This window comes from Pseudochaenichthys georgianus, chromosome 18 (genome assembly GCF_902827115.2).
Source record: "Pseudochaenichthys georgianus chromosome 18, fPseGeo1.2, whole genome shotgun sequence".
In the NCBI taxonomy this organism is placed as follows: domain Eukaryota; kingdom Metazoa; phylum Chordata; class Actinopteri; order Perciformes; family Channichthyidae; genus Pseudochaenichthys; species Pseudochaenichthys georgianus.
The window spans coordinates 7,647,566-7,791,744 of NC_047520.1; the positions used below are offsets into that span (position 1 = coordinate 7,647,566).

At 43.7% G+C, this 144,179-nt stretch overlaps 1 protein-coding gene and 1 long non-coding RNA gene across 6 annotated transcripts; one reads left to right on the forward strand and one right to left on the reverse strand.

Moving 5' to 3' along the window:
* Positions 1–3,178: 3,178 nt before the first annotated feature.
* Positions 3,179–110,144, forward strand: pcdh7b (protocadherin 7b). 5 transcript variants are annotated; one of them, XM_034106358.2, is made up of 4 exons: positions 3,179–7,035; positions 52,091–52,310; positions 104,734–104,752; positions 105,859–105,942. In XM_034106358.2, the coding sequence occupies exons 1-3, from the start codon at positions 3,961–3,963 to the stop codon at positions 104,748–104,750; spliced, it is 3,312 nt and encodes a 1,103-aa protein (XP_033962249.1). In that variant the 5' UTR covers positions 3,179–3,960; the 3' UTR covers positions 104,751–104,752; positions 105,859–105,942. The 5 variants fall into 5 exon arrangements, with proteins under 5 accessions (XP_033962249.1, XP_033962246.1, XP_033962247.1 ...); XM_034106355.2 differs by lacking the exon at positions 104,734–104,752 and having other exon boundaries at positions 105,859–110,144; XM_034106356.2 differs by lacking the exon at positions 104,734–104,752 and having other exon boundaries at positions 52,091–52,286; positions 105,859–110,144.
* Positions 110,145–134,552: 24,408 nt separating this feature from the next.
* Positions 134,553–135,680, reverse strand: LOC139435738 (uncharacterized). The gene is made up of 3 exons (XR_011644950.1): positions 135,409–135,680; positions 134,987–135,151; positions 134,553–134,613 (listed from the first exon to the last, which is right to left on the reverse strand). It is a non-coding gene; the product is annotated as an uncharacterized lncRNA (long non-coding RNA).
* Positions 135,681–144,179: the final 8,499 nt, after the last annotated feature.

Below are 144,179 nucleotides of genomic sequence, written 5' to 3' on the forward strand. Positions count from 1 at the left end.
TCACACTTACGTTACATCTATATCCACAGGAGTGTCAGACCCTCTGCTTTGAAATGTGCTTATTTAGAACAACATGTATTTAATGTCATTGTACAAATACAATGAGATTAAGTTTACAATTTACTAATCGATGCTATAATAAGTAAGGTGAATATTAAAGAGTTAAAATAGTAATAGGATCACTTCATAAACAGTATCCGACATAATTAAAATAGTGTAACAACACGTACATATATCAAATCAGTCTATTAGTCAATGCTGTTTTTGTATGAGAAAATGCACTAAAAACATTGAATTGCAACAGTTTTTACCGTTGGAGAGTGTGTGATAATTGTAGAGAATGTGTGATGCATTGCTGAAAGACTGGAGAACCAGAAATATTAACTACATAAGGATTGATAGACTGTCTATGAGAATATATAAAAAAATTACATTTTAGGGCAATTCAAAAAGTGAATAATGCATCATCTCTTGTCAGGATTGTTTTAATTCCATGCTATCGGTCATTGCGTGGGTGTATGAGTCAGTGTTTTTGAACATCTCGTTCTCCAAAAACCTCTTTTTTTTGCAGATGAGGTTATTTTGTAACAATGTGGAGTGCTTTCCCTAGCATCATTTGGGTGCACTCATCCACTCAAGAGCAAGATCAATGCCACACACAGCTATGATAATCATTACCAGTGATGATTTTGTGCCCTTCATCTTCGTGGTTCTGATAGTAAACACCTTTTCAGAATACCCTATGCTCAGCTCCACACTGTATGTGGCTATTCCAAAGGCCTTGGGGGACAGAGTTTGTATTTCCTGTGATTCTTGTTTGAATAAATGCTGGCTGTTGCATTCCAGGCTGTCAAGAAAAGAATCATGTGTTGAATGTGAGACTTTGGATGTTTTGAAGTGCCTTGAGGGTCGATTTAAATTCTCCAAAGAGGAAGACCATACATGTCACTGTTAAATAATTGTTTTGACAGCATGGACAATTACAGAGTCATCGTTGAGCACATTTCTGTTGATAATGGGTTTAAAGTAAACATATATAAAAAATGCTTTCAAGTATGTTATTGTGGGAAAGTGTTACAGCTCTTTACACTTGGTGTTTTTAATGGATTATGTCCACGTTATTGCTCATGAATCATAGTCCATTATAAGGTTGGTTAAATCAAATAACATACATCACACATAATACTCATATTTATTATTCTGAGGCATGTTAGACAACTATATAGACCACTATGTATATGTGTGTATATTATATTCTACATTTCTCACAACAACTGCCACACATGAGAAGAAAAGGATCCCTTTCATATGCAACCTTGGTTCTACAACCCATTATTGCGTTGGCTATGTTCCTTTGCTTTTCTTTATACTACACAGAGCAAAACTAATCAACTAAAAGACGCAAACAACACTTCCACAATACAAGTACAGCACAAATGATTTTACAGGATTTCTTTTATAGTCTTTTGAGGGGTTTTGTTATAATGTGACGATAGAGGGCGCTAGTAAGCAAGGATAAAGCCACTGCTGGAATTCAGACAGCCGTCTGAGAGAGCTGCAGCTGCTGAGACCGGCTCCCTCCCCATTTCTCCCACTCAGCCCCTCACTCCTCCACTCACTCATCCACTGTATAACATCACACAGCGACGCACTGCCTCTATAATAAAAGAGGAGAGCATCCCCAAATCCAAGTTATAATAGGAGATCCTCACCGACACGGATTAAAGCACAAGTTCCTTCCTTTTATAAGCAGCAAATGCGTATACGTGCTGTGGATACATAAACAAATTCAGCCCGAAATGTGGCAGTCATCACATGAGTGTTCGCTCAACATTGTACGCCAGACAAGTATTACAATGCAGCTGAAGTAGGACACACACCGCGCACACTAATCGTACACATGGAGTTGCGCAGTGGCCGAGAAAGATCGTCTATAGTGCTAACGCGGGAGGGGATTTACTGACTTTATTCCTCTTTACGCAAATTAATTCATATCCACTGTCTCACTTTCCTGGAGTGGACTGAGCAGCATGAGGGTGAGAGACACGGAGCACGCTGAGCCGGGGAGCACAGCCACTGGCGACCACACGCATTCATATTACTAAACCACAGGGAAACCACAGCAGTGCGCGCACACACACACGCACGCGCGCGCACACACGCACACACACACACACACACACACCATGTATACATCACTTCAGGGGACATTACATTGACTTATATGCATTTCCTGGAGACTTATCCTAACCTTAACAATAACCAACACATGCCTAAACCTTACCCTTACCCTAACCCTAATCCTAAACCTAACCAAGTCTTCACCCTAAAATTAATGATCCCCCTCATGGGGACCTCCAATTTGTCCCCATAAGGGAGGCGAGTCCCCACACGTGACTGTGTAAACAGATTTAGGTCCACAAGTATAGTAATGCTAGGCCACACACACACACACACACACACACACACACACACACACACACACACACACACACACACACACACACACACACACACACACACACACACACACACACACACACACACACACACGCACACACACACACACACACACACACACAGACGCACGCACGCACGCACACACGCACGCAGCCCGGTCCCGTCTCGCATGTCCCGCAGCGTCTGTGTGTCCTCTGCGGGGCAGGGATTTGGAGCTGAATCGTATAAAATCATGAAAATAAAAACTTGTACCAGTGCATAAAAGTTGCATTTCTTGTCACGCAATAAATCTCTCTTGGCAGAAGCACACACTTCCCCACTACTCATGGTCGTTAAACATGCTATACATTCTTATAACTTGTATGTTTGCTTGTATGCTTGTATATCTTCCCATATTGCCCACATATACAGCGAAACTGTGCTCACAAAGTGCCGTGCCACGGTCCGAGGAAATACCGTAAAACGACCATTTATTATTATTATTTAGGCATTTCCTCTCTATGTCGAATTTCTGTCAAATATTGTCTGCCGGTGTCTGGACCCGGCGATCAAGAAGTCCGACCCTGTTTATGTGCACACTTCTGGGGGGAGAAGCAATCCGAGGGAGGTGGAGAGTGAAAGAGAGAGAGATAGGTTGAGGCAGAGGGAGAGAGAGACTGCAATATCATTTGTGAATCCCTCTCACAGTGCTGCAGATAGGGGCTGCCAACACATGCGGCGCGTCTGCAGGTGAGGGAACAGGCTTGAACACACTGAGGAATTCATCCTTTAAAAGACAAACAGCGACGGATATACACTGTTTTAATCCTTTAGATTTTTCTTCTGAGTGCAATCTTTGCATTGTGGAGTTCCAAAAAAAGAAGAGAGAACTGTAGGCTACTGCCTGCTGTCTGTCTGGAAGTGACTTGGAGGAAGAGAGCAGCAATCGGACAAGTAATTTCATATTCATAATCCTCCAGATCGGAGAGTTGACAGGTCTCCAACACTCGCCGGGAGACGAGTTTGGAAACTGCGCGGGCATTTAAATGATCCTCTGACATATGTGGACATATCGGAATATTGCAGCCTCACCCAAAAAAAAAGCAGATTGAACGACAGACTGTGAGTAAAACGGCGGCGTATGGACTTTCTGGTGAAATGATGATCGGACTATAACATTTTTTTGCTTTTACGCGCATGCAATTCAGATATCTGTGGGAGCACACGCAGGCTCTCTGTTGAGTTTTGCCTGTCTTTTTTGTACTAATATAAAGGACAGAGCAACTAACATTCAGTGCTGGAGGAGGAAAAAGCGGACGTGCACTTGCTGCTTTGCACTGCAGCAGGAGCGATGTAAGAAGTCGTCCGGAGGATGAAGTCTCACGCATCCCGCAGCAGAGGGTTTTGCTCTTTCTGAAAACGATTTTTTTCCCCTCCAATATTCGGACTCTCCGCTAGTGATTAATTTTCCTGGACATTTATTTTTTCTCATCTAAGTGGACACTATTTCAAGGGGGAACAATGAGGACTACTGGTGCAGTGGACTATTTGTACTATTGCATGCTCATCCTGCAGTTTGTGCATCAGCCGGCTGCCAAGCAAGTGCTCCGGTACCGTTTGGCTGAGGAGGGACCTGCCGATGTCAGAGTAGGGAACGTGGCAGGCGACCTGGGCATTGTTGCCGGGTCCGGTGAGGTGACATTTACGCTAGAATCAGGCTCCGATTTTTTCAAAATAGACAACATTACAGGTGAGCTCACCACCAACGAGAGGCGCATAGACCGTGACAAATTACAGCAGTGCCAAATGATATTTGACGAAAATGAGTGTTTTATAGATTTCGAAGTGTCAGTGATTGGGCCAGCCCAGAGCTGGGTGGACCTCTTTGAGGGAAAAGTCATCATATTAGATATAAATGATAACACCCCCTCTTTCCCTTCCCCTGTCCTGACACTGTCTGTGGAGGAAAACAGACCCATTGGAACCCTTTATCTGCTGCCCACAGCTACAGACAGAGATTTTGGAAGAAATGGAATAGAGCGATATGAGCTTATACAGGACAATGGGGAAAACTCAAGGCGCTTGGGCTCTTCTGGGGATTCATTCAACGGGAAGAGGAGATTTGAAGAAGCCGCAACCAGGAGCAGCGTCTTTGAACTGCAAGTTGCTGATACTAGTGATGGAGAGAAGCAGCCTCAACTTATCATTAAAGGGGCCCTTGATAGGGAACAAAGAGACTCCTATGAGCTTACGCTGCGAGTTAGGGATGGAGGAGACCCCCCTCGCTCCTCCCAAGCCATTCTTAGGGTGATGATCACTGATGTGAATGACAACAGCCCTCGCTTTGAGAAGAGTGTGTATGAAGCTGACTTGCCAGAAAACAGCTCCCCTGGCGCCCCCATACTGCAGCTCAAAGCGGCTGATGCAGACGTGGGGGTTAATGGTCAAATAGAGTATGTGTTTGGGGCAGCCACAGAGTCAGTGAGGAGGCTGCTGAGGTTGGACGAGAGCACAGGGTGGCTGAGTGTGTTGCACCGCATTGACCGTGAAGAAGTGAGCCAACTGAGGTTCACAGTAATGGCCCGTGACCGAGGTCAGCCACCGAAAATGGACAAGGCCACTGTGGTGTTGAACATCAAGGATGAGAATGACAACGTTCCTGCTATAGAGATAAGGAAAATTGGACGCATATTCTTAAAAGATGGCATTGCTAACGTGGCGGAGGATGTGGTGGTGGACACACCCATTGCCTTAGTTCAGGTGTCAGACCGCGACCAGGGAGAAAATGGCATTGTCACCTGCACAGTGGTGGGGGATGTTCCCTTTCAGCTCAAACCAGCCAGCGAGATGGAGGGAGATCAGAATAAAAAGAAATATTTCCTCCACACTTCTGCAACGCTGGACTATGAGGCCACACAGGAATACAATGTGGTCATAGTGGCTGTGGACTCCGGAAGCCCCAGTCTTGCAAGTAATAACTCTGTTATCGTCAAAGTTGGAGACACTAACGACAACCCTCCTATCTTCAGCCAGAACGTAGTAGAGGTGTCCTTTCTGGAAAACAATGCCCCCGGCGAGAGGGTGACAACAGTGAAAGCCATCGACGCAGATAGTGGGAAGAATGCTGAAATAGCCTATTCCCTAGACTCATCTGTGAATGGGATTTTCTCCATCGATGCAGACAGTGGAGACATCCGAGTAAACACCATTCTGGATAGAGAGCAAACAGAGCGCTACGAATTCAAAGTGATAGCCAAAGATAAGGGCATAAACACTCTACAGGGCTCTGCAACAGTGGTCGTCCTTGTGGCAGACAAGAATGACAATGAGCCAAAGTTCATGCAGGATGTGTTCACCTTCTACGTCAAAGAAAACCTTGAGCCAAACAGCCCAGTTGGCATGGTCACAGTCATCGACGCAGATAAAGGCCAAAATGCAGAGATGCGTCTTTTCATCGAGGAAGAGGAGGAAAACTTTTCTATTGAAAATGACACTGGGACTATTTTCTCTACGTTGTCCTTTGACAGAGAGCAGAAAACGACATACACATTCCGAGTAAAAGCCGTAGATGGTGGAGACCCTCCCAGATCTGCCACCGCCACAGTTTCACTCTCTATCATGGATGAAAATGACAATGCACCAACAGTGACTTTCCCATTAAACAGCTCCTACACCCTTCTTCCTCCCTCCAGTAACATCAGAACAGTAGTCAGAACAGTCATAGCCACTGACACAGACACCGCCGTTAACGCAGACTTGAGCTACAGCATCATCGGGGGAAACCCCTTCAGGCTGTTTGAGATTGACGGGGGCACTGGCGTCATTTCACTGGTGGGGAAGTTGGAGCAGAAGCACTATGGCCTCCACAGGCTTGTTGTCCAGGTGAACGACAAGGGCCAGCCTTCACAGAGAACCACCACGCTGGTCCATGTGTTTGTCAATGAGACTCTTTCTAATTCCACAGTTGTGGAGGCCCAGGTGGCGAGGAGCCTAAGCACATCTCTGAACACCAACATTGCCGGTGACCCCAACTATGATCTGAGCAAACAGCGGCTGAGCATTGTAATCGGAGTAGTTTCGGGCATCATGACGGTAATCCTCATTATTCTAGTCGTCGTCATGGCCCGTTACTGCCGCCCTAAGAATAAGAATGGCTACGAGGCTGGAAAAAAGGATCACGAAGACTTCTTTACGCCACAGCAGCACGATAAGGCTAAGAAGCCCAAGAAAGATAAGAAAAAACTGAAGTCCAAACAACCACTTTACAGCAGTATTGTCACCGTAGAGGCCTCCAAACCCAACGGGCAGCGCTACGACGGCGTCAACGAGAAGCTGTCGGACAGCCCTGGCATGGGCCGCTACCGATCGGTCAACGGAGGGCCGGGGAGCCCAGATCTGGCCCGGCACTACAAGTCAAGTTCACCCCTCCCTACTGTCCAGCTTCACCCGCAGTCACCGACAGCTGGAAAAAAGCACCAGGCAGTTCAGGACCTGCCCCCTGCCAACACCTTTGTTGGCACTGGAGATAACATTTCCCTTGGATCTGACCACTGCTCTGAATACAGCAGTCAAACTATCAACAAGTACAACAAACAGGTAAGAAGACACATCTCCATGTTCTTTCCTCTCTCCCCCCCCCCTCCAACACTCTTAAATGTCTTCTGTTTCTTCCTCTTAGTGTTCTTTCTACCATAATGCTTTCTGACAGGGCTAGTCTCAGTAGTCTTGTAGCCTTTATGGTGCTAATGTGTGTCAAGTTAGCAGTATTGATCTGTTTTGGTTTGGAGTGCCATTCACATGTAATATTGAAAGGGAAGAGAAAGGTTTAGATTAGCTGATGTAGGGGGTATTGTGACCACTAACCCAGACATGTCCAACTTTTTCCCTTTCATCATGGCATTTGTTGAGGCAACCTCTTCCGCCCGCAGTGTCACATCTACTAACCTTAGCAACAATGTGCCGGAGTGTTGTAGACAGCTCACATAAGGGTTTGGTTTGCAGTTATTTTATCCCAGAGGGGATCATGCCAGGGGCCGGCTGCACCCCCCCTTAGCCATGTCAAGCCCTGCCCTGCCCCTCTGTCTGTGACAAGGGGGCCTTGTCTTCTCAAGGAAGAGAGAACAAAAACTAAATAGGATAAGAGAGAAAGGTAGATGAAGGGTGAATGCAGCACAAACAAGGCTTTGTGAGTTTTATAGGCTCGGCTTGAGTAGGAACATCTGGCCAGGAGCTAATATGAACATTCCTCTGCATCAATTCATTGACCTAGCTGTGAAACTGGACGTTTTTATATCACCTCCTATATTTTGCCTCAGCTTTTTTCACTCCCTTTGTCCTCATATATAAATTTCCATTATCTTATACCTGCTTGTCTTCCACTATCCTCCAGCTAGTGTTATCTCACTCCTTTTTTTTGCTTTCCTTTCTCCCCGTAACTATTTTCTTACATTTGCATTGCTGGAAAAAAAAAAAGGTGTAGGTGGGATGATGGGCTATTCAAATGTGGGCTTTTCAAAATAGTTGTATTCTTTATTTATTTGGGGTCACATTATATTAAGAATACAGTTTTGCAAATCATATATTTTTAGAAACCCGAATGTGGGCTTTTATCAATTTATATAATTTGTCAGTTTTACCGCTGTGATGTGCAACAGGAGTAGAACATGAAGTTAATATGCAATGAAGTCAGCTGATTTGCATTTTCAGGAATAAATAACCCTTTTGTTTCATGTATTGTCTATGGCAGTCTAATTATTGGTAATTATTTTAATAATGTCAGCAATACTCCTTTTTGAGGGCAGTATTCTCTCAGCTGGATTGTTAGCTTTCTTTACTCAACTTCCCCCCTTTTTTCCTTTTTGATAAATCTCTTTGTTCATTTTTTTTATAGTATATGCCATCTATCGCACCTCCAACTCTCCTCTGGCCTTGTGTGGTACATCCTTGCATGCCTTGCCTCCTCCCGTGCTGCCACGCTTCTCCCACTGTATTCCTTTTTTTCTCACTTTTTTCAGCCACGCTTTACATTAGTGCTCTCTGCCTTGCCTTTTTTATTGCAGTGGTCTCTTTTTAAATCTCCACTCTCATCTCTCTATATCCCCTCCCCTCTTCTAAAATCATTTCACTGTCCCTTTACTTCTCTCCCTTCTCTACCCCTGCTCTGTCTCTAATATGGTGTATTCACTGAGCTGTTTCCCAGAGTGTGAGGAGTGCTGTTGCTTTCCGATGTCTCCTGAATAATTAAAAGGGCACTCTATTTCCTGCTGCGGCAGCAGCATGTATTGTGTGTCACTATGCTCCACTTTTATAATTATTTATTTACTCCCTACATTAATGCTGCGGTAACTTTTATGGACTGTGCGTTTGTTAGAAGACAGCGTCGGGGGAAAACCAAAATGCACAAAGAGATTTTTCTTGTGATTTTAGTCCGCTCCGTTCTGATATTCAAATTGTAATACTGAAGAAAGTGTTTACTGGCCTACTGGGCAATATCCACGTTTATTGTGTTTTAGCCTGTTTGGTATTTAATTTACAATAGCTAGCAGGTAATCAAAAAGCCTTTTTATATCCCATGGGCTCAGTAAATATTCACTGTTGATGCATTATGTTGGGGTGAATAGGGTGCAATTTAATGGCTGCACAAGAGAGCTAATTGAGGAGAAGGTGCGTATTGTGCGTTCAATTATGGCATTAAACAGCCACCTCTGTATTAGATTAAGTAGCGAAGCGGTCATGCTCTCAATTTTAGGGACGCAGCCTCTACACATTTTCTGTTGTCATGAAAGTGGCACTACAGTTTAAAGATATAATAAAACACTTAAGGGCACTCGTGTTTCTCAGTTAATGGAACCATTTGGGCAATATCTGGATTAGTGGTAAAAACCTGTGGAAGGAAACAAGATCATATTTTGTATTTTTTCTTTTTCTTTTTCTCTCAAGTTGAACCTGTGCATGGTTAAGATTAATGACAGGGGAAGTTTTTCATTGTGTGTGCACATACACTCCCTCGCCCACAAACCCTTATCCTTTACCACTCCCTCTCTTTTTGTCTGCCTGTGGGAAGAGATAGAGACAGGCACAAGAAAGACGGCCCTGTTAGCGGTGTAGAGAATGGCCCCTACTGTTTCACAGGGGACTCGGGGGTCGGGTGGAAAGATAGAGAGAGAGAGACGGGGAGGGCGAGGGAGGGAGAATAGTGCTGACCATTGACTATAATCTCTCAGGTATCAGGTTCCGTCTTTCTCTCTCCTCGCCTACCTAATCTTACAATAACTGCAAAGGCAACCTGCTCGGCCAGGTAACCAGGCAACTGAAGAAGTTAATCGGTGAGGCGAGCCTTTCCTTTTAGCCCATCAGACATTTAAACAGTCATTAAGCTGATCTAACTGTGAGGAGAAGCCAGTGTGTCACCCAGCATCTGTTGAGGCTTGAACAGGACGTGCAACAGCCTTGACATTTATTTGTAACTCCATCGATTGGGACTTTTCATATTTCTTGGTTTTAGCTGGCTACATTACACTTGGTGTATCTGCTCCTTACACACCTGTGTCAGATTCTTACATCCAAAGGCGGATGAGTTGTGCGTGCACTTTACAGAACACTTAACTGTATTACTTGTGGCAGTAGCTTCCGTTCCATCCAGTGCCAGAAAATAATGCCGGCCAACTGTAATGCAGTGAGGAATGAAATAATGTAGCCTTCGAATTAGCACGAGCCATCAGCTTTTGTTTGATCTCCCCAGTTCAAAGCGTCCACTCGTGCCCAGGTGGATCACTTTCAATCAGTGGTGAGCCACAGCAGCTTGTATTCTGTGCTCTCGCAGTGTAGCCCCTCAGGGCAGGAAACACCCTGGCCCCATACTTATACCAGGTTATCCTGCCTCGGGCTGATGCAGCAAGCAAAACTGGACATCGTCCTTAACCCAGCCCCCAGTGTTGGCCCCCCGCGCTCTGGCCAGCTGTTCCCCCTGTGCCTTTTGTAGCTGCAACCTCTGAAACACAAGCCGAGTACAGCGGATTTGCATAGAGCAAATCCTCACCCCGTCGAACAATATCACCATGCAAATGGAGGTCACTTAGACGGTGTTTGTGGCCCAAACATAGGATATGATTGCCCTTCAGGCTCCAGGCAGATCAGGAAACCAATATGGAAATGCAGTACTTTGCCTCAGGCCTCATTTGTGTTAACCTACAAAATGTTGCGCCTACAGAAAGCCACACCTGACCTAATAGAAACTATAAGCCCAAGTTACTCAGCATATCAGGTTTCTTTATTTGAACACCTGTGCAGAAGATTCAAGTAATGCTTTACCTACAACATCAGATTTGGTATATCAATTACTCATCCAGTGTGAACTCAAATTCTTAAAGAAAGCTTACCAACACTGAGAAAAGTAATGTCAAGTAAATCGGACCTGCATTTAACAACAGCAGAACTAAATCAAAACATCTTGAGAAGTATAATCCAAGTCTCATGTCATCATCCAGTCATATGGTCAATTCATACCAAACCCATGCATTGTTGTAGAAAACACTTGAAAAAGCTTAGAATAGCACAATTGATTAAATACTAAGTTAAATCATGTGTTTGGAAAGCAGCCACACAAAGCATTTGTTTCAAGAGTATAAGGCAATAGATGAGTAATTACCCAAACAAATCTATTTAGCAGGAAAAGTATTTCTTTAAGCAATCTTTTTTTACACCATTGTCCAAACCTCTGTGTATTTTGTCTTGGCAGTCATTACCACTTAACTCCCCTGATGGCATGATATAATCTGTAGAGCTGTTGTGGCAGTCAGTCCCTCATTGAGCTCAATAAGGTAATTACTTGATAAGAGGTTCCACAGGAGCTTTAACAATGTTTGTACATGCCCCCCCCCTCCATAGCTGCTGATACAGGTCAGCTTGTCTTCTCGAGTAAACTGAGAAAGTAGTAACTCTTTTTTAATTGTCATTGGATCTGACTTCCTCGGACAGTACGTTGCAAAGTCACTTAGCAATCTGCTGATTATCCTGTAGAAGAGCAACATATGAAAACAGTTTTATAGCAACTTCACTGAATTCCCGGATAAGGTGGCAGAGGTGAACAAAACACAATCTGGAAGCCTTGCCCTCAGTAAGAAATGAGATTATGTGGAATGAGCTGGTTTGTTTATTGCCCCATTACAATTAACCTGCCCTTTTGTGTGGTGCTGCGTACCGCCGACTGTGGCTAATTTTATCAAAATTGTTTTTGGATCTATTACGGCTTAATTCAATAGATGACTGCTCGGGCTTTTGTTGTTTGTGTTCTGACGGGAGCATGGAGTAAGAGAGCACGGTAATACTCATGAAATTGCAGCGGGCAGCATTTTGTGGTATAATTTGGTTTGGTGATTTGAATGCACTCGCTCTCAGGCAATTACTAATATAAGGATTAGACTTACCTGATACGCCGGCAGAAATGGTGGGGACTGAGAGAGGAAGTCGGGGAGAGATTTCTATAGCTGGTTTCTGCTATATTACTCTGCATAATATGTAAATACTGAGGTTTTTGCTTCCTTTAACATGGAAATGGTTCTTCTTCCTAGTCCCTGTCTGCTTGACATACAATAGATGCACCAATGAGCTCAGTTATCTTCATATTGCAATACATGCTCGTTATTGGCCAACATCTGTCATTATTAGATGCCAAAATACAGAGAAACAGACTAGAAATGTAAGCCGCATGCCACCTTGATTGCTCTCCACGCCGCTGATTGTAAGTGGCAGGGATGCCACCTTCTTCTCGCCGCTTCTTTCAATTTGATGTCATCGAAAATGGAATTTCATTTCATACTCGGCAGCGATCGCATTAGATAGGCCTCACCAGGATAAAGCTGATTCATTTTTGCAGATTTGCCTTTCCTCTTGCACTATCAATCAGGGCATGCTCACCATATTGCAAACTTGTTTTCCACGCGGATTGTTAGGACGAGTTTGTACAGTAAATTGACTTTTACAAGGCTCCCAAGGTCTATGATATGCAATGCTAGCCTTGTTGTACAGCTGTCCTCTGGTATCGACTGCACACGCTGGAACCCACTAAATGAGAACATCGCTCGGCTCTTCTGCTGTACAGCCCAGGGGAATAGTCCTCTGTCGACAGAGCTGGATGACAACACGGATCAGATGTGAGGCTTGTTGTTTGCAAGACTAATAGTCAAAACAATAGTGTTTTGTTTACTGTCACACTCTACCTCATCAACATTGCAACATCGTCTGGCAGAGTTAGCGCCGTAATGATGTTTTGTGTTCTTCTTGTTTTGGAAGAAAGGTCTCTGGCCGTTTGTTGTCTTGATGTTGATTCGTATAGGTAGAAAAGGGGTCTTTGAATTAGTTTTTCTCTCTCCATCCCCAATTCACTACATGAAATATGACGATACATCAGATGAATCACTCCCTGTCAGTCTTGCTCACATGGGTCCAGGGTGTCAAGGGAATTGCCAGCGGCGTCCGTGGCCCACCCGTCAGGGGGCGGCGATTTAAACCCCATCCAGCATCCAGCCACGTTGTCACACTTCGTGAAAATGAGAATATGAGCGATGAAAGCCAGACACTGATTCTTGATTTACCACCAAGTGGCACCTTTTGCTCCAGCAGCCAATTGTAAAACTGCGCCAAAATAAACTTGTTTATTAAAGGGGAACTACGCCCTTTTTTAAATACAGGTTAAGCCAATGAATTAAAAATACTTTTCTCTAAATCCTAAAAATGGAGTGCTAAAACTGACATGTTTGATGTGAACAAGTAATAAGTGTTTTTTTGGCTTTGAGACAGAGTGTCTCATGCGCACACATATAGATGTAACTCTCTTTAAGTCTTAGAAACAACATATTGAAATTCTTAATTCAAGTGGCGTTCCCCTTTAAAATGCCCAAACAAACACTTTAATTACAATGTTGTCTTCCAAAGGAAAGGCTTAGTAAGAGGACGTGTTGACAGGCGAAAAGTTAACAAGTTCAACTGTGTAATCGAAGTGTACTTAATAGGTACAACCTTCACCCAAAGTTCAGGTTCACATTGATTTTTTTTCTCCAAAGCTCTGACAGACATGCACCTGTTCTCCCTCTATTCCCCATACTCCCCCCCCCCCCTCTTCACTCTGACCTTCCTCTTTTGTATTGCAAAAGTGCTGAAATATTAAGATACGCTGAGATCTCCTGGCTGCGTAAGACACATTAAGAATCATCCGGGTTAAATAATACATGCAAAAGCTGTTTTATTCTACTAAGAGATATAGCCTTTTATTAACAGGCTGCAGTCAAACATATTTGCTAAGCAGCGGCATCTAATGGATATGACTCGACTTGGGGAAGGCGGAGGAAGAGGACAGCTTGACTGCTTCTATTAGCCCTGTTTCGGTGCGGCTCCCACCATGTGGCCCCCAAATGAGATTATGTGTGTATGAAACAGGAGGTAGAGCACTCACCGACCATCCATCAAAGCCTGGGGGGACCTGTGTGAAAGTTTGTGCATGTGTACTCAGCAGTTACACTCGCTACGTGCGTGCATGTGTGAGGGTGTGATAAAGCGTGTGGGTGTACAGTAGGAAAGTGTGTGTTTGTGTATCCTGTGAGCAAACGGGGCCTCCACAGTTCAGCCTCTCCATCATCCTGCACGCCAGGCACACGCGGCGCGACATGCCTGAGAGGGTTTCAATATCCTGTGTGTGTGTGTTTGTGTGCCGCTGTGTTTACCCAAGGAATGCAGTTCATTATATTTGTATGTGTGTCTGGTTATTACATATCCTCTCTACACACAGATGGAGCCTGAAGGCTGGAGCAATGCGTTATCTCCAACTATTAAAAAACCCCACGACAAGCTTCAGAAGTGGATGACTCTGGGTAACCGCAGAGCGCCCTCGAGCAAGGCACAGGGAGATACTTTGCCCCGGTGGAGCTATTTATTGGACACTGCTGGGACTAATAATGTGGATTTTAACCACCTGATTTAAACTGATTTAAACTGTAGGTGTGTGCAAAAGGGCTGAAATATTCATTAGCAAAGGCGCTCGCAGGGGCAGGAGAAGCCCCTGTATCGATGAGGTCTTACCTGGCAGAGAGCAGGCTATTAGTCGGGCCCAATAACTCTTGTCTGCCTGCTTGCTGAAGAATGAAGGTCACGGGGCAGCTGGAGTGATGAGCGGCCTCGCTAGGTAGCTACTATCAAATGAAATATGAAGTCTAGCTAGTTTTTTTTTTTAGATGCTAATTTTTCCTTGTTGCTTACTTTCTCCAGCATGCTCTTTTAGCATGCAGCGATATGGGAATTGCATTGGAAATAAGTTTACAGCCTTGGTAGAGTTTGCAGTTTACAGACTTTGGACATGACATTGATATATTGAATTTCCACTAAACATCTTCAGTGTGTTTTGTCAAGCTTACATCTGCTACTCAATAATGATTTACTGTTATATAAAAAGGGAGGACAGAGAATCCTCTAGACATCCTTAAAAGGACACACAATAAGGTGGTCCTGCCGGTAAAACAAGATAAATAAACCCTTTGTTTCCTGCTGGTGTGACTTTTCTTGCTTATATTTGGACCTCAGGGATCACCCAGTTAGAATGACTGGAAATGTATCATTGAGCCATTCACCAAGCAAACATTTTGCTGCTTCCAGCTCCTTAGATGTGAACATTCGATGCTTATGCCATCATGTTTGATGGTAAACTGAATATGTTTGGTTCTTTAGATATAAAGGTTTGTTTCTTATAGCAGAGCTCTACATTGTTCTCCCATAAGAAACTGTATAGATCAAATCAGTCCCTCATATGCTGTACATCCCCATTGGCCAGGCCTGAATGAAAATGAAAAATAAAGTGGAGATGACTGTAATGCTGGCTTTAGTCCGACACATTCTACTGTGGATTGAGGAGCTCTAGACATTCAAAATGGTTTCAGGTATTGATTTGCAGTCGCTTGCCCTATAGCCTGTTTATTATCTCGCTTTGCTTTCACTTTTTACTTCTTATCTTTGCAGAATCTGAGGAGATGGAGTTCTTATTTTGTCATCCCCAGCAACAATGTTCTTAATAACAATTACAAATAGTCACTCAAACCGGACACTGGCAGAAGGCCGCCATTTTAGTTTGTGAATGAGTGGGTGAACTCAGGTGCTTTAATAATAGCTGTTGCTCAGTTGGCTGCAGTCATAGAGGCAGAGAAACAGCAAGGTGTAATCAAGACTGAATGGCTGGTCTTTGACATGCTTCATTTGCTCTGAGTTGGTCCAATGCAACACTTGGGACACAATAGCCAATTGTAAATTACAGAGTGGATCCAGTGGCGAGAAGTGCCTTGAGGGGGAGCTGGTCCACAGAGGCGAGGGGGAAACGGGGAATGTTGTTACATTTGTTGTTGTTTTTTTGAACAGCAACTGATGAGGTCTGGGATTGAGGGGAAAGGCAAGGACATCAATCAAATTGACATGTCCGGGGGTGGTAAAATGATTACAATAATAGTAAACAAAGCCGCTTAAACCAGAGCAGCTTTTTTCATATTTTACCTCAACTTTATTTCCAACCCAGACTTTACTTGATAAGCTTCACTTACTGTCAGATTCATCACATCTAATCCGTCCATGATGATATATTAATAACAGACTTCGGCGCAAGGAGGCAAACTACTTGGAACGTAAGTGCATAAAGGAAGCCTATCACATAGTGAAGAGTTCTTATGAACCGGTGACGTGAGGGTAGCTCATAGCGACTTTGACAAGCAGCTACAGTAAGTGCCTACATGGGTGACATTTACCAGTGTGTCTTGGAGATCCCCCAGTCAGACTTATAAAGGGGAAGACTTTCTGACCACCATCAAAATTCTGCAGGTGCTGCATCAAATGTTTGAGCAGGGCAGATTATTTCCCCCAGTGAAGCCAATAGCGTTACTATCGTTTGATGTAAACGGAAATGTGCTTAACATGCAAACCGCTCTCCCCTTCCCTTGCCTTCCTCTACACATTTGAAGATTTACTCAGGGCGTGTGCATGTGTGTCTGCTCTTTGATTCTTTTTGAATAAGCCTTTCTTTGCCAGTGTATTGGGGACATGACATGACAATCGGAGACCTTATAATTTATGATTCAAATGCCAGCGTTATCTGTGCCAGCATGATTTTGTTTGAACAACGAGACACGCTGACAGAGGGTCCTCAGTCGCTGTTTAAACCATATGTTTGCTCAGGAATCCTTCGTGGGCTATCCATTGTTACTATGGCAATATACCTCCGCCGCGTTCGCCCCCACCTACTAGCAACTTCTCCCATGGCCTGGAGTTTTATTTTAAAAGGTTTGCACTGCTCTCTCATCGTGCTTGTACCCCGTAATTCAGACGAATCAATGCCAAAAGCGAAGCTCAGGGGCAACGTCCTCCCTGTATTCTAACAGCGTTGGCACAGAGTTGGATGAGGCGTGGGAACTTCATGTCCGACTAAACTCTTTTGATAAAACCACCTGGGCAAGCGGGGAGCTTTTCATAGATGAAGGTCCTCGAACACTAAACTGGCAGTAGTTGCTTCGTTACAATGGGCTCATCTCTTCGCTGTGTCACAGCTCCTTAGGGACACGTAATTTACTGCCCTCCACACTTGGGGTTCTTGATTCATGGGATCAAATTAGACATTGAGGGGTTGAACAATACTTTGGTCTTTAAAGAAGACATATCATGAAACACTTGTGCACATACATTAGGTGGAGCAGTGCTTCTCAAACTTTTTTCAGTAATGTACCCCCTTTGAAACATTTTCTCAGCCGAGTACCCCCTGACCGACCCCGCACATCTTTGATAGAAAAAGCCTATACATAATTACAATATAGTGATGTTCCATCAGTGTGTGATTTATTAACTCCTTCATGCATGAATTACAACAAACTAAGGATTTTTTCATCTTTGTGCATGAAAAAAAGGAGTTTTTCAATTGAAGTAATATATATGTTTAACAAACCAGTGAACAAAATGATATATTATGAAAAACTATAAAATACAATACACACATTTGACATGTTTAAATATGAGGACCCCCTTGGTGGTTCTAGAAATATTTTATATAAAATTGTGTTTTCTATTTCACTTATTGCACTAAAATTATTTTTGTAATCATGCATGGTATTTTTTAAATCTCATGTACCCCCTGCAGTACCGCAACGTACCCCTAGGGGTCCGCGTACCCCCATTTGAGAATCACTGGTCTAGAGTACCTACTAACTGTGAAATAAGACAACCCAGCTTATTATCTTTTTTGGGCTGCCTAAATCAGAAAATGTGGAATTCAACAAGTCAATCCGATTTAGCTAGCCTTCCTATGTCGCATTCATGCTACCAATAATAAAACCCATCACTAAGATTTCCCCAAATAGTTTCAAAACGACCTTTTCTACGGTGCACCATCATTTTAGGTCAATCATAGTATTCTTTTTTTTTTTTTTAAAGAGACAGGCGCCAGAACGGAGCGTTTAAGAGAGAAGGTGTAATCAGGCATATTCAGACAGCCAGTATTAAAACAATGATGTGTTATTTTAACATTAAAGCATGTAAACATGGTCTAGAAGAAACCCCAAATACAAGTATGGAAATTTAAATGAGCATGATATGTCCCCTTTAACTCTTGATATGTCCCCTTTAACTCTTGATATGTCCCCTTTAACTCTATTCCCTCAGCACCGCACGTCTTGTAGCTGGTTAACCATTCCCCACATGTTCCTGCTTGATTAAAGTGCTGAACATTGTGAATTTCAAATACAAGATGGCCAACTTATTTTATTTTTTTGAGGCAGGAGACACAAATGAGCTTGATTTGGTTAAACAAAAGCATTTAAAGATATCTGAGCCCCACATCCAACCCTTTTGAGGAAAGACAAGGTCGAGTGTATTATTAATGTGATGCGCTATATAGGGAATCGAGTGTCTTCCAATGCTACGGAGTATCAAATAAACCATGAATCTTAAAAACAGATGAAACAAGTCTTCTATTTCATCCCATATCTGTGGAGCATGACAGCTGAATAGCAATGAATTAATTCAGACAGATTAAAGGAACTGGTGTCACAGATCAAAAAGGAGCAACGTTGTATAAATACTGTATGTATTCATAATAAGGAACAAACCAAATGACCAAGTGTATGTAGATTGGAAGGCGGTGCTTTAATTCAAAGGTGGCGACTGATCAGGCCGCAGCTTTACACAGACGACAGGAATGAGCTCAGGGAAGTGTGTGTGAATATAGCGGGAGTGTATCTCTTCGCTGTAATGACTCTTGGCACGTATGTGTCCTAATGAAGTGGGACTTTGCCTCAGTTGTGACAGGAGCGTGTGTGGTAGTAAGTCACCACAAAATCACCCCGGGGCTGCCTGCGGTGTTTTAACACGTCTTCCTCTGAGTATTTACACAGTTTGAAGATAAACGCTTTTTAACCCTTTTATTTCACCAGCTCACGCTTTCATCCGGTATGAACAGGCATACTTTTTGGTCACAGGGATGACAATTTTTCAACATAGCCTATGCACAATTTAATCAAACATGGAATATTAACTTCAGGTATATGGACTTCTTAAGGCCTCAGTAGGATATTTAAATATAGTACTCTCCCACCTTAAAGCAGGGTTGCCAGGAACATTGTGGCTCCTGTTTGATTATAGCCTCAGCGTCTCTGTAGAGTTTCTGTCAAAGCTCATAATGAACACTGTGGGCAGTAACGGTGTGCACCTGTGTGTGAAGGAGAACAAAGGTGTCATGTGTGCCCTTGCATGTGGGAGACATGTTCCTCAGGTGTCAAGAGCACTATATTCCACCTGCCCGCCTTCAGTTGCCCGGTCTTGTTTCTCACGGCTTTTTGTGAAAGACAGCGTCTGGGGCTCAGCTGTTTTTATTAACAGCCAGGAGGTGTACAACAGGTTGAGACTGAGGAAGAGTAAGGTACAACAAAAATATACACTTCAAACTGCCACTGCTGAACTGCCACTGTGTAATCCCAACATCCTCTCATTTCTCAAGCCATCGCCGATTATTTACACCATTCGTATTTCCAGTGTGATTTTTCAACACCAACTAAAATATGCTGCTCGGATAATGTGTGCTGTCAAAATGCAAGTGCAAGGAAATAAAAAACATGTCCCTCCCACAGTAGTGTTACGGTGTCATCTGAGAGTGATTGTGTTGGGGTGGAATGGACAACGCTGCCTCACGTGTTTACCACGAATCGGCACAATGACAACAACAGTACTAGTCTTTGTGCGGATGATACACCGAGAGGGAGTGACAGGTTTGAAAAATTGGCAAACAGTGTTTGCTGGAAGGCATCCTTGGGGCTTGGGTACCTTTGGAATCATGTGCGAATGCAGAGGAGTGTGAATGAGAAATAGCTGTGTGATCCTGCCATGTTGCTTCTGTCAGGAACGCGCAACTTTTCTCTCTCTCTCTCCCTCCCCTCCCACTGCTTGCTGTCACCCTCATCATCTGCCCCTTTAAAGCCCGCTTCTTCTCTCTCATCATCTCTGTTTTTAACACTCCATTCTCTCACCAACATAGCCTCCTCTGTGTGTGTTTCTCTCTCTCTCATTCTCACACTGCCATCCTCCCCCTCTTCTATTCCTTACAGCTTAGCGGACGTGCTTATTTGTGGCTTAGAATCCATAAAACCCGCCTTAGGTGTGTTTTGCTTTGCCACATTGTTACCTGTTGATCCTCGATCAGCCACTGTCCGTCAGAGGCCAGTTTCATGTGGTTTAGTGGCGATTTAATCCTAGGTGGAGCCCTGCGATCCCATCAGCAGGTTTTAAGTGGTGCAGCTGCCACTTAGTGGGGAAGTTGGGAAGACATTCTCAAGATACCTGTCCCCCCCACGGATAACTGTTTAGGCCTCACCCTGAAGGGATTTGGACATAAGCTCTTAACAGCACGAGCAAGAGACATTTCCTAACATTGTTCTCCTTGCAATAAGCGTTGGAATTTTTCATTTTGGCTTTTGTGTTCTGTCCATTCTGTTTGCATGGGTGCAGCTGTCCAACATATTCATCAGAAGCTCCTTAATACAACAAGACCATGCTTGCAACTAGGTGTGCGTGCGGGAAGCTTCTGTAAAACAATTACCTTTTTCTTGTTGGGTAAGAAGTACTCAGATCCTTTTCTTCAGTAAAAGTAGAAGTAGTATGACCTTAACATACTCAATTACAATTAAAGAGTCCTCAATTTGTTAATTTTACTTACTTTTCCATGTAACTTTTTGAAATTAGTACTTTTAATTAAGTTTATTAAATCAGAGTATTTTTACTTATACTTAAGTAACAGATCTAAATACTTCTCAATCCACTGTATATAGCATGCCATGTGTTGGATGGGTAAAAAGTTACTAGTAACTAGTGCTAAATAAATGTAGGAGAGTCAAGTATACAATATTTGCCTCTGACATGTAGTGGAATAGAAGTATAAAGTAGCATAACATGGATATTCAAGTAAAGTATGTCAAATTTGTATTCTACTTGAGTAAATGCACTTTAGTTACTATCCACCACTTATTTGTGTCTTTCTGGAGCAGCGAGAATGTTTTTCTACTGCTGCGACACAAACCAAAAAACAGACACAGTGTGATCCTTCCTGCACAACATCTGTCCCAGATTGCTCTCCCCTTCCTAATTAAACCCTGTTTACCTCAACATTCTTAAAGCAGTCTACTGACTAATTATAAGGCGTAAGCTCCTCAAAGCCGTGTTTAAATCTCGCACGCTGATGAGGTTGCCAGTGTCGTAGCTGGTGAGCTACGAGAAATAGTGTTCCCCTCAAGCACCGCCCCTCTCTGTGTCCGCGGCTGGCCCTGATGATGCCAAGACTCCACCAGAACATATTGGGCTTCCACCGGGAAAAAAGTCTTTAATTAATACCGGGGAAGGCTCTGAACAGTGATTAAATAATGTTTTCGCATATTCAACGGAAGACGGTATAAAAGGGAAAAAAATAATCTAGAACTTGCGGCAATTTCCAATCATACATTTTTAATGTTTATGTCGCTGTTTTTTAATTAAATCCATGCATCTGAATACAGTAACAAGCCCAGTATCAGGATCCGGGTTGGGGAGCAGACAGATTTATAATGCATACATTCCCAGGGAATGTCCGTGAGGGATTTGAATAGATATGTTCTGAAAGAGATTCTCATGACTTTGTAGTGGAGTTATATTTTTTCCCTCTGGGTCTCGGTAGAAATGGGCGTAAATCCTGGTGTGTTGAAAGTGAGTGCACACACACACACACACACACACACACACACACACACACACACACACACACACACACACACACACACACACACACACACACACACACACACACACACACACCACACACACACACACACACACACACACACACACACACACACACACACACACACACACACACACACACACACACACACACACACACACACACACACGCGATATCCCCATTCCGTTCACGTCAAAATATATTGGATGGTTATCTGGAGCGAGGGTCAGACACATTGTAACAAATTTATACGCGATTTAACGGACCCCTTGCAAACACACACCGACTCTCTCAATCTATCGCACACACACACACACACACACACACACACACACACACACACACACACACACACACACACACACACACACACACACACACACACACACACACACACACACACACACACACACACACACACACACACACACACACACACACACACACACACACACACACACACACACACACACACACACACACACACACACACACACACACACACACACACACACACACACACACAGGGCAGCAGCCTGATTAAATTAATAGGAGGTGAGGAGCAGAGCGATGAGGGTCCCACTTGCCATTCCAGTCCAAATGGAGATGCTTCCTGGGAGACCCGGCTGTTCTCTACATTTGGAAGCTCCCGGGTCATTGTTTGATCACGGCTCCCAGTACTGGCTTTGACTCTATAGGTCGAACTATCTTTATATCTTTAATGTACATTTACATGTTAAACTCCTGCTCTCTTGGTGATGTTGTGTTGCTCCGCAGCGCTGCAGCCACAAGCAGCCACTGAAACATGTTGGTTTCTTAGTTATGCATGTATGAAGGCTTGCATATTACATCATAGATTTAGTTTGCATCTCAACATTCGGAGCAAAGGAGGTGTTTTTAAAAGATGCAGAAGGAAAATAACATTAACAAGTCTATACAATCCTTTATCCTCTCCTCCCCCTGATGGAATAATGACCACTCTGCGGCTGTGTTATTGAACTTTTGGAATGAGCATTCATAATAAGAAAGGTATTAGGTATAGATTTCCTGTAATGGTAGCTCGTGACAACCGCCGGTCCTCCCATCGAGGTGTAATGGACAGCGGGGATCAATGGTGGATAAACACCAGGCCTCTCGCATTTGAGAGTTATTCAAACACGCGCCAGTTCCAATCTCTAATGGTGGTGTTTATAAAGAGCACCTGGCACTGAAAGCCCCCGCCTCTCCGGCTCTGTCTACACGGCCTTGCCTGGAGCGCGTGGTTTAGAAACCATAGGACAGAAAGAAAAACTTCAAATGTACATGTTTCAAGTGTCCACTCTAAGATGCAGCTAGAGGTACAATGAATAGTCGAAATATCCGTTAGACAATTGGCACAAATAATCCATGGTGCATGTTCTGTATGTTTAGACTATTCATTGATTCAAAACAGAAAACAAGCTAAATATTTTCTGTTTGGGAAAAAATTACAGAAATTGCTGATTTTAGCCTCTCATACAGAAAATATTGAGCTTTTTTCTGTTTTGTATCAAATGAAGCACAATGTAATAATAATGAATATAGTTATTTGGTAAAGCCCTATCCACAGTCTTTCTTCTAACAAGGCCCCTTGCTGTTTCTGTCCAGAGGATGTTACTGCTGCTTTAGGCCTCTCCTCTTCTTGGTTTATCACTTCTTTGCCTTATTTTGTTGGAAGCCAAACATTCTTGACCTTCCCGAGTACAAGCAGTCCAAAGCTTTTCCGTAGCACTGTTGTCTTTATGTCTTCGAAGAGGACTATGATTTCATAAACAACAACTCAGGCCAGAAACTGGTCCTGGAGGGGCGATCTGTCAGGATTTTACAAGAGCGGGCCAAAAACAGCAAAGACACACAGAAAGAAAGACCATAACCAGATGGCTGAACATATTCAAACCAGCTAAGGTAAATAACATCTTTGGGAATATTTCACCTGTTGTTTCATTAAATATTGAGTAACTAATCAAATGAAAAGAGAACGTTGTATGCCCTGAAGCTTTTGAGCGTGTCAAAGCACAGAGACAAACGTCTTTTGAAGCCGCCCTTGTCAACTGCAGGGTTACGTTTCTCCTCCTTACCACGGACGCGTCTTCTCTTATTAACGTAACAGGTTGTAAATACACGGGGCGCGACTCTCCAAGAGTTAACATTGTCTGAAGTCAAGTGAGTTTGGTTTCGGCTCTCGGCTCTGAATCAAATTACGTGTGAGGTGTCTTCCCCTCGGGGAGGAAGGGAAGACGGAGAGAAGCGGGAGCTCAACGAAAACAAGTTTGTCTTGTTTTTTGTATTCCTCTCAGTGATCACTAATTACATACTGACAATGCGCTTCTGTAAAAAAAGAAAATACAAAAGGAAAAAAATAACCATGAAAAAACATTAAGTACCCAGTGTAATTACATTTATTGTGATAAGTTGGAACACACACACGCCTCTCATCCTCCGGGGGATTTGTGTGTGTGTGTGAAAATGAATCTCTTTTATTGTATTAAACAAACACCGATATGTGAGAAATGCGCTTTGAAGTAATGAATGTCAAAGTTAAGAGTGTTGCTGGGAGTTTGCAAACCCCGCTTGAAGACGCATTAGCATGCAATTTGGGGAATCGTGAGGGGAATAAACAAGGATGCTTTCATGTTGACGGAAGGTGCCCTAACTAGGCCATCTCACTGCCACGTTGGAGCGTGGCACTCCGTCTTCCTCCACCACAAATACTAACCCATTCACAAGCTCCACTCCCAATTCACACGCATCAGCATAGCTACCGGACAGGAAGCACGGTGTCTCAAGGTTTTGTGTGCGTTTCCTCTTTGGCTAAAAAGAGATTATCCACATTGTGCAATCTAAATTATGATCCATTGGATTTTGCGCTGAAAGGGTTGGAAATGGTTGGATGTCAAGGTAAACATGCAACGTTTTTTTCACAAGATCAATTGTTAAGAAGATAAAGAGAAAAGCTGGAAAGACAGCATTCACTGGTTATTTGTGTATTTGAAAGGGTGCGTCCATCCTTCTGTGTGTGACAGCACTCATAGAGATGTGGTGTCAACATGGCATTTAAAAGCTTTCATGTGGTTTGAAGGTATGTACCTATCGTTATTCATCCTCCCAAGAAGTGGAAGACACATTCAGATCATTTACTAAAATAATATGAAAATTCAAGTACAAGTCCTGCGGTAAAATCTAAACTGAACAAGATCTACCACATTACATACTGCTGGGTGGCTTAATCAATATAACGAATTACGTTGATTGCACTTAAATACAGTACTTCATGAAATGTACTTTGTTACATTCCACCACTGTTCAAGGACTAAAACTATGCGTATCTCTTGGCATGCTCCCTGTAAATACAGTATAACAAAATCCAAGCATTATGCAAAGTTATTCAAATTCATAGCAACAGTAGAGTAACTAGCATCAGTGAGTAGTTGAAAGACATTACTACTTTATTATATTCTTTTTTCAAATGGCTACATTCAGAGTATTGGTGGAGTGTTTGCTGCTAGCGTGCCACATGAAGGCTCTCCCTGAATAATGGCCGTTCATATTGACTCCAGAGAAACTGGAAATGGTTTCATTGAACTCATGCTCGGCAGTCTTCTTTTTCATCTCGTATCCTCATATCTGTGAGGCCACCAAGACTCCTTGCTACCTGTTTTTCTTTTGTTTCCTGGAGATGTTGGCTTCTGTACACAGTAATAATTCAGTTCATGTCTGAGGCTCAGAGGAGCCCCGTCTGCTGCTCACGTTTCTCGACCCCTGGATCATTAAAATGCCTCTGGCAATGCACTCCTCATGTAAGCTGTTTCTTGTCTTACACTTAGCTCCAACATCTCATTTTGGCAGAGCATGCTCGGATCAGCTCAGAAAAGTCCAAATAAGGTGTTTTCTGCACAAATACCTTTTTCCCTCTCTCCTCTCCTGCTCATCTCTCCAAATCAGCATGCTCCATTAAAACACAGCCAAACAAGGAGCTGGAAGCAAACTGGAAACAAACTTAGGAAATTCATTAGTCAGGGAGTTCTTATCACAAATGAAACTTTTTTCTTTCTTTTTTCTTCCCCACGACACGGTTGCCCGGGTGTTGTTTGCAGCGCTTTCATTCGCCTGGTATAATGAGAAAGTTCTGCATATCAATATTAGCCGAATAAATCTCATATCCTTACTGGGATGAGGTTGGTTAATTTGACATTATACAGTTTCCAGTCTCCCAATGGTTGACACACTTTTCATGGCGTGTTGCTCTTCGTCTGCCCATGTAAATAAATGATAGTTAGGGAAAAAGGGAGTTGTTGTGTACCCAGGCAGGATGTGCTAAACCAGGCTTAACAAAAGGATAGGGGCTCGGTCTTTGCCTCTGTCGTGACGTGGGTCTCAGAGGAAGCAAGCAGCTGCCACTGCTTTAAAACTAGTCTCAAGTCAGCCAGAATTGGGGCCACCAATCGAGACACAGGTAGCTATAATTCTGCCTGTTTTATACTCAACTCCACTTTTTTGTGTTTCAGCTGGAGTGGTACTGTGGGTAACATCCAAGGGTGATGTAGCGGACATGTAGATGTCATTTTAAAACGTATTAGGTGACTAGAAGAACCCAGAGCCTGCATCCCAGCCAAATATAGATACAAAACAAGTAAGCAAACAACATTCAATAAACAGAAATATGCATTAATTTCTGCTTGTTCGTGTTTTTCAATGTATGAGCCAATTATAGAACTAAAATATGGCCACCTTTAATTATTAATGGAACATTTTTGCTAATACTATTAGAGCAAACTGCACACTGTACTTTATTCAAACTAATGTTCTTTTACAGTACTAATACAAATCAAAAGCTGTACCTTTGATCCATGAGGCTGCTATCACACCTTCAGAAAACCTACAGCATTGACAAATAAAACAACTTATTAATGATTATTTTCTGAGGCATTAATAAAGATTCTGCTTTGGGGTGTATTTGAATGTCATGGGATGAACAGCAATGCATGCTTCATTCAAAGAGTACTGACATGCATGATTATCTGAAGACACGTAATGCAAATACTCGTAACACTGAATCATCCAGCGATGCCCTAAAACCATGTAGCCTCAGGCCGGAGCGTGCCACCTGCACATAAACTGGAGCCCATCGGTCAACCCTCAAAATCCACTTCATTACTGGAAGTAACCGAATACATTAGCTTACCTCGGCATGCAGAAAATGTGTTCGCCTCAGCATTTTAATCCATAGAAGGCCCCTTTAATGAGGGGGATTTTATACTACACTGCATTATTCAATTAGAAAGAAGGAGCAGAGGAAGAGCTGCTGTTAAAGTCCCCATCGCGGGACACTCGTCAGGTGGCTGCGGGAACACAGAAGAAGAAAGAAAGGGTTGCATAGGAAAGGGAGGACGGTGTCATGGAGGAAGGAAAGGTGAGAGAGAAAGGGAATGAGCAACGCAATGAACGATGAAGATTGCGCGAATGCATTCAGTCCTGGCCAGCTTAATAATGTGCACCCACCTACACACACACACACACACACACACACACACACACACACACACACACACACACACACACACACACACACACACACACACACACACACACACACACACACACACACACACACACACACACACACACACACACACACACACACACACACACACACACACACACACACACACACACACACACACACACACACACACACACACACACACACACACACACACACACACACACACACACACACACACACACACACACACACACACACACACACACACACACACACACACACACACACACACACACACACACACACACACACACACAGACAGCTATAGCCTTGCCAGTGGCAGCAGCACCATCCGCATACGAAAGCAGAATGATAATTAAATATTTTGGCTGGATTGACATAGCAGGCATTACCACTGATGACAGTCGGTGAATTGCAAATGTCTTTGACGGCGTGTTCTTGCTTCGGTGGATTATTAACCCAGTTATTTTGCATTTGACTCTACCAAAAAACAAGATAACAGGTTTCTGTGTTCTCATCAGAAAGCTCAAGACCATTTTTTGCTTCGTTAAACTGAGATCTGGAAGAATGCTGCCTAACAGGTGCCTAGTCGTGTTTGGTTTTGGCGCTGGTGGTAAACATGAAAAAGCAGGCAGGTGCATAAACATAGTCTCCCTGCACAGAACAACATTTGTCAATTTCCCAATCTGTTGCTATGTGAAGACGATGAGCTCAGTTTCTCGGGGTCCCTGAACAAATGAGCACTGATTGAGCCTGATGTTTTCAAAATGCTTCAGCGCTTTCTCTTTTTCTCTCTTTGTCGGCACACAAAGACATTCATGCACACAAACAGGCTGCCGCAGTTCTGTAAAATTACCATTGACCCCCAGTTTGAAACAGAGTGGGAATAAAATGTGTCTGCGCGGCAAGATTCGGTGCGATTTCTCTTCCAAACAATAACCTGGAATCAGAGAGGCAAAAAGCTGGGACACAATCTCGCTTGGCGGCCAAAGCGGGATAAGAATACAAATGGCCGCTTTGTATGTGGGAGAGAAAAAGCGAGGCAGGCTAGGATTGCACACAAAGTCCTTTAAATCCTCTGAGGCGCTAGGGGCCGTCATGTGCCGAGCGGTAAATTGATCATGACATAGCGCCAAGGAAAAAAAGAACCCAGAACGTACAAGCGTGTCAAAGGCACAAAAGATGAGGCAGTGGATGCAGGGCCTGAGAGAAAGGGAACACACACAGACCGCATCATTTTAACATCTTTGCTGAAAAGCGGCAGTGGAGCTTATGTGTTGGTTGTCTTTGTATTGACACACACACACACACATACACACACACACACACACACACACACACACACACACACACACACACACACACACACACACACACACACACACACACACACACACACACACACACACACACACACACACACACACACACACACACACACACACACACACACACACACACACACACACACACACACACACACACACACACACACACACACACACACACACACACACACACACACACACACACACACACACACACACACACACACACACAGTATGTGCTATATGCTGTAGATGCTACCCTCCATAGGAAGAAAAGTAAACCCTTGCAGTTACTTGATGGCTGTTCTGTCGTGTGCTTACCTTTCCTTCTCTTGCAGTTGAATTTGGGTTCATAGCCAAACCCTAGGCTGTGCACAGAGAATCCTATACACACACTTTGAAACCATTTGACTGAATTGCTATATTTTCTAGGTTAAACACACACTTCCTTTGAAGTGAATTTTCAGTCCCAGAGCATGCAAGTATTATGCTCACAACCTTGAAATATTAAAGGCAGAGTGCTGCAAAGATATCTGTGTGTATCCTCTCTTTCCTTTTTATTGCATATTTAGACTGTCACATACTGGATGGCAACCATCTGGATGAACCTTGTAGGATTTAGTAGCATATCCAAATGACCAAAGAAAGTAAATCTACCAATGAAGTATTAGGTGGGAGGTCAGACGTACAACTGGCTTAACCCAAACAATCTGGCGTTGGGAGAAGACACTGGAGCAATGGGGCTTTCAAACTGCCTGGAATGAATGCTGAAATATTAATCATTAAATGTTCCATTTGCAGGCTGCTTTGTTTTGTTTGAGCGAGAGCTGAGGCCTTGGCTAGACGACAAAAGGCATTTATGTCAACACTCTTTTTTACAAGTAGCTTTTAATAGTTAATCAGGGGCCTTGTCGCTGATCTTTGTTTGGACGGGAAAGTCAAAGTGATGCCGATGATGACTAAATGCTGAGATTGTTCACTCAAATTGGAGCCCAGCTTGTACGTTTTTGGAGAACTGTGTCCTTGCGTGATTTAATATATTTCATTGTGGATATGAAACGCTACAATTGGGATTATGTTCTACTGTAAATTGAAAGTCATGAATCAGAATTTCTTCATTTTCAAGCATTATTCTATATTGTACCTTCCTAGAATGAGCCTAGATAAGTGTCCTCTTTGCTACTCCTTTGTCCATCCAACACACTTCCATACAACTGGGCTGCTCCTTCCAAGTGATGCTTACCCGTACCCCTAGATTCCACCGGGTCCGTCTGCGCCGCAGTTTTGGTCCGACCTCCTCCAGCGTCATACCCAACCGGGCGCGTTTCAGAAGCGGAGCGTCTTACGTGCCGGCTCGCAGTTTTTGTTGATTTGGGCATATTTCCTGGACAGGCTACTTTGTACAGACAAAGTTAATAATAATTGTAATAGTCCAGTTATAAACGACATGAATCAAAGATGTGTTGCTGTGTTTTAGTGGTAAAAAATGCATTCATCATCATAATTATTCTATATATAATTTACACAGTGCCTGTAAACCGGAGGAGAACGCTGGCATTTATTCTCCTACTTGAAAGACTACGGAGGGATAGGGTCTGCAAAATGTGTTTATTTTGGGGATTGACTGGATGCTCTGACTGTTCCACTTCCTGCCCGGCGCTATGCAACGCCTCGCGTAAATGGACCGGGCGCAGCCGTAACGCAGCCGTAACGCAGCCGTAACGCAGCCGTAACGCGGCGCAGACGGACCCGGTGGAATCTAGGGGTAAGTGTGTCCTTTGATCCGCTCGCCTTGGTCCTCCATTGAACTCTCAAGTCAAAGCATTCCTACACCGCGCTCTACACGTAACATGGGAATTAAAGAAGAGGCTGAATGAGAAGGGGATAAATAGAGGCCATCACCCTATCATTGTTACTCCAAGTGGCGATGAAGCATTCTTCAAGATATTGGAAGAGGTCCGGAGTGGTCTTTTGTACTTAAATGTCTTGTTTGCACAAAGGGCCCAGAACATGGATTCCCCTAAAAGTGTCATCCTTGCAAATAAAAAAAAGGCCCCATTGTGTCGTGAAGAGTAAGTGCTTCTTTCTCCTGGCAGATTTAGGCTTTTAAGAACGGCAAATTGCGTCGGAATATTTCCGTCCCTATTCACAAGACACCATCCCCCTTTCCCAGCAGGTGATTTGTTTGACCATTCCTTATGACTCAAGCCAACATCGTTTTCACCCATCATAGTGGGGGGTACCACTTTGTCTTTTATACAAGCAACAATAGGAAGTGCTGTTTTGATAGCGTTTCAGAACTATGCCGAGAAGCAGCTCTTATGGCCTCTCTGCCAGGGCTACAGGGGATGTGTACCTCAACAGCGTTTCACGGCTGAAGAACCTCCGCTCCCGTCCCCTTGTTGTCTCCAGTCCCTTCCTCCCCCTACTCGCCCGGTCAATTACCAATTCCCTTTTGAGATACAATGACATTGAGTTTCGACAGCTGAGGGCATATTAGTTGTCATTGAACTTTTCTCTCCCCTCCTCTTTCCCGTTCACCCCTTTTTCTCTGTCTCTTTTTGAAGGTCTTTACTCTGGGCTCAAAGACAGGTGGGGTGGTTGAGCAGCGCGCTAAATGAAAGCATGTGGAATTGTAGTTGCCTCTTTGACCTCAGGTTTTCCTTCCTCGACAGCAGGCCTCGTTACTGGCAGCGGGATGTCACCTCACCGCGAGCCAGATCAAAAGCTGTGTGAAGTGCGTGCTCCCGCGCACACATCTATGTGTATCAGCCAGAATCCTGTTAGAACACCTGATAATGTCAAAAACTGACAAGACAAGAGATAAAAACCCTCTACACGGACACATTTTAACAAACTTTTCGGGGTTCAAACTTCTCTGTCTCTTTTTGAAGGTCTTTACTTCGGGGCCTTCCAAGACAGGTTGGGGGAGTGGTTGAGCAGCGCGCTAAATGAAAGCGATGTGGAATTGTAGTTGCCTCTTTGACCTCAAGGTTTACTTCCTCGACAGCAGGCCTCGTTACTGGCAGCGGGATGTCACCTCACCGGCGAGCCCAGATCAAAAGCCTGTGTGAATGCGTGCTCCCTCCGCGCACACATCTATGTGTATCAGCCAGAATCCTGTTAGAACACCTGATAATGTCAAAAACTGACAAGACAAGAGATAAAAACCCTCTACACGGACACATTTTAACAAACTTTTCGGGGTTCAAACTTCTCTGACAGGCTCAAAGTTTTTATCCGGTAGATCAAATCCCGCTCGGTTGTCATTCTATTTCTGCTTGGCTCCCGATAACCATCTGCGATACACAACATAAAAGGTCAAAGTCTGCATGAGTAAGACTGAAGCTAATCCATCCACTGAGGATAACTCCTTTTTGATGACACTTTGTGATGAATATGGCCACATCCTGGGTTTGGAGGAGATCTAATATTTGCAACATGCTGTGTTATTGAAAATGAGATTTTCCATCGAGGATAGAAAAAGCCTCGGCAGACAATAAAACAAAAACTATTTATAATATTCTTCCCCTGTAGTTGTCTGGTTCTTTTGATGCCTGAAGCTGCATTATTCTTGCCTTCCCTTATTCCTTTTTCTTCCGCCTGTTTATTTCGTTTTCTCTCCCGTGCCCTCATTCAATCTTGTCTCAATCTGCTGTTTCTGTCTACTGGTGCGGGAACAGGTCAAGGGCAGGAAAATGATACCATTCGCTCATTCTCTGGTCAAATTAGGAGAGCCGCAACCTGCACACAAACACACGGCAATGATAAATGAAAGGTCTTCACCAAGGGTGTAAACATGATTCATGGCTCTTTTGTGGGTATTAGTCCTACACACATACACATGAATGTTCATAAACGATCTCAACTGTACTTGTATTCCAGAAATTCACTCTTGTCAACACATTTCTTCATAATGCCAGATGGATTCCACCTCTGGCACTTCACTAGCAACAAAACCTACTACACTGTTTGAATGTCAACAAGAAGAAAGAGGCAAATACCATTCAACACACTGCCTCCAGTCAGTCACTGCAGCTGGAAGAAGGTTCAAGGAGGTGCGTTACACCCAGACACACACACACTGCTCACACTGAGACGCAGATGTTTAATGTCTCTGATAGTATTAGCTGTCACACACACTTCAAGTGAATTGTCGAGGAAATTCTTTGTTGATTAATGTTCCTTTTGCGCCTCATAAACAGGCATACATCAGTATTCACAGAGTCGCAACACTGGGTGGGAGGAGGAGAGAGAGAAGCAGGCAAAAAGGGGGATGGAAGGATAGTAACAAGGGATGAAAGAGGAAGGGTAGCAAAGAAATAAGAACTACGTAAAGAGACAAAAGACGGAGATGCATTTGGGGCAAATATCCTGACATGTTGTATCAGTTTATATATGTTTCCCCCTTACTGCCCTTGGCGAAAATGTATTCAAGACAGATTGGAGGCAATCGATTAGAACTATAACATTGGGAAACGAGAACAAAATACAGTTTAATGCAGTCATGCTAGCAGCTCCTTGACGCTCAGACACAGAAATGCTAGCTTTAGCATGCTAACGGTGACACAGCTGACATTTCTGTTGAGCAACTATAATGTTTACCAGTTATACCATCTTGGTTTAGATTACTAGCATACTAACACTTGCTATTTACCCCAAAGACAAATTAAAGCCAACTGATAGGCGTTTGACAGGTATTTTTTTAAATAACCTGAGTATTTAACAACTTTACATTTTGAACCTCATGGTGGCCTTTTGAAAAGTTAGGGGATGACCAAACTCACTTAAAATCAAACATGGCAGCATCAGTGGCGCTAGAGAGTCCATGAAGGTCCATTATATACATTTTTTAAGTTTATTTTTAGTGCAACATGTTCCTTCCTCTACGCAATCTCTAATTTCTGAGTCTTTTCATGGAGTTTCTTCTTCTCTGTATAACTTTTTTAAGTCACCCTGCCTTCTCCTCCCTAACCACCCGCATACACATGAGTCTCTTTTTCTTGCACTTATTCTTCTGTGTGGTTTTGTTGTTGACACAGTACATAAGACGTCTGTTTTGTCTCTGTGCCGGATGCTCGAATATGACCTATTTTCTCTGAAATACTTTTTTAGTCCGGTCTAGCAAAACAAATTGTAAAAAAAATCCTTACTGCATCATCTATTGTGAATCCCTTGTAAGAATTATTTGACATCCCAAACCAAGGGAACCTTATATGGTTAACCATCAAAGTGAAAATCACAGCTATTCTGTGACGTAAAATGAAACATGCGTTGCAGACATCTATCTCTCAGTCATTAAGTCATTAAACCCTACACTTTTTCGTCATTTGTCGCAACAGACTTTGCATTTCCTACACTTTGCTCCTGCTAATTCTCTCAAGCTTCTTTCTCCCAATTACTGTGGTCTGTAACCATGGGAAGGCTCATGGCTCACCCATTGGGTGCTGTCCAGCGGATTTGATCCCCTGCTCTGGCCACGGCCATCTGTGTCTGTTGGCGTTGTAATGAGGAAAGAAAAAACGCCCGCTGGTCTCTCCTCCAATCCCCAGCCTTGAGTCTTTCTGCATGAGCTCTGGACAACAGTAATTTGGTATCAGCCTTTCCTGCGTTCCAACCTCATGGCCCTGTCTCTGCTCATGCTTGCATAACCTTGCGGATGATGAAAACCAGATAAAAGGATAAATATATATTTCAGAAATGGAAAATGAGCCAGGCACAAACAAGTACTATTTTGCTGTCTCTCTGCTCAGTTAGGCTGAAGCGATATGGGAAACATCCAGCTTATCCTCTGAGCTAATCCCTTTAGACAAACGTCCAATCCCTCTGAGCATGGTGCTCATTGCAACACTAGCCAATGAAGCGCATTGTCAAATCATGACTGTTTACAGTCCTATATTATACATATTTGATTTGTATTTATTCATTGACTCTTTATCTTGCCACAGGGTTTCTGCTTTGTACTTTATTTTAAGAAATACAAAATATCAGTTGTGTTTTATTGGTAATAAAGCCTGTTCAGGTTTGAAACATTTAGGGCGCTTCAATCCAATACACTGTGAATACTGAAAACCTCCAAACAGTGTTTACATATATTTACCAGTAGTTATTTTAGCCAATCAATAATATAGAATATAATATTCAATGATATACAGTAACTTTATTTTTATTTTTAAGAAATACCTTCGGGAGAATTTTTGGAAATACACTTATTGTCTGTACAGCTGCTTGCTAGGCTTGTTCTAGCATGGCAGGTACATCCTTTTTAATTTACCTCTCTGCATGTAGAGGAATAAAGGTATTTCCCAAATGTTTTATTTAGATTAGAACATTAATTTAAAATAGTCATGTCAGAAAAAAACCCCAACAGAATAGGTTGACTAGCCACTGATGAATAGCTAGGTGAGGTGTAACATATGAACACGTCTTCAAATTGACTTGTGCCTATGAGTATGTGTGTGTGTGTGTGTGTGTGTGTGTGTGTGTGTGTGTGTGTGTGTGTGTGTGTGTGTGTGTGGTTCCAAATCCCATAGTGGGTGCCTCCCCATAATAATGATGCTATTAAACGCTGCGCTTAAGCTGACTTTGCTTTCCTTTTTTCCTTCTTCTTTACACCCCTCCCTCCATCCCTCTCTCTCTCTCTCTCTCTCTCTCTTTAAACCCACCCCCCCCCCCCCAACACACACACACTTTGTGAACACCCAGTTGACCCTCCCCACCACCAACATCTCCACCCCACATGCCCAATCCCTCCGTTTCTTCCCCCGCTGCATTATTAGTGCGTATAGCTCTCTCCTGCCTCTGCAGAGGCCATTAGCTGAGATTAGCAGCGGAGGAGCCAGGCTACTCTCTCTCTCTTTCTCTCTCTCACTCACTCACTTTATTTCTTTTTTTTCTCAGGCTAGCCGTAGCTGCCACGCTCGCTGAATTATTACCATCTATTATAGGGCCTCATTGTGCTGACAGAGGCAACTTCTGGCCCTGGCCCCGGTCGTAAAGAAAAAAAAAATAAGAAAAAGAGAGGGACTCATAATCATCGACACACTCCCTGTGAGTGTAATGTGTGTGTCAGGGAGGGAGAGAGAGAGAGAGAGATGATGTGAGTGTGGGGAAAGGAGGGAGGCTGAAAGGATGAGGAGGAGAAGATAAGGCGAAAGAGAACTGGGATGTTAGCATAAGGGATTTAGAAGCAGGAAGTGCAGCCATGAATGCATAACAAGGGAGACATTTGGCAGCGATCAGAGCTGTTATTAGTTATTTGTTGAGGTTTAATGGATGCCACAGCAATGCACCATGGGAAGTGATGTTAACCTTTGTAGCGAGGTATGGGGCATGCGCTTCCCCGCTATGAGCCCTCAGTCAAAAGCATGCACGCTCGCACAGGTTGCACACAAGCATGCTCACATACTCCTAGCACACACACAGTGAAAGCACCGCAGTGAGGATAACAAATCAACTGTCACTTTTTATTTAGATTATATATATTAAAAAAAAAAAAAAAAAAAAAAAACTTCCAACAAAACAGGCTAATTTCCTGGCTGCTGGCTCAGGTTGTTAGAGAGACGGAGAGAGATAGAACAATACAGTGAGGGGAATTGTGTCACTTGACTGGAACAAGACGAGGACGGAATATCAATCATTGCTCTCATTTTCCAGCCTCTTCTCGCTCTATGTATAAAAGCAGAGAATGCTCCCCGTCGACTGCTGTTTCGGCCCAGGCCTGAAGTGAACAATGTACAGCTCAAACCTCTATCATAAAACACTTTGCAATGTGTTCGGGAGAGGAAGCGCGCTTTAAAAAGGTTGCATCGGTGGTAGGAGGGGGGTTAAAGAGTACAAACATGTGTGATTTTATACAACGCACAGAAGGATTTCTTTCAAGCATTAACAACTCTCAGCGCCCTCCCTTTCTCAATCTCTCTCAGCTCCCTCTTCTTCGGTGGTTCGCCGAGCTGCATTTCAATGAGACTGTCCCAAAATGCCCTGTCAATATTCTCGACAGCTGTTCAAAGCGCGATACTGTAAAAGCGCAGAGGAAATGACAAGCGGCGGAGATTCACCTGAGTTTAAATCTGTATCCTGATTTATAGTTTTTGGAAGAAAAAAGAAAGTGAAGAGTCTGTAAACATCCATCAGCTCACGGTATCTCTATGTCTGGCCGTCCAACCCTGGCCCTCTCTACAAGGTCTGGATTAGCATACTGTCAAAATGTACTCCACCCCTTTCACTTCAATGGCGACTTCACAGACAACTTGGAGTGTGTGTCTATGTGTGTTCATATAGAAGTTGCCACCTCCGCCATTGGTAAACATGAGCTCCGTATATATTTATATTCGTACATTAGCTCCTTCTATGATTGCATCCCATTCATCTCCACCCTCCCTCCCTCTCCAGTCGCATCACTCTCAATCACATCCATCTCTTTGGAGCCATCCTCCCATTTTCTTGAGTCCCCTTCTTTATTTGTAATCTATTTTCTCTCCTTTCAACACCCTGCTATCTCTTCTCCCTCCTTTACTACTTTCAATCTCTCCCCCGCTCAGCCGTGCTATTCTCTTTTTGTTTTCCATCTCGTCTCGCTTACCCCCCCCCCCCTCTCTGTCTCTCTTTCTCTGCCCGTGTTTCTCACCAGTCAATAATGAAAATTGCTTGCTACCTTGAATGGATTATGGGTGTGCGCGGGGGCCCTAGGTAGTTTGTTTGAAGGCGCAGCGGTGTCAAATGAAAAGGCCCGGGCCATTTTCTACCTGCCACAGGCCCTCTGCCTCCATCACACCGTGCACACAAACAAACACACAGGTGCAGAGACACACCGATAGGCCGCATGATGGAGGCAAACATAAATAAACACACTCCCGCACACACATTTGATCAATGACAGCGGATCAAGCGTTACCACTCCTGCCTGTGCACTCAAATGCTCTCCCCTCTACCTTTCTTCTCTCTCTTGTTCCCTGCTCCCCCTCCCTTCCTCCCTCCGGTCATGTATTATGAATATTGCCTAATTACGCAGCCCAGAATTCTTCATTCGGGCTGGCACATTTATTTGTTTGCTTTGTATCTCTTTGCCTTTCTCTTGTATGCAAAACCCTTCTGTGATAGAGTTGTTTATTACTTGGCTCCGCCTTGCTTGGATCAAACAATGAGCAGATTGAACACGGACGGTGTGCGATTGATGGTCAATCCTCGGGTTGATACACACCGAGAGGCGGGGACAAGTGTAAACATACTAGCGGGGGTACGCGCCTCTCTGCTTCTGGTGGAATCCAATCCAAAGCACATATGCTTGGGCTGCGAGGCAAATCTAAAAATATGGTTTGTTTTTCAGCCTGCAATCTTGATTACGCTGCCCTGTTTTCTGCAAGTACCTAATCTGTATAGATTTGAGAAGCCTCAGTTTGATCTAATACATATTTAATGCTTCCGTCTTTTCTTCCTTCATTTGTATTTTTCTCTATTATCGCAGTAATTGCTTGTGACTCATGACAACTATTGAGCAGACCCGGGAGTGTGTGGGTGTTTTAAAATTCGGTCAAGCTCTGAGTGACAGCTGCTGTCCATCGTTATAGAAAAACAGAATCCCATAAAGCGCTGCATATTGCATCTTCCCCGAGCAAGTGTAAAGTGGCTGCATCTGTTTGACAAATATGTTAAGACATCGTTATTTCAACATTGATGCACAGAGCGGGAGAGACAGGGAGTGTGATTCTGAACCAGCCGCAATCCGAACCATGCTGCCTGTTTTAGTGTCACATCCATTTAAACGCTACGTCCATCGGCTAAGAGCGGGCACATGTGAGCCGGATTTGCATTGTTGTGTATGCGGGAGGGGGCGTGCGTGGTTGTATGCTTTTATTAAAGTATGAATGTTAGGACATGTGTGGGCTCTTTCTTAAACAACTGCTCATGTGTGCTCGCTTCTAAGCTGTCCAAGCGTTTTTTTTAGGATAACGAAGGATCACATTTACATGGTGTTACCACCTTGCGGGGTTGAACAATTTCCATTCACTGATTTTTTAATGTAAATGTACAGCAAATGTTCTTACGTCTACCTAACCAATCAGCATTCCTCCAGTCCACTTCAGTTAATTTCCGTGGGATAAAGGAAAGCCTCCTAATCTCTAAGAGCATACTACATTAAACCATTTCCTTTTCTTATGCTTACAGTAACAGTGGGGGTTATAGTGGGATATATCCGTGTGCTAACAACATCAAGGTCTGGACATAAAAATCTCTGCCTAGTCCTTCCCGGGCGTCTCCAGTATCATTTTGAGCAAAAAGAAAAGAAAAGGAATGGTGCTTTCTGACTGAAGCCTGTGAATGCAAAGAGAAGCTTTGGGGCTAAGATTTCACAGTCACTAATAAGCATTCAGCCTCATCTCCTCCTCTGCCTGGTGACTTGGCTGCTAATGTGTGACTGACAAGCCTCAGCTTCTGTGTTGATTGGGGCAGATTTTTTCAGGTTGGCTAAACACATGGCTGATGGACAGATCTGGGCTGCGTGTGGGATGGGTGTGTCTGGATCTGGCGTACAACATATCATATCAAAGTTGCAACAAAAAAAAGGTGCAAGGCTTGTTCATTTCAATACGCGCGCTCACTGGCTTGCATTGCAATGTTTTGCTGAGACCAACCGAGAAAGATTCAGTGGATTTGAGCTATTTTTCATGCGTGATGGCCTTGGTTGGCTTTGCTGCAGTGGGGAGCATTGGTTTTTATTTTTGCCAGATTGCTGGGCTGCCTCTCTTGTTTGCCTGCTTAAATTAGCCCAGCAGGGACCTTCAGTTGCCAATGTGATTTTTTTAGTTGCATTTTAACATTTATTCTGTCCATATATCTTTCTCACTCCCTCCACGCACTCCCTTCCCCAACAACAGATCAATACGTATTAGCTTTAAGCTGGCTGCCAACAATAAGGTCACAAGGTCACGTATTAGAGTGCATTGTGGGTCAGGGTTCTAAGTGGTCATTGCTAATAATGTCAGCAACACAGACAGCCTCCTGACCAACCCCTGCATGGCATAAGAATCAAACAGGGCTTAACTAACTAAGATTGGTTTTAGTTAGTGCTCTATAAAGCATGGTGAGCTTTTTCTCCGTGTTTATCTACACAGTATCTTAAGCAGATAAAGGCTCAGTGATCTTCTTAAATCCATCCCAGAGTCACATGTTGATTTCCTAGTGGAAACAACGGCAAATGGCTCATTGATCAAATCTCTTATCACATCCTACATTGTTATTTCGCTACAATGCCGAATTGTTGGAGTGCCCTGAGGTTGTCTCGTTGCGTTTCTATTGGAAATGGGAACATGCTACGACTGGGCATGCTTTTGTTAAGCCTCTAATGCTGGGAGGTGTAGGCGGGGTTAATCAAAGATCTTGCAATGAATGAGGCATTGCATGTTAATCCAGTTCGGATAGCGTATCTAGGGTAAACCCGAGGATTCCAGCATGCACTTAAGACCCACACCACACGCCATTAATGTGCATACACAGATGTCCTTCAGTGAGCGCACATGTAATTACACACAAACAAAAAGAAGAGGGCACACCCTTACAAATTCGTTACAACAATCAACACAAATACATTATCACACAAACTGGGGCGGCTGTAATTAGCCGTGGGTTCGAGTTCATCGTGTGAAGCAAACCGTGGTGATATCACATCTTTAGCTTCCTAATGGAGGGATATGTCTAAAGAGAATCTGTTTCAAGCTAATGACTGCGGTCGTCTCTCATTTAGCTGAGCAACACTTTAAAACCAGAAACGCTATTTTATTCATGTGGAATCGGGGGGGCCTGTCCGCTATATATCTGACTCAATCTTTCACATCAACCCCCCCACCCACCATCTTCTCACCCGTCCGCCTGCTCTCGGCCACTCGCAGCGATTGCGCTCATGAGGACTTCAGCGAGGGGCTCAAATTAATTTCAAATTGTTAATTCCCTTTGAAAGAAATGTGTGAAGAGAAGAAGGAGAATGAAAGAAGTAAGCCAGGTCGCTGTTTGAGTTTCTAATTGCCAAGGCCCAGAATGTGACCTACAGATGTGAAACTCCCCACTTGATGAAATATTAACTAGATTGCGAGGGCTCGACGGAGATCAGCTGCACCGTATAGAGGGAGAAGGAGAGAGACACACTGATGAAGCGGAGAGATGGTGGCGTTGCAACTCAACACGGCTGAGGTTGATAGGGTCGTGTAATGGAATGTGGGAATGAAATGGAACTCATTAGTGGAGACTGGGAAGGATGACAGGGACCTTTATTCACGTGTGTGCTTAGGCATGTGAGTGTGAGGAAAGTTCCCTCCACGGTATAACGCGGGCTAAAGCGGTAATGCGATACACGCCGCTAACCTTATCTGCGGATTTACGACCCAACACGCCATTCGTCTTTCTCTACCTTGTTAGTATTACGCCTCAGCAACAAAGTACGGAGATAAGCCGAGCGAGAGACGTGGGAATTAGGGAGTGGTTGGGAGGGTGATGGATGACTCGGTGGGTAATATTCCTGACAGATGGATGAGAAATGAAAAGTTATCGGTGCTGGAAAAACAAGCAAAGTAATGGAGATGATCACATCTGGATGCGGCTGGTCCCTGGCACATGTCAGATACAATTCAATAAATAACTCAGACACCATCAGCACTGTCATGTGGATCATGCACGACTACAGCAAGAAAGTTCATTCACTGTAAAAAGAGTTGCTTCAGATGAAACACTCAATTATAAAACCACATGGGGAAAAAGAAACACCTTGAACTTGATCAAACCCACTCCTTCAGAATCCATGTCAGAGGTTGGAAGTATATATAGGCACATGTTTACCCCCTGGAATAACATTAAAAATAAAAGTTTGCTGCTTCTACCAGATGGCGATGTGTTGCATACCAACACAAATGGCCTCAATTTGTCTTTTTGGTTTATAATAATTGGCTAGCCTGACCTGCTTTTTATCCTGGCCGAAGAGGAGGGCCAGAGGCACAGCGATGGGGCGGAGGGACTTTTGGGGTAAAGAGCAGGGGAGGCAAAGTAAATACATGGGGGATAACAGAAACTGTAGCCTGCCCTTCCAATGCCCCACATTCATAATAATCGAGTCTACACTGCAAATAAATAAAACACATCCAAACTACTTGCTAGTGTAGAAATATGGGCCAAGCGGCTGTTTATCTTTTTTTAGAGATGTGATTATTGTTTTAGCTAGAGCAAACCCCCCCCATGACCTCTAACTCTCAATTTACACAGGGGGTGAAATTAGCCAGCCTGATGAGGGCCATCATTAGTGTGGCGGGGTGCTGTGCTGCGCTGCTAGCATTTCTTTCATATATACTGAAACTAGGTATATATGTTTTGAAGCTGCGCGAATCCTGGCATTGTTCTTAGATCAAAGAGAGAGAACAATGGCAATGTAATACGAGCTCAAATTAAATGGATGTTTTGTCTTTTTATGGGACAGCCTCAATTATGGCCTTGAGTTTTGATGTTTTTTTTTCTTTTTCCAAGCGGCTCTGTTGTGGCTCGGTGACAAAGAATGCAAGATGGAGAAAATGAAAAAGAGGGGAAAAAAGAGTTGGAGACAGAAAAGCATTTTTCCCTGTTCTGGCTGAAAATCCACAAGGCTGCAGAAAAGCCCCAAAAAATAAAACACATATCGCCAACCATGCTGCCATATTGATCCAGCATCATAGATCCTTGATGATGCCGCATGTGATGCACTAGCCGCCTTTCCACTCGTCACCATTATCTGTCACGCCAATGTCACTTTAATCAATAACCATCTTTGAGTCACTCACTAGCTACCCTAGAAACAGCAGCTCCTTCAAGAAGTCTGCGTGTGTGTGTGTGTGTGTGTGTGTGTGTGTGTGTGTGTGTGTGTGTGTGTGTGTGTGTGTGTGCGTGTGTGAGTTCGGGTTATCTATCTCCGCTAGCTTAGGTTTCTTCAATAGCATCCATTATTTTCCCTTTTCCCCCCTCAAAGCTCCCTGTCCTCTCATTTCTGTCCTATTCCTGATTAGAAGTAGGAGGAGGATGGGGGGGGGTCATGAATACAGTTAGGTGCTTTCACCTGCACCATGGATAAAGTAGGCAGGTAGGTGGGAGGGGGGGGTATTTCAACGAGACACAGGATCCGTTCCATCTGCTAACCCAGCACACCGCCGCCACAATCCCACCCAGTGTTCCCCTTCATCTTCTGCCTCCGCTGCAGCGGTTATTTTATTCCTAGGATACCAGCTGCCGGTAAGGTGATAGGTGAAACTCACACACACACTCACTTTTTGACGGCAGAGAGGCATTGGTACACTGTTTCAGAGCTCACCGGAATGCAGGCACAGTGTCCAGTAATAATGCCTCAATGACCTCTCTGTAACTTTTCATTAAGGTTGAGAAAAAGCTAATATTTTCTGCAATTTGCCTGTTCACTTAATGTCTTAACAAAGAGCTTCTTTGTTGGCATCTCCCATGTAACCTGACCACATTTCCCCCTCTTTCTTATTCAATAATTGGAGAACAGCTTGCGGCTTAGCGAGGAGAAAAACAGGGCCAAATTGAACGACGCATTTCTCTTGTACTCCTCCTCCAAATGTTTTTCTGCATTATTTTGACTTATTGGGCAGAAATACAAGAGGGAACAAACAAGCTGCACTGTTAATTGTGTTTTTCCGACACTCCTGAGCCCCCTTAACAAGTGCCACTGCCAGCAGAGTGCTGGAGAACTCGTGACAGTGGGGACCAAAACAACCGGACGCCATTATCAAATTTCCCATTAGCTGCCCCAAAATGGCTGCCCAGTCAACAACTGAGTAATGAGATCTAATAGGGCTGGAGCTGAACATGAGACCTTAAGAGCACAATGTATTTGTTTCGTAAGCTGGGACGTTGCTAACTAAGAGCACTCAAAGGAGTGCCTTGGAGGAGAGGACTATTTTACAGTCGGATTAGTGTTTATATCGCCGTCATCAGACAGTGATACTGAGGCTTGATAGACTGTATGTCGTTGATGCCTTCTGAGGCACGGGGCCTTATCGCTTTCGCCTATCTTCTACAACATGCTCCTCCATCATGCATGCACTGATACACCCTTTAGAACTGCTGAGATGGGGAAGATTGTTGAGATGTATAACATATGCCTTTTAAAGTCAATATCTGAATAGGCAAACATGCTTTAAACATCCTATGTGATTTCTACAGATGTAATCTTTGAACGTCACACACAAAGCCCTACAGGTGCATGCTTGATGCTCCCAACACAACCTCTTGCTGCCCTCTGCTCCTGAATGGCTGTGTTGTGCACTAGTTCATTTTTGCATTCCTGCATCTGACAAAATGAACACTGTCGGATGAACAGTTTTCCCACTACCCTATCCCTCAAACACTATTAACATTTCTGTTATGTTTTCCACTTTGGCCCCCCTGGTGAACATAACACATGGGGATTGTCTGGGCCTGAGCCAAACACACATACATTTCAATATTAATTTGGTCGGCACCTCAGCAGCCTCACCGGCTTCCTAATCTCCCGCCGCATATCTTCATTATATGAAAGTATGCTTTCATCTTAATTCCATTTTCATCCATCAAACGTCAGGGAGGTTTGACCTTGCATGATCTCAGCAAAGATAGCAAGGAGGGGAAAGAGCGGGGCGAGAGTGACAGAGACTAGAGATAGGGGTGAGAGGGAAGTTGGGAGATAAGGAGGACCAGTTGAGATGATGAATGGGGATGGAGGGAGGGGGGACATGACACATCTGCAATGCCAAGTGTCAGTCTGTTAAATATGCAACTCAGTGTGTGTAGCCAGTCCATTTATTATAACCATTATGTTGCGCCAGAATTTAGCATGTTAGCACGTTAGCAGTGATTCTTACCCTCGCTTTTTTCTACCCCCCCATTCACCCCCTTCTCAATGTCAGCGTATTCATCCTGAAATTAGGGTCTAATTGCTCATTTGTAGCAATTCCTTTCATTATTGTATGGATGGTAATTGTCTTATGCTGATGTTGTCGGGAACAGGTGGTGGATGGGACCGGTAAGGAAAGTGTATGTCAGTGATATGATCAGGACATACAGTTGGCATTCATTAGACGCGCCACCTGGTGGTGCTATTCTTATTGAATGAGGGGGGATTTAAACACACATAGAGAAACAGGGACGGACATGTGCGACACACTAGGACACACACTACTTATCCCACCCATGAAACATGCCTGCATGATCATACACAAATAGAACGCCTCATTAGCGGATACGCTGGATATGCTCTCTAACCTCCCCCAATCTATCTCGCTCTTCTATTTTGCCTGTTTGGATGGCAGCCCTGATCCCTTAAACACGGGTTATCTGTCAGTGACTCATGATGGTAAATAAAGAATCATTTATCTTTCTCCCTCTCTTATCTCAGCCTTTTTCTTTCTGTGTCCTTTCCTTCAGATATTATCACTTTCTTTTTGGCGTTGACATTAACTTGTTTAGATATAGCATTTGAAGGCTTCTAAATCTCTTCTAAATCTGTGCTCGCATGGGACAGGTAGCAAAACAAGTGAGCTTCTGTTTCTCATAACTGTGGCAGCGAGTGCTCAACTCTGGCATTTGGCCGCTTTGGCTCCGTTGATGCCATGTCATGCTTACTGCTGACATCCAGACCTGTGTCACAACAAGCTAGCGTTAGCGCCAGCCCCAGGCTCATCAACAACTGACAGTAGTGGGCCGGTGGTCAGATGCATCGCAGTCACTGCTGTGATGGATCCCCAAACACGACACCTCGATACCCAACCGACCTCTATGCCACAACTGGGAACATCAACTGACGGCTGGTTGACATGTGAAATTACATGACAATGCCAAAGACATGACACATGCACTTTCGCTCAGATAAGCAACAAGAGGTGCTCGCATGCACCTGCTCGCAAGCACAGGGTACGGAAAATGGAATGCCATTCAGATGTAGGAGTTCAAACAAGGGTGTAATTCAAAAAAAGTTTGAAAGATGATCTCAAGATTTTGCCGGCAGACTCTATGTAAGCAACACCAGGGTCGGGGTTTGGTTGACAATCCTTCCAAGCGTCTGCTAGCGCTTGTGTCAGCAGCAGTGGCTCAAACAAAGCGACACGGGATAGGCCCCATTCATTCATAATGAGAGGATGTAACATAATTCGCGGCTGACAGACGCGGATGTCGCTGTGGAAATTCGCAAAAAACCTACCACAGAATGAACGCAAATACATTAGTGATATGGTCGACAATGACAAGACTCCCGTTATGAATTATGAAGCCTTCATGTATCATTTTCTCATGTCCCTTTTAGCCTCATGCTACATGACACCAGGCTTGCTGTGATGGTGTTCCTGCAGCCCAGCAGAAAAGCAGCAAAATCCCACAAAGGGTGTTATTTGTCAGCTTGAAGCTAATCCACTGCCACTCAACCCCCGCCCCCCCCCCCCATCTCCGCCACCCCCACCCCACCAACCAAAACACTCTTCTTTTTGCCATTCACAGCAGGTCAGGGGTTGGGCTAAGCTTCTGAAGATGTTCAAACGCATCCCCCCTGAATAGTATCTCTGTTACACCAATGGCCTAATCCGCCACTTGAAGAGCAATTAAAAGTTTAGACCAGACTTTAAGAAAGTAACCACATGTGATCTTCTTTTTCTCTCCATTTATTTTTCCTTTCTGCGGGTCTGACTCTCGGCAGTGCACATGGGGTGCATGCTAATAAGAAAGCGCTAACTGTGGCACTCCTCCAAAGGCATTCCCAACACACTGGGTAAAGGAAAGAGAAAACGGGGGTGTGGATGAAGACAGAAAACGAAGCTTGGGATGGAAGGAGGCCCACTTTCTAATTTCTTATCATCCATTTCCCTTTATTTGTTCTGTTCTTAGGCTCTCTCCAACTTTTGCATATTTTCGAGTTCTGCGACTAAGAATGCGTCCCTCAAGCGTTCTTTCAGAAGAGTTTTTGTGCATAGCAATAACTTTTTATGCGATAACCCAACCATGCAATCATCGGAAGCATAAGGGAGTTCATGGTTTGGGTGTCCTGCTGTCTTTTTGAAATGATTGAATAGACTTTTCTGACTGCAGCACATATTATATTTATACAGCTTTCTCTACTGCCTAAGAGGGCAATAAAGGGTCAGTAAAGACTCAAGAGAAAGCCAGTGAACAAGCGCTGAAGGACATCCTATTGATCGGTGCGTGGTCAGATCATAAAACGACCACATGGTTAAAGGGAAGGGTAAAAAAATACTCATAGTTTAAAGATCGACAAGAGAGTGCTAATGGCATCATCAACTCTTAACGAGGCTGTGTGATGTGTTGCCCGTAATGTCTGCACCTCCTGTAATAAAAGTATTTTTAAAGGTGTTTAAAAAATGTTATTATCAAGCTTTGGACCCATGCGGATCGTATCTACCTGACTCGTTTTTAAATGAGCGATCAGCATTCAAATCTGTCTTATCTCTTATTATATTCCAATCCATTATTAAAAGGGAGGAACAGGCATCTGGGCGCCCTTGTGAGAGCAGCTGTCTAAAGGATGTGAACAAAAAACGACTTATTCTCAAACTCAGCAGACAAGAACAAGAAAAATAAAACACTGTTTGCATCTTTGTTGAATCAGAAGACAATATTGGAATGTTGGAAATATCAGACACTGAACTCGCAAGAGCCGCTTTTATCTCGGCTATGCTTTATTCTCTTTTTTTCTTCCGCGAGTCTTGGGTGTTCTTTGGAAATGTTACCCTGGTTTTTCCTCTTCATCCCAAATGACCTGGGAGGAATATGTGAGGAGGAGAGAAGCTTGAAGAAGACAGGGGGAATGTGAGGAAGTGAAGAGAAGCACTGGAGCTTGACAGGGCCAACACTATCAGTCAGACTCGAACATGATACCTGAGCCTCTGCAGGCGGTTGCACTAACAAAGCTCCATCCACATCTCCCCCAGAATTCCCACATCTTACTCGGCCCTAACAGAAAGCCTTTTTGAAATCCACCTTGTCAACTTACCTGAGAGCCCATCCGAATGATACCTTTCTTGTTTGTGACTACCAATGCCAGACAGCAAACTAGCTTAGCTAAGCATTGCATCGTAATTAAGCACCCAAACAAAACTTGAATCCAGCCTGATCAGATTCCAATCGATTTCCAGTCAGACATTCACCTTGAGGGCAATCTTCTTAATTCATCAGTACTGGAGTTACAGCTTCGCCTGCATTTAAACTTAACAACGCAGAGCGTCCGCAATTAGGCTAATGCAATGTAAGACCCTGGCAGGTATGTTGCTTGGTGTAGCGTGGCTATTTGGCACTTTCTGGGCGTCTCAGGTGGCGTATCGCAGGTCGCTGTCTAGTTGCCCATTAAAAATGAAACATGGCTTCTTAATTACAGACTGGCACTTTTGGCAATCATGGCCATACTCATGTGTCAGACCCTTCTCTCACTCCCCCCCCATTCGAATGGCCTCTTTATCCGTATCCGCGTCTCACTTACTCATACTCCACTCCCTGTATCCCTCCATCTCTCTTGGTTGACTGCAATAAGACACTAGGCCTGCAGTTTGCGTTTGCTCCCCTCGCCCCCAGTCCTGCCCTGCCACAATGACTTCCTGTGGTTCACGGTAGTGGGTCACTGCCACCCGCCAAAGGTATTTACAGCTGAAATGACACACACTGTGTTTTCTGAGCAGACCTACCTACATCGTTTCATTATCCTTCAAACCACCCGGAGGCTCTGGTGAAGGTGGGCTTAATTATAAAACCAGACAACCAGAGAGAACGAGTTCAAAAGGCTTCCTCGGTGGACGAGTTGTTGCAGTCGAGCATACACACAGTCACCATTGTGTGTTCTATACATAGAATGTATCACGAGTGACATTAAGCGTGCCAAATGGGACGATAATTGGAGATCTGATATGGAGAACTTTTAGAAAATACTTGGCATGAAAGCTACTGCATAGCCTTAAGTAATGTGCCTTGACTAGTGCCATTGAGATGCATAACTCTGAGGTTTCATGTCAAGGCAGAGCACTCAACCTCGAAACAATCTGTTACCCATTCATGATTTGCTGGGAGAAAAAACAAGGTTGAAACAGAGCGATGCTGACAGTGGCTCAACGCTTCAAAAGGGGGAGGGGGAAGGAAATGAAAATCAAATCAGAAAGGTCACACATTATTGACAAGAGTGGCAAGGCCCTGTTTTTATTGTCCGTCAGTCCCATGTGTTTCCCCTTTAGCGTCCAGAAAAAGGCCCGGGCGAGCTTCGGCCAGAGCTCCCAGTAAACCTGTGGCTTGTTTGCATTGTTCATTTTTTGGGATGACGGATTTGCTCAATCACCCGTGGCTGTCACAGCTGGCTTTCAATCACAGGCGCACCCCAAAGCGGCCCCTCCTAAATGGGTCCCGGCATCTGGTACATATAAAGCAAACTGGTGCTAACTTGTAATAAAAGCCATACACTGAATGCTTGGCCACTCTCTGGCAGGACGCAGCGTTAGCTATTGACTTTATGCATAAAGTGATTTGATGAGGTGTTGCTACGTTTTTCATGATCTCTAAATCCAAGTGTTTAAAATGACATAGAAGACAGTTAAACAAACTGTATTGGGTCGTAAGTCATCTTTTTTCTTCAGAAATAGGATCTGTCCTTTAAAGTTAAATGGGAGTGGGAATGTAAGTGTGCTCGCTGCTAGATTGATTGACAGCTGAGCGTACCATGAGGGCAGGCAGGTCAGTGTGGGAAGTAGAGGGATAGCAATGGGTATGTACTCAGCCAGGCTTTACAAAAACACCGGGTCTGAAAGTGACAAGTATCTGGGGAGAGGGGGACAGTTCTGTGCCACATGACAGCATGAACAGACAGCGAGGGGAACGTTTTCACTGCAACACCCACAGCTTGCTTTTATGTCTCACATGGAAAATCTCCCTGGCAATTGCTCATGCATTAAAGTATCTCCGGGGCAGCAAACCCCAAGCCTTCAACCCGGATAGCTTGTGTGTGTATGGCAGATCATTTTGTTAATTTTCCCTGTGGTTTGGCCATGTGACAAACCCTTCAATTATTCCCAATTGAAAACTTGAAAGAGAGAGAGAAAAGCATATGTAATGTCACATGGCATTTGGACAATTCATTTGTGTTCCCTGGCTACTTCTTAGACACACTGAGACTTGCACGCACACGCAAATATAAGAGAGAAAATGACAAAGAAAGGATCGCTTTTTATTGTATTCATGTATTGAAAAGACACAGAATGAAGGGAGCGAAGGTCGCTGTGCAGACGGTGGTTGCTGCAGATTCTAATCCAAAGCCTCTGGCGATCTCGGCATGAACTCCATTTCTGGTCTGCAAACAAATTAGCTTTTTTTTCTCCCTCCGACTCTTCCATCTTGCTCTCCCTCCAGTGAAAATAAGGAGACATTCAGGTGAATAAAATCTATTTGTTCATTTAACTTTTTTCTTTTCTTCCCGTCAGCTTATTTCCTCTCTCCCAAACTCAATTTCCCCCCGGTGCGCGCCTGCTCAAATGTTTCTTTTCTTTGCGACAGTCTCGCCAGCAATTCATTAGGCAACAGTGGTTTAATTTGTATCATTAGAAAAGCGTGTTTCCCAAGGAGTGTGGCACTCCACTGAATCTGATCCAGACAAAGTACTTTCTTTTCCGTCGACACGCAAGCTGTGGGATTTGTTAACACACACCTCACACCAAACAAGTGTTTCAGTAAAACAAACAAAAATTAAAAAAAATATGGTTTTAATATCTCAGCATCTCTTCAAGTGTTATTGCACTTATTGAGAGCAGTTTTCCTTCTGGGCCCCGATTTTAATTACGCAACAAATGTTTGACTATCCGAGTGAAATTCACATGAATATTTATACCAATTAATTTGTTGAGTGTTGATTGTAATTACATGGAAACATGATTTATTGCCAAGATGCTGTGCTAGCCAGCCAGAGAAATAGAAACTGGGCAGAAATATATAAATAAATGCACATTTCCATACAAGCAGCAAAAGCAAGCAAATTGTTTTTTCTCCCAGTGGCTTGTGGGAATTTCCATTATCAAAAAGTCATTTTTTCATGGCATGTGCCTGGCAGAGAGTCCGATATGCTTACAGTAAGTACGAAAGGATGACAAAATAACCAATAAGTTCACCTTCCTGGTGACATGCGGAGATCTTGCCTGTATCTGTGTGTATGTGTGCTTACACGTCATCTGTCACTCTATTTCTGAAGATGTACACATGATAAGAGCTTGACAGGATGTGTTGGTATCAGCCTCTCAGATGGAATGATGGCAGGAGAGGGGGGTGGATAGATGTAGAAATGAAAGACGCCGTTACCGATCACAGTGGCTGATAGCAGATTTCACCTCATCGGGTGAGACCATCTGCTAATAGGAGATGGAGAGAGAAAGACACCATGTTTGAGTAATGGGCTTTTGTCTTATTTAATATTGTTATGATTGAACAAGAGGAAGGAGGTGGGGGAGGGGGGGAGGAAAAAGCAGAAGAACAAGTGATGAGGTCCAGCAATGGGTTGGGTTCACACTGTGTGTGTATCTAATTAATGAATGGTACGAGCCATTTGTAATGCCATTCATTCTGGTAATGACCAAACCCGATCTTCCATTCCTCGCCTCATGCTCATTCTCCCTCTCCCCCCCCCCTCCCTCCCAACTGCCATTACCTTTGTACAATGCTCAGACAGGGATTGAGAGATGCTGAGGGGAGGAAGGCAAACAGACTGTAAGCATAGGCCTCCGATTTAATGACATGCCCTGTTACAGCTTAACCGCGGACACTGCTCCATAATGTGTTTGAGCCGGCTACACTTATTTAGATTGTTAACCCACAACTCGTCTAGCAAAAAGCTTTTGTGTGTGCGCATGTGAGGCTCACACAATCCCTATTTGTACACACTGGTCTTTGTGCTTTCGCTCTGCGGAGTGGAATCAGACTTGGAGTCGGACGCTTGTTCACTTTGTCGTCTTTTTAATGGGCAAATAAACAAGTAAATGAGGCCGGAGCGTTTTCCCCTCCTTTTCTTTATCTAACAAACACGTTTAGTCCGTTGTGGTCTTGGTCCCCTGAGCTTCACACAAGCTTGTGAAATCTTCCTTTTTGTACAGTCTCACGCCCTGTCCCCATTACAACGTATTGCTATTGATAGATTTCAGGGTGAGAGGAGATGACCTGGTTCGAGGTGAAAAAAGGTTGTGATAGAACAGATTGTAGATTGAGTGTCTTTGTGTTGGGTCAGGAAGGCGCCATCACAGCTAGCTTGGAGATGTATGTAAGCTCTAATGGTTGTGCCCTTAACATCTACTAGCACATTTATACCACTCCTAATGATTCCTCCAAGTCTCCTTACCCCTGCCTCCTTTTTTCTAACCTATTTCTCCACCACCCTGACCCGAAATCTCTTTCCAAAATCCAGAAGATCGAACCTGTCGTCAAACAATAAAAGTACAACAGTCCCTTTTATAGTGACGCCCGGCCGTTTGGTTTCTCTTGTAGCCGTTTCGCCGTGTGACCTTCTCGGTGGTGAGCCAGCCCCAGGACCCTCACCAGCAGGGATCGCTGCAGAGCTGCTACGACAGCGGCCTGGACGAGTCAGAGACGCCCAGCAGCAAGAGTTCGTCGGGCCCCCGGCTGGGCGCCCTTCCCCTGCCCGAGGACAGCTACGAGAGGACAACGCCGGATGGCAGTGTCGGTGAGGCAGAGCACTTGGAAAATGGTAGGGGCAAACACTAAAGAAGATTAAGAAAGCGATAAGATACAGGAAACACACACGTAGATACTTCCTAGTGCATTCAATCACAGTAGCAAGCCCAACGGTAGAGAGTGTCAGAAACATACACACACATGTGAGGTTCTGTCCTTTTTAACGTTTGGTACAGAGTAGACCTTTCCTTAGGTGTTTTTGGCTCGGACATTTTTGTTTTTTGTAGTTCTGTAGTGTGTTGAGGTTGTGATGCAGAGGATACTTTTGTGAAAGCTAAAGCCCTTTCACAAAAGTATCATCATGTGAAGACAGGGTGTGAGATTTATTATAAAACCTACGGTTCTGTTTCCAGAAACAGGCGGCTTATTTGATCAAAGGCGCTACGGGGGATTATATGAAACAGATATATTCTTTAAGATCAACACGTTTCAGGCCGTCTTTCTCCTTTTAGTTTGCAGCTATGTTCCTTACAATTCCTATTGGGTTTCGTTCATGTGGGTTTGAATAGGGGGTAAATACCCTACTTCAATTGTTTTATAGTATAGTAGCTTTATTGATTTGCAATGCGTGCTGACTTGAGGCCGTTATAAAGGACTTTATTTGTCTTCGTGCGGGAGATAATGGGCTGATCTTCTGTAGGTTGCAACGTAAGAAGAGTGTCGTCAAGAGCGAGTGGGAGCCTATTGTACACTCCTGGTTTTACTGCTGCATCTCCACTTGCAGCATCTTCTCACAGCTCAACTAAGCCAGTGTCCTACCAAGACCAGCATCTGAGCAAGTGTGTGTATCTGGGTGTGCAGTGAGAGATGGGGCTAATGGTCCCATTCATAGTCTCGGAGTCTGAGGCGATGCTTAACAAGGAGGAGCTGTCTCGAGAGCGCTAAGCCTAAGTGCAGAGGCTTCCCCACTGCAGCTTAGGATAAGGATATTCAAATGGCTTAAAGATTCACATCCTCTCTGTTAAGATGGAGCCATTTCAGAGATGATGTCTTAACTTATCTCAGATCAGAAGGGTCAACAAGTATTGTTCCGCTGTGTCCGCACCCTTTCGGGAGATGGTACATCGTAGGTTCGCAATGACCCCAAACACTAGGTAGAAGGTCAAGCAAAGCAGACAGATGTGCTCTTCAAACAGGCAGTTACGCCGGTGCCCACAGCGAGCTCTCTGGACTTTTGGCCTTAACAGATTAAAAGACATTGTAACCACTTTGTTATGAGCAGATAGGGCTACCTGGAGGGTACTTATAATGTCCTATTTTCAGACAATGGGCACTCTTTATTGGCCAAATTAGACGCAATTAAAAGACTCATTTCCATTTAGTCTCCACTTAAAGTCAGGACAGGGACCGCCACTAGTGGAACACCCAGTTAGATGCAACGTGTAATCAGCCTGTCAATCAAACATAGCATATAGACCAATAAAGAAGCCCATGTATCATAACATATTGTCCAATGTGAAATGTTTTACAATGACCTAAAATAAAATGGTAATTTAATCCCCATTCGCTTGGGCTTCAGCTCAGTGCACATATGTTGTTAATTCTCATGTTTCCACGGTTTCTGCGGGTACTGTTACAAAGTACACTGCCGCTTTAGAGGAGATTTGTTGGAGGAACAGAGTCAAGGTCAATATATGAATCAGTCTCCATCCAAGAGAAACAACATGCGAGGCTGCTGCTCGCTATCTTTAGTGGGATCAGCTCAAATGGTGTGTGTGTGACGGCATGCTGTATAAAGCGAGTGCACGTGAACGTCGACCAGTTTTGTTAAACACGTTTTTTTTAAACTCAAAGCAACCTCGGAAATCTCTTGCAGCATATTTATACAATGCTTAACGTTTCTTCTCTGAGGCTATGATGAGATGTAATCTACGGTTGAAGCACCTGGGTGGCCTTGTGGACCGACAGCTCATCTAATGCTTAAAATAAATTAGCTACATGTCTGCTGTTAAAGTGTCCTTGAGGAAGAAGCTGAGCCTCCACTTGCTCACTTTAGGTCACCGTGGAGAAGGGCATCAGCTAAATACCTAAGACCAAAGTAAATGCAATCATCTAAGGTTAGGGCAAATATTGGCAAAGTGCTCCAGCCTCTTGAGGGATGCTAACTACAGTCATTAGCGTTCCCCCTTGTGTTGGAGCCAGCTCGCACACACACACACACCATCGGCACGGCTTTATATGAAACCCGAGCCCTTTTAAATAAATGAGGGAGTTATGAGGAAAGAGGGAGAACAAAAGTTAGCAGATGGCTTGCTGCGGTGCTAAGTGTTAGCATGGGCGTCGTTAGCGGTGTGTAATTGCATGTTTTTACGTGGTAAGGTGATTTTTTCTGTTTTTAGATGAAAGCGATTGGAGTTAAATCAAGATTATAAGAACCTCGACCTCGGGGCCAGTTTGCAAAATGTATTTGAGGATTTGATTTCTGTTTTCCCATTCACGGTGTTCCTGATTCATCATGTTTGACTGTCTTTGCTTTGTGTCAGGGTGAAACGCGGACAAAAGGCTTGTGTCCCTTTTTGATTCCGTGCCTTTTCTGGCTCCAACTTGCTTGTTCTGGATCGATGCTTGCACAGTGTCCTCCGCTGCAGCTGCTCGTCTGTCTCACACACGAGTGCACGGACACCTACACACACATACTGTATGCAGGCATCCGTACTAACACAGACCCAGACGAACAAATGTGAAGACAACAACGCACACACGCAATCTGTTTTTCACTCTCTGCCTCCTCGCTCTTCCTCCTTCCTTTATTTCTACCATGCACAGATGTGCCAAGGGACCGCGTTTTCTTTTTCTCATCTCCTTCATCAAGGTCAGGTTTTGAACTTTATTATCTTCTACTTGTTGACTTTTTTTCCATTGGGAGTGTCAAATATAAAAATAAAATATAAAAAAACAACCTCTCCATCCGAGACAGATTCTTCTTTCTCAAAACAGTCAACATGGGAATATGAACATATTCTTGACCCAATCCACAGTGCCCAAACTTATCTCACAAAACTCCTCTGTACTTCCGTGCTGACGTTGTTTCAGAAGAGTGAGAGACAGCCAATAGCCGCGGGTCAGGAACCTTTGAGAATTTAGTTTGCAGTTGTCAGAATTTGATTAGTTGCAAGATTTAAATGTGTACTCTTGCGAGGAAGATAAAGCATACATGTTATTATAAATCGTAAGCAGCACATCGCTTTGGCATTTGGTACACTTCACGTCGTCTTGATCTTTTTTGCTGCACAGCTGGTCTTCACTTATTCATAAGCTTATCCCGGTGCTCATCAGATATTCATAAACGCTGAGTGTTTGGAGTCAAACAGTCGATTAGGCCGTTATGGATGTCAAAGAATCCTTGCAGATGTACGGTGTTATCTGTGGGTCAAAGCCTTTTGCTCCATTATTGATCTCCACAGTGCAGGGGGGGGGGGGGGGGATTTTTCAATTTGAACCGTGTTAGTTCAAGTACAACTCAAAATAACATGCTTCCACATTGCCCTTTCATCATGAGTGAGGTGTGGAAGGTGTTTTCATATAAAAGCTCAGAGTGAATGTGAACAGTTCCAGGGCACTGAAGATGTAGTATCATTGTTCAATACATCAGGCGTTGCTGTGGTTGATGCCGTCGGTCACGCTGCTGAGGATTTACGCTATTTGATCCAGTGTGAATCGTTACATATGGTATTGTTGGTACCACTTTACAATAAGACTACTGTAGGAGCCAACATGCTTGTTTTACCATTACTTATTACATTTATGTTTGCATCACGTTTCATTCTCATTGTTACAACTACCCTTATAAAGGGTTTACCAATAGTCTGTCATTCATTTATTAATTAGGTTGTGAACAATCATTAATAAGCTTTTACAAGACATGAGATAAACAGGGCAACTGTGACCGGTTGCTTGCCAAATAGTGAGCCAACATGTATCTGTACTGCTAAGCCTTATATTGGCTACCTAGCTTACTTCGTGTTCTTCATCAGCCAGCATCCTTGGTATCTGTTGTTCACCGAGTTGATTCTCGCTAAGTAGCCAATATAAGGCTTAGTCATCTTGCCAAATAGTGAGCCTGTGTTGATGTATGACAACTATGTTAGAACTGGTTTATAAATGATTCTTAATGATTAATAAAGTGTTTACAACCTAATTCATAACCTAATTATAAACCCTTTTTAATTATTGTAAAGTGGTAACGTATTTTTTATAGACAAAATGCTAATGTGTAGTTTTAACCTTTTTACTTTAACTTCACCTCCTTGTATTCACTAGGTAGTGCACATGTGCTGTGCTGCCCAGCGCCTTAATCTTAGCAAAGGTAAGCCAAGTTAGTGTGAGTCGACATGTAAGACGTGTAAGAATCTAGAAAAGAGAGAAGGAGTTTTAAAAGGTTACTAAGGTTCAGTAATACAGAGAACACTACAGAGGGAAGTGGCTAAATGGAAGAGTATCCCACACCATATGGAAAGGACATCGTGTATGTATTTACTCTCTTGCCATTGTGAGTGCGACTTGAATAAAAGACCATGAGAAAAAAAAGTTGTAAAAGTTTTTTAAAAAAAGAATTTTTCTGGAGGGTCCTGTCCATGATCTTCTCAGACACGAATAGTGGACATACATATACGGTGTGGAAAGGCCCTGTGTGGGCAACATTAAAGCCCATTTAGTGGTTGCCATCACATTATCCCAATCAGTCACTTAGACACAACACGTTAAACTATTTCCCCTTTCCCTTTACTTTGGAAAGAGTTCATGAAAAAATGGATTATACATATCACCAGAGTTATTAATATGATGAAATATATTAGAAACTCAAATGACTGTATCCGCATTGTATCACTGGGTGCATCTCGCAGAGGCTGATGCCTAATTTTATTTTGCTGGATGCTAAGACGGGATGAATAGGGCACATTTATTGTAGCCTCTGAGGGAGTAAAAACCCATCCTACTGGCCGCTAACGTTAGCATGCCTCCCACGTTTCTGTGCTTCTGCTGCTAGACAACCACCCCTTAACACACACACACACACACACACACACACACACACACACACACACACACACACACACACACACACACACACACACACACACACACACACACACACACACACACACACACACACACACACACACACACACACACACACACACACACACACACACACACACACACACACACACACACACACACACACACACACACACACACACACACACACACACACACACACACACACACATGGCTTATATCTCTGGGCTGTCTCTCCTGCTGAGAAATCTTGGGGTACCACCCTTGGATTACAAACATCACCATTTAGTGTTGGCTAGCTTGCCTCGACGGAGTGGGACAGACAGGAAGTGGCACATCACAGCAGTTGTCAGCGAGTACAGACTGTCTGAGCCACTGCTTACACGTGATGGACAGTCGACTGTAAATACACATTTCACACATAGAAATGAACACACATGCGCATTCACGTACAAACAGAAAGCCACGCACATACTCCACATTCCGCACAATGAGGCACTGCATCATTTCCCAGCTCTGAAGCACCTCACTAGATCACTTCATAGTTGTTGTTTTTGTTCTGTTTTCTTTGCCCGTTGGAATGATGCTTAGGCTGTTTAATAATGTGCGTGTTTGTGTGGAACTCTGTTCATTAAGCAAGCCCAATTGTAGGGCCAGATGGCAAAGCGAGTTTGTTTAATTAAAACCATTCATATTTCAAGAGCGGAGCGGCAGCAGCACTGGTCTTACAGTCGGTCTGATTTCCCCCAACATGGTGGAGGGATGGGAGTGTGTGTTTTTGTTTGCGGTGGAAGACTGTTTAGTGAAAAATCACCCAGCGGAAGGCATTCACGCTATCAATCAGCATGTTACACACGCCCCCCCCCACCCATCGCCATCCCCAAGGTCACAGTCCATGTGTGCACAAGTTAAAAACACGACAACATTAATTGGGGAGATGAAAATGGAGATAATGAGTAAAAAGTGTCTCAAAGATTACAGAATTAAGTGTGTACCTGCAGTCGTGCATCTGTCGCTTACCCCACGCCCCTTGTTTCCCCCCCCCGTGATATCCTCAGGCAAGACGACAGCAAGGGAGATAGAAAGAACAAGAGGACCTGGGGAGATGATGTGAGAGAAGGCACTGAGGGAAAGCATGGCAGGGCAGAGTAAACGAGTAACACATTGCACAGGAGCCCGGAGACAGATCGAAGGATGGGATTTTGGAAAGCGACCAGGAGATGGAGAGAACATTTATATTAAGAGGAAGAATATGAGAAACAGAAGGTGGGGGAGAAGTGAGGGATGGGGTTACATGCGTGGAGAAGTTGCCAGCAGGGAGTGGCGCTTGACGGAGAGATGATTGATCACTGCTCAGCCAGAGACGGCAGGTATTCAAATCATACCCCAGTGTCACATCCAGAGTCCTGTCTTCCTCTCCACATGGGCACACACGGACTGTAAAGCCCACCCAGCGCAGTCTTAACTCCTGTAACAAGGACACAATTAAGCTTGAGGAAATACCCTTTCTTAAGAGAGAGAGAGAGCAGAGGAATCTGTGCTGAAAGTTTGTTTACTGTCAAATGCAAATTGCTAAATATATTTTGTTTTCATTTAACTCTATTGGAATCTAGCCACGCATAAGTGTTATTTTCCGAGGTTCGGAGAGCCACTTAAAAATATACATTTATTTAAATTCAGCGTCAAGATGTATTGCCAGAAAATATGTCCAGGTTAATGTGTAATACACAGTTTGTATTATACCAAATAAATAGTGCCTATAAACAAACAGTTTGTTCTTTGGATAATCTAAAGCCAAAAACAACAGATTATTGGAACTCAACATAGTTTCTTTTGAGATGTCCTTCTCTGGATGTTTTACTCTAAAACCAAACAAGAATTGAGAAGTGATAATATATCTTGTTTGTTGAATTATTTACAACACACTTACTTGATCAAAAGCCAAAGAGGGTTTGGAACCACCTAATCTGTATATGTTAAAAAGTATTCTCCTCAATTGGACTTAGCGTTAGGCAAGTTATTCAGGGTACATGTGTGGATATTCGGATGCACTGACCCTTTAGATCATCTCAAGAAGGACTGAAGATGATTTTTGTACGGAATTGTTCAAAATGGATGTTGTGCCTCTGATAGTGCACCTACTGCAATATAGGATACAGAGGAAATGGCCAATAATAAAGAAGAATGGATGAATGTGCTGTGCAGACACACACAGATATTGTGGAGGTCCCAGTGTGGATAATGGAATCGTTGCTGTGGTGTTTTGTGTAGCTAGAGGCGGCTGACACCCACTCCTGACAGAGATTAAAAAAGCCATTCAGCTGGCTATCAAACGCTGATACACAGCCCGCGATGGCCATTTGGTCCGAGAGACAAAAAGTGCACACGGCCACTCTATATCCACTGTGTATGTACAGAATATGACCCACAAAAAGGCTGTTTTTAAAAAGCTGCTGTTGTCGAGTGCCGGCGATGAAAGTCAGGGAAATAGAGTGTGGATTTCACTTCAAACATGGTTGTATTTTGGCAGTCTTCTACAATGCGGAGTTGATAAAGGCAGCACTTGCAGGGGAAAGAGAAGCAGAATGTTTTCTCATGGCACCGCGGCGACATGACTGTTTTTTCAATGAGCGCCGACAGTCACACGCGCCGACATGTGCCTTTTTAGGTGCAACGGAGCGGTTACTAGCAATTTGGCTTGTCTCCAAATGGCACGGGTATTTGTTATGTTCGGAATAAAATCACTTTCTCCGACAGCTGTTAATTTGGAATGCACCTTGCTCCTTTTTTTGGTACTTTCCCCCCACGATATCATCACTTTTAAACTAGGGTATGTGTGTCAGGTGTAGTGTTTGGCCGGGCGGTCTTCAATGAAGACAATGAAACACCTCCAAGGCACTCAGCCAAAGCCTCCCACACCTCCTTCCCTCCTTTCCTCCCAGGCACTCTGTCTTCTGCTTGTTTTCCCTCCTTCCCCCTGGATCTTCCCCTCCCCTCCTCCTGTTCTTGCTTCTCGCTCTAACTTTCCTCCCCTTTGTCAAAATAACTGGTTTGGATTCTGAGCATGATTGTGGAGAAGATGAGGTGAACAGGTTGTGCAGAAGGAACATCAGGTGTGCCGCACCGGGGCACAGTTGGGCGCCATGTTTTTCCCAGTGTGAGGTCTATAACATGGGAGGGGGCTAGCTGCAAGTATTCCAATAATCTCCCTCGCTGCCTACACGTGTTTATTTATTTATTACTATTTTTTCTGATCCTCGAACATGGACCAAGCTTCCAAACAAGACCGCTGTTAGGGACAACGATACATATGTATGCGCATATGTTGCAGCATGCCAACTTCACACCATGAGAGAAACACTAAGAAAGAATGAAGGCATTCTTTTTTTTTTCTCACCTCGGGGAAAATGTTGAAAAAGAACACGAACAAACACATTCAGGTGTTCACACATTCTGTACACCAAGCTGGGCCGCTCATGCATTCATTCATGCATTTGCCAAACATACTATACTTTATGTGCAAACACCATCTCTCACTAAAGCATAGACTGAATTCCATGCATAATAACTCGGCTGGAACTCTTTTCGCATGCTCAACACATTCTGAGAAACCCTCAATTTAATTTCGCACACAAAGAATGCAGCGCTGATTATGAAACACATACGATTTAAAGGTGAACATGTTTCGCCAAAGCCAACAGGAGCCAGATGTAACGTGCTCACAGCCAATGAACAGAAATGACTCCATTTAGCTAAGCTTGGCCAACATTACAGATACCCTTGTGTTTCTCAGTGTTTGTGACTTCTCCAGTTGGAATATAAGCAGTGACTCTCCACTTGACCTTTAAGGTAGGAATTGCAAATGGTGTGCATTTGTCTGGCTGTGTTTGTGCATAAGCCAGGGTTGCCAACTTGGGGTACCTGGCTGGAGTGAGATTTTGATATCATGGGTTTAATTACACATATGCGCACGAAATGACTGCTATCGTGTCAGTAGTGGGACCTTAGCATATATATAGGATATATACAATATATACAAATACACAATATTGGACACAGACTATAAAGGGCACAAAGTTTCATTCTCTAATGAAAGTCAAACGCATGTTTGTTTCCACTGTTTTATTGTGTGCCTGTCGCGATAAGCAATTAATGGACTTATCGTACGATAAATGAAAATGAACTCGATAACTTTTCTGACCTCAATACATTTCCATTTACATGAGGATCTGACTAGCAGTTTGAAAATATGTACTTGAATGATTATTATTATATATTATCATGATGTCAGTGGTCTAAAATGGTCATACAACGGTGCCGACAATATTATCGTTTATCGCAATAATTTCCGGGTAAATGTATCCAATAAAATTAATTATGAGAGGCCTATACGTGAAACACACACACAAACACAATCTCCTGACTTACTCCAAACTGCCAAATATATTAATTAACGCACTCTCAGACTCACTCTCATATACTCTTTGACTCTATTTTGGCCTGAAAAAACGTTTTCATGCTGCTTCCCTGATGGCTTCCACAGGATTGTAGCTGACATCCTCGTGGATTCATCTTCTTATTACAGACACATGCATTTCCTAACATTCGGTCTATAGCCTATGCTGTAAAATGTATTATCTCTTCGATTTACACACGGCATCTATTGCACGTCTGTCCGTCCTGGGAGAGGGATCCCTCCTCTGTTGCTCTCCCTGAGGTTTCTCCCATGTTCCCTTTAAACTGTGGGTTTTCTCTGGAAGTTTTTCCTTGGACGATGTGAGGGTCTAAGGATAGAGGGTGTCGTTTTTCTCATACTGATAATCTGAACAATCTGTGCTGTTGTATTTGCTGTAAAGTGTCTCTACTGTAGGCTATTTTTATTATATGTATAGCACTTTGGCTCGACCAAAAATCGCTTATAAATGTGCTATATAAATAAAACTTGATTTGATTTGGTTTGGCCTAGTAGAACAATAAGCAGCAGACTTTTACTTTTTATAATTTCGACTGGATCTTAGATCTGCGCATGCGCAATACGGGTCGAGGATTGACCAACCGGCTCCCACTGCTCTGCTGTCTGTTAACGTTGTTAAGAGTGGTGGGGGCGGATCGACAGCTTGAGCAGCTGTCAACTCAACATTGTAAATAACCAACCAAAAACGATCGCCGGTTCATTTTGTTTTTGGCGTGAGAATAGTTTGGGCAGCGTGAGAGCGTGAGATTGAGAGTGAAAGCGTGTGTCACACGCCAGATGCGTGAGAGTTGGCAACCCTGGCATAAGCTGACGTTTGCATCTTTTAGGCCAGGGGTGGGGAACCTCCGGCCTCCGGGCCGTATACGGCCCGCGAGACAATTTGGTACGGCCCTCGAGGTAATTTAAGAAATCTAGACCGCAAAAAAATTAAACAAGCGAGTGCCTGTTTTTCCTGGGTCCTTGAACACAACACGAACCTAACGTGTCATCACGTGGTATATGTCTCGACTGACAGGGGTGCAGTTCTGACGGAGACCACCAGAACACCGCTCCGGCACTTCAGAAATTGCAGTAGCCATAAGGAGCCGTACACATGCCGCAGTTTCTGCGTGGCTGTGTCTTTAGTTGAAAGCCCAGTGGCGATCTGTTCATCTGTCATACTGATCATACAGTCAATAACTTTGTTGTTATTAGCATCTGGTTAGCTAGCTATGCTAACGAATATAAGACGCTTTTTCTCCAACCAGTGAGGTAAAGGCACATCTTTATATTATCATTATAGTTATAAAAAAATAAGAGAATAAAGTATAGGTTTAACAGGTATAAAATACTATATGACAGTAAAAAACGTTGTTATTAATAAAGAAGAATACAGTTTGAAAGGGGAGTGATTTGTCAAATATTCATAAAGAAAAATAAATCTGCTTCCAGTTCTGTTTCATATGGGTGTTGAGAGATGTATCCATAGATCTCATAATTTTGCTCTCAAAGTGCACCAGATTTATGCTTTTAACTTCAACATTTAATAAAAAATCTTCCCGGGGGAGCATGCCCCCGGACCCCCCTAGAGGAGGTTAAATCATGTTTACATGGATAGGAAACTAAATACATTTGCACACATCTTGTGTTCATATCTTTCTGTGTTGGTGATCACGCCACACCGTGCATGTGCATGCATGCGCGAGTCATGGTGAGATATCTGGATTAAGAGGTTGCTTTTTCTTTGCACAGAATGAAATGAATGGGCTGTGATTTTAGTTTGTTTAAGCAGAGGTCAATAATTTGTACGGCCCTCTGAGGATATTGTAAAAATTGAAATGGCCCTTGAGAGGAAAAAGGTTCCCCATCCCTGTTTTAGGCCTTCTCTGTTTATCTTACACATTATTGATGTGGCATATGGCCCGCCAGCCGCTTAACCTTCTGACAGTTCCAATACTTCACATTATGCTTTTTCACCGCCGCCCACAACTTTGTCCTCCAACACGTTTCAAAAACAATACAAACTTTTGTTTTCGTAGCTTTCTTTTGCCACCCTCTCTAGGTTCACCCACGTTAGCCTATTTGCAGAACAGCTTGCTGCGCCACATCTCCAGCAGGCATGGCTGTACACTGGCATTCCTTCTGGGAAAGGGATTTTGTCAGGAAACTCCTCACTGTGCCAGCAGCGTCGGCTGCTAACACTAATGATACCAATTAGGTTGTATTATTTAGGAATTTGACATCGTGTTCGTCTTTAACCGGGGTGGTTTGATGACTCAGAGACGCAGCTAAATGCGGTAAAACTGTCAAAACAACAGCAAACAAATGCTCCACTGCTGCAGGCATTATGTGCAAAACTAATGATAAACAGCGTGTGTGTGTGTGTGTGTGTGTGTGTGTGTGTGTGTGTGTGTGTGTGTGTGTGTGTGTGTGTGTGTGTGTGTGTGTGTGTGTGTGTTACAGTATGAGGGAGATGTTCTTAGTGTTTTACTCGGGTTGTGGGCTATGTGGGGGGTACGGTAGAGTAAGATGTGATAATTGTCACTTTATTTGAACTTCAAATAAAAAATGAATATAATAATACATTGTTTAAAACAAAATATGGCCACTGTTATGTTTTAAACCGATAGAAAGATATCTTATAAGTGTGTATGTATAAGTCAACATTTATGACAAGAACTATAAGTGGTTGATTAACAATGTACCATAATACAATTTACATTTATCTAAACATTCTTTTGTTAGTGCAACATCAGCTCTAGATGCTTTATTTAGAACAGTTATTGCAAAATTCATTAGCAAGACTTACTTTTGTTAAAAAAAATCCTTAATAATAATAAAGACTTTAAAACATCTATGGAGGGTTTAAGGTGAAGTACAATCTTGTTTTTACAGAAAGTGGTGTGTTTTAATGTTTAGCACTGAAGAAAATAACAGAATGTAATCAAGCATGTGTGTGCAGTATAGCCTTCTACATGTGTATGGATCCGAGTGTAGATGCTTCACGCTCTCGACGGTGCACCGAGACCACCGCGGCCCACCAGAATTTTAATTCCCCTCCATCCGCTCCCTCTCTCCTGCCCCTCCGCGCCTTTAAAAATAGATGAAAGCGTGTAACAATGGGAGACGGCGGTTATCCTCCCGCTCTCTTCTCGCCTCCTCTCTCTATAAGGACACACTTAATGCGTCTCATATGGAGGAAGGGTGTTGGGAGGGGGGTTGAAATGAACACAGTTTATAGAAGTTGGCCTCCCCTGGTAGATATGTATTAGAGGGCACGCGCTACGACCTTTGACACCTGTGATGGGTTTCATAACGTCCCCCCGAAGACGCATGCAGTACAGAAGGCTTTGTCACACACTACTTATACAGCATGCTTTCACACATGTGCACAATATCCACCTAGAGGCACAATATCCTCCTGAGTTCCTCTAGCTGAGGAATTTCATTATTCCGTCTCTTCTTATTTCCTTTGGCAGGTTTTTTCTCGAGGCACTGCGCTCATGGACAGTTACCCGGGGTCATAAATGCATCAGAGGAACAAAAACGTCCCCTCCCGAAGTAGATGTTTTTCTATTTGAGGGTGGGTCGACTAAAAAGTCTACTCATTATTTTTCTAACCCTGGCCAATCCTTGTGCTTCCATCAGAAGTGGAAAGAGAACACAGGGTAAGGTTTTGTCTGAGCCATCAAAGAGCATTGTGAGTGACTTAAGGCCTTTTTATTAACAAAGGCTCGTCCATATAGTCCATCGAACCCGTTTCCCTGGAAACCGCGAGGAAAAGCGGTCACATAATGGTCAACATTAGCACCATACATGTTTTATGAAGGCCGAGAGCTCACCCTACTTAAGACAAACATTCGCCGAAGCATTCGCACAGCCGTGAAATTGGTGTAGTGTGTGTGTGTGTGTGTGTGTGTGTGTGTGTGTGTGTGTGTGTGTGTGTGTGTGCTTCTTCTCTCCTGTGAGTGTGAAGCTGCTTTCTTATGCGTTGTTGACCCATTTAAGGGCTTTAGCATTTTCACTATTGTGCTGTCTCTAGTAGCTCCCAATGTGAGATGATTATTCTGATACATTCAAAGGACGATTTGTATGTATTTAATGATTTTCCACTTCTTTTGTCCGTTCCTTTCTATTCATAAATACATTTTTTCCTTCCATTTCTTTCTTCCTCTTTATCGTCATTCCTCGTGTTATGAAAGGTAGATTGCAAAGAAATGTCGTCAGCTGCTTCGCCAGTGTTTGCCGTCGAGTAGAACAACCTGCTGACAGCTCAGGAATGATTTTGGGCCACCACGCACCATTTCCCCCTCACGCCGGGATGAATATTCATTGGCACCCAGTAATTGAAGTGCCGCGTCAACCTGAGCCCGTGACTTGACAAATTTCACCCGCGTCTCCTTCCATCATCTGCACTGCGCTCCCCTTTTTCTTGTTGTTTGTCATTTCCGTGCACCTGGTCAAAAAGGCGAGGAAGCATGCATCCAAAAAATACACAACCCACCTTTCCCCTGGGTGTAGAGTTTTTTGTTTTCACCTCAAGGTCACAAAACAATAAATTAATTATCCCCCTCTTTGTTCGTCGTCATCCACGTGGCAGCTGCCTTTTCAAGCCTATGAAACACAGCAATCACCTAACAAAGCTCGGGCTCAACTCCTCTGATGGCGCGGCCTTAAGTATAACTTCCTGTGCGGGATGGGAGTGTCAACGTGCCCGTCAAAAGCCCCATTTAAACCACAATAGAAAATCACCTTAAAGCCAAAACACGTCAGCAGCTAAATGGAAGCCGTGCAACACCGACACCAAACAATGGAGGTAAATGCAGTGGGGATTTTATAAAGGAAAGCCAGATGAGTTTTTCTTTCCCCGGGGGGTTTACACAAAGATTAACCATTTGAACAAACACTAAGGGGGCACACCTGTTTATGTGCACTTGTGGCAAAGAGTGTGACTCTTTGTCTGTTTCCAGTCCCTTTGTTTGCAGTCCCCGCCCGCAGACTAATGGCTACCTCGAAGGCTAAAACAATAGCATTTATCTTGTCTGCGGCTCACATTAAGCCTCAGGCATCGACTTTAGTTGTGGGACGAGTCACATGAGTGTGTCCACAGGGCACACAAGATTATATATAAGTGGGTGGAAAAACGAACTAATAGACAATGGTCAAAAGAGAATCGAAACATTGTTTGAAGTAAAGTTGTACTTCACAAGTCATACACTTTTTGATCATATCCTTATTTTTTTTTACACATTGTCTCAGCATGAAGCAAACCTTGAACTTGTATCGGGCATGACAAGAGAGAGAAAGAGACTGACACGATGACAAAAGTCGCCTCTGCATGCACCCCCGCCACCGATGTCCTGACAAAACAGAGCATCCTAATCCAGATGATGTGCCCGCTCACAATGCACACACATAAATACATATGTGCGGGCCCAGGTTTAAACATGAATCACACATCACTCTCTCTCTTAAGTGAATGCCCTGAAATCAGCTTTTGGCAGCTTCTGCAAACATTGTTTCGCCTGCAACTCACTGCGAGTGAATGGATTTGTGTAATTGTTTGAGGGATGCTACTGGGAAGAGGCTTACCTCTGACAAATCAAGAGCTTGTATACATAGACAAGAAGGGGATCATTTGTGCTGTAGGTGTAAGTGAAAGCTTATATGAAATTTTAAAAAAAGCATTATGTCTGGACTGCTTTCAAATCAACACTGGAGTGTTTTTTGGGTTGCAGCTGGCTATTGTGCTCTTCGCTGCGTGTACACTGGGGCTGCAGAGAAGCGCTGTTTAGTCTCCCTCCCACACACACTGTACCACTTGGAAAATCTTCTGGAAGTGACAGATTGGGTTCACACACTGCACGGGGAAACAAGTTACAGTCATTATCCAGTTATAGCGGTCATGATATACTCGTTTTTGGGTAGTTGTCTCATATCGAGACACACACACACACACACACACACACACACACACACACACACACACACACACACACACACACACACACACACACACACACACACACACACACACACACACACACACACACACACACACACACACACACACACACACACACACGTGTTTGCCCTTTTATGGTGTTGGCCATTTCATTGCTTCCCCCCACTTAATACAGTACTGCCTTCAGCCAATCAAAATGGAACTCCACTCATTTTAAAAGCAGCTATTAGCGGCTACTAGTATACTGTAGGTTTGCTATCGCTCCAAATCAGGTTATTTGGCGATAAGCTCAAGGTTGCGCAGCTATGGGGGATTGACACTTATTTTCCACTCGCTTACTATTGGTTGACCTATTTTAATTTGATCGGCCAATTGATCGGGAGTTAGGTTATTGGAAAACGCAACATGTTGTTTTTCCCAGCATCCCCTGCGGTCCCACCCCAGCCGGAACGCACTCCCCACATTTGAAAAGATAGGACGACTAGCAATAACTGGTTACATGTGAATGGATTCTAACATTGCCAAATAGTCTGAGCTTGTGTTGCATTGTGGGTAAATGGAGGCACCAGGTTTTGACAGGAAAATAGCATATATATAAATATATATAAAAAATAAAGGCTGGGCTTCTGCACCACCTTTTTCCAACTGTCCAACAGTGCTATACTAAATCTGAGTGCTATTGTGTGACACTAACAAACCCACAGTTAGATAAATAACAGACGTGGTAAGAATTTGTGTATAAATCTAAACTTTTAGACAGCCTTGGGGGAATTGAGTCTACGAGTGTAATTTTTACCGACACTGAAGAAGAAAAAGAGAGAAGGAGAGACAGAGAGAGAGAGATGAATGGTGGTTCCATCACCCCACACGTTGTGAATCTGAAGTCACGCCAGGGCAGCATAAATCATCTTAATCCCTGAGCGATTGCAGAAAGAGCAAGGACACACACATTCCCACACACACACTTATAAGCATACATGCTTCTAAACACACACACCCCTCACCTTGTTCCAGAACTCCCTAAATCAACATTCAAATCACTCATTTTTATTAAAAGAAATACAGCCTGCACTTCTTTAACGGCTCACAGGGCTTGAGCGGGGTTTAATCTTAATCAAAAGCAATCGCAGATTATAGACAAGGAACAGATGGTTTTGGAGTAAAAATTGCATTTTCCAGACATTTCTGATTGTTTGCTCTTTTGTCCCTCCCTCCTTGGTGTTGTTATGATTATTACTACCCCGGCTTTGGGTGATTTCATGTTGCTTTTAAAGGCATTATCTGAGTTTAAGACTCGCTCACCAAATCCAAAATGCTCCGGACCTTTCATTAGCGCCAAAGTCTTAATCCACCTCAATACGTATGCAGTAATCCCCCACTCCTCTTATAAAGACCATAGCTGTCAACACTTGTGTTCTTCAGCTGAACTCTGCGCCGGGACAAAGCAATTTGTTTCAAAGCATCAAAGGAGGAGCAATGGGGGGTGTTTGAGGAGAGCTGGCTGCAGAGAGGCTACAGCGGTGCATAAACAGATTTTTGCAGAAGGCTGAAAGAATGAAGACAGTGAGCTCCTTTTTGTGGTTTGAGGCTTTGATAGAAAGCCGGCAGGCCAAAGAGTTTATCCTCTGGCAAAGGTGATGATGGCAGAGAGGAAACAAGGAGACATGGAGAAAGTAAGTGTGGGAGTGTCTAGACGCAATGTTATTCTTTTCAAGGTGTTATGCAACCCGAGCATATACTCTTTCATTTTCTTGTGATTAATTGTGTGTGTGTGTGTGTGTGTGTGTGTGTGTGTGTGTGTGTGTGTGTGTGTGTGTGTGTGTGTGTGTGTCCTCACACTCAGGCTAGAGATTGTGTCAGTGTAATCTAAAATGCTGATGATGTGAAGAGGGCAACAAATAATGAGAAATAAAGAATGCACAGTCCACTTTCCTTAATGAAATGCAGTGTCTGACACACACACACGCACGCACGCACGCACACACACACACACACACACACACACACACACACACACACACACACACACACACACACACACACACACACACACACACACACACACACACACACACACACACACACACACACACACACACACACACACACACACACACACACACACACACACACACAGTATTCTCTTGAGCTGCAAGGGATAACAATTTAAAGAAATCAATTGCTAAGATGTGTGTAAGTCATTCAGAAAGCAGGGCCAGAAAATAACAATTGTATCAACATGTTCAAAGGATTAGTGTGGTTACTGGGAACAGGAAGTTAACCGTGCTACGGCCGGAGCCGAAATATAGGCCCAAAAGTACGAACTGTCCCACTATCACTCGCATGAAATCACTTGTTTATGTTTCAGAGGAAAATGAGGCCGCTGAGGCGAATGTGTTCCCCTGAAAAATATCTGGCAGCGGTAGGAATACAAAAGGAGTTGCTTCAAATCAGGCAAAAGGCAAATGTTCACAACCCACTCAGTGACACCAGGGTTTGGATTTTCAAGCGTGATGTGTGTGTGTGTGTGTGTGTGTGTGTGTGTGTGTGTGTGTGTGTGTGTGTGTGTGTGTGTGTGTGTGTGTGTGTGTGTGTGTGTGTGTGTGTGTATGCGTGTGTAGACTGTAAAAGGCCCACTGGACAGCGCTCTCTTTACTCACCCAGACAGGCAGAGGGCTGTAAAAAAGAACTGCACCATATTTCCTCTCAAATCTCTTCTGATACTGAAAAGCAATGTTTTCACAGCTGCCTCATTTTCTCTGCTTTGCCGTTTCCCACTGTGTGTGTGTATATGTGTTTGAGTGTGTCTGAGTGTGTGTACGTGATACTTTTCCTTTTTTGTGAGCGGACATAAAAACCGAAACATAGGTGCCAAATGTTTGAGGCGCAGAGAGACGGAGAAGAGAGGGTCCTTCTTTGTTCCACAAACTTCTCCCCTCTCCTTGTTGTCTCAACTTCCCCCTTGTCTCCTCCACAGACGTCTCGCTGTAATCATCTGCTTATGCAAAAGCCTCAATACGATTCACAGAGTAATCAGCTTGCCACCTCCCGACAAATGTTATTTCTTACATTGTGGTTTTTCTTTTAATTGAAAATATGATTCTCTCCACTCGGTTGCCGATCGCAATGCGTGGAACACGGATGCGGCCCCCCCTCTGAATACAATTAGGATCCAGTCATCTATAATGCCAGCGCTGTGTAGGCAGGGAGGGAGGGGGCGACAGGGGGACGCAACCGCTACTGCAGCTAATAATAGACTAATAACTCTGACGATGTCTGGTGACAGTGTTGCGTTGCTCTGAAAGCAGCAAGTTTCCACTTGTGTCTCCATGGGCACGGTTGAATATTCCATGTGTGTGTTTCTGAATAGAGCCACATGAATGATGTATGTGAGTCACTGGTTTGTGAGGAAATGATTTATACACCAATTTATAGACCCCTTTTAGCGCCGACGTCATGATTACATCACCGTGTTAGCTAGAGGCGACACAGAGAAAGACTGGAGGCAAACATGATTCACCTCAGCGTGACAGGCTTAAGTTACAAATGTCATCCTTTTTTTGGGGTGTCAGGAACAGAGTAGTATGGTTCCAACTTGACATTTTGACTGCATACAAATGAGGAGACAAACTGTTATTCAAAGGTTCAGCTAACTCGATAATTGTTCACGCCACTCAGGCAGAAGGCTTAACTCCAAGAAATAAAATATATACTTAAGAAAGATGGGAAGAAAAATGTTGCTAAAATACAAAATGTCGGAGAGCTACAGATATAATGCGTACAGTAGCTGTAGCCTTGAGCCTTTGACCTCAGTAAGCAGAAGCTAAATTATTAGCAACATGTTTTCTCCAGCTCTAAAACTTGGTCGATAAAGAAGTCCATTGCCAATGCTTTAGAGGCACCTTTTTTTCTGCAGGGCATTTACAGTTATCCAAAAATGTAGTTTCTCTTTATGCACCATCATATGTTTGTTAACTTTCTTAAGAAACACTCATAGACAGGGAGTGTCTTTAGCCATTGTTAAAAAAACAATCTGTGTTTAAAGCATTCAAATGTGCATTTACATTCTTTTAGAAGTCTTGGTTTATCCTCTGTTATAATCACTAATTGGCTCACTATTATTCTGCTTAAAGATTGTATTGAACTTCTTTCCATTATTTCATTGTTCTAGGAAAATCCAAACAAGCTGCAATTTATTACAAATGTTCTTACTTCCAGATTTGAGAATTCGACATTGTATCCCACGTACCCAAAACCCCCAGACTCCTATCCTTCTTTTTTGTAAAACAGAAGCTAGAAAGGGTTATGTTTCACTGCTGATGTTGCACAGCAGCCATTGTATTCTTACAGCAGCAACTACGAGGAGAAATATTGATCAGGAGGACGCAGACAACCTTGGCTTTCTGAAGGCAGACATTTGTGCTACAGTATACATTGCTGGACCTGAACTTTTCTCAGTCTAGCTGAATAGACAAAGCAACATCAAAATGTAACTAATAATGTATTTTATTTTAAAACACAAATGTTCCTTATGGTTGAAACATTGGGAGTGTTAGGGAGAAAGGGGGCGGTCAATTGTACAGGCAAGGCACCTGCTCCAGTAGCCAACGTAAATGAAAATCAAAATGGGTTACTTTAGTACTATTCTCAATGTACGACTTTTATTTCTAATGGAGTACATTTACAATTAGTATGTTCACAGAGTAAAGCATCTGCATACCTTAGAGACCACTGGAAAGATAGAAACAGAGGTACACTCTATCTCTTTATTTCTCTCTGTGTCTCATCCAAAGCCCTTTACACGCACACACCTACTACCTACATGAGCAGCTGGACATAAAGCCACTGAATGAATGTTGCACGTCTAAAGGCTTAGGAGGCTCTGTGTAAATGTCAGCCTTTCTCAAACAAGCCTCTAACCTTGGCTGCCAGACTGTGCACGTATTTCCCTCTCATAGGGCCGGTGGATTAAGATTATACCGCCAGAGCTCTGGGAAAATACTGACCGCTATGGTAACGATACGATTTATTCATTAATTTCATCAATAGAAACAAATCCAGTTGGTCCCACCCGATATGTATGACATCACTAGAAAGCCCAGGATGTGCTTTTAAGGACTCAAGTAGACTGCATGAATGGTGTTTAACATACAGCTCTCACAGATGGAACATAATGTATTGCGGGGTCTCAGCAAGTGCGCATGAGTCTTGTAATGACATTTTATTGGAAGGGAGAAACCATCGCTGTAGTGATCTCATAGAGGCCAGCAGTGTGTGCTTTGCTGCTGACAGGGAGATGATATACTGGCTGTGGCAAGTGCTGCCTGACAGTAAATGCCTCCCCCCCCCCCCCTCCTTCATGTTTACAGTAGTAAATGGATTATGGTCCATGGGCTGCTCCACATTAACCTGCACACATGTCTGCTCCTGGGTTCACATGCACCTCTCTGTGATGGGAAAGAGAGCGTGATTCTAGCACCTTCACACACACCAGCGTAGCCTCTGGTTGAGCGTTAGTGTGTCGCTAATCACGTTAGCATCGATCATGTGAGTGCCCCGGCGTTGACCTCATTGCATCACGTTGGCTCTGAACTTAGATCGAGGTACCCGAGCTGCACCTCTTCCAGAGCAGTTAAAAGGCACAAGGCTAACAGTTGTGAGTGCATTAAAGAAGCGCTAATATGTGGAGCTATCACTCAGCACACTGTGACTGTGGGTGTGACAGAAAGCTTCCATGTTTTATCCCACGTGTCAGGGAGATGTGTGGGCTGCTGCCGCGGTACCCCCCTTGTAATGCGCTAGTATGCATTAGAACTAAGCTCATGCCTCTGAAATGAAAACACTGGAATTAGCCGTCAAAATAAGAGCCACATGGAAAGAATGGAGTGAAAGGCGGTTAGTAATATTGTGAATGTAATTTCTCTTTTCATGAAGTCGGAGATGAGGTCGGCACAAATGATTCCCCTCGGCGTAGGCCTAAGTCCGGGAAATGAAGCTTGCTCTTTTCAATGCGGATAATTAGCTGAGCTGACAGTCGATCCCCATTTTTTTTCTTCCCCCACCCCTAACCCTCTAGTTTGGGACTATAATCCCTCCTTTGAGCATGTGCAAGTGACAGAAGTATTTTTGTGTCCTTCTAGAATATTCCAGCAATTAGAGGAAGTACAATAATACCCATCAACCCAGAGTAATTAGCGAGCCTTGAGACGATGCCACAGAAACTGAGAACTCCTTTGACCTCGACGGGGGCTGAGCAGCACTGATCCGTTGTTGTGTCTTCGTGCGTGTTTGTGTGCCTCCGGGTCTCGGTGTACACTGGGGAGTCAAGTTAGGATGAGTAAGCAGCCGGCACAGTACAAAGTGTACCTGCGCCACCCTTCATCTGAACCGCCGATTCAGCATTTATGCGAGCGCACGCACATTCAAAGAGCGGTGTGTGAGGTTGTAACTAAAACCCCAGGCCTTTGCGTATATATGCCTTTGAAAAGTTATCTTTCACGTCTGTTGTTTGTTTACTGCAGCCAACTTGTTGTTGACTGTCCAGCGATGGTTATCACAGCTGATGGTGCCCTTCCCTGTCAGGCCGTGACCCCTTACTCCCACTGAATTATCATCTGTCAGAGTGGCGGAGTGGGAGGGGAAGGAAGGGTACATAAAGCAAGGGGACAGAGGGAAGATTTGGCTGAGTGCCTCAGAGGTGTTTAATTGTCTTCATTGATGACCGCCCCACCTGCTCACATGACACACATTTCCCGGCCAAAGCATGTCACGCATAAACAAATAACTCATGCACCAGGGGGAGATTTATAGGGACGGACCCAACCCCACAGAATAGGTTTTTGGCAAGCATTGGTCAAGCCAGCCCTCAAAGATATGAGGCAGATCCGTTATATTAAAACTTTCTTTCCACTCCTCTCTGCTGCTGCTCCACGTCTCATTTCAGACTCCTTAGACAGAATGCATTAACAAGCGAACGCTCAGGGTCATTAAATTATGCAACGTGAGGAGAAATATCAGGCCTTCGACCTTGGCCCGATCCCGCTCTAGTTTCGCCAAAGCTAAGTCACTTCAAAGGATTTAGACGAGCTTGCATTTAATTGCGCAGTGTGGGGATAAAATAAAAACAGATAACGTGATCTCCAAATAACACCCGTCTCTCCCGCTTGCGGCAACCTAGATTTGAACATAAACACAACAACTGTGTGTTGGTGGTGGTTGTGGTGGTGGTGGGGAGTCTACTGAAAAAGAACAAATGAAACCTACTTCTCTTTTCATTTCTCTCCCCGAGAGTTTATCTTTTCAAGTTGAAAAGTTTCAATTAGAAGCTTTTCCCTCCTCTCCATCTCTCTTTGCTGCAGACAGTGGTTTGTAAAGGTCAGCGCTGTCTGTCGGCTTTATTTGAGGGTGTCTGAAGACACATTTAAGACTTTAACTTCAAATATGCTGACCTAGACAGCGCTGATTTGCTTGAGCCATGGGTGGCATGCTGTGATTTCCCCCTGGCTGGCTCTCCCTTCATCCATCTTCCTGAATTAGTCTCTTCCCCCGCATTATTCATTTGGATCACTTCCTGAAAGGCTAGCCCTCTTAAATAGCTTAAGCAAGCAACATTTCATGTATGAATTGTAAATAGGTATTCAGTTGATATGTTGTTTATGGTACAAACACAAAGTGTTACATTCTAACAGCTTTACATCGGTGAATTTGATGGAGGATTACTTGCTGGTTTCACAGCCAGTCTGTCAACCAAAATTGTTACACGTTCAAGAACATGAACATGTTTTAGCAATCTTGATGCTTTTAAACGAAGCAATACACTGCTGGGCAACTAGATTTAGAAAGTCTCTGCAAATGATGACTTGCAAGCGCTCGACACAAACACTTCAGAAAAGATGAGCCTAAAGTAACTAGGTATACGATAAACTGTTGTGAACCTGCCACATCTTGTTAGTCATTTGATGTTTTTCGGCAACCGATATTTTATACCTTCAAAGCCATCTCCCTAAGTGTGATTACAGTGTTTTTCTATGAACGCTATTGTAGGGCACTGAACAATAAAGTAAGCTCATAGCCAGGTATGACACTAATCGTTTCAGACCAGGATGGAAGCACCAAGGGATGAAAAAGACACATGAGGGGGGTTGCGGTGTGGGTGTAATGGAAGGAAAAGAGTCAAAGAGTGAGAGTCATAAAACGGCCAGGGGCGATGCTGTTGGCCAAAGTGGGCCATTTGTGTGTGTCTGTGTCTGTTTGCATGGCTACGGTAAATACATGTCAGGCCCTATCATCCTTGCCAGCCTAACGAGCCATGGCACTCTCACTAGGTGAGGCCACGGGGGCACGCAGGTTAGTAGCTGTTACAGTGGCGCGCACACACACACACACGCACGCACGCACGCACGCACACACGGTGCAGCCTGTCTCACGCATGCAGCTGGCAGAAAAAATGATTTGCCCCCATGCTGACATGCTTTAAGTCTCATGAAAATGGCTCAAAAGGCTTAAAAGCTGGCAAAACAAGCCTTTTCTACCGAGAGCTCGTGTAAATTAGCCCATTGTGGGAACATTTAAACATGAATGCAGAACAAATGCTGAATGGTGCAATGTAGACCTAAGTAGGACATGACTTATGTGTCCTCCCAATGATTGAGTTCTGCTCCAACATGCTATGGGTTCTTCCTGGCCTATGCTTCACCCTTCAAACGGGCAAATCTTTTTTTCTTATTCCTACTGATAGCCAGACACAAATACAGACTGGAAGCCAACAGTGTAACACCCCAGGTGGAGGTAAATATTACATTCACAAACTGTATAATTTGATTTATTGTTGACCTATTGTCATGTGTTTTCATCTCAAAGTAAGTTTCTAGATAAATAAATGTTAAACTTGAGCGAGGCTTACCGGAATTCTGGTTAAACAACTCACATTTGTTACGGTTTTGGCTCATAGGTCCACTGGGTATGATTAAGCAGAGGTTAGAACAGATTCGGTCAGTTCCCTTCTCAACGCAAAGAGCCCTTTGAGAAACGAAACTAGAGCTGCTGCTCGTGCACATTCGGTATGCACTCTTTGTGTGGAGGACACTGAAAAAGTCCTGCCCCACTTTTCTCCTCATATCTTAGTGAGAGTAGCAAACGAGACTCTGCCGTCCGTCCCTTCCTTTAAATAGCCATTCCCTCGGGGGCACCATTGGACGCATGCAAAGGCGACCCGGCTAACCCGACCACATTCTCCAGCACATTTACCCTTCACGAGGGAAACACTTTTGTATCAGCGGTGTTAAACAATTCCAGATTGAAGCCTCAGACTGGTCAAATGAATGCTGAATCAGACACTGCTCTCAGTTTCCAAGAACCGTCTTTTTACCATAATCTCTCCCACACGTATCTTCTCACTTGTCTCCCAACCCGTCCAGCTTGTCCATCAAATCCTACCGCCACTCGCTCATTCGCTAAACCCCCCCACACTCTCCCATTGTTGCTCTCTCCCCTCACTCCTCTCTACTAGCACATCCAATTTGCAGGGAGTGAGTTAAAGAGGGACGATATGAATCTTATCTCACAGCTACTTTAATTATTCCACCTTCAAGGTGCGTTCCGTTTTGAGGGGGCTAGGGTTATTAAATAGCGTCCGTTTTAATCAAGGCATACTATAGCCCCCAAATTGGGCAAGTAATTAAGGAGGAAAAACGAAATTGAATTGGGGTGACTTCGACACTGGCTCTTTTTCTGCTCGCCAATGAGTCCTCACAGAGAGGCGGTAAGTCCCATGAGACTGTACTGGATTAGTTTCTGAAGGGTCTCTTTCTCATACGCGTCTTATGCACCTTCACTTCCTCGAACTCTGTACCTTCCCGTTCCATCGCTTCAAGGAAAATGGGCCAGTAATGATACCTCCTCATCGCCTATTTTCCTCCAAGTATGTTCTATTCTGCTTGGTGTCCTCAGTCTTTCCTCCACTTTGTAATGAAGCATTACTGTCTCTGTCTTCCAGGCAGACGGGGATAATTACCAGCAAAGGGAAGCAGTCTGCGGTGCGGTAGCTTCATATACCACAAAGAGACCTTTCATCGGATTAGGGTGTCCTTTTTAGTGCGTACCTCTCATGTAGAAGTGTGTATGTGTTTGAGTTTCCTTAGCAACAGGACAAATCCACTCTAAAAACAGATATTTTTTTGCTGTTTGTCAATCAATGTCTTGGTCAATATGTGCTGCTTTGAGTAGAAATACGAGCTTTTAAACGGAGCCACATGGTTGAAGCTTGCCAGAGAGGTACATGTTCTTTTGCCAACACTAGCCTGTTATTCTCACACAGCAAGGCAAGAATGAAACATGAAATCAAGTCAAATTAATCTTACTTCTTTATAAACTCAACATACAGTATTTTGCCATGCCATGATATATATGTTTTGTAAATGTGTCACATTTGCATCAATGCTGTGTAGTACAATGGTATCTCAATGGTTGGATACGCCAAACATAGGCAACCATATGTAGCTATTTCATCCATTAAACCATTTTTTGATAGATTTTCATAAACATTTTAAAATGTATATCAATATCTCAATATAGGATTTAATACATCACGATAGAGGATACACCATTCCACCTGACAGTACATTGATAACAGTTGTATTTTTCTTGCAGAACAACACACATGGTCACCTTAAATGTGAGAACAAGGTTGTTGTTGTATAACTCCAGGGCAGGACATGGCGAAAACTAAGGATCGATGGTTTTATCACTAGTTTCACCCAAACTTTGGTAAAAAGTCACCACCTAGTGTAAACAAACACCCCTTTGCCCTGGGCCTTCCTCCCTCCAAGCGTTCACACCTACCGGAGCATCACTACCAGTGTTTCCTCTTCCCCGTCACCTCATATGCCTCCCCGACTTTGCGCCCCAAGGTACCCATGTGCCCTATCAACTGCACTCCAAACAAACAGCCGCTGGATCAGTCAGGCTCTCAGGGATATGCCTCGGGGATGAGGGAAATAGGGATATAGAAGAAAAAAAAGCGATGGAGAGGAGTGAGACGCACAAGGAGGAATTGCAAAAATGACGAAAGGGGTTGGAGAAGGGGAACCAACAGAGACGGGGAAGAGAGCTCGAATGTGAGAGTGTGGACTGTTTGTGTGTGTGTGTGGGATATGCCTAGGGGATTGGGCTGCAGAGAGCTCATTAGTCCTTAGTGTACTGTATAGTTCATGTCTATTCTAGGTAAATACACTTCACGCTAGGGCACCTCACACCTTGGAGTGATGAGTAATATCCGTGCACATGCAAGTCTATGAGTGTTGCTTCCGAAATTACTATATCTATTTACATATTCAGATTTGTAGCCGCATGCATATGAAGTTGTTTGTCAGCAACAACGTTTGTGTGTGTATTTGTCTGAAGCAAACAGTGAGGGGTGGGGGTCTGCTTGTGTGTACAAGGCCGTCAGACACAAGCCCCAAGAACCAGCTCTATTTCTGTTGGTGTCGTGGCAGGCCTTGTGCAGAGCCTCTGTAAGCAGGTAATTAATGGGAGTGAACACTGCAGCTATGGATGGAGAGCAGAAGCAGGAGGGGCTGGTTTGGAGGAGAACAAAAATCTGAGCAGCGCAGAGACTTTCACTCTATGGAGGAGGAAACAACGGCAGCCTCAACTTGGGGATGTGAAATCAAAATGGCTGCCGTGGAAAAGGCTTTTATCCTCAGTGAATGTGCTGGTTGCTGAGTCACAGCTTAGCTCTTTCGCAACGCTTTACTACTCATTTCACACATTGGAGTGTTCCATTAGTCAAAGGAAGCAAAGAAAATAATCAGGTCCAGAAGGGGTGGTGGGGGGATTTGGGGGGGTGGGGGGATTTGGGGGGGTGGAAGAGAAACAGGCGACATTGATTGACATCCGACGTTGATGAGCAATCCCTCGCTGAGCATTGGCAACCCCTCTGTGTTAATGCAGGTGGATGCTCAATCGACCCGGAGCACAAACACAGTAGCAAGGAAAATCAGCTTGAGCCGAAAGGACAAGTCATTTAAGCTTAATGATGCGACAGCGCCCGCCCACCTGCATCGAGTCCAAGTTGCACACCCAGAGCTCACTTCTGTCTACACACTGGCATCATTATCCGGATTGTGTCCACTTCCCGAGTCAAGGGTCACAATGACAATTCGCCAGTACCGTATTTAGGAACATTACCACCATCACTCACAGCAGTAATGAGGGAGCAGCAGATGGATGCCATACTAGAAACCGCTTTTAATGACCGAACAGGGGATTGAGCTCCCGTCTCCAATTGGACCCCGCAGACTCTCACTCTTAAAGGGCAACTGCCAGATATCAGAGCCAAAATGGAGGCAGGAGGGCTCATTTCTACCCTTTTCCTTCTTTTCCTTTTTAGCTCAATCTTGCTTTGGCGATTACCCTCGGTTTTCTATTTTCTGTCTGCGCAGGCTCAGTGGCGCTGGCTTTGGTTTCATCCAGTGTCGGCCATTTGGGAACTTCTTGTGCTGCCTTGTCCTCCCTCTCAATCCCCTATTCCCACACAATCCTCTGTTTTGTAAACGGATGCTGACGATGGCCAATCAATACTGGCAGATTAAGAATGGGATTTAGCATTACAAAGGTGGTCCCACAACATTGTAATCCCACACCCCCATTCCTCCACTGCTTTTGTTAGGAAACAGAATATACAGTATATACATAGCTTTCATCAACATAGACGAGCTTAAGAGCTATTTTCTGTCCCTTTTGTTGCTTTTGCTTCTCCACTGCACTTCTCCACTGCCACTGCATTGATCATTAATGCAGCCATTTTGCACAGTAATATTTCAGGTTTGTAATTGCCGCACAGAGAGGGCTAAGAGCTGGGGAGAATAACAACATGCCTATATTCTTCAAACTTGTGCTACAGCCAAACTGAAAAATAGCTGTTTAGAAATGTGTTGCAGACCGGGACCCTCTGGGGAGGAAGTGGGCGAGCAGTGGGAGCAGGGAGGGAGTCAGGGTGCATCTCCAAGCCCCAAGAGGGGTCCTTGCTGTTACCTCATCTCCCCTGTTTGTAATTAGCGGTGTGTATTAGCAGTTAGCCTGTGCCGATGAGAGCCATGCAGGACAGCCAGGAGACCACCGGGGGACACTGCAACAGGATATCAGGGCTTCTGTCTCTGGTCCCAGAGGCGAGCCAGGAAAAACAGCTTAGGCAAACAGCCTCCCAGGTAGTGTCCTCATTAGCGCCATCATCGCTATTAACAGTATTAGTGCCAATGTTTTGATTGCCGTCATTATCATTACCAGCTTTAGCAATGCAGCTACCTAAGAAGAGGTTGACAGTGGGGTATGACAGGTGTTTTAACTCAACCAGAATATTATGGGTTGTTGTGTCGAAGCAAACAAGCCAATGCAAAAACATTGTCTCCCAAAAGGGGTAATAATTGTTAGAATTAACAGATAATCGTTCTTTTTACAAGCACTTTAACCTGTGCTCGAACTTCATAAAAGTAACCAACATACATGCTGTGTGTAATAGGCAGATGACAAAGAGACAAGTAAAACAAAACGTTAACCTGTGGGTAAAGGTAGCAAGAGGTGAGACATTTTTCGCAACAGAGCGGCATTAAGTGAAATCTCCAGGCAGCGTGTACTGGTCTCTTAACTGCTCTCGCCTTGTCCATATTGACTTGATTCATGAGCCCATTGAGCGTTGCCGCAGCAAATTGCTTTTTCTCCCATAATGCCCCGCTGGTAACTGCGTGGCATTATGGTCAGCGGAATCTCATGGAACCCTGATGTTCAAATATATCTAATGAGATTCAGCCTGCACATGTCACTGACTCTCCCCTGTGTCTCAGTTTTAAATCTTAACTAAAACGGCAATGTTTCTTCTAAACAATTATCTGCCGGCAACCACTGGGTACGTAAAGAAACAAGTACCCTCTTGTGAAAGAGGGATTATACTTTGTTGGAATAGCTAAATAAACAAGGAAGGTGTCTGTTGGAGGTAACAAGAAGAAAGGGCCAATCGTGGGGGATGGAGGGAGGAGGAGATAGTGGGACCTACAACTGCACGGAGGATTTGTTTTATTTCCGGCTTGTTGCTGTACTAAAGCACACATTTCCCAGGCCATCATGATTGACAGCCCCGGTATCAGCGAGGGAATGTGTGCATCGGGGAACGGTCGTGCTTGCACACATGTGCAAGTGTGCATTCCCCTGTTAATGTCGTCCGTTTTGCTATTGACCCCGATGTGCAGTGTACACGGTTGGCCGGAGACAGCCACCTGGGAGAGGAGAGGAAGTAGGAAAGAGTAAGAGAATAGAAAGAAAGAGAAAAGAGTGTTAGAAAAGGAAAACATCCAAGTCTGTTAGATGTTCCACCCTTTAGCCAATGTACACCGAGGGACTATAAGCAGAGGTTTGAAAAAAAGAGACAATAGCAAATAAGTCAGAGAGGTAACCAAGTGCAGAGCATTGCCGACATTATGACAAAAAGCTACATTTTGAATGATCACGCAATATATATGAGAAATACAAGGAACGGAAACAAGAGGGGAAAAAAAGAATGCTTCAAAGATGGCAGCCATTCTTCCAGCTCATTTCAAATATTCCTTTTGTGCGCGTTGTGGCATCCTCCACTCCGGGCCTATGATCAGGTGGTGGCACTAACAAGCATTCGACAGGGAGAGATTAAACACGCGACTGTCAGACGCCACACCCGACACATTCAATGACAGCTGCTTACATGTGACATTAAGAAATGTGCCAGTATTCGACACAGAGACAAAGGAGATCCATAGAGTGAAAGAGAGGGGAGGGAGATCGGCGCTGGATCTAATGTCAGAAGAAATTAAAGCCTTTCAACTTCTTACAATTATTCTAGACTCATTGGGAAGTGGGAGAAAATGCTGCAGTGACTTCATAGAAAGTAACTTTGAACAAGTTTGCCTGCATTTGGCAACATGGAAAAAAGGACGTTATATTTACACGTAAGAATACCTGTCAAATGTAGCACTTGACAACTCAACAATATCGCCAGGCAATACATCCCCATAATCTGTCTCTGAGCAAGCGAAGACGAGTCATCCACGAATGCTAACCCAAGTCCAATTGTATCCACCATTTCTAAAGAGCAGGTGTTGACATTTGTACACTGCACACCGGGGGAGTCGGCCTGAAAGTAACTATCGGCATCAACCCAGGAAACCAACATCTTTACAGTCTAATCCTTCATTGAGGCCATTGTCAAAACCATGGGGGTCATATTGATTGTAATCTGAAAAGAGAAATCTATGGTTTACACACTTAGTGGCTGTCTCCCTGGTGCCTGACATTGGAGATGAATCGCACCCCCCTTAAGGTCCATTATTCAGCCATTATTGGCAAGTACTTGTGCTCACTTAATTGGACAACTTGTCTACAACTGCCAACCCCCTGGGCTGGCCAAGACAGAGCCTAAGCCAATCAGTTTAATTGATCCCAGCAAATGGTAGCAGTCACCCTTCTTGGTGGCTGATAGTGGAAGAAATTCTGGAGAGCTTATGTTGATTCAATTTCTACTAGCTATAAAGAGAATTTGAATGTTGGCAAATTCTAAAATTATGTTTTAGTTCTACCAGAAAGCTATGTATTTACTTGTGAATTTGGCAACTTCTTCCCAAGGGAATTATTGCCGGTTTTTCAGCTCACTGAGAAATCCCCCATTTAATCTGTAAAACATTGGATACACTCCAGCACTATAACATATAGACGTCGACGTATCTTATCAGCAAATGAAAACACGACACTTAAATACAAACAATTGTTGACCTTAATCCCAAAGAGCTATGTAGGGCCACCCAAGCAGAAGTGTCCTCGAACAAAAGGACTCCTCCTAAGTGATTTAGTGTGGTATCTGTCAGGAAACATCTTTCCATGTCAGTAGCTTCCAAAGCTAATACGCCTCGATTGTTTGGAGAACTACGATGTTCAGATGCCTTGCCAAAGACAGAGCTGTTACTTCCAACTCGTTTCATTTCTGTGGTGCAAGAAAGAAAAAAAGTCAGGGGTACATGGGAAGAGGGCAGAGGGAGGCAAGGAAAGAGACTTGCCCCGGAGTCAAACTTAGACATCCAAGGTTCTTTGTGTTTCTCCTTATTTCGCTCTCAGCAAAGAACGATGCACTATTCATGGGTCCTAAAGGAGAAGAAAGGCTTTGGCCCAAATAGAAATAAATAGCACGAGGAACGAAATGCATTAAGAACAGAGTATTCAGATCAAATGAGCTCATCTTCTTTGTAAGATGTAAGAGAGGTACTGCTGTGCGATAAGGTTTCTTCGACTGGCCGCGTGGATGGAGACAGCACATGTGTTCAATCGGCTGAACCAGAGTCCTAATGTTGTGTCCTCTGCATATACATCAGCAACAAAGCCAGAGGAAGTAGAGGGGAGGAAGATCGAGGGGTACTCAGCAGGCATTTTAAACACTTTGGTGCTATCAGACACATACTGATTCTCGTCCCATCACTCCAGCTGAAGCCAGAGACACATTTACATTTAGTTGCTGATTAGAAACATAAAGAAGAATGTTCTGTGGAGTTTGAGATTTATAATCACACGCTCTGCTTTTTTCTCCGTGCCAGAGTACCTCTTCAAGTTTGTGATATAGTGGAAGTGTTGACTTAGCATTTGATGTGCTTTTGATCCAATCTGACAAGTCCCAAAGATATGGAAGAGGGGCTGAAACAGACACATAGATAAAGAGTAGAAGCAGAGTCGGGCATGTGTGCGGACGCCTGCTGCCAGGTCCTTCTGTCAGTGTGAAACAGTGCTGATCCCACCACACCTCCAGTGGGGAGGTGCTTATAATGATTCAGTCCTTGCGGGGGTTCAAAATGTCATCTGTCTCACGCAGCTCTGAGTGTACCAGCGTCCTCTAAGTGTAGACTTCTACGACACAGTTCTTTAAAGGGTATAGATGTATTATCTTTGGAGAAAGTGCTAAACGCTGATGCTAGTTGTAGTGCTGGTAATGAGCTAAAACGGTATTCCTTGCTAAAAAGCTTTGTTTTCCAATAAATGCTGACTGGCACCAGAACAGGAAGTGTGGCCACCTTCCATTCAACTGTGCTAGACTGACACCTTCCACTATTCTATAAGTGCTCATGGATGTCATTGACTTATACAAGCAAACATGTTGACTCTGCAACAGCCCTTTTCCACCCGAGGAGGAATTGACTCCATTTTACACGTTAATTACCAGATGATGGCGGTGCTTTGCCTTTGAACGCACCGCACTCCAACTTTTCTCCGCTTCCAACGCTTGACCTCTCACACACCCCTGCTGCTGCTCCTTCTCAACCAATCGATAACCTGCCCTGATGAGTGGATACTCCTTGTCACCAGCTACTCAGCCAGTAGACATCAATAAAAACCAATACCCATCTACATCCATGAGCTCAGAGACTATTTGTTTTTCCGGCTACTCTGTAAAAATGCCTTTAAACAAAAAAGGGAGAAGTATAAAGGTAAATGCCATTATTCCAGCATCTGTTGGGCGTGCACGGATGGCAACGCTCCAACATTACCATGAATTCAGCTCGTCAAGAAAGGCGTTAACCAAAAGAGTCACTATCTAAATGTATCATTAACTCAACCTTTCTTCCTAGAATTGACCAAAAGCATCACGGCTACATCCAGTAACTGAGCATCCTTATGCAACAGTATTGTTCATGTTCTGCAACAAATGTCTCAGTCACAATTTCTAAACCTCCATATCGTCTGATTTAACATTCATATGCTGGCAGAGAGCAGTGTGCAGCTCGGTAATATGCTCCCATAGCTTGTTTGTGTCAGTAAATATGCGCTCACTTTCAAGGAAGATGGCCTAATCCATACTCAGCTGTTAGCGGCTGATATGTTTGTCGTGTATTCAATATTTCGTGGGTTTTCTTGCCTTTGCGATGATATCCAATCGATTGTTGGAGATTTAGTAACCGTAATATTTCTGTGTTTGAATTACAACATCTGCGCGTGTGTGTGTTGGAAGATTGGTTGGCGCATTTGTATTTCGTCGCACTCCTACACATGGAAACACGCAAACAGGAAAACAAGAGCTTTGTTCCTGGCAATTTTAAGGATGACACAATATGCTCTTTATAATGCGCGGAAGAAAAAAGAGATAAACGGGCCAGTACTGTACGTACTGTCCTCTGTTTATCAGCGTGAGCACCGCCGAGGCCTTTCATATGACAAAAAGCACACTGTACGATATTATTTAATTTACAGCAACACAGTAACTCTAAAACCAGTCTAACAATAGATACATAGCCTAAACTCATCCCTTTGATTCTTGCAGAGGCTTCCTCACTACAAAATCCAATAAAAATGTGATTTATTCTCCCCTTCCCGTGTCATACCAGACAACATGTCTCAGAGCAGTAAGCAAGGGAATGGAAATCAAGTTGCATGGCATATCTGGTGATGAGAGGGGATACATAGTTTTAACACATCAATGGTACACCTCCCCAGCTCTGAAATGGCCAGGCTGACCCGCGGAAACAAACCAAGCAAGTCATTATCTCCGGAGACCAGAGTCGGCTTTTCCCGCCCTTTAGACTGTGGCGGACTCACATCAATTGAATATGCCACTGCCGGCATTCACACAGCATTCCTGTTTCTTCTGGACAGATTTGAAGACTAATCTCATACTTTAGGCCCAATACAATTAAATGGTATTGAACCAATGCGTGGCTCCATACATCAGCTCTCATCCAGTGAGTGATGGTGCTCACTGTTTGCCGCAGGCCTCGGAGAGACATATGAGCCGGGGTGAAAAGGTTATGATTGTGGCTTGGGGCAGGGCCAACAAATGAATCTTGCGGCGCTCCAATGAAAGAAAGCCAAGACCATTATAGAGCATGTATATATTACATTCATCTGCTGGTAGCAATCGTATATTTCCTTGTCTACTCTTGTAATTTGACAGATAGAACAGATTCATCCGGTGGACGCATATAAAACAACGGTCTCGTAAAGCAAAAATAAATGAGTTGCATGCTTGGAGATCTAATAGTGTTTTGTCTTGTGTAGCGGCGTGAGAGACATATTATGTTCATGGTCTTTTCGACCGCAGCTAAGCATTGCCATTGTTAAAGCAACATCAATAGTGAGGTAAGCAGTGTGAAAAAAGTGCCAACGAAAGGCTTCCTGAGGTATTGTAGAGAAAATAAATCAGATGTTCTGTCCAGTTGTCGCTGTCAATGTCAAGACAATTCAAAGACAACTAAACCTGAGAAAAGAAAGAAGCTTTTTGCACTGATTTATGTCTTTACTCAATGGAAGAGGCACATATTTGCTGAGCTCGTATTTTGCAGGTACCTCAGACTGCTGTTTCGTTGTCCTTCCTGCACCTGAAAGGCCTTGTGTTGAAAGCCCTGTGCCACAGCCGCTCTTCATAGATGCACCTTTGCAGTTGTTTGAAAGATTTAAAATATGACTTGGAGACTTCAAAAGCGGTCGAAGTCTCTTTTCTAGGATTGGCCCCCAGCTCCAGCAGGTGATTCTCAACGCCTTTCACAGACCCTCCATCAATCAGTGGCTGCTGAGGGGCTGCACACTGTGCCCTGACAAGACAGAGAACATTCATAAAAGTTCCTGCAACGTCTCAGCAACCTTGGCAGAATGTGCTGTGTGTGTGTGTGTGCCCCCCCGAAACGCATCTCCAGAGGCAGAAGTCGAGCGAACCTCCGCTGTTCGCAAGTAGCCTAAGAGCACCTGCCACATTCACAGTGCAAAGACGTCAATAAATCTTGCCGCTAATGTACCGCAGAATCCTTTTCTCTCACTCTCCCTCTTCCTCTGCATCTAATATTAATGAATGTCAGACGAATGCTGCCATTGGCAAAGATAGAACCATGTTCTCTCCACTATGATAACATGTACAAGGTTATAGCTTCCTTTTTCTGAGTGGAATTGGAAAAAACACGCATTTGGCAAGCAAAGGTTTACTGCCGAGCCATGGGTGAGCATTTTCCAAGTGATAGGCAGGATTTAATATCTTTATCCTTTCCGAATGGTTATTATTGAAAGCTGAGCCAATGAACTTCCCGGCGCCAGGCAAGTCATTATCAGCTAAATGATTAAAAGATGTAATGAAGAGAAATAGTCTCCATGGCGGTTGGATAACAATGAGCAGAACCAGTATAATAATATGCTTTTCCAATTCCTCCACCCAGTGTGAAAGCACAGAAATGGGTTTGCGGCACATGAAACCTTGAGGCTATTTTTAGAGGCCGCTTTTGCTTGCTACTCAGCAGTTGTAGCAATGAAAGGAACTCTCTTTTCTGTATTCATCCCCCAAAAGAAATTGTGATAATGAGGCTTCACCAACGACCATGTGCCCATTAATATTTCATGCATCTGAACACACCCAGCCTTTTTAAATACAATACACAACATATACAATTGAGAGACTCTCAAAAATGGCACGTGTAAGATGTCACATATTGTGTCGCCTTAACTCATGGCTTGTTTCCCCGCCACTCTGGCTCTCTTTAAAGAAGGAACGTCAAATCATGAAGGAGTAGCCGCCTTGGTATACTTGGCCGATATCCTGTTGTGATAGTCACATGGCTTCTCTGAGACAGCAGTCATTTGGTACTGTCCTTTTAATCATGCTAATGCTATCTCTCCCTCTTGCTCTCTCCGTTCAAAGAAGCCGACACACACATGTCGTCGGGAACTCACACGCACACGGACTTTAAAGAACAAAAAAGGGAGAACGAATGGAGTGCCCAAATTCCCCTAAGGCATATGAATATCTTAAGTGGAGAGTTCTATAACTCTGTCTTTGCATGCCTGTGGGCACACTTTACACACATACTCACATAGATTCCCGCACACAATTGGTGCACACAAACACGTGGCGAGGAGCAAACGGAGATACCACAGTATTGCATCAAATTAAGTGGTAATTTTTGTTTGTAGCACCAATGTCTTTGCCCTACTGCTTTTTCCCGAGTGCTGCACTTTATTAGTATTCCGCTCAGACAGGCTACTCCGCTTTCTCTCCTTCTCTCCCATAGTCTCTCTCTCCCTTCTCCCGGGAGTTGAGCCCAGTGCATGTTAAGTGATAGGGCTTCAGAGTCTTACCGGCAGGGGTGTGGGTGCCACATAGCGCACTGTGTAGTAGCATCGGGGAAGAGAGGAGAGAGGCCCTTTTAGTAAATCCACCCACCCGTGTAAAAATTATCAATCTCATGAATTTGCCAATAGGGAGTCGTTGGCCGATCAGCAGAGACAGAGGCAGATAATGAGAGAAATGGGGGGCGGGTGGTGTGGGGGGTGGGGGAGGAGAGAGAGGGAGGCGAGGGAGAGAACTACATGGAGGAAATATTCAAAGGTATTGGAGGGAAAAAAACAAATCGTGGAACATTGAGCGACCGTGAGGGAAGGGATTAGTGAAGACAAAAGAGCAGGTGAGCCTTGATAGACAGAGGTGCGATGAAAGAGAGAATGTGAACATCAATGTCTCCTCAGATAGGATGCAGGAGAAAGGAAGGAGGAAGCGAGAGAAATGTGCCATGTCTTCCTCCCTTTCACGCTTTGTGTCCCCTGTCTGAAAGCCAGCAGCCCGTTTTGTTGGCAGTGGAGCAAGGTACATGTTTGGGGTTCTTTTTGTCAAGCGTGAGCAGGTCCTGGTGAGGTAGTGACAAGAGAGGGGGGTCAGGACAGAAGAGAAGGGCCGCATCCTAAATTCAAGGCCTGGTACAGCCTTAGGGTGATTCCTACACTACCAGGCAGCGTGGTATGTAAATGTCATAGGACTCAACGGAGCGAGAGGCTGTCTTTCTCCGTTTGTTTGAGAGGATTTGACGGGTCATGGGGAGACATTCCTCCGTTGTGTTGGTGTCAACATGAACACATGGGGTTGGACATACCTGAGTAGGGTTGCTACTTTGGACAAACTTGAGAAAAGATGTGGAGTTCACACATGTTGTAAAAGAACAACAGTGGGCACACTGTCGGTTGAAAATGTCCTCGCTCAATGTTTTGATGTTGGTTGTTGGGCAAAAAAAGGAAACAGTTAACAGTAAATAGTAAATACACCCGATTCCTGATCAATTCCACCAACTACCAGCCAGACAAAAAAGAAAGGATACTTGTTGTAGTTTGATTATTAATAATACTACTTCAATACTCTTCACAATATCAGCTTAATTACACGAATATTGTGATCAAAATAATTCCTTTATCGAGAAAGAACTACACAATGATATAAGTCAAATCAACGATGACCATGTTTACCTGCACTTTGTCTCTTTTTCTGACAAAAGCAGATAGTGACATATTACAGTAGCTGGATTATTTAGACAATGCTATCATGCTAATGCTTTTATAGTTTATGCGTGTATTAATCAGGTATCTACTTACTTTTGCCATATAGTATATGTTATAGCAGTACAGTTTGAGCAATCATCTACTCTTATTATGAAGTTTTTGCTCTTTTATCAATTTAATAATCCATAGAGGAAAAGCTGTGATGCCATGACAATTGTTTCTGTACATTTAACATGGCCATATAGGCTTGAATGCTAACACACACACACACACACACACACACACACACACACACACACACACACACACACACACACACACACACACACACACACACACACACACACACACACACACACACACACACACACACACACACACACACACACACACACACACACACACACACACACACACACACACACACACACACACACACACACACACACACACCATGTATACATCACTTCAGGGGACATTACATTGACTTACATGCATTTCCTGGAGACTTATCCTAACCTTAACCATAACCAACACATGCCTACCCTTAACCTTACCCTTAACCTTACCCTTACCCTAACCAAGTATTCACCCTAAAATTAATGACTCCCCTCATGGGGACCTCCAATCTGTCCCCATAAGGGAGGCGAGTCCCCACACGTGACTGTGTAAACAGATTTAGGTCCCCACAAGTATAGTAATGATAGGCCTCACACACACACACACACACACACACACACACACACACACACACACACACACACACACACACACACACACACACACACACACACACACACACACACACACACACACACACACACACACACACACACACACACACACACACACACACACACACACACACACACACACACACACACACACATCCAAACAGGAACCCTTTTCATAAGATGTGCCCATGTCCACTAACAATTCTGTGTATAAAGCTGACTTTCTTCAGCTGGAGTCTGAATGTGTGTGCAGCGTGTGTGACTTAAAGAGGGATAGTTTTTCGAGAATTGCAGCATGAGGAGAAGAAAGCGAATAATTCTTTAAAGTGTGGCCCGAGGCACATTAGCATGTGCGCTAGCAATGGCGGCGGCGCGTGATTGTTCTTTGTTTTTTTTCTGAGGTTTTTTTCCATGCCGCTTCTAGCACACCCCGTTTGTCAGAGGGAAGCATCATCCTTTATCAGCACATTTCATGTTTCCCAGAGGACTCTGTGAAGCGGGTGATATTATTGAGCAGCGCTGAGCCTTATTAAATTCCCAAGCATATTACCAGTCTCTCTCTCTCTCTCTCACTGATTATAATTCTCTCCCTCTCTCTTAATTTGGTTGCACACTCCACGGTAGCCCAACAAGCCCCCTCCCATTCGTCTCTCCAAACAAAGGAAGAAAATAAGTGTTATTACTTTTTTGATGCATCAGGTATTAACACAGCATGCAACCTTAGCAGCAGCCCCTCACATAACTCACTCGCTATATAGTGTTCCTTTCTTAGTGAATTATTTGTATCAAAGGATATAGATAATGCTAATCTTCCAGCTGGATAGAAAGCAAATACTCAGCTTTGCTTGGATTAAGTTGGGAATGATCAAAAGGAATTTTAGTTTTCTTTTTTTCTTTGCATAGAAAGTGATAAATCCAGCACTATTAGTTGAATATCATTTTTACAACTACAGCTTTCTTCACGATAAGGGTTTTAATGGGGCCCAAACATGAGCTGTTCCTGGTCTTAACACAGAACGGAACATAATAGCATGTAGGGTGATAATGAGGAGGAAGTGACCATGTGTTAAGCCAACATCTTCACCGCCCCTGAAACTTCCCGAGCTCTCCTTTTCAAAGACTAGTTGCTTGGGTCGAGGGAAAATGTGTGACTGTGCACCAGGCGGCGTATTTATCAAACGTGGCTTTTGCCCTTTATTATAATGCTGACACGGATGGCGATGCCTCCGTCTCCCTTTGCTGCAAGGGAAACCAATTTGAATATGACCTTGCATGCAGCAATTGGTGGAACCGGTTTTATTTTGCGAGAATGATGTGCTTTTATCTTGGATGTGACAGCAGAATATGAATATGAAAATATGAAAAGAGCAGTTGAGTCACATTGGGTTGTGATATTCATGAGGATTAGACATAATGTGTTTACTAGTTGGCTGCCAACCGTACTGTATATCGTGTCAATGGACTGTAAGGTACTGCCTGTGTGGGCTGCCAGCCATTTAAATGAGAACATGTATTGCTTATGTAGCGCACATATTGTTGTCTAGGTATAAATGGGAAGCTGTAGATACGGGGACAGATTGGAGATTTATTTTCTGTCAATATTGTGAAAATGATGCAATGTTTTTGATGGTGAAGCAAAGGAGATGAGGAAAAGGCAATTAGTATATAAAGAAAAAAACATTCTGCTCTTACGTGTTCATAGAAAAAAACCAAGTTTAAAAACCTTTATTGATAGGTTAATAACAAACGCGTAATACAAGTTATTTTCACTTTACAGTGCTTCTGAGAATCAGCAATTCATACGGTGGAGAAGTAATCCAGAAAGTCTTTGTTTTTTTATGCTAATTTGCCCAAAAATGATAATTTAGCCTCACTGGAATGCAATTCATGTTTATATGCAGTTGTGTGTACGTACAGACAGCAGAGCTAGTCAACAGTGAAGTCAGCGTGCGTCCATACATGTGAGTCAGTGCATCTGGGGGGATACAGTAGCGAAGGCCCTGGAGGAATACCACTGTCTCTGAACCATGAACCCTGTCTGCATTCCTCATACATAAGCCATCCATTCAGAGAGAGATGGGCATGCGCTTCAAGAACTTCATCATTGTTACGTGTGAGCGTTTGTCAGACGGGGCTGTCGAGACTGCTTGATGATATGAACATTTGAAGTGGAAAATATCCTGTCTGCACTGCAATTTTAATAAAGACCAGGCAGACGCAGGAATTACCATCTGACCGCCCCCTAAAGACCTCCGATGTTGTCTGGATCGGCAACACGTATTTCAATCATTCTCGGAGAAATGTGTCGCTTAAAACATTGTCTTTTAGCAGAGGACAGGGATAACACAAAGGATCCACGGGTCAAGACTAGTGCTCGATGGTGTGTAATATTAATTAGTCTTTTATCTATTTTCTGGTGGGAAAATGAGCCTGGCCTTTGGGGCTTTCTTGCCCTCATCTGCAGTCTGGCCCTGACTCCTCCCACTGGGGATTGATATTTGGAGACTTCGGTGGGACAAAAACAGTTTGAGTTCTGACGCTCATGAAACACTCATCAGCTCCATCGCCGATCAATGTGAATACATATTTCCTACAACCCAGAAGGATTAGAATCAAGGATGGGGGGAAAAGAGGCAGACAGAGCACAGATCAATTGGTTGAGAGCTTTGCTAAACGGGGGTGGTAGAGGGGGGAAAGAGGCCTGTCAAGCCGGTTGAATAATGAAGCATGTTTTCAGTGCTTCAAAGGGAAAGAGGTATGGTGGAGTTATGTTACAAACTCTATGTCATCTAATGTCAAATTAAATTGAGCCAGAAATAATATGCAGAATGATGGAGTGAACATGGGGCTCCTGAACTCTGAGTGTTCATTTACCTTCTTCAAGTGTCTTCTTAAGAAGCAATCAGTGGCCTAATATTTGCAGCCAATATCAGCAGGGATCTCTATTATTGCTGATAAATGCCAGGTTAAAGATGTGTCACGACTTCTGGCTGCTCGGAATTCAATCTTCTAACTCAGGCTGTGTAAGTGCTGGAGCTGCTATCCACATGTTAGGGGGGGAAAGGACTTACTTTACAAAATGTCCATTGGTTAGACCCAAAAGAAGGGCAACATGCTTAATGACAGGGCCTCGATGATCACCTATTTAATTTGGTTCTCATAGAAACCGCTGAGGAACTAAACCACACTGACTTTGTACAGACAGGGGCTGACTATAGTCCATTTCGCTGAAAAATGACTTCAACTCTAATATAGTGATGGAATTTATGTCCTACTGTACATCAAACCATTTTCAGTCAAAATAAGAGAGGCTGAGAGTCCATATTCCCCAGTTCCTGCCCACCTGTCCAAACCTCATCCACCCACAATATGAATCTCTTTCTCTCGACTTGTCTCCCTCCCTCACTAGTTATTTTGATAGGGGATCCATTTGGTTTAAATTGACTCATTTTGTCAGTGGGAATTGGAGCAGGAAAACTGAAGAGAGAGAAATGGGCAAGGCTGCTGCGGCTTTGATCCCTCCGACAGGCAGCGTGAAAAGTGCATTTCATAAAGGATGTTGGCCTGTGATGAGCGCGCCAGAGTGACAAATTGGGCCCCTGGTGCTTTAAATAATACACTGTGTATGGCTGTATGTTGCTAAACTGGCCTTTTAAGAAGGGTTTTTTGGGGGTTGAAAAAGGGGCATGTTTAGTGACTCAAGTCCAGGGCTAGTTTCCCTCCCAATCCTCTACCGTTCTTGTTCACCTGAGTGATACATGCAAATGCTAATGTGAAACTCGCTTTCAAGTGTCCACTCACATTCCAATCTAGATGTGGAGCTTCGGAGATAGGAACCGACTTTTGAGTGATGACTGCAAATAGCCTTGTTGTCTCCCTGTGGCGCTTGTTTGCTGGAAACAGAATCATGCACTGATGAATGTTTAAGATGTGGTGTGCCACTGTCGCTGAAACCCCCTTAGCTGGTGAAGCAAAGCAAGGAGGAGAGGATGGTGGAAATGTTCAGATGGGCTTCTTGTTTCTTCACGCTGCATAATTTGACCCGGCATGCAAAACCTCTTAGGGATGGGGAGAGGAAGTGGGTAATGCACACACAGCTTGCATGTCCTTGTGTTGACATGTATGCATAGAAACGCACAGAAATATATGTACATGCATTACTGTGTGAGAAGTAATTGGAATATTTATATTTTATTTAAATATATACGCCTCGAAACTAAGGTGGCACAGATCAGATGTTCGGTAATCGGACGATACAGACTCAAACAGCTCGACTGGGTATCAATGGTAGTCGGGCCCATCTATTCATGTCATTTCTATATTTATGTCTGATTACACAGCGAACAACAAACATATCAGCTGTTTGAAGATTGCACCAACACATTATTTATTATATTGAGTCTAAATTTAGACTAAAAGTTACAAAGTTAGGAAGGCCTGTTGTTGCCTTATGCACACATGAAGGATCCAGTTACTTTCAAACAATGAGCTTTACTACTAAACGCTGGTATCAAATTAGTTTTCAAAACAGAAGTAGCAACCTCGATCAAAGAAAGGTGCCGAAACAGTAGCTATAATGACCTCCCCAACAAACCAATGTCCTTTTCCTTCTCTATTGTGGATGCATCTCATAATGGAGGAATCACCAGAGGAAATCTGACCCACAGTTGAGTCTCCAGTCAAAGACAGCGCGTGAATAAGGAAGGTGGCAGCACAGTGGCTCTCAGCAGCAGCAGATCCAATATCGTGCTCTGGGAGGGAACAAACTGAGGCCTATCTCTGAGATAGTCTATAATCCAGGACACCTTGGCGTTATCGGGCTGTATCGCTCTGAGCTTCTGCCTGAGCAAGAGTGGCTGGATAGTGTTTAAGGCACTCGAGAAATCAAAGATCCTGTTTCTCACAGAGCTCCCGAACCTCCTATAGTGGGAGCAAGACCAATATTTGATGACATCTTGGCATCATGCGGTATATCTAGACATGTTTTAGTCATATGACTCCGATGCAAATGTTGGTGATCAAGACTCCTGCACCAGATGTCTGCTGTGTGGATAAGGCCTTCATGCTGTCATGGAAGTCTTTGATTCCATCTCTGAACACTCATGGCATTTACCATGGGAGGTTTTGTACACAACAGAGAACCCCTGGTCAGACTGAAGGATATATTAAAGAGGTGCTGGACCTGTTTGTTGACTGGCACATCCTTTCAGCACTTATATTGGTGGCTGCACTGCACAGAGCCATTTGATGCAGTTTGTTTGTAACCTTAGCAGTAGGTGGTCCGAAGGGAGAATTCTCTAAAACCTGCCTGAACGCTTGTTGGGTTTTCCTGGTCATTAAACTGTAAAGCTGTTTTTAGAGTGTTGTTACATCCCAATATCCTCACCGTGACGACGAAGACTAGCAACAAAAAGATTAAAGGCAGCTGCTATCCTAACACTATACTGTTGTCAATTGTTTTTGGTCGTATATTGTAAAGTAGACTTTGAAGCTATCATTATTTTAGGTGTGACCCGAAAAACACCAAAGTATGTTCCGACTGTCAATCTCACAGTCGAATTGTAATGTCTAATTTAAAATAGAACTTCTCCCAACTAATTATTACCATATTAGCATTCTAGAAATATTGTTAATGAATTGTTTTTTCTAATTAACAAAAACATCAGAGCACTCACAAAAGCATGTAGCACTATAACAGTTATAATATATTGTAAGCTCAACAAAAAACAAGATTGTATTAGCATTTGTCTTGAGAATATATATACATCTTTTAATTATAACCCGTACCCTATTATAATGTTCTCTCAATAAATCAAACCGAATGAAAAGGAATGTGTGAAGTAATAGTAGGCTTTTTCTCAACTGAATCAACAGCACTTCAGCAGCTCGGTTTCTCCGCAGAGCTTTGAGGTAGAACACAAGAGTCCATCATGTTTTGTGAGCATGCTCAAACACAGAAAACAAATCCCTGTGGAACACACAAGGCCCGGGATCATTTGCCTTTTTTCTGCCCTGGAGTGGATCTCGCTGCTACTGAGCCGACACGGCGAGAGCATGTCCCTCGAGGTCAGCATAATTAACCCCACCACATTTCAACCACTAGCTTTCCATTAGGTCGTGACTCACCGTGCCCAGCTTGCTATGGCCGAGAATGTGCTAGCAGCTGAGAGCTAATTGCTACACTCAGGAAGCATGGTAGAAAGTGGTTGTTATTTGGCTGACACTCAAGCTAACTAGCTAGCCATCATAGCTAAGTACTTATCACAAGTGGAACATTTGTTTTAGACAGCAGGTGCTGAGAGAGTACGTTCTGTATTGGGAGGAAAGGCTTTTATCTTGTTTTTGTATCGCTTTTCGTTGCAAATTATGCAACATGGGGAGCTGGTTGGATTCAACATTTTGAAATGAAACGCGTGATGACAACATTATGTGTGTTATGTAGGTTATGCTAAATGTAAAGCACGTAATGAAATTATGATGCAAATTAGGGAGGTGTGTGGCGTAGTGGGTTGTCCGTAGGTGTTCGGATCAGGGGGTTCAAACCCCACTGCAGTCAGCATGTCGTTGTGTCCCTGCAAGACACTTCACCCAAAATTGCTCCTGTGGGGATTGCCCACAGTATTGAGTATGTCAGTCGCTTTGGATAAAAGCATCTAACAAGTGACACGTAATGTAATACTGTTAGTGTTTTCACCAAGTGGTGTTATACATCTGATTTAATGTACTTTATACTGTAGGGCTAAACATCACATATCTGTTGGACAGTCCCCATTCAGTTACCATAAGATAAACAATCCACCAAGACCCCTGGTCATCCTCTCAAAATAAGTATAGCTTACCGTATATAAGCATGATTTAGACGTGTTCTCTTATTATTACCATTGGTTAAAAAAAGCCGAACCACAGACTTCTTTATTTTCGGGGAGTATTACATCGAAATTGTATTTTGACAAATAACCATTTAATGGTGTAAAGCAGGCCATTGTGTGAGTGTGCCTGCTGGTGTGTGATAAGAGTAACAGTGAAGAAGGAGCAATGGCACTTTTTGCAAAAACTAGAAAGAGACAGGAGAGGGTGGGGATGTTTGTGAGAAAAGGAACTCAGAGAAATAATCAGCAATACAAACCATAGCCTGTATATATAAAGATACACACACACATTCTTTTAAGTGATTTGACCATTTGCTTACATACACAGTAGCTCAGTAAGCCCTACCATTTTCTACACACCCCTCTATCCCCTATGCTGTGTTTGTCTTATCAAATAATACTGTGTGCTCATCTTCTTGTCTATGCCTGTGAATGCTGAGCTTCGACACACCAGCTTCCCGCGCGCTGCATGGTTAACGTGAGGTTTGCTCCTACCCGCACGGAGTCTGTGTGGTGTGGAAATGAGCTGAGGATGCCATATTGTTTTATCGGTTGCTAGCAGTGTTGCATGTGTTCAGCATAGCAGAGCGGCTAATGCTAATCCTTACAGGTCCTCCAGAGCGGCGTGAGCTCAGAGCAGTGAAGAAAAACTGCACATACAGTAGGAAGTGGTGTTATTTTGTACTGTAATGTGCTTGTTGTTGTTGTTGTTGTTTTTGTAGCGTGTTGGGCTGATGATGCATCGAGGCTAATATGAAGTCCTCATGAGAAATTCCCTTTGTTTTAAGATGTGAGGATTTTACAGTTTTCTTTTTTTGTTAAGCTTTTCAGTCATTTCTTTGTGTGTGTGTCAGGAAGCCAGCGCCATCACTCTTATTAGCAGAGTGGATGAGTCACTGTGCTTCTCTCCTCTCCACGTCATCCGGTTGTTGTTCCACTTAAAGATGAGGTTATGGGTCAGAAGCGATCTAAGGACGTGGCCTGCATTCGTGTGTGTGCGTGCGTCCACCAGAGAGAGAGCGACAATATGCCTCCGGTGAAGACGGCGACATCCACCTGCTGTAGCTGTGCACACCACACGTGAACCCGCTTAATGCAAGATGAATGAGGGGAGCGTGACATGCGGGGACTCTTTATTTATGGGCTCTTGAGTGCTGACTGTTCAAACGGGAGGAGAGGGGTTGAGACCTGGAGAGCGGGGATGTGTGCAGAGGGGAGGGAAAGTGCAAGCCGCATTTGATAATTGGCCGCAAGATCGTCACCAGAATGAAATTATGCCAGTTAATCTCTCCTCAATGAATTACCACAGGAGCAGGCCGCAGTACATTCATTATTCCAGAAGGAGCATTGACCCTGCTGGAAGAGAGAAGCAGCCACAGCATACCCACCTACCGTGTTCGCCTGCTAGGGGATGGCTAACAAAGGAGTCATCCTATACCTATACCTGCGTATAGCCTAGAAAAGTTCTCCTATAAGTACTGGATGTGGATTTGTTATGCTGAGTTTTTGTTCCATGCAGAGGTTGGGCATCTCGAAAAGCGAGGCAAAAGGAGGTGACAGCTCATTACGAAACTCCAGGGCTCTGAATCCTTCCCCCCGCTCACTCACTCACTCACTCACTCTCTCTTTCTCCTTTCTGTTTTTCTCTGCGCCCCGTCCTCCACCTCTCAAGGCATGGAAGGGGAGAAGGGGTGGTGGTAGCGCGCGCGTGTGTGTGCGTGTATATGCGTGTGTGTGTGTGTGTGTGTGTGTGTATATGTGTGTGTGTGTGTGTGCGTGTGGGGGGGGGTCTAGATTATTCCCTTAGTTGCTCTTGCCAGGCAGTAAATACTTCAAGAAGCTCAGAAGGCAGAGAATAGATCACCTGCTGCTGCTTTCAACAAGCATTCCTGCAGCTGGACTGCTGGGTTACATGGAAAGACATTGAACAATGAGAAATGTGAGTCACATAGGCTTGTGTGATTGAAAGTATGTATTCCATATAGAACAGTCATTAAACGAGTGTTACATTATGCTCCTTTCAATCAAATTGACATTGACCGCTTTCAACTTCTTAACTGCAGGTTTGTTTTTGAAATACTGTGCCACTGAAGTAGTGTTGTCACGATACCAACATTTTGGTTTCGATACCGATACCAAGTCAAGAATTGCGATTCCGATTCTTTTTCGATACTTTTCTTAAAAAAAGGGAAACAGTCTTAAATATAATCAGGGATGCAAACTCATCAGGTATGAACAAGGTCACAAGGATCCGAGCCCCCCGACCCCACGGAATATCGGCTTTAAAATCAGGAATAACAGATGATTTTAGCAGTCAGAACAACTAAAGCAGCAGTGTTACTAAGAACAGAAACGCCAAAGAGTATACTTTTACTGTTGCTACTTTAACTATATTTTGATGATAATACTTTTGTACTTTTATTTGAGGATCAGTTTTGATTGCAGGATTGTTCCTACATTCTGGTACTTCTACTTTAACTCAAGTACAAGACCTGGGTACTTCTACTTTTACTCAAGTATAAGATATATACTTATACCACCTCCGTTTATAGCCTATGAAAAAAACTAATAGAAAACGAAGGCTAAAGCTAACGTTAGCAGATAGTGATGCTAGTTTGCTAGTTAAGTTTTCTCAACGATAATATTGCGACAGAAAAACTTTTTAGTGCACATCACGCTCTGCCGCTCCGACAGGGAGCTCTGCTCTGAACACCTGAACGGCCCGTTCACAGACTTCTGGCGTCTTTTTTGTCAACAAGCCGAGGCGCAGCGGCAGTTGCACTCCCACTTTCAGCCATGCTTCTCGTTTTCTCACATGCTCTGGCAGCTAGCGCGTGGCCGCGTGCACGAGAGAGGGGCGGGACTTAAAACGTGCTTGAGAGGAGCGGGACTGCAGGCACGGCGGCAGTGCAGGGAGTGGAAGCAGAGCGCTGAACACACACGGCTCTTATTAAAACGGCGCTTTTTCACGGGATACTTTTCCCCGTCATTCTAAAAGTACCGATACTAATGAAACGGAGGAATCGTACCGTTTTTAACGGCAGAGTATCGCGGTACCTTTCAAGTATCGGTACACCGTGCAACACTACACTGAAGGAACCTCAAATGCTGACATTAATGCAATCAGTTAAAGCAGTGGCCCGCAGTGACTTGGGATTTCAAAGGGCATTGCTCCCCAGGACTCCCTTTTTGTTCTCACCCCCCGTACCGCTGCGTAACTCTCCCGCGCCTCCTTAATTGCCCGGCAAACATCTCGGCAAGAGAAAGACAAATATCGCTTTTTTCCTGTGGATATTGTTCGGTCTGAACTCGCCGTTAATAATTTAGCGCCTATTATTTTTCTCCAGGCTCCTACATATTCCTTTCTCACCCTTACCGTCTCATCTAATGTTGATGTTCTTTTTCCATTTCCTGCCATATTGCCCATGGCCACCTTTAGTTGTGTATGTATTCAGTGTCTTTCTGCCTGTCTTTTCTTTTTGATGCCGAGGACCTCTTAGCTGCAAGGCTATGCCACGGGGGCCCTTGCAAAGCGAGATGGCAAGACACATTGAGACTCGCTCTTACACCGTAATTAGTCGTCAAGTTTCTCCTAATTAAACGGGACCCTGTTAGGATGTGAGACTGAGCCGAAAAAGACAGAGTTCTCTTTGGAGTTGTTTTTGGATTGATATTCATTCCTATCCCTGTCTCATTCCTTTCTGTTTTGTCCTGAAGTATTTCCAACAGCTGGATTTTTCAGAATAAATATTTCATCTCCCCTCCCTCAGCCCGCACGGAGTAATCTGTATGACACCCGGCAATGTACACTGTCATCTTCACGCTGATTGCTCCGCCGTGTGAAATAGATCTGTCCGTACAGGGAGTCCTTTGATGCGGGGCGCGAGGCAATCATAAGCCCACTTTCAAACTCTCTGTTCTCACACAGGCGCCCTCGTGTGCCTTTTCTGCCAAGCCTTAAAAACTTTTGTTTACCTCCTCGTCTTTATCGAGAACCTTCAAATTGGAAGCATGTGCACCCAGACACTTTCTTTTAGCTTTCGAAATGCAGGGCATGTTTATTAGATGAAGTTAATGGAGAAGGAAGCAGCGCCTGACATCTACCTGCACACAGAATTCCATTGTTAGGGAGATAACTAGAAACCTCAGAGGCTAAATAAAGGTCCCTGCATCGACGGGTTAATGCGTGAGGGTTTATTGAGAGCACAGCACGTCTTCTGTTATCAGAAGTTCCCTCTGTCATCGCTCTGTCCTTTCCTCACGTCTCTGCTAATGTCCTCAATTTTTCCTCCTCTCCTCCTGTCTCCCCTACTCTCCTCTCCACTGCTCTCTTTGGCAGTGCGTTTGGCCTGTGACGGCCCAGAGGCAGCCATGCTGTCTTCTCCACTCAATCTGCTGTTTCCCTTTCTCCCAGGCCCTGACCCGGCTATCCTCAGCACACACACTCTCACTCCTTGTCTCTTCGTCCTTTATTCCTCTTCTATCCCTCGCGTTTTGCATCATCCCTCCTTCCCGCCTGCTCTGACCCCTATCTGCTGTCCAGATGACTGCAATGTATGTCAAAGACACAAAAACGACTTTCTCTGTCTTTTTTTCTCCCACCGTCCTCTCCTCCCAAAGCCTCAGCTGGCCGGAGAGTAGAGGAGCGGGCAAAAGGTAGAGGAGCTTCAGTCTGTTGCAGCGGTTCATAGCTAGGGGGATGAAATTGAAATATGGTGACGCAGATGAATGCGGACTAGCAACGAGGACTTGCTGACATGAAGTGGAAAACACATACTACAGTACTGTGACACAAACAAACGTACTAAACCCTAATTACCAAGAAATGCCCACGCAACAGACATTTCCGCGGATAGGGCCAGAAGCGAAGACAGTCGAACACTCCATTTTTCCCACTGCAACATCTTAGCGAGTGCTAAAGACGCCGTATCAAATTGCTACTGTACCCCGACAGTGGAGGTTCTTTTGAAATATCCCAGAGTGTAAGCCAGTCAGCTGATAGAGTGGCTGACTAAAGCCCGGCTAAGAAAAGCTGCGGCTCAACCACTGCCCCACTTTCTGCCTGCTTTCTTCAACACAGTATGAGGCGCAAATATCTCGTACAGTAGAGTCTCTGGGTAATCATTAATTCGACAGCGCACGACTTTTGTCCATATGGAATTGCATCTGGGGAAAATGTCCTTTATCTCGATTCTGCCCCTCTTACTCATCTGCCAATCACTCCCTGATCCACCACCGCCACCTTTCCCTCGCGCCTCTGGAAGCTTCTTTTGAGAAAATGCCAAATAAAGGGCTAATGTCTTGGGTTGCATGCCATTGTGAGCATTGGCTGAAAGGCCCTTCTCCTCCAGCAATGGAGAAGGCGGGCACCGAGAATGCGCTCTTGTTCCCCGAACAACAAGGCCCGAGCCCCGGGGACGTAACCTGGTATGGAGGGCCTCCTTGTTGGGCGCTCTGTGTAGCAGGGAGGCTTTTTAACACAGTGACCCACTTGTATTGTGTTATGTTATGCTAAATAGTGTGGGCTCGCGGGGTGTTTGTGAATATGTAACAAAAGCCTGCTACAGTGCTGCGTGTGCTGTAAGGGCTTTTCTTTGAAGATATTTTCTACATCCTGATTTCTGAATTGGGTCTTGGGAGGGCCTTTGGATATGTTCGGAAGCACTGAGCGTGTCTTCTCCGTAGAAAAACTTGATTACAATGTATTTTTCATCAGCCATTTTGTAATGCATCTGCTTTTATTCTGCCAAATTAGATTCTAAGATTTAAAGTTCAGTTTGAATAATTTGAACCATTGAGGGTTCATACGGAATATAGTTCCTTTCCATGTGTTGGAGAATAAACAAGAATATGCTACAGTGGAGATACATTTAGCATTACCTCCAAGAGGTCAAGGTTGGAAGAAAAGTCTCTATGTGTCCAGTGTTTAAGGACATGTGGGTTTGAGTGCTTTTAAAGCATTGATGACCTTACCTCAGATGGGGGTGACACTTTTAAAGACATAAGAAGAGAAAAAAAAACACAGCATTTTTGCTTTGATAGAGCTCAGTGGGAAATGTCTTCATTTTTAGCAAGCATGCTGAGTCAATGGACCATGGCTAGGAAATAATCAGCCTCCTTTCAGCGCGCACAACACAGAGTGCCGCCTAACTACCTCAGCAGCTGAACGCACAAGCCGGTAAGGACGTGATTCCCATCGTTGGCTGCTTCCCAAAGGGAGCTGGAGGAAGGAAGAGGTCCATCCTCTCCATTTCTTCACCACCAGTTTGTCTAAATGCGACCGGGGTGAGCAGGCAATTGGATGAGCATTCAGGAGAAGGGTGGCCTCGTGAGAGCCGCCGTGCTTTGTGGGTAGTCTGATGGCTCAATTCTAGGTGTAAATGAGAAAGACAATCAGGACCTGAGATCCCCTTGTCTCTTTGATGGCTGTGTTCATCAAGCTGTGACGGGAATAAGGAGAGAGAGGGAGACAAAGACATCTCTTCTTCCCATGCCATGATCCATAGCAACTTTTGTCATTTTCACCACATCAGCTGGCATGTTTTCCATTTGTGATTACCAACGCAGTTTTGTTTTATTTTCCCGTCTGTCGTCTCATTTATTTGGCTTTTTACATTCCATTAAACAGAACTATTCAGTTGTTTGGGCTCACTAATGACAAAAAGTTATTTGATTGTTCTATCAAGTGGCAGCTCCCTCCGGAGGCTTTGGCTATATATTGACTGGCAATCATTAGCTGATGCTTTACAAAAGGTTATTTGTGACATGGAAATGGATTCTAATAGGTATTTAGCAGGAATAGGATTTCTGGCAGCACAGGAATGGCACTCTCGGAATGATATTGAATGTTTTGCTGAAATGTAGTGAACATTATTCATTAGTTGATTAAACACTACAGTCGGCAGGCAGTCCGTTATTCCTATCTTCTCTTTCTTTGCTCTCCTCGTGTTGGCTGCATTGTGTCTGCTCTGCATAACATTGTTGTGGTGCTTGGCTACAGTTAAGTTCTGCTCAAAGTTTCAAAAGAGTATACATATATAAAAAGATATCTTTATCCCATAAAGAGTGATTTCTGTTCTATTTTTCTTTTACAGGAGAAAAAGAGCATTAAAAGTAAGCCATGGTCCAAAACCTTTTAATTTGTTTTTAAAATGGGCAAAGGCATGCTTGGCTTGGTTTGCACTCACCCTCGCTTTTGCTTGATTTTGCTTTTCCATACTTTGCATCAAGATCATAAATATATTACATCTAACATAGCATCTCATATTAAGCTACTCAGCTTACTGTGTTTAGGATATGTATTCCACACATTGCACTGAAACAAACCCTTGCATCGTCCGACAGAAGTCATTGACAGTTGGGTATCAACTTGTTGTCCTTGTGTAGCATCGTAAGCACATCATTTGCTTTCCACAATAATACAGTAGCCTTAGTTAATCTGGGGCCTGCTCCAAGCTAGGTAATTGGTTAAGACCCTTATTAGTGGATTTAAGAGGATATCAGGGCGCTTTAGCTAAACAAAGCTATTAAGCTGCTTAGATCAGGATGTGATTTCCGTCTGTCAATCACATGATAAGAAAATAGGGTTTTGTTGGTGCTCTCAAACATTCTCACCCATACACATGACACACACACAGCAGGCCTGTTTGTGCTTTTTAAATCTTGGATCAGGGCAGACTGAGAAATACAAACTGACCTCCTTCCCTTCTCTCTCCATTTACACCCCCCTCTCCTTTCCTTCCCCTCTTAGCACAAACACATTTTGAAGCATGACATTATTTCAACTCTGATTCACGCCACTGTTTTTTTTAGTTTGAGGCTGTTGTCGTAGCCAGTGGAGTCTTCTTTTCATTGGTGTTTTACATTACCGTTTCTGTCATGTGGTTTGGGTTCTGCATGGAATGCAATTTTATCCGTAGAAGCTCAAATCTCTCCACGAGTGATAAAATTCAGAACTTGCATTGGCTGTGACAATAGGTGCCTGGCAACCATCTTGAGCGTGTTTTGCCTTCTCCATTAACATTTAGATGCGCTGATGATGTAATTAAGCAGACAAATACAAATTCACGCATCTAATGAAGTATTCATAATAGCCACATACCACACAAAACACCAAGTGCTAGGATTTGTATTAACTCATGTTAGTTTATATTAAAATATCCAACTTTAGTGAAAAACACAGTATCATTTACTTTTGTTTCTCCTTCTGCTTCCTCTAGACTCCCGGCCTTTGCCTGACGTAGCCATGACTGGCAAGTGCACCCGGGAATGTGACGAGTACGGCCACTCCGACTCCTGCTGGATGCCTGTGCGCACGTCGCCTGAGCGACGGCCATCCAAGTCAACCACTACCCCTCAACAACCAAAGCTTTCCACTTTCATGAGCGGCAACGGCAGCAGCAGCAGCAGCAGCAGCAGCAGCTCTGAGCAGCCCGACAGCCAAGAGACCCTCGCCATGGCCGCCATGGCCAATGGAGACCCCACCGCTGCTCACATGATGGGCGACCGCAATCGTAACCTGCTCAACAAGAAGATGGCTTCCTCCTCCTCCTCCTACGAGGTCTTCGGCTCGCCTTCCTACGGCTTGCCAGAAAATGGGGAGGAAGTGCTGCACCACCCCACTGAGGAGATCCCTCTGGCACCTACCGGGGAGTACAAGCCCACTTCCTGTGGTACTCTGACGAGACGGGAGGTGTACCTGTGAGTTTGCTGTGCCACAACATATGGCAATGAACACTAAGAATAGTTGCTTACCCACCACCGTTACAGCTCTAGAAGTTTTTAGCCACCCTTGATCTCCAAGGTAAGACTAAACTTTCTCCAAAGACTTTACGACAGCTCCTTAATTGAGTGGATATAAAAACACAATTTTGAAAGTGCTAATTCCGGCCATGATCTGGAAGAAAGGAGGAGGAGGAGGAACAACTGTTGAGGGGCATTGACTGGACTTGGGATGAGGCTATTCTACTGGCGAGTCGGGCTCCTGGGACATGACCTGCTGCTTGTCAGTCAATCTGTACAATAATCAACTCATTTTACATATACAGTACATGCATGCATTACCTGCCCCTTTTCCTGAAGACGACACTGTACAAAAGAGACAATTTCTTTTTTTGGTTTGTGTTTTTTCTAGAAACAAAGCTGTACATGTGGACTATTTTGACTTCAAAGTGTGTGGTTATGCCTTTTTTTTAATTTCAGAACTCTGCTATGGCCGTGATGTTCAGTGGCTGCAACAATATATTGGACATTATGGTCTCTATCATACTGAGCTTGCTATGGATCCTGTCACCTTGACTGTTTGTGATAAATGTGGCTCTATAGCAGACCAAAACGTAACCGTGTTCCAATATTATGAGGACGAGAAGCTTTAAATACTCTGCCCAGATTACAACACTTGTGTCAGTCCTTTATTGAGATTGTTGGACACACATGGGAGCCAATGGAATTTGCTGCAACAACACCATGTTACAGACTTCAACAACACTGGTATAATGGACATATGATGACTGATTCTAAGCTACCAGTGTGTACGCTCTTGAAAAGTCACTCATTGTACATAAACATTGGACCACAACGCTAACTGCTCTCATTCCCTTTTGTCTTGCTACCTTTCCTCAGTCTCTCGTTATTTGTCTTTGATTGGCAAGGTTGAGACCAAAACCTTATTACGAGATGCAACATCTTACATCTATTGGCTGGAAAAGCATGTGTGTACATGGTCATGCCTACTGTTTATATCGCGTTGTAATACTTACCCTGTTTTTCCCAAACCACATATGCAGACACACCGAAGCGATTCATATAACAGGCCAGCGCTGCCGGATTGATAATTCCTGGGTAAACACAGTGTGTCGCATGCCGAGATAAAAAATCTGGAGGTGCATTTGAAATTGTACGTGTGTATGGCCCTGATATGCAGTATATAGTGTGTGTGTGTAGGCTATATTTAGTGTATACTGTAGATGTACACCGATAATAGGCTTAGGAGGGCGTAGACATGGCCAAGCGGATCGTGAAACAGCTGCAAGGACAGCTTTTTACTGTTATTTCTTTCTTGTTGTGTGATAGACTGAGCAATAAATATCATAATGTACACGTGACCAACAAGCATCAACTTATTTTTCACTTCTCCTCAAGGTGACACACACACACACGGCTGTCCAAGAGTCCTTTTTAAGCACTAGTAGATGTTGCTTTCCATAGTACATGGTGATGGCATCTTTGAGCACGAATGTAAGAATCAGCTCAATGAAGAACAATCAAGCGTCTGCACGCGCAGTTGGCAAGGTTTTAAGATTCCAGAACAGTGTCAAAAATGTTGTCAAAGTCAAACCAAAGCTTCTCAAACAGGATGAAGCATTCCCCCCACCATTACACGCAAACAACAGCTTTTATTTTTAGGGAAAACTTTGCTTTAAGTAAACATTTCATGATAGACTTGTTCATGAAGAATGAGATGAGAATGTGATGTCTCAACTGAAAGTCCTCGGAGCTGACTCTTACGGACCACTCTCACACAGACACATGAAAATGTTGAGATGTTGTGCCTCCCTGTCTACGGTGATGTTTCCTTTTCGCAGCTACACTGGCGCAAAATCCCATGACAGTACTAAAGCAAAAGAATATCAGATGCAATGGAACCTTTTTGTATGTTAGCAGAACCCCCTTGGTTTGACCGGAGCTGCTCTTTCTGCATTCCGGCAATCTATAGTCTGTAAGTACTACTCGTTGTTCGAAAGAAAGTGCTCCTATACTTATAAACTGTATACATAAATATTTACTTTTTACTGCACGTTTAATGGGAACTTACTTCACTTACTGAGAAGGAAGAAGAAAAAAAACTGTAAAACAAAATGTACAAAAAAATGTTTTCCCTGTAAACATGGAAATTCACCTTGTTGCTTGCTTTTGTTATACCTAAAGAAACATGTAGTACAACTTAGTACATCAGTGAAGACCGTGCCATTGATCTTTTTTTTTATTTCATCGTCTCTTATACCACCACACAAATCTTTCATATATTTCATTTAAATCAACTTTATACCATGAAATTGTCAATTTTTTATATTCCTCCTGGTTTTTTCATTTGTAATCCCATGTATGTGTCACCGTCAAAACCATGGAATTCTTCACAATCACGACAATGTACTATGTGTTTTCCTTTTTTTTTCTTTGTGCCACTTTGTGTATTTTATGCTTCTGAAAAAAAGACAACAAAACATACAAAAAAACACAAGAGTGAATGCAAATATGCAATTGTGCCTTTTTATACCAGTGGGTATGATTTAATCTTGGTTTGTGTATGGTGCATAAACAATTACATGCTTACAAAAGCGAATGGGGTGGCATTTAAGAGCGGACTGAAACACACATTTGCATATCTTAGTTGAGATCCCATGATGTCAAAAGGTTCGTGGAGGACAACCAGTTAAATGTCAGTGAGCCTGTAGGTCTAACACCCAAAACGGCCGTTGTTCACTGGATTCAATTACCTTGTTGAAATATCCATTCCTAGCATAGTGCATTACCGAGTGAGTACATCCAAAAGTTGCTTGTTGGTAGTAATATTAATGATATAATGGATTTTTTTGTCGTGTTCCACTCACGTACATGTATGACATCAGAGGTAACCTTCTTTGTGCATGAAACAAGCTCTAGGACTGAATATAAAAGCATAGAGAGATAGAGGCGGGGTAAAAAGAAAAAAAATAAGGCTTGGAGACATTTGACTGCTCAGAGTTGAGGCAGCCGATAGGGATACAAATGCTAAATGCTAAAAATGCTAATGCTACGGTTTACTAGGAGGAGTGGAAGAGGAGGGGGGGGGGGGGGAGCTTCAGGGGGCGAGTACCTGACAGAACACACACCTCAGGATGTGCCGAGCAACACAACACTCATGCGCAGATTTACAGTATATGCATATCAGTAGGTGATGAAATCCTGTCCCACAAACGAGCGTGGCATGATGCTCGCTATGATACCGCAAGGTGATGCTTTGAGTTTCTAGATCAGAAGGAAACAGAGACTCTGTAGTGTGAACGCAGGCATAAAGAGGAGACATGAAAGAAGAAATGCCATACATAGAGCGTACACATTTCTGAGCACTGTTTTTTACTTGAGTTAACTGCTACAGAAATCTGGACTTTTTTTCAGAGAACATGACTTAGCTGCCATTAAAAGATGTTTGTCTCTTGCCGTCCGAGGTGTGTGTTCAGTCCGTGCTCTCCTCTATTCGTATAGCCTTCACGGTGTGTAATGAGATTTGTAATATTAACCATTACTATTTGTCTTGCGACTTGGATGTTGATATAGAAATTGAGGAACAAATGTATCATCGTTTAATATGAGTCACTATGCACGCAGTTTAGCTGAACATGGCAAAGTGTATTGAACGCAAGTCCACTTCTATTTATGAGATATTTTACATAATTTAATTTGCTTTTGTACAGGTTTGTGTAAATAAATTGCTTGTCATTTTTGTCTCTGCAGAAATTAAAATATAACATGGTAAAAAAAGTCTACTTGGTTTCATTGTTTTTTTAATATCTGTTATTTTATAGAAATACATTCATTTAAGAACGTATAATAGCCTAAACCATAACAGAATCATAAGTGAGGTAAAGGGTGACCCAATGAATACACAATAAACAGGTGAACAAAGTGTCATCATGATGCGGTTATTATAACCAAATGTCAAATGTACCATCAGCTACTTTCATGTTTAACTACATCATATTATATTCTCTCCAATGTTTTATAATGTTCACTTAAAAAACAGGTATTCAAACAAATGATATTCTAATAAAAATCTATGTTTCTGCCACATGGGGGAGGCGAGTCAGGCGGCACAAGCTTAAAATCAGACAAATTGATTATGAATTGAGGAATTAGGGCTAACGTTTGAAATATGTACCCACTAACACATAGCAGACATGGAGCAACATTATAATTAACATGGGATTGTGTTTTTGCCTGAATGCAAGTCCAATATTCATTCGACTTCTAGCTCTGCTTCGGTCTCAACCAACTTTCCCGAAAAACATTGATTTTAGCAAATGATTCAAAAGCCATCCCCTAACTTGTAACGCCCTCTTTGTTGCCTGACAGGGTACAGTTTGTTTACAAGAGCTTTTGTCTGAATGAATTAGTTTCACATAACACATTATCATCTTACCATAATGTAAAAGAAGACGTTCAGATTTAAGTTGCCTATAAATGTTTAAGGTTTGGTTAAAATTTAAATTGTAAAGGTTGAATTTGTTGGTATAGTTAACTAATAATAATTCCTTACATTTATTATAGCACTTTTCCAGATGCTCAAAGCGCTTTTACAAATACACATTACACATATTTGTTATACATGCAATGGTCAGATACTGTGGACAATACCCACAGGAGCAAGTTCAGGTGAAGTGTCTTGCCCAAGGACACAACGGCTTTACAGACGCAGCAGCGGCGGGTTTCACCCCTTGATCTGATGATCATTGCACAGCACACTGCACCACACCGTCCATCTTCACGCCTCGAAGTCATCGAGGCGCTTTTACAAGTACACATTAGTATCATACATGTACTGTGGACAATACCCACAAGAGCAGATACGGCCTGGAGCGGGTTTCGAACTGGAGTTCCCCAGTACCCCCCTTGATCTGATGATCAGATGCACAGACCACTGCGCCACCCGTCCCCGTTACTAAAATGATATAATCTGGTGATCATATCTTTCAGAGAAGAGATTATATTTTGAGTGTTATAAATGGAATCAAGTGACAATAATAAAAGGAACAACATTTCAAAATGGTATTTAAAGAGAGCCAATCCAGCCGTGCACCCTTCCCTGGCAGCTCTGTGTGAGTACATACATATTGAATGTGCCCTTGTTAGCGTAAATGAATATATTCATATGTTTTTAATTATGCGTTTACTGTTTTTGCCTTCATGTCTGGGTGATGTATGAGGCCATTACAGTGTAGGTGATTAGAGAGCCATTCCCTACGCTCTGATTAACAGCAGCCTCTCCAGCATCCTCAAACTGATAATGGCGTCTTAATAGAAAACTACAATACACAGTAAAATGATGTCTCCAAAGTTTGATAATTTAGAGAAAGTTTTCCTCTCGATTGTCTCGGGAATATTAGAGGACGTACGGAGAGAACAAGAGTGGAGAAAAACATTGTTTTCCCACAAGGATGGGACGCTTTATTGATTCACTTCAATTGAAAAAAAGTCTGCCCATTTTATTTCTGCATATTTTTCTTCAAAAGATCCCACTTCCAATACATACTAGGTTTGAATCACGTTGATATGCAAATTGTCTCACTCATTTTCTTGTCCCTTCTGAAGCATGTTGAATTGCCTGGCATGGAATAATCAGTGGGCAGTAATAATCTTTCTGTTGAGAGAGAGGCAAATTAAGACAAATTACTATTAATTTGAATGTAATTAATGTTTAGGCGATGCATACCAATGAGTTTTTCTTGAAAGATACATACATTTATTTAAAGTCTTTATTGAGTAAAATAATAATGAATTGTCGTGGAACATGTATTTCAGGTCACAGTGTGAGCGTTTTTCCGATCGCATCCCAACAACGTGCTGGTTCAGAGGTTCATAAGCGCCTGATTTCATTGGCAGCAACAAACACCCCTTGGCAGCGATCCTCATCAATCTGACATTGCCCTCTTATCAACCATCTCCATGCAAACAGGCTCCCACACATAAAGAGGGCCATGAACTCGACCTCCCATACAGGTTTCAACATGACAATCCCTAAAAGAGGCATAGGTGAAGCCTCGATAATGATTGCACATTTACCTGAGCCAAAGGTGCATTCTGAAGTGGTGTCGTGTTCAACCATCCTAAGTGTGGAACAGACGGGCAGATAACACCGCAGGCACTGGAGGAAAGGGTGTGGGGGGGGCAGCCTCGGTATGCACGAGAGAGATATCAAAGGTATTATTCCCCATGCTGAAATATGCAAAGCTAATTAATTAAATCATTGATCACTTCTCCCACATCAAGCATGAGGTATATGCCATTTGAATACGAATTCAGTTCCCATTTGTTCTCACTGGTGCGAGATAACGACTCAAAATCACATCAGCAAATGGAATTTGACCATAAGCCTTAAAGGAAGCTTTATGATATCTGCAATTTATGACTTTTTTATTGTCTTTAGATTTTATTTTTCTGCCGCAACCACGGGAAGTGGGATCAGAGGAATAGCAGTTAGGGCTTTTGTTAAATTTATTTCTATTTCATATTTATTTTATGAATGTGCCGAGGGATTCAGGGTTAAGTTTGCATGTGTTGTGGATGGTACAAATAAACAAGTTCATGAGGAAACTCCTGCAATAACTGTGATTTAATTGCGTTCACATAAATTCTATCAGCGCTTATTTTTTGCCATCTATCGCTCCCCCGAGGATGATGTCATTACAGTTAATTTTATTGCATTTACAGCAGAGATGGACACACGCATAGGAAATGCAGTCTGCCTCACCCTGTGATCACACTTGATCTGCTATAGTGAGTGTTTTCTAGGAAATGCATTTGTGTGAGTGAATTTGCTGCAGCTGCTTTGTTGCAATTTGGAATATGGTGGACTGCTTTGTATTGCCTAAACAAGTGTGCACTTCAAATGCAGTGAAGATAAGAAAAAGGATTTCAAGTTGACTTGACGGAAACTTTTCAATAGATAAAGGTTATATTGTTTCCATTTAAGGTCAGATTTTTTACCCCAATATAATATTACAAAATAACCCTCTATAATAGATAGAACAATAACTGAACATTGCACCACACTTTCCATTTTGAATGTTTATTGGAGAATGTTTCCTCTTCGACTTCTTAATCATTTCTTTAAGTTTAGGAACAGCTTATACGAAAATAATCAATTAAGTTAATTTATAGATAGCTCAATGTGATTCCTATAAGAATGATAGGAATCACATTAATGTCTGTTTTCTATCTGTATGGGTACTAATAATATTTACATTCAAACCATTTAATACTTGCATTACATTTAAATAATAAGCTAATTGTTTAGTTTACCACTAGAAGCACCTGGGTGGGCAGCTACTGGAGCCTGCTTAGCTAGCTAACTTTAGCAGGAGTTCATAGGTTTCTGCTTTATCACACATTGATTTGGCTGCTGTGAATTAATAAATGAGTACACAAGGAAAATCAATAACTAAACTTAGCTTTAGTTGTAGCTAGGGTGTTAAGCTCCGTGATCACTTTTCAGGACTGAACCCACAATACAAACACGGACAGAAAAACAGGAGTTTGCAGCAAAAGGTTTTAATTTCTAATCGTGACAGGGGATACTAACTGCTGTTAATATAGTCCAGGAAAGGGGATAAAAAAGCGAGGGAATGGAGATCCTCAGCCGAGGCTCCGGAGTGAGCTGGGGATTATCGCCAGGCAGATGAAAGGTGGGTTGAGCCTGTGTCTTTACGCTCCCGAGAGCGAGTAGGTTGGAGCAGGAGTTAGAGTTTGTCCTACCGGACAGGAGTGTGGCGAGCAGGGGTTTCAGAGCCGAGGGGAGCGAGCAGGCTGGAGCTGGTAGCGTGGAGAGCGGATGAATCCAACGAGGAAGTGGCTGGACGTGGCTAGCGGAGGAGGTGAAGATGGGTTCTGAATAGAGAGACAAACAGGTAAGACAAAAACTGATTCCAGAGTTGTGTCAGGCTAGGCTAGAAAGCAATACGTTTACCAATGTAATCTTGATGACGAACTGGTGAAGACTGGATGAGGAGACCGGGTTAATAAGCAGGTGTGGATGAGTAGATGATCAGGATGAATGAGAAGCAGCTGCGGCGATGAATTGGCGGGAACCAGAAGTAGGTCAGCCACGCCCAGCCCGGGAGACAAACACAGACAGACAACAAACAAAAAGGGAAGCAGAAGGAGGGAGTACTGGAAATCCTTACAGTACCCCCCCCCCTCAACGGGAGCCTCCTGGCGACCACCAGGCCTGTCAGGATGGGCCCTGTGGAATTCCCTGACCATGACTGGGTCCATGATTCGAGAACGAGGAACCCAACAACGTTCCTCCAAGTTGTAGCCCTCCCAGTCCACCAAGTATTGTAGACCCCTACCCCGGCGTCTAACATCCAGGAGACGCCGCATGGAGTAGTCTGAATGGTTATCGATGACACGGGGGGGAGGAGGGGGAACGGCCGGAGGGCACAGGTCGCTGGTGAGAGCTGGCTTGATTTGAGAGACATGGAAAGTGGGATGGATTCTCATATTTCTGGGGAGCCTTAAACGGACAGCAGAGGGATTGATGAGTCGCACAATGGGGAAGGGACCAATAAACCGAGGGGACAGTTTCTTGGACTCGGTGAGGAGGGGGATGTTCTTGGAGGACAACCACACCGATTGTCCAAGGGCGTAAGGGGGAGCAACATGTCGACGGTGGATGGCCGACTGTTGACTCCTGGCGGAAGTTTGGAGGAGAGCCAAGCGGGTGTCCTTCCAGATCTTACGGCAACGTTGGACATGTTGCTGGACAGAAGGAACAGCCAACTCACTCTCCTCTTCGGGGAACAGGGGTGGCTGGTATCCCAGAGAGGCTTCAAAGGGTGAGAGTCCCGTGGCAGATGAGGTGAGGGGATGATGTGAGTATTCCACCCACGGTAGATGGGAGCTCCAGGTCCTCTGATTACTGTTGGCCACACAGCGGAGAGCAGACTCCAGGTCCTGATTTGCCCTCTCAGTTTGGCCGTTGGACTGGGGATGAAAGCCAGATGTTAGACTAACTGAAGCTCCAAGAGACTGACAAAAAGCCTTCCAAACCTGAGATGTGAATTGTGGACCACGGTTGGAGACAATGTCAGATGGGATACCATGTAGACGGAAAACATGCTGGGTTAGATGTTTGGAGGTCTCCAGGGCTGAAGGGAGCTTGGGTAGAGCAACAAAGTGTGCACACTTAGAGAAACGATCGACGACTGTTAGAATGGTTGTGTTCCCTTGAGAGGGAGGCAGACCGGAGACAAAGTCCAGGGCTATATGTGACCAGGGTCGACTAGGGATCGGAAGGGGTTGGAGCAGCCCAGCGGGTTTCTGATGGGAGGCCTTGTTCCTAGCACAGGTTGTGCAAGCTGACACAAACTCCCTTGTGTCCCTGTCGACTGTAGGCCACCAGAAGTGTCTTCGGAGGAGAGAAAGTGTTCAATTGGCACCGGGATGATTCGAGAAACGGGAACTGTGGACCCACTGCAGGACTTGTGAACGAACAGAGTCGGGAACAAACTGACGGTTAGGCGGACCGCTTCCTTGTTCCAAAAGGGCCTCTTGAATGGAATTACTAATCTCCCAGGTGATGGCTCCCACAACACAACTCCGGGGGAGTATTGAGTCAGCAGAGGTTACTGGACTCACAGACGAGAACGATCTGGACAGAGCATCGGGCTTGGTATTTGTGGAACCAGGGCGATAGGTGAGGGAGAAGTTGAAGCGGCCGAAGAAGAGAGCCCACCTAGCTTGTCGGGAGTTCAGCCGCTTGGCTGACTGGATGTATTCCAAATTGTTATGGTCCGTCCAAACCAGAAATGACTGCTCGCTGCCCTCAAGCCAGTGTCTCCACTCCTCCAAAGCCATCTTCACTGCCAGCAGTTCCTTCTTTTCCACGAAGAAAAACCCCGCACCCAGAGGGGAGGAAGAAGGACGGATTATTCCAGCAGCCAGAGAATCACCGATATATTTCTCCATGGCCTCTCTCTCAGGCCGGGACAGATTATAGAGTTTGGTTGTTGGTAACGGCGCTCCAGGAAGCAAATTGACGGGGCAGTCATATGGACGGTGAGGAGGGAGAGAAAGAGCCTTATCCTTGCAGAAAACTTCCCCCAGATTGTGGTAAACCTCAGGTACGCCAGATAAATCCACATCAGAAGAATCACAAAGAGCAGACACTGGTTTAGCAGGAAATGGAGGTACAGCTGATTGCAAACAGTTAAGGTGACACTTCTGATTCCAAGCAATTATCCTTCCTCCAGCCCAATCAATATGAGGGTTGTGAGCGCGAAGCCAAGGGTAACCAAGAACCAACGGGGTAGATGGAGCGGAAATGACCTTGAGTTGGATCTTTTCTCTGTGATTCCCCGAAATAAACAGAGTTACAGGTAAGGTCTGCTGGGTCACCCTAGAGATGCGTTGGCCATTTAAGGCATAAGCAGTCATGGGGGCCGATAAGGATTCCAATTTAATTCCCAGCTGGTTGGCAAGCTCCAGGTCCACAAAACTGTCCTCAGCACCAGAGTCTATGAGGGCGGAAAGGGGCAAGGTCTGAGAGTTGGAACAGAGTCTGGCAGGTATGAGGAAACGGCGCAAAGTAGGGGCAATAATTGAGGTAGGAAGTGTGCTCGTCAGGACCCCCAAATTCACCGACGAGCGCCTGCGTTTGGGCGGACAGGGCAACCGGCAAGGAGATGCCCCAGTTTGCCACAATACAGGCACTCTCCTGCCCTCATGCGGCGAAGGCGTTCCTCAGGTGATAATCCTGCACCTCCCAGCTGCATCGCTTTCTCCTTATCCAAGGTGGGCACGTGAGATGGCGAGGAAAACGCAGATGGTGTGCAATCAAAGGGAGCACTTCTGGGAGGATAGCTCGGCTTACTGGAAAAGGCATTTGGTGGACGCTGTCCTCGCTCCGCACGACGTTCCCTTAGCCAGCTGTCGAGACGAGAAACCAAAGAAATCAGGGATTGAAGGTCTGCTGGCACATCTCGAGCAGCCAGCTCGTCCTTCAGTTGCTCCTTTAACGAACACTGCCCTTAGAGCCGCCTCGTCCCATCGGGCTTCTGCCGCCAGTGTACGGAACTCAATGGAGTAATCTGCCACGGTCCGATTCCCCTGCTGTATCTTTAGCAGACGATTGGCAGCCGAGCCAGAATAGTCAGGGTGATCAAAAACTAAAGACAGTTGTTCAGAAAAAACTCCAAAAGTAAGGGTATCATAATCCACTGATGAACTTAGTGCCTCAGCCCAGGTTAAGGCTTAACACGAAGCAAACTCAACACATAGTTTATCTTGGTAACATCAGAAGAAAAAGACTGGGGGCGCTGGCGAAACACTTTGCTGCACTGAAAGATAAATCCCCTGCATTTCTCCACCTCACCATGAAATGGCTCAGGGTCAGTGATGGGGAAATCCCGGCATGGAGTGGGTACTGGAGGGAGATTAGAGGTGGCAGGAGTTATAGCTGCTGTCGTCAGGTTGGAGATCTGAGCAGCCAGGTTAGAGATGTGCAGAGCCATGGATTGGTTACTGTCCACCAACGCACGGATTAACTGTTCATGTTGACCCAAACGATTGCCTTTATGAGACAGGGCGTGCTGGACAGTGGAGGAGTCCGGTCCGGTGTTTGTGGGGTTCATTTTATGACCAGTTCATTCTGTTAAGCTCCGTGATCGCTTTTCAGGACTGAACCCACAATACAAACACGGACAGAAAAACAGGAGTTTGCAGCAAAAGGTTTTAATTTGTAATCGTGACAGGGGATACTAACTGCTGTTAATATAGTCCAGGAAAGGGGATACAAAAGCGAGGGAATGGAGATCCTCAGCCGAGGCTCCGGAGTGAGCTGGGGATATCGCCAGGCAGATGAAAGGTGGGTTGAGCCTGTGTCTTTACGCTCCCGAGAGAGAGTAGGTTGGAGCAGGAGTTAGAGTTTGTCCTACCGGACAGGAGTGTGGCGAGCAGGGGTTTCAGAGCCGAGGGGAGCGAGCAGGCTGGAGCTGGTAGCGTGGAGAGCGGATTAATCCGACGAGGAAGTGGCTGGACGTGGCTAGCGGAGGAGGTGAAGATGGGTTCTGAATAGAGAGACAAACAGGTAAGACAAAAACTGATTCCAGAGTTGTGTCAGGCTAGGCTAGAAAGCAATATGTTTACCAATGTAATCTTGACGACTAACTGGTGAAGACTGGATGAGGAGACCGGGTTAATAAGCAGGTGTGGATGAGTAGATGATCAGGATGAATGAGAAGCAGCTGCGGCGATGAATTGGCGGGAACCAGAAGTAGGTCAGCCACGCCCAGCCCGGGAGACAAACACAGACAGACAACAAACAAAAAGGGAAGCAGAAGGAGGGAGTACTGCAAATCCTTACATAGGGTTGGGAACCGAAACTATAGGTTACTTACGTAATCCCAGTACTCAGAGTAACATGAAGTGAGATGTCTCACTACGGGATGCGGCTCAACGCGTATGCAAACAGAAGCATCAATCTCATTATGCCAATCCTGATTGGCTGGTGATCTTGACGTCAACGTCAGGGAATCACCCACCCTTTAAGTAGCTTGCGCTACGACGCAGCGTCATTCAAAATAAGCACCTCTTCTCGCTTCGCCTTAGCAAGAAGGGCCGTCTGGTGAGACATCTCACTTCATGTTACTCTGACACTGGGGTTACGTAAGTAACCTATAGTTCTCATTCATAACACTCCGTTCGATGGCTCACTATGGGATATTGTAGCTCCCGTATTGCTAGACATGCTTATCTCGAAAATCACCAAAAACAACCAGAACTTAACAGGCAGAACCATGTCTCAACACGGGGCCCAGCACTGCGCGGGCCACACTTGGAGCAGAGACATCTAGCCTGTAAAAGCGGACAAAAGTGAGCGGCGAGGACCAGCTCGCTGCTGCACAGATGTCTTGGATGGAAACACCCTTGAACAAAGCCCAGGATGTAGCCAGTCCAGGAGTAGAATGAGCACGCAGGCCCGTTGGTGCCTGCAAACCCTGACTCGTATAAGCCAGAGCAATCGCTTCCACAATCCAGTGGGAGAGCGGTTGCCTGGTAACGGGCTTGCCCTTCTGAGGGTTAGCCCAGGATATAAAGAGTTGGTCATTACAACGAAACTCTTTTGACGTGTCCCTATAGATGCGTAAAGCACAAACTGGACACAGCAAATTTGGCCGCTGTTCCTCAGAGGAACACAGTGGCGGAGGAAATGCCAATTGGGGTACATGAGCCAACCACCTTAGGTATAAAGGCAGGGTTGGGTTTCAGCAACACTCTCGTTTGCCCCGGGGCAAACTGAGTGCACGAAGGATGTACAGAGAGCGCATGAATGTCACTGACTCGCTTGGCAGATGCCAGAGCCAGTAACAGCACTGTCTTCAGTGACAGGTGTTTCATGTCAGCTTCTTCCAGGGGTTCAAATGGAGGTTGATTGAGCCCATCTAAAACCACTGCCAAGTCCCATAAGGGCACCAGTGACATGGAAACAGGGAGGAGCCGGCGAGCCTCTTTCATAAAACGGCAAACCAAAGGATGTTGGCTAGGCCGTAGCCGCTCTCAAAAGAGGGGGAGACGACAGACTGTTTATTGTTTTTATTGTTTTTCTTTTCATTTTTATTGACTGCGCCCTTGGCTTCAAGCCTGGAAACGACAGTGGAAAATTATTTATTTTGAAACAACAATGATGACATGTGTTTGTGTGACTTAAACAGGCAGCGGAACTTGCTGTCTTTGATGTTAAGTCCATTTCCCTGATGGTGTTTTGGCATCACTCGAGGCGGGGGGAAGATGGGGGCATGGCGGCACCCCGAAAACACATGAGCATCCAACACCGGAACGTGCTCTGGAGCTGGGGAACAGGGAACTTCCAGCTCCTTCATTGAGGAGAGGAGAGGAGAGGCGGCTGTCAGGCCGCCCGCTTCTTCTTCCTCGCCTGGTGGCTGAAAACCTGGGTCGGTTGAGCCTGAGCTGGTGTGAGGGAGAGAAGGGTCCATCTTCGATCGCCGGGGTGTCGGCGTGGAGTGGACACGCTAGTAACAGGTACGTTACTGAGAAAAAAAATCTAACCTTGCCGTTAGTCCGAAAGGAAAAAAGGCGACAGTGTAGATTTTATTCTTTAAAGAATATTAACTGGTGTGTTAATACCTTTTTTATCTCTGTCTCCTCGGGTGTGAGAGAGAAAATAGTTCGTCCTCTTTACCGTGGTGTCGGTGTGGAGGGAAGAACAAACTAGCAACAGGTATGTTACTAGCTTGAAGAAAAAAATCAAACCTTACCGTTATTTCGACAGAAAGAACGGTGAGGCAGATTCCAATATTAACTGGTGTGTTAATATTGCTAAATCTTCTTGCAAAGCAAAAAAGTAACCGGCAAGCGCCCGTCGACCGAATGTTAGCTTGGGTTCAGTCTGTGGACCATTAAGCTAGCCCGGTTACTGATAAAACGAGATGTGCTCTGAAGCGAGAAGAGGTGTTTGAATGACGCTGCGTCGTAGCGCAAGCTACTTAAAGGGTGGGTGATTCCCTGGCGTTGACGTCAAGATCACCAGCCAATCAGGATTGGCGTAATGAGATTGATGCTTCTATTTGCATACGCGTTGAGGCGCATCCCGTAGTGAGACATCGAACGGAGTGTTATGAATGAGAACTCGGTTCCAGATGAGAACCAATAAGAAAATGCCGGGTACCGGGTACCCATACAAAATACACAATTTCGGTTCTGCTTAACGGTTCCTAAACGCGGTAGACCCCGGTGGAATACAGGGCGGACCTGGAGAATCACAGAACGGCCGGCCGGCTCGGTTCGCTGACGGCGGCACCGCCCTTCATTTTTTTATCATGTAAGTTGCGCTGACAGGCGACAGAGATCCACAGTTGCCCCGCAGCAAGGCTCCCCCCGCCCTCCCATTTCACTAGCTCAGTCACTTCATAACACCAAAGATGGATCGCGGTAAACGCTCTAAAGTGAGGCTCCACTACACTGAAAATGAAAAAGACAAGGCACAGTGTAATGCCTGTTAATAGCTTGCCACAGGCATAGCTCAGTTAAAATAAAGCACAGCTATTGTACAATACATTTGTATTGCATGTATATTTTTCATTTGTAAACATGTCAGTTAAAGCTTAAAAGAATAAAGATATTTTTGTTATCTAAACGTTTGACCTCTTTCTTTTACAATGTTGGAATCGAAACGGGGGAATCGATAAGCAGAATCGGAATCGATACATTTCAAACGATACCCATCTCTAGTTGTAGCTAAGGCTAGCTATCGACTGTCATGCTAGCTTGACAAGCCCTGTAGCTTACACTCAACAGTTGAAAGTACACTTAAAACTAGGCCACTGTATCTAAGTTTTACATTGTTCTGCTACTTTATTCTTATATTCTTATGTTCTTTCACTTCAATCCATTCACTATTTGAAAACTTTATTTACTTCTTAGGCTGGTGTCGTATTGAGATTACTAGCCTATACACCATTTAGAGTTACACGTCTCTAGCACATTATATTTTAAAAAGTAAAGACAGACAGATCTGGGTTATAACTCAATTTTGCACAAAACCTGCAGTAAAATGCTCCTTAAATAAGAGATATTGCAGCATGAGCATATCTCAGCAACTTTTTGGGGTTCCATTATTCATTGTTTTTGCTCTCATCCCGTCCGTTGTGTACATGACAAACAGTTTCCACCTGCAAACAAGGACACAGGGAAGGCATGAGTTGCACAGAGGAGGGATGAGTGATATCTTTCCAGTGTGTGCCGGTCACTAGTTATTACCCACAAGACTCTCCGTGACCCCTGCTGTGGCGTGATAGATCTCCCACAATGACCTACAGCCACGAGCCTCCAAGCAAACATGAGGTATGAATGCTACTTGTTGCGAGGCCAGAATCCTGCAGTGGAACAGGCAAATGTGCTGCCATTAATCACACATCAGTTGTGAGGTGAATGCACACAAATGTATATGTGCTAGATTTATGTGGCAGAAGCTATTTGACAAAAATCCATACAAGCCTTAGTAGTCGGAGCCGGGCCGTGATTAATGAGAACTACTTACATAAGAGAAAGTGAGCGGGTGAGAAGAAAGGGGGACACAGAGCTGCAGGAGGCAGAGAAATGACAAATAGATGGAGGTAGACTGAGGGAAAAGGGATTGAGAAAAAGGTGACTGTTTGATTTACTATACGACACCCCCCGCCCCCTTGACACCCTGCATTCAGACTTGTTATTAGAAAAAGTAAGCCTGGAACAACTTTAATTTATTGCAGCCAAACTCTCATTTCAAAATAGATTTACTTCTGGTATTTCTTGAAAAGGAAATTCATTTTAAAAAAGCGCAATTTCCCAAATGTGTCACCCCAAAAAACTTTTTGGCAAATATTTAATTGGCAAATCTACAAATGTTGACTGCGACTCAAGGGAGGAAAGTCTCACAAAAAGAGTGAGACAGACATCTTTGACGAGGCACCTGTGGCATTACATCTTCTATTTGTAGGCCCTTTGTTAAAAAACGTGTGAGAGTAATTTGAATATGCTAAAAGTGACTACTGGATCTGTTGAAATACTGAGTAGGAGAAACAGTGAGCAACAATAAACCCTTTTAACACCTAGTTATTTGTCTAAAGCAGCATGACAATGAATAGTGTCATAACAGCTCCATCTTGCTACTAGTGGCCACAAATGCCACTGGTTAACTTTTTGGTATTTGAATTGATGTAAAGCCTGATATGTTCTCATTCTACAATACACTTACTGATGATGAAATAGTGCTTTCTTCCACAAACGAAACATTGCTACACTTACAGTATGTCAAAGGTTGAGACAATCAATTAATCAATCAATTAATCAATCAATTAATCTAATCCTGCATTTCACAAGAAACCAAGCACCAAAATGGGTGCAAATATCACATATTATAACCACAAATATGCAAAGAGAATGCTAATTGTAAGGCTTTTCCATCCACTACTAAATATCTTTGTATCAGATGGAGCTTCAACAAAACACTTGCAGACAAATCAGTAGGGTAATGTAAATGCTTCAGCAACCACACTTGACACCATATTGGAGGGAAATCCTGTGAGGGTAACTACTACTACAACTGAAAATAGTTTTCAAACCTTTTCATGTTTAATACCTTCCACAGGTCTCGTGCAATTTCTGTCTTGTTCTGCTCTGTTACATATGTGAAGAAGCGCTCGTGCACTTCTTTTGTATGAACAATCAGAACATGAAGAAGACCTTTAGTCAGAGGACATTAATAATACATGCTTGCAGTACTGAGGCTTTCAAAACGATCACAAACTGGTGCTCATTAGTTTGGGGAAAGGCCATCACATACAGTGTAATTGATCACATGTGGAAGACATTGTGAGGAGGATCATCTCTGACATAATGGATCATTGTGTGATATCATGCAGAAGTAGCCCTGCTGGTAATGTTTGCTTATATATCTCATCTTTAACCTTTTGCACAGCTGCAGCCAGGGTGCGAACTGGAGGGGAGCAGGGGGAGCTCCTAGTGGTGACATGAGCTCCCTGGGAACAAGGTTTGTGACATTTGGGGGGAGCTCTCTAAAATACTGATATGATGACCAAATAAATTCCATTTTGGGCATGTTTTTTTTTTTCAAAGGTGTCAAATAAGTGAAATAAAATTATATTTAGAGTTTATGATTCATGAAAAAAGTGTCGCCTTCTTGCACGCTGCCCGCAGCTCCACCCACTACCCACTCACTCGTTTAGTTAGCACTGCATGTTTACCAGGCATTGTTGCTGCTGCTGACATGTCGAAAAGAAAAAAACAACGTACCTTGGGCAATTTCTTTAAAAAGACAACCTGATCAAGAAGACCAACCGAATGTAGCTGGTGGTAGCACATACGTTGTGACTGCTGCTACAACAGAACCGAGAGAGGAGGGAGCTAACGTCAGTGCTAGTGCTAACTTGACAGCTAACGTTAACTTGGGGGCTGAAGAGACACAATAAGACGAGCCGTTGTGTAGTGTGTGTGGCGTCGCGTCTCTCCAGGCAGTGAGAGGGTTGTGTTGTGCTATAGCTGTATTATTAATATTAATATTGTTCATGGTTGGTGCCGCTGGCTGCTCTTATCGCGTGTGTTCGGCTCTGTGTAGGCTACAGCCATAATAGGCTATATAATTTGAAATAGTCATTTTAAATGTATTTAATTAAACAGTCAAATGTTACATTGGTGGTTCGTGGATTATTTATTATCAAGTTGATTGAAGTTTGCGTAGCCCATACATGCTCGGGAAATCTGTTGACATGAACATGATCCATCGGGACGTTTCATGTAAATGTAGACCTGTGGCACCACCCCGTGTGCAACAGATTTTCTCTTTATAATAGGCCTATGTCTGTGCTGTTGCTATTAATGCACGGATCAGCATTTACCCCCCCCCGCAAAAAAAACAAAAATCCCGGCTCCCCCGGAGACCGTGTATTAGTTCGCACACCGGCTGCAGCAATGCATCTATGTTTAGGATTCACATACTGTAGCGTTTCTTCTCCCATGGTAATGTTCTACTTTAAACATGTTAGCCTTGCCTCCAGTCTGGCAGTGATGCAAGTCCACAGACTTATTGCTGACAAGATTCACATCTGCTCTTGTCCTATAGCGCTTCTTTGTTTGGTTCCCCCTCTCCTGTCTCTGGGATTCCCGTGCATTTTCTACACATGCTCTAATTTTTGCAGAGCCAGAAGGAAAAAAATCAACTGAGGGAAGAAAAGAGGGAGAGAGGCGCGTGGAGTTGGTTTTGCTGCTCGCCTCACGCTGTTAACATGCACAGGGCACCAGCCACGAGAATTTCCTTTTTCTAAGAGAATGATCTCAGTGATCTCATTATTTCCCATGTGGATGAACGTATAATGCAGGGAGCAGCTGTGTGTGAGGGCCAGCACTACGCCGTGAGCCCTCCAGCTCGGGAATTCACCATTTCTCATGGTGTTTGTTGACATTCCGTCTGTTTCGCTCACACTTCGCGAAAACAGGGTTTGACTCAGCAGTGATTGTATTGACCTTACAGTATATGTGTGTGTGTGTGTGTGTGTGTGTGTGTGTGTGTGTGTGTGTGTGTGTGTGTGTGTGTGTGTGTGTGTGTGTGTGTGTGTGTGTGCGTGTCGCTATGTGTGTGTGTGTTACATCCCGAACTCACCCATTGGCTCAAGGCCGGAGTGCAGAACAGCTATATTCCTTTTTGACACTTTGATAGACAGCGAGCCATTTCCATCCCACTGTGCCCCGCCGGCGATGTCACTCTGCTGCTCTGCTCATTACCGTTAGACCAAAAGGAAATCACCAAGTAGGCAATAGGATTGTGAAAATTAGATGTTTAGAAAGCGTACTATTCCAAAAAACTCCAAAGTATGTGGCCATTTTTGATCATCAGTTAGCTGTGTGTCAAAAATAACCTATGCAGCTAAATATCTTCCAGTACGCAATGCCAAAAGAAGCAGATCAATCACAGCTAAGAAAACAAAATCACCACACGATTAGGCTTTCAGATGTATGCACCAGGAGAAAAACTCTTTTGTTGGCTCCTTTTCTGAACTCAAGTTAAACTCTTTAAATCTTAACAATGATGAATATTTGTACTGCAGGACCCTTTGACATCAATGGGGTTGAGTTGAGGTGAAAATGACTTGTTTCTTTCAGTCTGTCGGAATGATACTCGACAAAAAATGGTTTTAATCCTATTAAGCCGGCTCGGTTCGCTCACGGACGGCACCGCCCTTAATGTGTTTTTAAACGGCATCATTGAAGCTGCCAGGCGACAGAGGTCCACGTGTCCCCGCAGCGAGGCTACCCCCCCCCCTTACCTGTGCCACTGCACATGATAACAAAGGCGTAGCTGTGTACGTAACCGGATGTATGATTATGAAGAACAGCGTCAGGACACACTGTTTTAGGCAGATGATAGCTATGTGACAACGATTAACATGTTGATTCAGCCTCGATGGAGATAGACATATGACTGTCATGTGTATAGCATGCTACGTGGGCCTTTGCTAATCTGACCTAAACACAGAATACTGCTTTGAACCGGTTACATGTATATTGTGACTGAATAACACCCTCTCTTGTATATAAAGCATGTCAAGGACACTGTTCTGGAAACTAGTTGTACTAAATGCTCTGTATGTGATGACTACTTCCATTCTTGCAAGGATAATAAATAGATGTATTCTGATTATTGAAGCTCAAGCCGGATACAAGTGATATTTTCCTAACACCCAGGTTTGAAGATATAACAAATATTTGAAGAATGTGAATATAACAGAAAGCTATTTGCTAATGTTGAAATCATAAAAAGGGGCACAGGGACTACTTCTTCTGTAGAGAGTTGTTTGTAATAGCACATTTTTGGGAATAATTCATACACCTCCATTGTATTTGGTTTGGAGCCAGACATTTCCAAATGATTTATATCTATACCATGAAAACATAAAATAAATATATACTATGGGTTTGAGTAAATCTGAAACTGGTATGATAACAATGACAGGAAGTCTTTCATTTAAAATGATTCCCTCATGGCCTCAGCTGGGAACCAAATTATTCTTAATAACACATTTAGTCAAAACAGAATTGTTATTCTGTCTCTGTGTGCATTTCCATCACCTATTCCGTCTTGTTTTATTCCACTCCAGTCAACACCACTAAATGCATGCTCACATTCACGGTGTCTGTCACGAACATGTGTACACACATAAACTAATGCACTCACTCTAAACCATTCAACTATTGATCTCTCAGTGATCTCTTAAACCAACCGCTGGTCTAACACGCTGCTGTCTATTTACATATCTCATTTGCATACCAAAGGAACACTGCCCATGACACTTACTCATGAATAATTCACCAGAGGTATATTTACATAAGGTACAAAGCCGAGCCTCAACCTGAAATCTCCACAGGCACGGGAGCGACTTCAGGATGGGACTTTTGTTTTGGGACATCTTTTGCATCAGCTCTCGGCCTGCACTAATTAATCAGATAATGTCTGCCTCGCTGAGGTCAGTGAATTCGGCTACCCCGAATGAGGGTCGGGAGAAGATCTGTGGGCCAATTCTCCCGGGAGAGCGGCCTCCTGTTTGCTGCTTGTTGTGTTCACTGTATCCATAGTCCACACCAACACCAACAAACTACATATATATATATTGTCTGTTTACCCATGCATTATTCTGACAAGGCCAGCACTTTGTCTTTGATGTTTTATGGGGTTCCTTGTATGCACAATATGCATGGAGGTTTCTGCATAATTACCCCACATATCTGATCGCCATTGCAAAGTTGTGGAGAAAAAAATAAAGTAATCACTCATGTAGGCATGTACGCATACTGTACATACAATTCACCGCTTTTCATACAATTCATACATTTTATTTCTCCATTTGCATAACTATGACGGCTGTATGAACCGGGTGGCTTGCTTGTTGAAGTATTTAGAACAGCATAAGGAGAATATCGCTATTTGCATGTACTACATCAAAGGATGCTCATATGCGACGATCACTGCGAGGCTGCATGTTTCTGATTGATGCAATGGGGTTAGACTCTAGAGGACTTCTATGCATTAGAAATGTGATGCGGCTCATGTTCTACCTTGTGAACTCAGATTCACCTTCAGTGGTTCTTTTTGAGACTTCTCATTATTCTGAAACCCCAACGGTCCCAAAAGTGTCCCATAGGACCACAAGCTTTTTTTGTAACAGCTGGCTGTCCCACAACTACCCAAGGCTTTTTTCTCCAAAAATACACACACACCTTGAAGCACACAGAAGCACATGGCTTATTATTATTATGTAATTCGGAGCTTCCCACCTACTGGCATAACTCCCCTACACTGCCTCTGATTGGATGGAAGACCTCTGACCCATTTCCTTCGTAGATTGGGTTAGTTTAGTTAAATCAAGAGGAGTGAGATAGTTTAGGGTTTGGCCTAAACACCAACGTTGAGGCGAGTAGGGTTAGTAATGCCGTCCCCATGGAATAAAAAATAGCCACCGGGGATGTCCAATGACGTCACTTGAATAATAATTAGCCATCTATGTCTGTTTGTTGCATGGAGATAGTGTATTTTAGGACCAATAGGCGTTTATTTTTAGTATAACTTACTGTCAGAAAGTCGGTCTTTTGGTCCAGTGGTACATTTTGGAATGATTGGACATAATGGGCCATTGGAACAAAGCCATTGCACCTGTTACATGAGGGTCTTATTTTGATATCAAGCATGTTATTCTGCCGAGATATGACTTGATATATGTTTGTCTTCCTCATTCAATCCAAGTGTGACCCGTGTGGTCCCTAAAGCCACCTTGTTTACTTCCTTCCTCTCCATCCCTTGCTGGGCCCAATGGGTTGTGGAGATTAGTTAGTGGGGGGGTTGGGAGCTACAGTGTGTATCCCACGAGAAGCCATATGTCCGGACCCTTCGCTTAAACCACTGCCGGCTGCTTTCCTCCCTCAAGGAGAGAATATGTGTGTTGTGCATGACTTAATTAGCCCATTACACATAAGCCCACACACACACACACACACACACACACACACACACACACACACACACACACACACACACACACACACACACACACACACACACACACACACACACACACACACACACACACACACACACACACACACACACACACACACACACACAAATTCATTCTTGCATGGATTGCAATGCAACACATACACAAACAAAAATATTCCCACACGATAAATCCACATGGATTTGATGACGCTAAGCAGCAGGGACCCCAGGGAGCAGCCTGTCTTGACAAAACACAACAGATGTTTATGTGCACAATGTCACCCTAATGTCAGCTGCCATGCTCCTGGCCTAGCCTCTTTATTAATAACACGTTTCTACGATGCAGGCTTGCATTTCTGCTTTGATTTCATATTGCTATCTCTGTGCTATTGGGAGAATATGTGATAAAAATGCGCGATAAAACCACCTGTGTCACCGCTGCGATATTTATAATTTATGCTGTCAGGTTTCATCATCTATTTCAAATGAAGCAGGGGCATCTCGTACTCCATTGACAACTGCTGATAGTGTGCCCTTGAGTATGACCTTTAACCCCCTCTGCAGCATGATTACCAGCATACAGCATATCAGTAAAGCTTTCCTGTATAATAACAAGCTGGTATAGTGCTTCCTAAAAGGATTCGAGGTAGGGGGGGGGGGTGTATGCTTGGGGTGAGTGGCACTGTAATGACTTTAAGAACAGAGCCTGGTAATACAAATGTGATGTGGTTACACTTAAAATAGCCTAGCCTTTAATTCATGTATCCATTTTGCAACTCAGAAAATCACCAGGCTATTACCAGCTAATACAAAACATGCGTACTGTGTTTGTGTGTGTGTGTGTGTGTGTGTGTGTGTGTGTGTGTGTGTGTGCGTGTGTGTGTGTGTGTGTGTGTGTGTGTGGGGCTTGGACCTATTGCCTTTTAGAACAGTTATACTGGAAAAAGGTGGTTTACTTTCAACATTTTGAAAGTTTAAAGATATATCTACACATAGTAACTACAGCGTATTTAAGGGTAGTAGAAAACGTGTTTATATTTGATTAAAAAAACACAAAAATCTGTTGTTGTCGTTTGTGATGGATGGCAAATCATCTTTTTGAATTGCAGCGCCGTCCAAAGAAATTGACCGTTTCCCCTACAACATATTTGACTCTAGGAAGAAACTATGCATACAGTAAAACTGCAATAAATAGCTCGGTCTTTTATTTGCTTCAATCACTTAAAGGTGGGGTAGGTCATTTTGGAGAAACCAGCTCGAGTGCGCTAGAATTTTAAAATACACAGCCGGAACAAATCCACTTCCTCACAGAGCCCCTCCTCCAACACACACGAACGCGCACATGACCAATGAGGGCACGAGATAAGTTTGTGCACAGATGGAAGGCTGGTAGGCCATCCAGTTACTTTAGATGATTGGTCGTGCTTTTTACAGCGCCACGGCTTCCACTGATGAAACATTTTATGTATTTTTTGTCAAAGCACTTCAGATATTCATTGCTATCGAGATGTTAAGAGCATTCCATGGAATATAACAAAGTGTATCTCGAGCCGGTTTCTCAAACGTACCTACCCCACCTTTTTGGAATGGCATTCATGCTGTATGTGGAAAGCATTTAACTCCTTTTGCACAACATGTAATCAAAATGAACAATATCATTTTTTTCTGAAGTGTTTTGGTGCCCGAACCAACCACACACTTTGTCCAAGTCTTGTGCCTTGGACTGGAACACAATCATTCCCAGTGAGCACATTCAGCCAGATGTTATGTTTCATCCTAAACTTGTCTTGTAAACTAGTATATGGATCATTTCTAGGAGACAGGGCATCACGTGTAATGTTCGTGCTGCAGGAACAACCACAAATGGATGTAATTCCCAGCGATGCTGTCCTGGTTTTTCTCAAGTCAACAATGTGCACTTCGCTTGGGGTTGAACGTGTGACCCTCTGGTGAACGCCCCCCCTGTCAGCCGCTGCCTCCTCTGCACAGAAAAACTCTCAGTCCCTCAGCGTCATGTATTGAGTCAGCTGACTTACCGCCGCAGCATTACTTCTGTACTAGTTGGTTGTTTATCTGTGGAAGTGATAGCAGCCCGTGCCATGCCTTCGACCTGGCACATGAGATTAGTGTATGCGCTCTCTGCTGTCACGCCAATCAGTTCAACAGACACGGAGGGATGGCAGCCCACCCACCATACACACACATGCAAACCACAAGAACCAAACACACACACAGAGCCACCGCTTCCCTCTGAGGAGCCAGATGATGGCACAGGGTGACAGTTTTTCTTGCGAGTCAACATGAGGAAGACAATGAAGTGTGTTTAGCCCGAGGGTTAAGAGGACAGAGGCGCGGGGGGGGGGAGTGAGAAAGTTAGAGATGTATTGTACACACAGTACACACTGCAGATGTCTCCTCTACTCATCTGCTGCAGTAAGAGGAGAAGCACAACTTGTTTCTTTTACACACCGTCAGTCAGAATAAGGACGTCCTGCATCTGGCTGCAGGTTATTGCTCAATGTTTTATCTCAGGATTTAAAGATAATATAAAATCCCTTAAAGGAACATTTCTGTATATTTCAACCTGCTGTTGACAAGATAAGAAAAGGGTTCATGTGAAAATCATGTTTGTTTGGAAAGCTTCACAAATATCACATGTTCCTGAATCTATATAACACAGATTGGCAAGTGCAACGATAGCATGATCAAGAGAGCAACAATGGTGTTGCTGCTTTCTGATGGCCACAGCTCCTCAGGAAACAACAGACTGCAGATAAAACAGTTTGGCATTCCAAGAGAAAACATGTATGAACCTGCCACTTCGCTTTCACTCGATATATGTTCATGTATATCCACTACTTCTTTCAGAATGTGTAAGATGGATTGAGGCAAGAGTGGAAACTCTGGGGCTGCTGTATTGATCAGCGTCAGCGTTCACTGACTTAACGGTTTATTTGTCATCGCATTGGCACCTGTGATCACAGAGAAAGGTCGGCAGTCTATCATAACTCATTAGATCTCCCCTCCGCTGTATTGACACAAGTGGTTTGGAGAAAGAGTGGGGGGCGGGGGGGGGGGCATGCGTCTTGTTTGCCATGCATCTCATAATGGAGTGAAATATTTGCGTTTTCCCCCCGCTGCTGGCAGTGCGGACAGTTAGTCGCTGGAGATATGAACTAATGGTGAGATGACACAAAGAGATGTAATGATGTGCAACAACACAATATCCTCCTCGTTGCCTGTGTTTGCGAAGATGCACCGAGGAAGGACCTTTCTAGATAAACATCGCAAACACTTGGCACATATTTGCCTCCGTCTTGCTGTTTCCCAGATGCTTTCTCTACGTATTTCAAATATCAGTTAAAGGTCCCCTATTATACTGTTTTTCATCAATATATTATCGGCCTCAGATATATATACAAAACATGTCTGAAATGTTTGGCTCCAAACACCAAACAGGTCATTGTAGCATTACCCATAATCCCCTCTGTTTCAGCCCTGTTTCCAAAGTGCTGATTGTCTGTCTGTTACTTTAGATGAAAATAAGGAGCCCCTCCCCACGCCCCTCTGAGAGATACTTAGTTACAAAGAACTCAATGGTGCTCTAGAGGAGATTCAGGTGGGGGGGGGGGTACCTTGGTTGCTGATTGGCTAATGGTTACTCAAGCCAACAAATCGTTATGACATCATAAAGTGGCCAAAATCTGATCAGCTCATTTTCAGACAGGTTTTTATATAAATGGATCAGGACAAAAAGAGAAGGGGTCTTTGTTCCAGAAACGTTCAGAGTCTCTTTAACCAGAGGGGACACATGTTTATGTAGAAGAGACGTGAACAAGTGGATTTAGCATAATAGGTGACCTTTATGATGTCATACTTCCTACCACAGTTAATTTCCCCTTCTTTCCTCTTGCACAGTAAAGCATGGGGATGTTAATAAGCACTCGTTGGTATTCCCAGGGTGCTTGCTCCTCTGCTGTACCGTGTTATACTGCACTCTCTGACATCCATGTTTTCAATTAGGCACCCCTCTGACCAGCCCCTAGCAGTTTCACCTCTTCACTCTTACACCAACAAACACAAAGGTTATTAGTGTGAAACCCCCGTGGATATTTTTCACCAACATTGTTGTGCCAGGCTGATGGTTTGAATGGATGCTGCGCATTTAAAGCAGTGGGGATCTCTCTTTGAATTGCACATATTTTACCCTGACAATGGCACAAATTGTGGTAAATACAGACACTGGCGATTTTTTCTCTCACAATGGTCTGTACTGCAGGAGAAGTGAACATGTTTGCTTTGGGGGTCAATCGTCTTCCCAGTCAGTATGGCGCATTTCCACTGCAACGGGGTAGCCCCGTTTAAGCGTCCCTAAGCGTCCTCGCTCAGGCCTCGGGCTGCCTCGCTGGCCGTCCGAGGCCGTGGCGCATTTCCATTACACTTTAGGACCTGGGGTAGCAACGCAGTGTAGGCGGGGCGATCAGCTTTTTGGGCGGAGCGACGCTGGGTAAAACTGCAGTGGCGTCATCTTCAATGCGACACAACTCACAAAACACACACAACAATGGAGGATGTGGAAGCGATCGTTTACTTGTTTCTTGGTGTGTGGCTTGTTATCACAGCAAGAAGGAAAGTGATCACAGCAAGCATTGCATTGTATTCATTGTATTGAACATAAATAAATCCTTTTTTTTTCATATACATGCGTTTGTCAAATGTTTTAAACAAATATTATCTGAATTGAATATTTGAATTTCAAGCACCAGTAAGTACTGCCCCATAATAACATTTGAGGAAATATCAGATCATGGAAAGAAAATCTTTCTAATCAATTAAGCAAATATCAAAGCTGACTATAAACATAAATACTAAAGTGTAAAACACAGCAAAACTATATTCATAAATGCAAGTGTAAAATAGTGTGGACAATTGTAAACATGGATGGAGACTAAAGTATCCACAACATAAAATAATATATTAAATATAACCTCAATCTTTCTTCTAGACATGTTAAAAGCTTGCTTGAATGAGTTATAGGTTTATTTTGATCTTTAAAATATATAAGGAATGTGTTTGAGTGTAGTAGAACGAGGGTATTACAATTGAGCAATTTCTACATGTATTATGTATTTATCATGTATTCTTAATACCATTACAAAATAAACATGTAATAATGTTTTAGAGTAGGACCTCAAGCTAGCAAACTCAATTTCTTGCTTTAAATCTCTTAAAAGTAAGGGGCTTTTTCCTAACTGATGGTGTTTGTTATTGCTTTATAAATTCATGTATGTTTATGATTTTTTTATGTTGGGTGCCATTCATTATCAACAAGAGATAAGATAAGTCAAAGAAGTACTTTGTACAGTATAAAAATACAAATGTTGTATCAAAGGCATGCCATTAAACAATACAAATAAAAAATGTAAAACTGAATTGCAGCCAGCATAAATATACATGGAATTGTAAATATAAAATGAACATTTTAAAGAAAATAAATAAACAAGGAAGTACAAATGTTGCATTTAAAAATTAACTAGATAAAAAATATATAATATGTACAATAACTATTAAGGTTTTTTGAAGTATCATGGAGGAGACGCTGCCGAGTCATGGTGCCGTTCCTGCTGGGCCCGATCCTCTCCTCCTCGTTTCCTCTTGCCTGGGTGACAATAAGATAATAATTAGCAATAAGGAAAACACACAGGACAGGTACAGGTCACACAAGGATATAAGAATAACATGTATAAACAGAACAACAGTAAGGTGAACTAAAGAAAGTTCTGGCCCTAGATGTTTACAATGATTGTGAAAGTGAATTACATTATGTCCAGCCTGTTGATAATGAATATAAATATATGTATATGATAGGATGTCACACACAACTGTACTAGCTGCTTACTAGCTAAGACTTTACTTGTAACAGCGCATTTCCACACAGTGATATAGCTTATTTTAATTACTGACGATGGATGATCCACGGTTTAAAAAAACAAAAAAACAATTCCAGTCGTTTTGCCATTTCTATTTCTTACCTAGAACCACACGCTGCGGTGTCGTGATGGCACTCGGTGTTGGTGGTTGAGTCGGTGTCGATTCTTCGGCTGGGGTCCGTTCTGGATTCACTGACGATGTGGACGGAACACTGCCATCACCCGTTGTTCGGGAATGTTCCTCCTCACGAGTCCCAATGTAATCATCTAGAACAGCAAAATGACTTGTTAATTCCACAAACTACTGCAGCACAATACTAAATAGCAACAACAACTATAGAAAAGAAAAACTGAACGTAAACAATGGCACATATGGTGTTAGCAAACAATAGCTCTAGCTAAGGCTATCTGCCTAGGCTATCTGCCTTAGCTAGCTATGTAGCTCTTTGGGGCTCCATAAAAGCACGGGTTGTCGAACATTAATGTAAGGATAAAATAGACTTCTTTGTTAGAAGTGAGCGTACCTTCAGGGACTCCAGTAAAGCCGTTCCGTTTTCCCTACATCGCAGGAAAGTCCTCGAAAATCCGCGCTCGGACATCTGTGCAGAGACATCCTGGAACACTTTCACATTTCGCGTTGTTCCGTCGAGCTCCCGCTGGATTTTATCATCCCCAATGAGATGTAGGAACGTCGTCACCTCCTCGGTCGACCACGGTGTGCTTTTCTTCGACGTTGCCATTTTTGTAGCTCCTCCGTTTACAAAATGCTGCAAGCTTGCTTCTTGATATATATGTGACGCGAGGGATGATCTCGCGCGCGATCTTGTGACGATTCTCTCTGACCAATCAGCAGTCGAGTGTTGACGTCACAGCCTTGGCCTGGTCTGATAGAACCACGATTTTATGGGGCCGGAAAAAGAGAGAAAAAGTACCCGCTAGCCGGTACTAGGCTATATGGAAATGCCACCAAAAACTGGCCTGGCCGCTTGAGGACGGTCCAGGAGGCTTAAACGGGGCTACCCGCTGCAGTGGAAATGCGCCATTAGAGGGGCCAATAAATATTTCTGCAGGAGCTCTTTAATCCACTCCAAGTCCTGTCGCGAGTGTGACGGTCTCACCCTGTTTTCTCTCCGGTATCCTGCAGCCCATACGCGGCGGCATGTGTGCTCTTCTCGCCGCCAGACGTGTATTTATCCTCCTCTCCCTCGACCCTCGCTGTGCAGAGGCGATGGATGCCGAATGAAAGGGAAAAAGGAGGAGGCGAGAAGGTTAGCTGACTGTTTGACTTTCCCGTCGTGTCCCCCCTGTCTTCAGGCATGGAGGGGGTGTCGTGTTGAGCCTGCAATTAAGATTCTGCTCAGCCAGCCTACACCAATGGCTCAATGGGCCGAGAATAAGCAAGCCCACTGGTGATACATGGCCCACGTCGCTGTCCATGTCCTTCCAATGTAGCCTGCGCATTAATTACACCAATTGGTATTGCACTGTCATCGACATCCATCTGTGCTGTAGTCCAGTGAGTATGAACGCATCACTCTGAACAGGCAGACAGTGCTCAGGAATGATTTCATCTTTAAGGCAAACTTTGCCAATAAAATGCACTCAGCTTGTTCGCAAGCGTGAGTGTTCAATACTGATATGCACACAGAGTTTTTTCACTTTGCTTTAAAGAGGCTGCCCTCCCATTTACAGCATCTTAAGCACCTTGTCAACTTGATTATGGGATTTTCGCAACTTGTCTAGACTGTCCTCTGCATTATCGCTCGTGGGTGTCTGTTTATTTCCCCTGGAGTTAGCCAACTCACGCTTTTAGATCCTTGACAGTAAAGGAAATCACACTGTACAAACTTCCAGAAAGGTAATCAAGTTAAGTGCGGGTAATCCGTCACAATGAGCGCACAGCCTTTGATTATTTTTGTCAGTTACTTCCACTAACTGCATTCTCAGCCGTCAATCACAACACATCAGAAGAGAGAAACAACGGTAATACATCTGAAAGGAAATATTCCTGGAAGACAGGAACCGTGTTATGATGCTGTTCTAAGCAACCGTGATTCATAATCAGTGTCTTCTCTGCTGGCTAAACCTGCGGGGGTTTAGGCTTTGGTTATCACCTCAATGTTTGTGTCTAAATCCAAATTGAACAGACTTTCTAGAAAATAACTTAGAATATCGCAAACATATAACACTCATTCACTGTCTTGTTCTATGAGGCACTACAACAATGAGGCTTTTTATGAAATAAAAAGCACCAATAGTACAGAGGGGAGAAGGCATTCAGTAGATTTAATCATGTTGTTATTTACCGAAGTATTTACATTTTATGCTACACTTCCATAAGACGCATATTGTCATTTTTAAGAACACAAAAAGGCCATCTCTGGGGTCTCTTGATACTGTATGTATTACATATGTATTACTTATAACCAATTTCATCTGCAATATTTTACATAAAAGCAAATACTAGATTTCGTTCAATTGTATCTAGCAGAAATAACACTTTTATCTTCAATGTTAATCATATCATGACGCCCATGAGTAAGTAGGTTAATTCTGTTGATTGGCCTGACCCTAGACAGTGATCTACTGGACTTACTATATACGATATATAGTTAGGTAGAAGTATATAAAGTAGTCAGAACATTAGCTACGTGTTAATCTGCACCAATGGTAAAACGTTGCTAACAAAAGGTGAACAAAATTCCAAAATGGTGAAATATTGGAAAAAAACTGATCAATTTAGCAAATGATTATATATTTCCATTTTGTTTTCAACATTATGTCCCACCATTTGAGTCCCACTGATACTTGAAGTACAATTTGTTGATAGCACTTTAAGTTGAAATGGAATATTTGACATTGTTGAACTGCACATTTTACATAATATTCTATGTACTGTATCTAATGTTCTGATACAGATCCCAACAATATGATATTCACAGTAAATCCAACCAACACTTTCCTAAACACCTGTCCAATTAGTTTACTTCATTGCCTATATACCAACTGCAGTACAATATAGGAAGGTGAAAGGAGTCCAACTAGCTAAAGTGACTTTGGTTGGAAACTCAGACCATCTGTCCTGTCACTTAACCTGCACCTTTATGTTTGCTCCTTGTCCCGCGAACCTTTACCGTACAGCGGTCATCCTCCCTCATAATTAACAGAAGTAGATTTCAAGATGGAGTTACGGTTGGCATTGAAGTTATGAGGGCAGGTACGACTGACTGGAAACTTTTGAGAAGCATATGGTGAGCAAGGCCAATGCCATTCTAAAGTAGTTTACTTACGGAGGACAAAGTGAGCCTTTTGCATTCTGATATAGTCAAAAAGATCCTTCAGTAGATTAATTACTTCATCAAAGTATGTTTTATGTTATGCCTGAAGTCTTGTCTTATCAGTTAATACATGTCTGCTTATTTTCTGCTGTATCCCTTGTATCTCCAGCAAATGGAATTGTAATATCTGTCTGCAAACAGATAGGGTTCCCTGCGCTGACTTTTGCACTGTGTTGGTGATTTTGTAATACAAAGTTCTCTATAACTTGTTGATGGGATGATTGGATTCTGCAAAAATAGAGGCAATTTGTTGTATGTGAAAATGAGCAGAGGTAACAGAAATAATGCCATTTCACATGCTTTTGGGAGCTAATGAGCAGTTGTCACAGTCTAGGTTTTTTTTTCTTCTTATCACAGTTTGTGCTGCTAGTCATTCAACATTCAAGTTTCCAAAGTCAGACGCAGCAAGCTAATCAGCAAGCCCTGAGGCGGCAAAGCTGTGATTTGTGCGTGGACTACATCATACATAGTGTGGTGCGGTGTGCGCCGAGAAGCCGTTTGTCAAGATTTATGCATGACAGAAATGCATACAAAAGCACAACCTCAACAAACCGCTAATCAGTCTTAGCGTTTTGAATCGTCAAGATCAAGGAAAACACAACCCACTGACATCATCACATTTCATCGGCTGGGCTTGCTAAAAGAAACGTTTAAGAACGGTCATTAAACCACGAAAGTCATCAAGGAGGGCAGATGTTTGTTAAATGGAGGGGAAAAGAACAATGTGTGTAAAAAACGTGTTTTTCCTTTCTATTTTGTATTTGATACTTTTAAAATACAAGCTTAACTAAAATCACAAACACTTTAGGCTCTCATGTGGCTGTATGTTATAACAACTGCTAAAAAAGGCAACATACTTGAGTAATAGAACGTCGAACAAGGCGGTTCATTCAGAACATCCAAACAAAAAGCATCGGAAAAAACCATAACCATATTCCATATCAAGTTTTGATCAGAAACGTAAGGTCCCAAGACGATGACTCCTACTGACTGTTTTAATCCTCTGAACTTTAGTCTAGAATGTCATGTTTGATGTTTGTGTTTTAAATGTCTAATTTTGATTTGAAGGTTTCTTGGTACACACATTGATGACCACCTAAAAATACATGCTATTATCTTCAGAAATACCCTCCATTTTCATCGAAAGCCACTCGGAAGTCAACATGTGTCAAAGACTTTGGATTCACCAAAGCATGGCCAACACTACACTTGCTGATAATATTGTTGTAGACACCAAAGATGGAGTTTCAAAGTGAGGGTGTCCGATTGTAGGTTTCGGAAAGTTACAGACATTTTCGCAAACTGCCCCTAAAAAAAAATCATCCATTGGTAAGATGTGAGGGAAAAGGGTTTTCCAAAGCTTTCCGACAAGCAGTTCTTACAGGGTATAACGGCGCCATTAGTCTTGTTTTTCTCAGTTGATGGTCCCTCATTATAACACACTGGACTGTGAGCTTATCTTATCTTTTAGAGAGTTTCCTGTTTGGCTGTCTCGAGAGTCACAGCTTGGCATGGAAGTAACCAAGTAATTCTGCTCCTCAGTATGACCTTCAAAAGCATAAAAATGTTTCTTTCACATATACACAAATCCCCGGCTCGCACTGCACCTTCAGAGGTCACTGAAATTAGGCCTGTGGACAGAAATATCTCTTTTTATCTGAGCAGGAGTTGACGGGTTGTCTTCCAAACTATATTTGTGAGATCTCATTATTTTCATTTCCTATCCTGTCACTTAGTATTAGGTTTCTTCCGTTCAGTGCACACAGGAATAGCTGCAGTCTTGATACAGAGCCAGGGTTCTGTGAAAGAGATGCATTTCAATAACAAAGGCATATATCACTAAGGATTGGCGGTTTAATACCGTAAAATATCATTGATTTTTCTGAAATGCTTCAATCTTTTTACTGTGCGGGGATGTACTCGGCTGGACTGGAATGGATATCAACATAAAATGGGCCACTTATTACAAGAGGGAAGGTTCTCTTTCGTAGTTCCTCCCTCACAATATTGCAAATGAAATTACAAACCGTTGTGTTCCCCAGCACCATGTCAAAATGGAAATGCACGTTAATTCATGCATGAAAACACTGTTGGTGCTGTTGAAAAATTCCACTGATTCCAGACGCTGGAATCCACCATGGTATTATTCATTAAGACAAGTGAAACGTTGGGAGTCTGCAAGTGTATCTCAAAACAGGGCCGACCATATGTTTAGTGTCAATATGACTTCACGGTTGCTCATGTGGAAAATAGCTGCGGGCCACACAATGCACACTTGCACAGTGCTGCTTTTAGATAAATAATCTTGAACTGTGAAATGCAAAATAGGAAATGAGTCTAAAAATTATTTCCACCCAGCTTTTTAATTGTCACAAAGTGAAAGTAAATGGTTGATTATGGCGATTTTGGGTTTGTTTTTTAGGAGTGGGAAGAGTCGTCTGATTGTTTCCAATGCCCTTGGTGATTCTCCAAGGACTGGCCTGGCATGAAATTGGCAGAATCAGGGACCGGAGCGAGGAGAGAAGAAGAAAGCAAGAAAATAATGTGCAAGCGAGAACAGATATAACTGTGGGTAAAATGTCCAAGAGTAAAGGAATGGTGTGCAAGAGAGCTGAAATGATGAAAAGACCCTGGAAAAGGAGGAGGGTAATTTGAGGTCTGCTGGGTTTCCTCCCAGCCATTATCCAGAAACCTGCTAAAAAAGCCTCAAAGTTCAACACGAATGACCAGCAGCCTTTAGAGTCAGACAAGGTAAAGCTTCTCATTAGCGGTTGGCATCAAACGTCCACTACGCACGTTTTGGTGAGTGTTACGTGCCAGGCAGGCTGTACATGTGTGGTTTTCCTTCCCTCCTGTGTTTCTCTCTTCTCCCTGTCTTCTGCACAGCTAATCAGCAGCTGATCGGTATCTGCCTGTGCACCTGAGTCTGATGGCTGATTGGATCCTCTCACCCTCAGCTGGCCTATCAGCAACCAGGGCCGACCATAAAGGAGGCACCCAGGAAGTCTTCTCTCTCTCACTCTGGGCCTGTTGCTGAGGAAGGAACACGGCTGTGCTTAGCAACTAAAGCTATTTGAATAATCTGAACTTTGCTAATGTGTGTGTGTTGAGAGGTGGAGGAGTTAGGTAAGTCTGGGGTACCCTGTACATTTCTCACCACCGAGCTAACTATTGTTTAGACACACTAGGTAAGCGGATTGTTGCCACCCCTGTATATTGTTTTGTCAAATTCTTTGTAGTTAGTTAGTGAGGGTTTTTGTTTGAGTTTGGTTTCAAAGGATAGTTGTAGAGGTAGGCCTGGTTTTGTTATGCTTGTTTCTTTTGTTTGGCACAATCCTTTGACTCCTCCTCCTCCTCACAAACAGAGTTTCTGTTTAATTGTATTATCTGATAGGTTACAAGGAATAAACCTTTTGTCAACCTTTACTCTGACTCTCTCATACTTATTGGTTGTACGTTATTGTCTCCAGGTCCCCTAGACCTTAGTGGGGACGTAACATACCTTTAACCTCCAGATCATCTTTTCTTGCTACAGGGCAGTTTCTTGAAGACATGACAGTGTCGGACCGACTGCCAGAGGAGGCCCGGTCTGCTGGTGCTGGATCACCCAGTAACAGCTCAGAGCTTGTACAACTGCCTGCCACTCGGGAAGAATTCATGGCAGCCCAGTTTCCAGAAGCCATCCCACTACGGAAAATTACTGCCCCGGTCATCACCAAGGCACTTCTGAAGTTTTTCTCCATGTTTGGTCTACCAAAGGTAGTTCAAACAGACCAAGGTACCAACTTCATGTCTAAAGTGTTTGCCCGGGTACTTGACACCTTAGGTATCAAGCATGTGACATCCAGCCCATATCATCCTGAAAGTCAGGGGGCATTAGAGAGGTTTCACCAGACTATGAAATGCATGTTAAGAAAACATTGCCATGAGTCTCATAAAGACTAAATGCATTGAGTATTAACACCCGAGATTTATATTGTGCTCTCACCAAATGAAAGAAAATTGTTTCCGTTTGTTTGATTTATATCTTCAATTAAACGGTAAATGGTCTGTACCTATATAGCGCTTTTCTAGTCTTTGCAACCAGTTAGGATGCAGTCTCTTTCGCATTGACTAAATCATTGGGGTACCACCTAAATTGACGTATTGCGGAGAGACGAAAAAATAAACATTAATCAGTGTTTGATGTCGGTCTTCCTGGATTCACATTGATCTGCCATTTTAATGTGTTTCAGGTATTCAGATAAAATGGCTGCCGTCCCTTTTGGATTAAGTTCGAAATAAAGCTTTTGAGATAATTAGGCAAACCTGTTAGCTTGCCTTCTTACTTCCTGTTTCTTTCCTGTTAATACGCACAGATTGTTAATGTGGGTGTCTCTGTGTTAGTACTTGTCATTAAGGTGATTATCCACAATCAATATTGTTGGGGCTTTAAAGTCCCGCCTCTCCCCACCGACAAGGATCATCCTTTCTTTCTGTTCCCCTTCCCAGGAGACCCCACTCCTTTGTGTGCCTGTGTTCCACATGGCCCCCCTCACGGCTCCCCCACTGTTTTCATGGATCTGTTTCATTAGCCACCTAGTTTGAATTGTCCCAGAGGAAAGCCTGAGGGCCGCAGTGTTTACTAAATGTGCCTTTTACTGCACATCATCCTTGTAAAAGACGCAAAAGCCTCCATTTAGGAAGAGTGAGCTAAACGAGAACGTGCTAATTGGATTGGCATATCACAAAAGGCAGATTTGACTTCATGTTCATGTGATGGTGCTTTTCTTCTCTGAGAGACCAGAATGAGTTGAGTGAGATTTGAAAGAAAGCGAAAGCGTGTGCTTTGTGCCGAGGAGAGTTGAAAATAGTTTATTTTTTAGTTCAGAACAGATGTGCTCGAGAGAAAATCATTTCTAAAAAAGCACAACAACCTTATCCTAAATTAAGAAAAACAAACACAACGGTACGGCGCTGACCTACTCACTCTTGCAATATGTTGTTGTTGTTCAAATGATAAAACAATGTTTACTAAGACAGTTTGTTCCTGGGCAAATTGAATGCATTTCTTAACAGTTGTTGTCCTTACTTAACCCACACGAACAGACTATTTTGCAAACATTCATAAGCATAGCTGAGGTCTAGTTTTTAGATCATTTTAAGATCCCCTAGTTGAGTTCCTCTCAGTTCTGCCTGATTCTTTTAAAGCCCTCCACTGCTATTGGACTCATCGCACTACCCAATTAAAACCTGACGAGTCTGAGGGTATTACTGTTCAATCACACATCCGCTACTGACACTGCACATCGACTCGGCCTCCTAATCCTGCTCCCAGAGTCCGAGATGCAGATGGAGTTGATTCCAAGTGTCTTCATTTGTTTTTCTGCAGTGGCTGTTGTGCAGAGCCGTCTCTCTGCTGATTAAGACTGATCCTCCGGCAGGCCACAGCAAAGCTAAACTAATCATATACATGGGTTACATGTCGATGTTGTGTTGATAAGTGTTGAGTTAGATAATGCTTGTCACACTTTGTTGGATGAGGGGAAAACAGAGAATGTAAGGGATGATGCCAATATGGATTCCAAAGGTATGGATTTTGTTATTTATCTAAAAGAATATGGCAGGCATATTTTGTGATGTTTTCGAGTTAAAAAGTATAGTCAGAAAAAGCCTTTCAGTGAACTAAATAACTTTAAAAGATTAACATTTCAACTGGTTCTTGGCATCTGAAAGTCAAGCGGAGCAGGAGGTGAAATGTGGTTTTGCACATAAACAACCCCGAAAGGAAAGCGAGGGCAAGAGAGCTGTTTTCATCCTGTAGTAAACAAAACATCCCCCTGCGGGGTGAAACATCTGGCTCCATTACAGGACCCTGTCCAGTCTGCACTCGCTATAGGAGCTAATTAGAAAGAGAGAGCAGATGAAGCAAAAGAGCGAGGGCAGAGAGACCCAAGATAGAACTCCAGATTTCGGTT

Excerpts from the sequence above, each read along its gene's own strand:
- pcdh7b (XM_034106355.2), top strand. The coding sequence starts at position 3,961 with ATGAGGACTACTGGTGCAGTGGACTATTTGTACTATTGCATGCTCATC. Across the intron at positions 7,036-52,090 it reads TCAACAAGTACAACAAACAG|CCGTTTCGCCGTGTGACCTT; the intron begins GTAAGAAGACAC and ends TTTCTCTTGTAG. Across the intron at positions 52,311-105,858 it reads GGCAGAGCACTTGGAAAATG|ACTCCCGGCCTTTGCCTGAC; the intron begins GTAGGGGCAAAC and ends TGCTTCCTCTAG.